At 51.5% G+C, this 119,235-nt stretch overlaps 3 protein-coding genes and 3 long non-coding RNA genes across 23 annotated transcripts; 5 read left to right on the plus strand and 1 right to left on the minus strand.

The window, feature by feature from the left end:
* The first annotated feature begins 2,265 nt into the window (after positions 1-2,265).
* Positions 2,266-82,138, plus strand: LOC128337633 (uncharacterized). Of its 10 annotated transcripts, none has more exons than XR_008312343.1 (7): positions 2,266-3,675; positions 3,845-5,032; positions 6,208-19,479; positions 20,134-20,423; positions 20,631-21,398; positions 22,577-22,689; positions 24,129-24,706. It is a non-coding gene; the product is annotated as an uncharacterized LOC128337633 (long non-coding RNA). The 10 variants fall into 10 exon arrangements; XR_008312344.1 differs by having other exon boundaries at positions 2,267-3,675; positions 6,208-16,883; positions 17,724-20,423; XR_008312346.1 differs by having other exon boundaries at positions 2,267-3,675; positions 6,208-16,883.
* On the plus strand, positions 41,530-50,295 carry LOC128337586 (uncharacterized). 2 transcript variants are annotated; one of them, XM_053278773.1, is made up of 12 exons: positions 41,530-41,646; positions 44,338-44,561; positions 44,667-44,894; positions 45,026-45,105; positions 45,683-45,802; positions 45,941-46,014; positions 46,354-46,459; positions 46,645-46,740; positions 47,496-47,603; positions 47,719-47,815; positions 48,158-48,194; positions 48,512-50,295. In XM_053278773.1, coding segments are annotated over exons 1-11 (1,149 nt in total). In that variant the 5' UTR covers positions 41,530-41,644; the 3' UTR covers positions 48,172-48,194; positions 48,512-50,295. The 2 variants fall into 2 exon arrangements, with proteins under 2 accessions (XP_053134748.1, XP_053134747.1); XM_053278772.1 differs by having other exon boundaries at positions 44,338-44,894.
* On the plus strand, positions 53,536-56,001 carry LOC128337614 (zinc finger protein 180-like). Of its 5 annotated transcripts, none has more exons than XM_053278847.1 (2): positions 53,536-54,093; positions 54,783-56,001. In XM_053278847.1, exon 2 carries the CDS (start codon positions 55,045-55,047, stop codon positions 55,840-55,842), a length of 798 nt encoding a protein of 265 aa, XP_053134822.1. In that variant the 5' UTR covers positions 53,536-54,093; positions 54,783-55,044; the 3' UTR covers positions 55,843-56,001. The 5 variants fall into 5 exon arrangements, with proteins under 5 accessions (XP_053134822.1, XP_053134821.1, XP_053134823.1 ...); XM_053278846.1 differs by having other exon boundaries at positions 54,786-56,001; XM_053278848.1 differs by lacking the exon at positions 53,536-54,093 and adding an exon at positions 54,296-54,606 and having other exon boundaries at positions 54,786-56,001.
* Positions 58,323-70,815, plus strand: LOC128337635 (uncharacterized). Its single transcript, XR_008312350.1, has 4 exons — positions 58,323-59,717; positions 59,887-60,018; positions 61,019-61,242; positions 62,419-70,815. It is a non-coding gene; the product is annotated as an uncharacterized LOC128337635 (long non-coding RNA).
* A 4,733-nt stretch (positions 82,139-86,871) lies between the features above and the next one.
* LOC128337642 (uncharacterized) lies at positions 86,872-94,734 on the minus strand. Of its 4 annotated transcripts, XR_008312358.1 has the most exons (4): positions 94,331-94,734; positions 93,723-93,781; positions 90,566-91,228; positions 86,872-90,162 (listed from the first exon to the last, which is right to left on the minus strand). It is a non-coding gene; the product is annotated as an uncharacterized LOC128337642 (long non-coding RNA). The 4 variants fall into 4 exon arrangements; XR_008312356.1 differs by having other exon boundaries at positions 86,872-91,228; XR_008312357.1 differs by having other exon boundaries at positions 86,872-91,228; positions 93,723-93,808.
* Positions 94,735-97,497: 2,763 nt separating this feature from the next.
* LOC128337590 (translation initiation factor IF-2-like) lies at positions 97,498-105,618 on the plus strand. Its single transcript, XM_053278783.1, has 11 exons — positions 97,498-97,611; positions 100,317-100,801; positions 100,933-101,012; positions 101,589-101,708; positions 101,848-101,921; positions 102,260-102,365; positions 102,547-102,642; positions 103,396-103,503; positions 103,619-103,715; positions 104,058-104,094; positions 104,412-105,618. Coding segments are annotated over exons 1-10 (1,182 nt in total). The 5' UTR covers positions 97,498-97,609; the 3' UTR covers positions 104,072-104,094; positions 104,412-105,618.
* Positions 105,619-119,235: the final 13,617 nt, after the last annotated feature.

The following is a 119,235-nucleotide window of genomic DNA, read 5'->3' on the forward strand; positions in this document are numbered from 1 at the left end:
ACATAGGAAGCTGCCATATACTGAGCCAGACCCTTGGTCCATCTAGCTCAGGATTGTCTACCCAGACTGGCAGCGGCTTCTCCCAAGTTGCAGGCAGGAATCTCTCTCAGGCTTATCTTGGAGATGCTGCCAGGGAGGGAACTTGGGACCTAGATGCTCTTCCCAGAACGGCTCCATCCCCTGAGGGGAAGATCTTCCAGTGCTCACACTTCTAGTCTCCCATTCATATGCAACCAGGGCAATCCCTGCATAGCTAAAAGGGACAAGTCATGCTTGCTACCACAAGGCCAGCTTAGCTAGGAGGAGGAAATCCAGTCCCTAGAAACCCCCACTAAGGCTGGGGAAGACTCATCCGAAACCCTGGAGAACTGCTGCTGCCAGTCAGTGTTGACCCTGCTGAGATACAGCCCATGAGCCTGACTCTGCCGACAGCAAATGCGTCTGTTTCTACGAATCCAGCTAAAGGCTGTGTGAATGTGGGACTTAACTCTGCGGGTGCTTGCAAGCAAGTCACCATCTGTCAGCTTGTTCAAGCAGGTTTGCCATCCTCTGTCCGGTGTGCCTGCCTTCCTTTGACCACCGTCTGCCCGCACGCTCAGTAGCAGAACCCAGTAAACTATCTTTACTCCAAGACCTATTTGGCCATGAAGGAGATGGGGCCAGGGCAGAATTTTGAGATGTTCTCATTGAAGACATACCACCCATTCCGTCATATAGTACAATACAGTGTGTCTCCAAAATGTGGTCTGGGGGAGTTCCCCTCCCCACCCCTGGCAAACCATAGCTCATAACACTGGGAGCTTCATGAGGCAGGGAGTTATACAGCCTTGTGGGGAAAGTACACATTGGAGCAACTGCCACTCCTCTGTCACTGCATATGAATTCTGAACTGCTAGTTACTTTTATTTGATTTAATTTTTTTAAAATTACATTTTTATATCCCACTCTTCCTCCAAGGAGCTCAGAGCAGGATACATGCTTATTTTTTATCCTCATGACAACCCTGTGAGGTCGGTTAGGCTGAGAGAAACGTGATGGGCCCAGAGTTACCCAGCGAGTTTCATGGTTGAATGGGGATTCGAACTCAGGTTGACAGATAACCAAACCATTTGTGCACTGGGGTGTAAAGATTGTAAGAGTCCGCATGGTGCAGTGGTTAGAGCTGGATTAGTAAATGTAAGAAACTGGATTAGAGCTCGATTAGTAGAGCTGGATTAGTAAATGTAAGAAGTTATTTTGGCACAAATTCCGGGACCAATTTCTGTCAGGAAGAAGAAGGTTCTCGGCCCTGTTAAGAGTCTCTGAGTCTCTTTTCCCCTCAGACTTGACAGTCAAGGCGTGAGATGCAGTTTTAGGTTTACTCAGGAGGAGGGTGCTGTAGGGCTGAATAGGTTTCCTCAGGAGGAGGGTGCTGGAGGGTTGCTCAACAACCTCCAGCATGGGGCTCATCCTGTCCCTTGAAAGCAAGTCTGGGAATTTGAATGGTTTGAGACTGTGGAAGAATATTGAAGGAAAAAACCTCCAGGAGGGCCAGGTTTTCTGTCAGGAGGGAGGAAGGAAGGAAGGACAGGCAACCATAACCCTGGTGGTGTCTGTGCCTGCCTGAACCTTGGATGCTCAGCCCTGTGTGGCAGTCTCTTTTCGCCTCAGACTTGACAGTCAAGGCTGAAATGGAGTTTTAGGTTTCCTCAGGAGGAGGGTGCTGGAGGGTTGCTCAACAGCCTCCAGAATGGGGCTCATCTTGTCCCCTGAAAACAAGTCTGGAGATTTGAATCATGGTTTGAGGCTGTGGAAGGATATTGGAGAGAGGGAGGAAAAACCTCCAGGAGGGCCAGTTTCTGTCAGGAGGAAGGAAGGAAGAACTGGCAACAGTAGCAGCCCTGGAGGAGTCTGTGCCTGCCTGAGCCTGGACCCTCCTCACTCAGCTCAGCAGCCCTGTTAAGAGTCTCTGAGTCTCTTTTCCCCTCAGACTTGGCAGTCAAGGGCGAAGAGAGGCAGGTTTAAACCAGGGAAACGTGGCTCAGTCTGTTCCTCTGACAGGAAAATAGAAAAAGGCGGGAGAAGAAGCCATTATTGGGGCGGCTATTCTCAGCCTCAGCCCCCCTCCCCCCACTCGCTTTCCCTCAGCGCCCTTCTTGCTTTTCCCGCTCTCCGCGCGCGGACTTTGGTCGCGGTCGTTGATTGGCTGGCTGCTGGCCACGCGCTCCGGGACTTGACAGCTCTAGCCCGACTTCTTGCCGCTGATTGGCCGGCTGCTGGTCCCGCCCCGCCAACTTGACAGCTCCGGCTTGTTTCCTCGCATTTGAGTTGGAGGCGCCTGGAAGGAGGAGAGAGCTGCAGCCTCGCCTCAGGAGCGGGGCCTAGGCGGGCCGCCCGCCCAAGGCACCGTCTCAATGCATTGACTCTCCACTAGGGGCGTGTTTTGTTTTTTTCTCTTTCTCTCATTTTAGCCCCACAAAACTGCCCTGTGAGGGCGAGAAGCCAGGAAAAAAAGGGGGGGGGATTCCTCTGAGGATTTCAAACCTCCCCCCACACCACACACTCTAAGAGGGGCAACCTCAGTTGGGAGAAAGTGGCTGCTGCCTCAAAAGAGCCTCTTCTTGGTGCTGAAATGGCTATTTTGTAGCCTTCAGATATCCCCACAGTTCTGTGAGGTTCCTCTGGCTGGGAGAGAGTGGCTGCCTCTCAAAAAAGCTTAATTTTCTAGGAGCAATTTACTGCTCTTTAAAGATATCCACAGCCCTGTGAGGCTTCTCTGGGTGGCTGCCTCAAAAGAGCATAAATCTTAAAGGGCAATTCTGTGGCTGGCCTAGGGTGTTTCCAGGGTTTTGTTATGGGTGGCTTCCCCCCCATTATTTCTATATGCTGCTTGCAATATTGTTTAAATACAAACTTAAAATATTGTTTAAAACCAAAATAGGCTTTAAATAGGATAAAATCTAATATGCATAGACTAAAATAGAAAAGAATAGGATAAAATCTAAACAAAGTAAGCTAGTGTATTATAATATAGGATCATTAATTTAATAGGTGAAGTAAACAAAAAAAATAGTGTGAAGCATTATCAAGCAGATTAAATATTTTAGAACAATTAGTGTATTAAAATAATATTCAAGGAAGCATATGGAAAGAAGGGGAAAAGCTTATCAATAATAAAATCCTGAGACCCCAGAAAGCCTAGGACTTCTTCCTCAACAGCAGTCCCTAAAAGAGCTGTGAGGGGCTAGATCCAAGCCAGATTGCCCAGACACCTTGCTCAGAGCAGCCTGCAAGGTAGCTGGAGTGTGGATTTTTCATGTGGACTTAATGTTTTGCTTTGAGTAGTAACCCCTGTTCTAGCCAGAGCATAGCTTTCTCATAATGGACTTTCTCTCGTTGCTCTGTGTAGCCCCTCATTTAGTAGGAGTGTGCCTTTCTCTTTTGGGGCTTCACATTTTTGCTCTGAGAAGCCCTTCATTTAGCTGAACGGAGGCTGCCTCCAATCCTGACTGCATGACTTTGCCCTTCATGCTCTGAGAAGGGGGTGAGGTGGCATCTCTTGACTTGACCAGACAATAATCTTCAGCTTGGTCTGCCCTACCCATGGAAGAAATGAAGGGCAGTGGAAGTGTGGCATCCCTGACCTCTTCAAACAGTGTGGTGTGCTGAGCAGACTCTGCTGGCTGAAAAAATGTGGTGAGTGGACTCTGATCAGGCAAGGAGACAAATCCTGAAGCCATAAGCTTTGAAGTCTCATTCTCCTTGAGTGGAGGCTCTCTTGTGAACAGAGATGGTCCTCAAGAAAGGGGAAATGGGAAAGAGTAAATATCTTGAAACTTATGAAGCTTTTTTCCTCATTTAAAAGGCAAAGTGGAGAAAAGACAGAAGAAAGAACTACAGAAGAAGAAACAATCAGGAAGGAGCAACAGAAGACATGAAAAGTGAAGGGGAGGAGGAGGAGACTAGCATTAAGAAGTGTCACAGAAGAAACGGGCAGGTTCTGCTACTAGAAATTGGTTGGCGTTGTTGATGGTTTTAACTGCCAGTGTTCACTTTGAGTTCTGGCTGATTTATGTGGCTTTCTCATGCTGGACTTAATGTCTGTGCACTGGGTATTTTTATTTTATTTATTTACTTACTTACTTACTCCTAGTCCAGCACTCTAACCACTACACCACGCTGGCACATCTGTGGCTACTCTGTGGATTCAGTGTGGTGTAGTGGTTAGAGTGCTGGACTAGGACCAGGGAGACCCGAGTTCAAATCCCCATTCAGCCATGAGACTTGCTGGGTGACTCTGGGCCAGTCACTTCCCTCTCAGCCTAACCTACTTCACAAGGTTGTTGTGACGAGAAACTGAAGTATGTAGTACACCACTCTGGGTTCCTTGGCGGAAGAGCGGGATATAAATGTAAAAATAATAATAATAATAATAATAATAATAATGTGGGTGGGACCTGGCTTTCTCATGCTGGACTTCATGTCTTTGCACTGAGGAGCCCTTAAAATGGTTAGAGCATGGCTTTCTCAGGATGGTCTTAATGTCAATGCATTGAGGAGCCCCTAATTTGGGTAGGATCTGGCTTTCACATGCTGGAAAAAGCCCTGAAAATGGTTGGAGGATGCACTGAGGAGCCCCTAAGTAAGTTGGCAGTGAAGGTTGGGATGTGGCTTTATATGACTGGACACTATGTCTTTACTCTGAGTATCCCCTAAAATTGTTGGAACATGCCTTCTCAGGCTGGACTTAGTGTCCATGCACAGAGGAACACCAGATTTGGGAGGGGTATGGCTTTTCAGGCTGGACTTCAAGTCTTTTCTCTGAGTAGCCCCTGATTTGGCTGGACGGTGGCCAACTGCAATCATGGCTGCGTGACTTCGCTCTTCATGCTGTGAGTGGTGGTGAAGAGGCATCTCCGACCTGCACAGACCACATTCTTCAGTTGGGTCTGCCCTGCCTGCAGCAGAAGCGAGGGACGGTGGAAGTGCGGCATCCCTGACCTCTTCAAGCAGTGTGGTGTGCGGAGCAGGCTCTGCTGGCTGAAGACACATGGTGAGTGGCCTCTGATCAGGCAAGGAGACACATCCTGAAGCCTTAAGCTTAGAAGTCTCATTCTCCCTGAGTTGAGGCTCTCTGGTGATGGTCATAAGAACAGCCCTGCTGGATCAGGCCCAAGGCAATCTAGTCCAGCATCCTGTTTCACACAGTGGCCCACCAGATGCCTCTGGGGAGCGCATAGGCAAGAGGTATGTGCATGCCCTCTCTCCTACTGTTGTTCCCCTGCAGTTCGTATTGAGAGGCATCATGCCTCTGAGGCTGGAGATAGCCATTGCTAGGCCTGTCCACCGTGAATCTGTCTAAGCCCCCTTTAAAGCCATCCAAGCTGCTGGCCATCGCCACATCCCATGGCAAGGAATGCCATAGATTTATTATGCACTGTGTGAAAAAGTACTTCCTCTGGTCAGTCTTAAATTTCCCAACCTTAGAAACATAGTATATGGCAGTATCCTATGTTCCTGAATCAGACAGTTGGTCTATCTAGCTCAGTATTGTCTTCACAGACTGGCAGCGGCTTCTCCAAGGTGCAGGCAGGAATCTCTCTCAGCCCTATCTTAGAGAAGCCAGGGAGGGAAATTGAAACCTTCTGCTCTTCCCAGAGCAGCTCCAACCCCTCAGGGGAATATCTTGCAGTGCTCACACATCAAATCTTCCATTCATATGCAACCAGGGCAGACCCTGCTTAGCTATTGGGTCAAGTGCTTGCTACCACAAGACCAGCTTTCCTCTCCTTCAGTTTCATGGGATGGCCGCTGGTTCTAGTGTTGTGAGAGAGGGAGAAAAATGTCTCTCTGTCTACCCTCTCCACTCCATGCATAACTTTATATACTTCAATCTTCCCTTAGTTGTCTCTTTTCCAAAGTAGAGAGCCTCAGATGTTGTAGCCTAGACTCATAAGGAAGCTGCTCCAGGCCCCTGATCATCTGGGTTGCCCTCTTCTGCACCTTTTCCAGTTCTACATTGTCCTTTTTTAGATGTGGTGATCAGAATTGTACGCAGTACTCCAGGTGTGGCCTCACCATAGTTTTGTATAAGGGCATTATATTAGCATTTTTATTTTCAATCCCCTTCCTCATGATCCTAGATCAATGGTCCTCAAGAAGCCATTCTAAATAGGGGTAAGAGTAAAGATCTTGAAACTGATGAAGCTTTTTTCTTTTGTTTAAAAGGCAAAGGGTAGAAAAGTCAGAAGAAAGAACTGCAGAAGAAGGGAGAAAAAGAAGCGCAAAGGAGCAACAGAAGATGTGAAAAGTGAAGAGATTGGAGGAGGAGGAGGAGGCTGCTTTTAAAGAAGTTTCACAGAAGAAATGGGCAGATTGTGCTTCCACAAGTCGGCTGGCTTCATTGCTGTCTTTCCCCCCACCATGCATCACTCTGAGTAGAGGCTCATTTACCTGCAGCATGGCTTTCTCATGCTAGATATTATGTGTGCAGAAGATTCCCTAATTTGGCTGGGAGGTGGCTTTTTAAGGCTAGACTTCATGTCTTTGCACTCAGGAGCCCCTAAAATTGTTGCAATGCATCCTTCTTGGCCTGGACTTGGAATATTACTTGGAATATTACTTGCAATAACGAGCCCCTAAGTTGGCTGTGATGGTTGGGATGTGGCTTTATATGACTGGACACTATGTCTTTACTCTGAGTATCCCCTAAAATTGTTGGAACATGCCTTCTCAGGCTGGACTTAGTGTCCATGCACAGAGGAACACCAGATTTGGGAGGGGTATGGCTTTTCAGGCTGGACTTCAAGTCTTTTCTCTGAATAGCCCCTAATTTGGCTGGGTGGTGGCCACCTCCGATCATGGCTGCATGACTTCGCCCTTCATGCTCTGAGTGGTAGTGAAGAGGAATCTCCGACCTGCACAGACCACATTCTTCAGTTGGGTCTGCCCTGCCTGCAGCGGAAGCGAGGGACGGTGGAAGTGCGGCATCCCTGACCTCTTCAAGCAGTGTGCTGTGCTGAGCAGGCTCTGCTGGCTGAAGACACATGGTGAGTGGCCTGTGATCAGGCAAAGAGACACACCCTGAAGCCTTAAGCTTAGAAGACTCATTCTCCCTGAGTTGAGGCTCTCTGGGGATGGTCATAAGAACAGCCCTGCTGGATCAGGCCCAAGGCAATCTAGTCCAGCATCCTGTTTCACACAGTGGCCCACCAGATGCCTCTGGGGAGCGCATAGGCAAGAGGTATGTGCATGCCCTCTCTCCTACTGTTGTTCCCCTGCAGTTCGTATTGAGAGGCATCATGCCTCTGAGGCTGGAGATAGCCATTGCTAGGCCTGTCCACCGTGAATCTGTCTAAGCCCCCTTTAAAGCCATCCAAGCTGCTGGCCATCGCCACATCCCATGGCAAGGAATGCCATAGATTTATTATGCACTGTGTGAAAAAGTTCTTCCTCTGGTCAGTCTTAAATTTCCCAGCCTTCAGTTTCATGGGATGACCGCTGGTTTTGAGTTGTGAGAGAGGGAGAAAAATGTCTCTCTGTCTACCCTCTCCACTCTGTGCATAACCTTATACACCTTGATCTCCCCTTAGTTGCCTCTTTTCCAAAGTAGAGAGCCCTAGATGCGTCTAGCCTTATAAGGAAAGTGTTCCAGGCCCCTGATTGTCTTGGCTGCCCTCTTCCTTGCACTGAGGGGACTGTAATCTGGTGGGGATGTGGCTTTTTCAGGCTAGACTTCATGTCTTTGTACTAAGGAGCTGCTAAAATGTTTGGACCATTGGGTTCTAAGACTGGACAAAATATTCCTGTCACTGAGGAGCCCCTAATGTAGCTAGAAGGTGGCTTTTTCAGGCTGGGCTTTGTGTCTTTGCACGGAGGAGCACCTAAAATTACGGCAACTTCACCTTCTCGACTTAAAATTCCTTGCACTGAGAGGACTGTAATTTGGTGGGAATGTGGCCTTTTCAGGCTAGACTTCATGTCTTTGCACTGAGGAGCCCCTACAATTGATGGACCATTGGTTTCTCAGGCTGGACATAATATCCCTTGCACTGGGGAGCCCCTAATTGGGCTGGGATGTGTGTTTTTCTGGGTGGACTTTATGTCTTTGCACTGATGGGATGGAAGAAGTGTAGCCCCAGACCTGTGCTTGAGCCCCAGACCTGTACTTGAGCTGAAATCACTGAAGATGGGGTGGGTAGCCAGGCTGGATTGAGCCCCAGACCTGTGCTATCCCTTGAACAAAGAAGTCTGCCCAGACAGCCAGAGAAACTGAAGAGGAAGATTCTGAAAGAGAGCCTGGTCAGAACTGAGCAGTGTTAAAAAGCCTGCGGAGTGTTTGTTACCCTGACTTGGTCGGTGAGTATTATTTTGTAGTTTTCTCAGTCGGGACCTGATATTCCTTGAACTGATGATCCCCTGATTTGGCTGGGATGTAGCTTTTTCAGGCTAGACTTCATGTCTTTGCACTGAGGAGCCCCTAAAATTGTTGCAAGGCACCTTCTCGGGCTGGACTAATATTCCTTGCACAAGTAGCCGCTAAAATTGTGGCAGCTTGGCCCTCTCATGCTGGATGTAATATTCCTTACATAAGAAAAGCCCTGCTGCATCAGGCCCAAGGCCCATCTAGTCCAGCATCCTGTTTTGCACAGTGGCCCACCAGATGCTGCTGGAAGCCAGGCAGAAATTGAGGGCATGCCCTCTCTCCTGCTGTTACTCCCCTGCAACTGGCACTCAGAGGCATCCTGCCTTTGAGGCTGGAGGTGGCCTATAGCCCTCCAACTAGTATTCATTGCTAGACCTCTCCTCCATGAGGTTATCCAAACCCCTCTTAAAGCCATCCAGGTTGTTGGCTGTCGCCACATCTTGTGGCAGAGAATTCCACATGTTGATTATGTGTTGTGTGAAAAAGTACTTCCGTTTGTTTGTCCTCGACATCCTGGCAATTAGTTTCATGGGATGACCCCTGGTTCTAGTGTTATGTGACAGGGAGAAGATTTTCTCTCTATCCACTTTCTTCACACCGTGCAGGATTTTATAGACTTCAGTCATGTCTCCCTGCAGTCATCTGTTTACTAAACTAAAGAGCCCAAGGTGGTGTAGCCTTGCCCCCTAAGGAAGGTGCTCTAGGCCCCTGATCATCTTGGTAGCCCTCTTCTGCACCTTTTCCAGTTCTACAATGTCCTTTTTTTTTTAGATGTGGAGACCAGAACTGTTTGCACTACTCCAAGTATGGTCGCACCATAGTTTTGTATAAGGGCATTATAATATTATCCGTTTTACTTTCAGTCCTCTTCCTAATGATCCCTAGCATGGAACTGGCCTTTTGCACAGCTGCCGCACATTGAGTCGACACATTCAAGAGCTGTCCACCATGTCCCCAAGATCCCTCTCCTGGTCAGTTACTGACAGCTCAGATCCCATCAGCATGTGCTTGAAGTTTGGGTTTTTCGTCCCAATGTGCATCACCTTACACTTGCCAACACTGAACTGCTTGTCGCCCATTCACCCAGTTTGGAGAGATCCTTTTGGAGCTCCTCACAATCCGTTTTGGATTTCACTAGCCGGAAGAGTTTGGTATTATCTGGCTGGGAGGTGGCTCTTTCAGGCTGGACTTCATGTCTTTGCACTGAGGAGCCGCTAAGATTATGGCAAAGTGGCCTTCTCAGGCTGGATGTTATATTCCTGTCACTGAGGAACCCCTAATTTGGCTAGGAGGTGGCTCTTTCAGGCTGGACTTCATGTCTTTGCACTGAGGAGCCCCTAAAGTTTTTGTAGCATTGCGTTCTCAGGTTGAACATAGTATTCCTTGCACTGAGGAGCCTGTAATTTGGCTGGGAGGTGGCTTTTTCAGGCTGGACTTCATGTCTTTGCACTGAGGAGCCCCTAAAATTGTGGCAACCTGTCCTTCTCAGGCTGGATGTAATATTCCTTGCGATGAGGAGGCCCTTATTTGGCAGGGATATGGCTTTTTCAGGGTGGACTTCATATCTTTGAGCGGATGGGATGGAAGACGTGTATGTATTGGGGGTGTTTGAGAGGGATAAAAGGAGCTGGAGACCAGTTGAGTCAGGCTGAGAGAGTCTGCAGAAGAAGAGCTGAGAAAAGGCGACTGGAGAGAGAAACCTGGGAAGAAGAGCTGGCAAAAGAAAGCTGGGAGAGAACGAAGGAAACGGACAACTGGTGGTTGCTGGAGACTGCTGGAGTTGCCCAGCTAGCAAGACAGGACTTTGAGGCTTTGAGCCAGGCTGGATTGAGCCCCAGACTTGTGCTTGAGCTGCATTCACTGAAGATGGGGTGGGTAGCCAGGCTGGATTGAGCCCCAGACCTGTGCTTGAGCTGAAATCACTGAAGATGGGGTGGGTAGCCAGGCTGGATTGAGCCCCAGACCTGTGCTTGAGCTGAAATCACTGAAGATGGGGTGGGTAGCCAGGCTGGATTGAGCCCCAGACCTGTGCTATCCCTTGAACAAAGAAGTCTGCTCAGACAGCCAGAGAAAGAGAAGAGGAAGATTCTGAAAGAGAGCCTGGTCAGAACTGTGCAGTGTTAAAAAGCCTACACACTGACTTGCTCGGTGAGTATTATTTTGTGGTTTTCTGAGTCGGTACCTGATAATCCTTGAACTGACAATCCCCTGCTTTGGCTGGGATGTAGCTTTTTCAGGCTAGACTTCATGTCTTTGCACTGAGGAGCCCCTAAAATTTTTGCAATGCACCCTTCTCGGGCTGGACTAATATTCCTTGCACAAGTAGCCGCTAAAATTGTGGCAGCTTGGCCCTCTCACGCTGGATGTAATATTCCTTACATAAGAAAAGCCCTGCTGCATCAGGCCCAAGGCCCATCTAGTCCAGCATCCTGTTTTGCACAGTGGCCCACCAGATGCTGCTGGAAGCCAGGCAGAAATTGAGGGCATGCCCTCTCTCCTGCTTTTACTCCCCTGCAACTGACACTCAGAGGCATCCTGCCTTTGAGGCTGGAGGTGGCCTATAGCCCTCCAACTAGTATTCATTGCTAGACCTCTCCTCCATGAGGTTATCCAAACCCCTCTTAAAGCCATCCAGGTTGTTGGCTGTCGCCACATCTTGTGGCAGAGAATTCCACATGTTGATTATGTGTTGTGTGAAAAAGTACTTCCGTTTGTTGGTCCTCGACCTCCTGGCAATCAGTTTCATGGGATGACCCCTGTTTCTAGTGTTATGTGACAGGGAGAAGATTTTCTCTCTATCCACTTTCTTCACACCGTGCAGGATTTTATAGACCTCAGTCATGTCTCCCTGCAGTCGTCTGTTTACTAAACTAAAGAGCCCAAGGTGGTGTAGCCTTGCCCCCTAAGGAAGGTGCTCTAGGCCCCTGATCATCTTGGTAGCCCTCTTCTGCACCTTTTCCAGTTCTACAATGTCCTTTTTTTTTAGACGTGGTGACCAGAACTGTTTGCACTACACCAAGTGTGGTCGCACCATAGTTTTGTTTAAGGGCATTATAATATTAGCCATTTTACTTTCCCCTTCCAAATGATCTCTAGCATGGAACTGGCCTTTTGCACAGCTGCCGCACATTGAGTCGACACATTTAAGAGCTGTCCACCATGTCCCCAAGATCCCTCTCCTGGTCAGTTACTGACAGCTCAGATCCCATCAGCATGTGCTTGAAGTTTGGGTTTTTCGTCCCAATGTGCATCACCTTACACTTGCCAACACTGAACTGCTTGTCGCCCATTCACCCAGTTTGGAGAGATCCTTTTGGAGCTCCTCACAATCCGTTTTGGATTTCACTAGCCGGAAGAGTTTGGTATTATCTGGCTGGGAGGTGGCTCTTTCAGGCTGGACTTCATGTCTTTGCACTGAGGAGCCCCTAAAGTTTTTGTAGCATTGTGTTCTCAGGTTGAACATAGTACTCCTTGCACTGAGGAGCCTGTAATTTGGCTGGGAGGTGGCTTTTTCAGGCTGGACTTCATGTCTTTGCACTGAGGAGCCCCTAAAATTGTGGCAACCTGTCCTTCTCAGGCTGGATGTAATATTCCTTGCGATGAGGAGGCCCTTATTTGGCAGGGATGTGGCTTTTTCAGGCTAGACTTCATGTCTTTGCACTGAGGAGCCCCTACTATTGTGGCAACTCCGACTTATCAGGTAGACTTAATATTCCTTGCACTGAGGAGCCTGTAATTTGGCTGGGAGGTGGTTTTTTCAGGCTGGACTTCATGTCTTTGCACTGAGGAGCCCCTACTATTGTGGCAACTCCGACTTATCAGGTAGACTTAATATTCCTTGCACTGAGGAGCCTGTAATTTGGCTGGGAGGTAGCTTTTTCAGGCTGGACTTCATGTCTTTGCACTGAGGAGCCCCTACTATTGTGGCAACTCCGACTTATCAGGTAGACTTAATATTCCTTGCACTGGGGAGCCTGTAATTTGGCTGGGAGGTGGCTTTTTCAGGCTGGACTTCATGTCTTTGCACTGAGGAGCCCCTAGAATTGATGGACCATTGGGTTCTCAGGATGGACGTAATATCCCTTGCACTGGGGAGCCCCTAGTTTGGCTGGGATGTGGTTTTTCTGGGTGGACTTCATGTCTTTGCACTGAGGAGCCCCTACTATTGTGGCAACTCCGACTTATCAGGTAGACTTAATATTCCTTGCACTGAGGAGCCTGTAATTTGGCTGGGAGGTAGCTTTTTCAGGCTGGACTTCATGTCTTTGCACTGAGGAGCCCCTACTATTGTGGCAACTCCGACTTATCAGGTAGACTTAATATTCCTTGCACTGGGGAGCCTGTAATTTGGCTGGGAGGTGGCTTTTTCAGGCTGGACTTCATGTCTTTGCACTGAGGAGCCCCTAGAATTGATGGACCATTGGGTTCTCAGGATGGACGTAATATCCCTTGCACTGGGGAGCCCCTAGTTTGGCTGGGATGTGGTTTTTCTGGGTGGACTTCATGTCTTTGAGCTGATGCGATGGAAGAAGTGTATATACTGGGGATGTTTGAGGGGGATAAAAAGAGCTGGAGTCCAGTTGAGTCAGGCTGAGAGAGTCTGCAGAAGAAGAGCTGAGAAAAGGCGACTGGAGAGAGAAACCTGGGAAGAAGAGCTGGCAAAAGAAAGCTGGGAGATAATGAAGGAAGCGGACAACTGGTGGTTGCTGGAGACTGCTGGAGTTGCCCAGCTATCAAGACAGGACTTTGAGACTTTGAGCCAGGCTTGATTGAGCCCCAGACCTGCGCTTGAGCTGAAATCACTGAAGATGGGGTGGGTAGCCAGGCTGGATTGAGCCCCAGACCTGTACTTGAGCTGAAATCACTGAAGATGGGGTGGGTAGCCAGGCTGGATTGAGCCCCAGACCTGTGCTTGAGCTGAAATCACTGAAGATGGGGGAGTAGCCAGGCTGGATTGAGCCCCAGACCTGTGCTATCCCTTGAACAAAGAAGTCTGCCCAGACAGCCAGAGAAAGAGAAGAGGAAGATTCTGAAAGAGAGCCTGGTCAGAACTGAGCAGTGTTAAAAAGCCTACACACTGACTTGCTCGGTGAGTATTATTTTGTGGTTTTCTCAGTCAGTACCTGATAATCCTTGAACTGACAATCCCCTGCTTTGGCTGGGATGTAGCTTTTTCAGGCTAGACTTCATGTCTTTGTACTGAGGAGCCCCTAAAATTTTTGCAATGCACCCTTCTCGGGCTGGACTAGGAGCCGCTAAGATTATGGCAAAGTGGCCTTCTCAGGCTGGATGTTATATTCCTGTCACTGAGGAACCCCTAATTTGGCTAGGAGGTGGCTCTTTCAGGCTGGACTTCATGTCTTTGCACTGAGGAGCCCCTACTATTGTGGCAACTCCGACTTATCAGGTAGACTTAATATTCCTTGCACTGAGGAGCCTGTAATTTGGCTGGGAGGTGGCTTTTTCAGGCTGGATTTCATGTCTTTGCACTGAGGAGCCCCTAAAATTGTGGCAACCTGTCCTTCTCAGGCTGGATGTAATATTCCTTGCGATGAGGAGGCCCTTATTTGGCAGGGATGTGGCTTTTTCAGGGTGGACTTCATGTCTTTGCACTGAGGAGCCCCTAGAATAGATGGACCATTGGGTTCTCAGGATGGACATAATATCCCTTGCACTGGGGAGCCCCTAGTTTGGCTGGGATGTGGTTTTTCTGGGTGGACTTCATGTCTTTGAGCTGATGGGATGGAAGAAGTGTATATACTGGGGATGTTTGAGGGGGATAAAAAGAGCTGGAGTCCAGTTGAGTCAGGCTGAGAGAGTCTGCAGAAGAAGAGCTGAGAAAAGGCGACTGGAGAGAGAAACCTGGGAAGAAGAGCTGGCAAAAGAAAGCTGGGAGAGAACGAAGGAAACGGACAACTGGTGGTTGCTGGAGACTGCTGGAGTTGCCCAGCTAGCAAGACAGGACTTTGAGACTTTGAGCCAGGCTGGATTGAGCCCCAGACCTGTGCTTGAGCTGCATTCACTGAAGATGGGGTGGGTAGCCAGGCTGGATTGAGCCCCAGACCTGTGCTTGAGCTGAAATCACTGAAGATGGGGTGGGTAGCCAGGCTGGATTGAGCCCCAGACCTGCGCTTGAGCTGAAATCACTGAAGATTGGCGGAGTAGCAAGGCTGGATTGAGCCCCAGACCTGTGCTTGAGCTGCATTCACTGAAGATGGGGTGGGTAGCCAGGCTGGATTGAGCCCCAGACCTGTGCTTGAGCTGAAATCACTGAAGCTGGGGTGGGTAGCCAGGCTGGATTGAGCCCCAGACCTGCGCTTGAGCTGAAATCACTGAAGATTGGCGGAGTAGCAAGGCTGGATTGAGCCCCAGACCTGTGCTTGAGCTGCATTCACTGAAGATGGGGTGGGTAGCCAGGCTGGATTGAGCCCCAGACCTGTGCTTGAGCTGAAATCACTGAAGATGGGGTGGGTAGCCAGGATGGATTGAGCCCCAGACCTGCGCTTGAGCTGAAATCACTGAAGATTGGCGGAGTAGCGAGGCTGGATTGAGCCCCAGACCTGTGCTATCCCTTGAACAAAGAAGTCTGCCCAGACAGCCAGAGAAAGAGAAGAGGAAGATTCTGAAAGAGAGCCTGGTCAGAACTGTGCAGTGTTAAAAAGCCTACAGAGTGTTTGTTACCCTGACTTGGTCGGCGAGTATTATTTTGTAGTTTTCTCAGTCGGGACCTGATATTCCTTGAACTGATGATCCCCTGATTTGGCTGGGATGTAGCTTTTTCAGGCTAGACTTCATGTCTTTGCACTGAGGAGCCCCTACTATTGTGGCAACTCCGACTTATCAGGTAGACTTAATATTCCTTGCACTGAGGAGCCTGTAATTTGGCTGGGAGGTGGCTTTTTCAGGCTGGACTTCATGTCTTTGCACTGAGGAGCCCCTACTATTGTGGCAACTCCGACTTATCAGGTAGACTTAATATTCCTTGCACTGAGGAGCCTGTAATTTGGCTGGGAGGTGGCTTTTTCAGGCTGGACTTCATGTCTTTGCATTGAGGAGCCCCTACTATTGTGGCAACTCCGACTTATCAGGTAGACTTAATATTCCTTGCACTGAGGAGCCTGTAATTTGGCTGGGAGGTAGCTTTTTCAGGCTAGACTTCATGTCTTTGCACTGAGGAGCCCCTACTATTGTGGCAACTCCGACTTATCAGGTAGACTTAATATTCCTTGCACTGAGGGGACTGTAATTTGGCTGGGAGGTGGCTTTTTCAGGCTGGACTTCATGTCTTTGCACTGAGGAGCCCCTACTATTGTGGCAACTCCGACTTATCAGGTAGACTTAATATTCCTTGCACTGAGGAGCCTGTAATTTGGCTGGGAGGTAGCTTTTTCAGGCTGGACTTCATGTCTTTGCACTGAGGAGCCCCTACTATTGTGGCAACTCCGACTTATCAGGTAGACTTAATATTCCTTGCACTGAGGAGCCTGTAATTTGGCTGGGAGGTGGCTTTTTCAGGCTGGACTTCATGTCTTTGCACTGAGGAGCCGCTAAGATTATGGCAAAGTGGCCTTCTCAGGCTGGATGTTATATTTCTGTCACTGAGGAACCCCTAATTTGGCTAGGAGGTGGCTCTTTCAGGCTGGACTTCATGTCTTTGCACTGAAGAGCCCCTAAAGTTTTTGTAGCATTGTGTTCTCAGGTTGAACATAGTATTCCTTGCACTGAGGAGCCTGTAATTTGGCTGGGAGGTGGCTTTTTCAGGCTAGACTTCATGTCTTTGCACTGAGGAGCCCCTAGAATTGATGGACCATTGGGTTCTCAGGATGGACGTAATATCCCTTGCACTGGGGAGCCCCTAGTTTGGCTGGGATGTGGTTTTTCTGGGTGGACTTCATGTCTTTGAGCTGATGCGATGGAAGAAGTGTATATACTGGGGATGTTTGAGGGGGATAAAAAGAGCTGGAGTCCAGTTGAGTCAGGCTGAGAGAGTCTGCAGAAGAAGAGCTGAGAAAAGGCGACTGGAGAGAGAAACCTGGGAAGAAGAGCTGGCAAAAGAAAGCTGGGAGATAATGAAGGAAGCGGACAACTGGTGGTTGCTGGAGACTGCTGGAGTTGCCCAGCTAGCAAGACAGGACTTTGAGACTTTGAGCCAGGCTGGATTGAGCCCCAGACCTGCGCTTGAGCTGAAATCACTGAAGATGGGGTGGGTAGCCAGGCTGGATTGAGCCCCAGACCTGTACTTGAGCTGAAATCACTGAAGATGGGGTGGGTAGCCAGGCTGGATTGAGCCCCAGACCTGTGCTTGAGCTGAAATCACTGAAGATGGGGGAGTAGCCAGGCTGGATTGAGCCCCGGACCTGTGCTATCCCTTGAACAAAGAAGTCTGCCCAGACAGCCAGAGAAAGAGAAGAGGAAGATTCTGAAAGAGAGCCTGGTCAGAACTGTGCAGTGTTAAAAAGCCTACACACTGACTTGCTCGGTGAGTATTATTTTGTGGTTTTCTGAGTCGGTACCTGATAATCCTTGAACTGACAATCCCCTGCTTTGGCTGGGATGTAGCTTTTTCAGGCTAGACTTCATGTCTTTGCACTGAGGAGCCCCTAAAATTTTTGCAATGCACCCTTCTCGGGCTGGACTAATATTCCTTGCACAAGTAGCCGCTAAAATTGTGGCAGCTTGGCCCTCTCACGCTGGATGTAATATTCCTTACATAAGAAAAGCCCTGCTGCATCAGGCCCAAGGCCCATCTAGTCCAGCATCCTGTTTTGCACAGTGGCCCACCAGATGCTGCTGGAAGCCAGGCAGAAATTGAGGGCATGCCCTCTCTCCTGCTTTTACTCCCCTGCAACTGACACTCAGAGGCATCCTGCCTTTGAGGCTGGAGGTGGCCTATAGCCCTCCAACTAGTATTCATTGCTAGACCTCTCCTCCATGAGGATATCCAAACCCCTCTTAAAGCCATCCAGGTTGTTGGCTGTCGCCACATCTTGTGGCAGAGAATTCCACATGTTGATTATGTGTTGTGTGAAAAAGTACTTCCGTTTGTTTGTCCTCGACATCCTGGCAATTAGTTTCATGGGATGACCCCTGGTTCTAGTGTTATGTGACAGGGAGAAGATTTTCTCTCTATCCACTTTCTTCACACCGTGCAGGATTTTATAGACCTCAGTCATGTCTCCCTGCAGTCATCTGTTTACTAAACTAAAGAGCCCAAGGTGGTGTAGCCTTGCCCCCTAAGGAAGGTGCTCTAGGCCCCTGATCATCTTGGTAGCCCTCTTCTGCACCTTTTCCAGTTCTACAATGTCCTTTTTTTTTTTAGATGTGGAGACCAGAACTGTTTGCACTACTCCAAGTATGGTCGCACCATAGTTTTGTATAAGGGCATTATAATATTAGCCGTTTTACTTTCAGTCCTCTTCCTAATGATCCCTAGCATGGAACTGGCCTTTTGCACAGCTGCCGCACATTGAGTCGACACATTCAAGAGCTGTCTACCATGTCCCCAAGATCCCTCTCCTGGTCAGTTACTGACAGCTCAGATCCCATCAGCATGTGCTTGAAGTTTGGGTTTTTCGTCCCAATGTGCATCACCTTACACTTGCCAACACTGAACTGCTTGTCGCCCATTCACCCAGTTTGGAGAGATCCTTTTGGAGCTCCTCACAATCCGTTTTGGATTTCACTAGCCGGAAGAGTTTGGTATTATCTGGCTGGGAGGTAGCTTTTTCAGGCTGGACTTCATGTCTTTGCACTGAGGAGCCGCTAAGATTATGGCAAAGTGGCCTTCTCAGGCTGGATGTTATATTCCTGTCACTGAGGAACCCCTAATTTGGCTAGGAGGTGGCTCTTTCAGGCTGGACTTCATGTCTTTGCACTGAGGAGCCCCTACTATTGTGGCAACTCCGACTTATCAGGTAGACTTAATATTCCTTGCACTGAGGAGCCTGTAATTTGGCTGGGAGGGGGCTTTTTCAGGCTGGACTTCATGTCTTTGCACTGAGGAGCCGCTAAGATTATGGCAAAGTGGCCTTCTCAGGCTGGATGTTATATTCCTATCACTGAGGAACCCCTAATTTGGCTAGGAGGTGGCTCTTTCAGGCTGGACTTCATGTCTTTGCACTGAGGAACCCCTACTATTGTGGCAACTCCGACTTATCAGGTAGACTTAATATTCCTTGCACTGAGGAGCCTGTAATTTGGCTGGGAGGGGGCTTTTTCAGGCTGGACTTCATGTCTTTGCACTGAGGAGCCCCTAGAATAGATGGACCATTGGGTTCTCAGGATGGACATAATATCCCTTGCACTGGGGAGCCCCTAGTTTGGCTGGGATGTGGTTTTTCTGGGTGGACTTCATGTCTTTGAGCTGATGGGATGGAAGAAGTGTATATACTGGGGATGTTTGAGGGGGATAAAAAGAGCTGGAGTCCAGTTGAGTCAGGCTGAGAGAGTCTGCAGAAGAAGAGCTGAGAAAAGGCGACTGGAGAGAGAAGCCTGGGAAGAAGAGCTGGCAAAAGAAAGCTGGGAGAGAACGAAGGAAACGGACAACTGGTGGTTGCTGGAGACTGCTGGAGTTGCCCAGCTAGCAAGACAGGACTTTGAGACTTTGAGCCAGGCTGGATTGAGCCCCAGACCTGTGCTTGAGCTGCATTCACTGAAGATGGGGTGGGTAGCCAGGCTGGATTGAGCCCCAGACCTGTGCTTGAGCTGAAATCACTGACGATGGGGTGGGTAGCCAGGCTGGATTGAGCCCCAGACCTGCGCTTGAGCTGAAATCACTGAAGATTGGCGGAGTAGCAAGGCTGGATTGAGCCCCAGACCTGTGCTTGAGCTGCATTCACTGAAGATGGGGTGGGTAGCCAGGCTGGATTGAGCCCCAGACCTGTGCTTGAGCTGAAATCACTGAAGATTGGCGGAGTAGCGAGGCTAGATTGAGCCCCAGACCTGTGCTATCCCTTGAACAAAGAAGTCTGGCCAGACAGCCAGAGAAAGAGAAGCGGACGATTCTGAAAGAGAGCCTGGTCAGAACTGTGCAGTGTTAAAAAGCCTACAGAGTGTTTGTTACCCTGACTTGGTCGGTGAGTATTATTTTGTAGTTTTCTCAGTCGGGACCTGATATTCCTTGAACTGATGATCCCCTGATTTTGCTGGGATGTAGCTTTTTCAGGCTAGACTTCATGTCTTTGCACTGAGGAGCCCCTACAAGTTTTGGACCATTGCGTTCTCAGGAAGGACATAATATTCCTTGCACTGAGGTGTCCCTGATTTGGCTGGGAGTTGGCTCTTTCAGGCTAGACTTCATGTCTTTGCACTGAGGAGCCCCTAAAATGGTTGGATCGTGGCCTTCTCAGGCTGGACTTAATGTCCCGTGTGCACGGAGTAGCCCCTGTTTTGGGTGGGGCGTGGCCTTCTCATGCTGGCCTTTGCCTGCCCTCTAAGGAGCCTTTCATTTAGCTGGGGGGTGGCTGCTCTAATCCTGGATGTGACACTTTCCTCTTCTTGTTCTGAGTGGTGTTGAAGTGGGACCTCTGCCCTGCCTTGGCCATATTCTTCTGTTTGGTCTCCCCTGTCCATGGGGGAAGCGAGCGACAGCGGAAGTGCGGCCTCCCTGACCCCTCCAGGCCAACTCGTGTGCTGAGCAGGTTCTGCCCAATGAAGTCACACAGTGAGTGGACTCTGTTCTGGCAAGGAGACATTTCCATAAACTAAGCTTCAAATTCCCCTCTCCTTAGGTTGCGGCTCTATGGTGAACAGAGATGTTCTTAAGAAACCATTCTGCCTTGTCAACGTGGGGTCGGGTGAAGGAGGCCAGTTGGACTGCAAAGCAGAAAAGCATTGAATCCCTGGCACGTATGAGGCTTCTCTTCTTCGCTTGGAAGGTAATGAAGAAAAGAGCAGGAAGAGAAAAATCAGCAGGGAAGAGCAACTGGAGACTTGAAGAGTGGAGACGCTGGAGGAGGAAAAAGAGAGTGGCTTTAAAGAAGCAGCACAAGCAACAGGCAGAAACTCCTTCCACAAGTGGGTGAGTGAGATGCTGGCTTTCTTTCCACCATGTAAGACTGAGAAGCCCCTAATTTAGCAGTTAGCAGCCCTTCAAATAGTCGGGGCATGGCTTTCTTATCCCAGACTTCACACCACCTCCGTTTGGGGAGGAGACAAGGAGGACTGAAGAGGGAAAAGGTAAAGATCCTAGAACTTACGGGTGGTTGTTTTCCTTTCCTTTGTTTAGAAGAGAACGAAGAAAAGACAGAAGAAACCGCTGCAGAGGAAGGGAGAAAAGCAAGCAGAAAGGAGCAGCAGGAGATGTTGGAGGAGAAGGAAAGAGAGGAGAAGACAGCCTTGAAAGAAGCTTCACAGAAGAAACGGACGGGTTGTGCTTCCACCAGTCGACTGGCTTCTTTGCTGGCTTTCTCTCTGCTGCGGACTGCTCTGTGTGTAGCCCCTGAGGAAGCTGCAGCGTGGATGGACTTGTGGGGGTTCAGGTTTTATTATTGTTGACCTATTTCTTCTCATTATTGCTCTATGCAACCTTCAATATTTTTTAATACAAAGTTTGATTTATTCCATTTTTAAGTCACAACAAAAATAGGAATTAAAATAATAGGAAATAAAATAGGAATTAAATAGGAATTAAAATAGGAGATAAAATAAAATAGGCAATAAAATATTAGGAGATAAAATAAAATAGGCAACAAAATATTAGGAGATAAATGGGCTATAACTGATTGACCAGAAAAAGTGAGCAGAAAATTAGTATGAAATATTCTCAAATCACTTTAGATCATGTTGGAAGGTCAATTTTTGTATTAAAATAATAATTGAGCAAGCATACAGAGGCGAGGAAACAAATTATGTCAACAGTAATATACTCCTGGACACTCCAAAGGCCGCCCCACGTATTGCTCAGAGCATCCCCGAAGAGATCTGGAGAGCGGCTCCCTCTGAGCCTCTGCTGGCTGAGGATGCACCACGAGGCGGCTTTGGCGGCTTTGGTCAGGTAAGGAAACATGTCCTGCAGGCAGAAGTTCTCTGTCTTGTTCCAGTTCGGGGCTGAGGTGGGGGGTCCTTCAGTCTGGGGCCAGGTATCAAGGCCCAGGACTGAGTCTGCTGTGGGTCCTGCCTCCTCAGAGTCAAACCCGAGACACTATTGTGTGTCTGGTTATGGCCACCTTTTGCTGGTTTCTGGCTAACTGAGCAAAGAGGCACCTTTTCAAGTGGTGATTCTTTTATATTTAGCAGGGGGAGAGCAGCTGGCCCTATCCATCCCCAGCACAGCAGCCTTCCAGTGGCTGCTGCTGGTGTCTACCTTGTGTTTCTGTTTAGATTGTGAGCCCTTCGGGGACAGGAGGCCATCCTATTTATGTGTTCTTTATTTTTCTATGTAAACCGTGTATATACATATTCATAGTAGTAGACTTCACTTCTCTGCCTCCTGGTGCTCCCAGGAGCCCTGTGAGGTAGGCAGCCTATGCTGCAAGACCATGGTAGGCCTTCAGCCTTGATGCTTGTGGTGGCGTGTTAACCTTCCAAGGGAGCAGTGGCAGATTAGGCAGGCAGATGTTGGCTGTCTCAAGAGGGCATCAGGACTGAGTTCAGGTCTGGAACTATTTTTACCTTCCCGACAGGCCTTTGAGGCAGGCGAGGCTGGGAGAGAGGGCCTGGCTTGAGGCTTTCCTGGCCTTCAGCCATCCTGTCCTCCCAGGCAGTCTTGTTCTCTTTCTGTGTTTGTGCTGCAGCTACACACTGTTTAGGAAACGTACCACCATCTTGTGGTCCCTGTTCATACAACACCTCCAGTCGCCTTTAAGAGGTTCTCATCTTGATCTCTGTCAGTGGCTCTATGGAGAGACTTGTCTTTCCTCGGTTAGATGAGCCAGTGTGGTGTAGTGGTTAGAGTGCTGGACTAGGGCCGGGGAGACCCGAGTTCCAGTCCCCATTCAGCCTCATGATGCTTGCTGGGTGACTCTGGGCCAGTCACTTCTCTCTCAGCCTCACCTACTTCACAGGGAGAGGAGGAACTTAGGTATGTAGTACACCGCTCTGGGCTCCCTGGAGGATGAGCAGGATATAAATTGTAAAAAACAAAAAATAAAAATATTAGTCTGGTTTTTGTCTGCTCTCTGGCCATATAGACCTGCTCTGTATCGAACTGTGTGTTGTTGCTTTTATTCACAGCATTCCTACTTCTCGTCCGACGACTGTTCAGCACATCTGGAAAGGTTTACCATACAAGGCTACCAAAAGACAAAATGTGTGTCCCCTTGAACCAATCTGGAAATAATTTCTAGGTGAGTGAAATGCCTCCGTATCATTACTAAACTTGCTTTAATCTTTAAAAAATATTTACTTTCTCTCCTTAACGTGGCTAAGTAATGGACACAAGTCTTAATGTGTTGGTATTCCAAAAGAGAAGTGAAGAGTAAAACGTGCCCCCAGTTCTCAAGCCTGCAGGCCTTAGGAACAGCAGAAAGGACCTCTGAGCATGTGCAGAAGAAATGCCATCTATGTGGCTGGAGTGTTTTTTCTGTGCTGCCTTTTTAAGCACATTTCTTAAGGCAGTTCACAAGTAGGGCATAAAAACAATGAACCCACTTCAGCAGTATTAGCAGCTAGAGGCCGCCTTCTGGAGCACCTCCCATGAGACACCCCACCACCACCGCCCCCACCTCTCAGTTGCTTCAGATCCCTCCACAAGACCCCCTTTCCATGAAATGTTGGCCCAGCTCCTTAGTCCCCAGAGCACCCTCTCCCCCCCCCCACTGCCATAAGCAAACCTAAGTCCCTGTAACTGAAACGCATTCTGCTCCTGTTGCCTGCCCTTCCTCTGCTGTCTCTCCTGAGTCAGTGTTTGGATGGTAAGCTCCTTGGGGCAGGGACCTGTCCTTTTTGTACTTTGTAAAAGGCCTTCTACTTGAGCGGCATGTAGGTTCCTACCTGACATGGCTGCTGCCAGGCTCAAGTGGGGGAGCCCTGAGGTCCTTGGAGAAAGGGGGGGATAGAAAGGCAAGCGTTTGGAGCCCCAGGTCTTTTGAGGAGCGCCTAGCACTGCTCCTTGGTCCAGGAGCTCCCTGGGAAACCCATCTAGCCAGAAACACTGGCTTGATTACGTGGGGGGAAGAAGCAGGCTTGGTTCACCTTCTGAAGGGTTTCTGCCTTAAAAATAAAAAATAAAAAGCCTGGTTCTGAAGTCCTGGACCAAGTGTCTGCTGGGGAATCTGGCACCTCTTATTTCAAGTCAGGCGAGGGGGCAAGCGGGAAGATGTTGTGATGCATCCCTACGTTTTCTTTTCTTGGACTGTCTTGGTGAAAGCAGCACCAGATGGCCACCCCTACATTGCTGATTTCTGTGACAGGCTGAATCCTGCATCCGTGTCTTCAAGATCTTGTATCACAAAGAGCTTTTGAGAACACATCCTGTGACAAAACCGATAAAGGTTTTCTCGGCCAAACTGCGCCCAAGTGGTGGTGCCTGGTGGTGATCAGAGCTTCCCCAACTTTGGTGGCCTTTAAGAAAGCTCCCAAGAAACAACTGCTTGTGTTTAGATTTTTATAGATATATTTATATTTTTGAATTTTATGTAAACTGCCTAGAGAGGTCTTGTTAGGTGGTTTACAAATCAAATAAATAAATACATTGTTTGGGGCATGAACAAATGGCACAGAAATGACAGTGTCTTGCACTCTTTACATATATTTCTAATACTGAGATCATTCTAAATTATTGCAGCTGTATCATTTGCAAAAGTGCTGGATTATGGGAGAGCATCTGAAGCCAAAAATGGAGTCGAGCTGCTTCTTTCAAAGCAGGAGACAAGACCCTGTTCCTCAAAGGGAGATGCAGGGATGGATGGAGCCCTGAGAAGCTCGCTTTCTTCCTGGGGCTGAAGAACACGAAAAGAGAGATCTTGGCGTTGAAGTGGAGCAGAGCCAAAGCGCCCTCTTCTTCAGCACACGTGGGAATCTCCCCCCACAAAAAAAAACAAAAACCACTGTGGCTACTTCTGTGCTCTGCTTGTTTAATCCTAAGAGATTTCCCTGCTGGCAACCTGTTTCTTACCAGAGTTAACAAGATGAACATATTATAGGGGTGGGATAGGATTGGATGCTGAATATGATAAATAAATAAAGATGGTGTCCTCCCTCCTGGTTCCCCAATTCCCTTAGAAAGCTGTGCCCTCCCATGCAATACAAATGCACTGTAGTTCTAGTTTTCTCCCATTGGAATCCTCTCCTTGTTCTCTTTTCGCAAACCTGGAGCCATCTGTCCGTTTTAACATATTTCCATACAAACGCGTTTCTCTTTCACTGTGCAGTTACTTATATGTGGTGTTTTCCTACATGCCTTTAGGAGGTACTGCAGGGATAGGGGCTTGACCCTCTATGGTTCTTACTGGAAGGCAGAGTATGAATGCAAACAGACCTTAAGAATATTGGGGAGGGGGATTAAAAGTCTACTTTCAAGCCAAGGTCAGCCAGGGTTGCCACGGAAGCTAATCCGAGAGATTCTTTCTTTCAATTTTGTTCATCACAGCAAGCCATTCAGATCTCCAGGTTTGGTTCCAATGATCGCGTGGAGGTGAATTCCTGGAGGCTTGGCAATCCTAATGTAAGCAGATAGGATAAAAGCGTCACAGTAAAAATCCATGCTTTATAAATCAAGCTTTTTTTCTTAGCATGGGGCTAAGAGAGACTAGAACCACACACACCCTGTCCTGACTTCTCAAAGGCCTCTTTGCTTTATGATGGGGAAAGACCAAGATGCCCCCAGAGCCACAGGATGGGGCCCCAGATGGGGTTCTTCTCTGATTCAGAGTCGTCATGATTTTTTGAACTCTCAGGTTCAGCTGCTCGCTTTAGCTCAGCAACGGGTTCACACCAGTTTTCATACATTTTATGCAGCATGATGTCAAAACGATTTCCTAGTTGCTGGGTTTGGGTCCCATCTGTATGGGGCTGTTGCTGTCAGGAACAGCTAGAAGGAACTGTGGTCTCCTTTACAGCAGGCTTCCTCGGGGCCCTGGTCCATTTAACCATGAAGCTTTAATACCTCAGCACACACTTTCACTTCAGGAACAGTACTTGTTTTTTAAAAGCTGGTTTTAAAAATCTGTCACTAAACAAGTCTTCCTATGAGTAGTTTAAATGAGATGTACTCCGGAGTCCAGTCTCCTGTCTAGCTATCCTTTCTGTCCGTGTCTGCTTTTGGTGGCTTTGGAAGATGCCCTTTGGTGACATGTAGAAACTCATAGGGAATGAAGTTTCCCTTTGTGGGAGGCCAAGGGCTCCTGCGAACAGGCAAAGAAATCCCCCTGCTGGAGTGGGGTGCAGCTATAATCAGATGGGGGGGGAACACAAATGTCCCTCAGGGAGGGGGGTCCACCACCTCTGGCAATTTGCTCTCCCCCTCACAAGTGGGGGACAGGACCATGTTTTGTCCCTGGGGCCCATTCCGAATAGCAGCCCCCCCCAGCATTTTGGGGGAAATACGTACAGCCCTGCTGGATCAGGCCTAAGAAGGCCCACTGTGTTCAGCATCCTGTTTCACACAGTGGCCCACCAGATGCCACTGCAAGCCCACAGGCAGAAGTGGAGAACACACCCTTTCTCCTGCTAGTACTGAGAGGCATTTTGCCTCGGGGGCTGGAGGTGGCCTGAAGCCACCAGATGAGTAGCCCCTGATAGACCTGTCCACCATGAGTTCCTCTAAGCCCCTTTTCAAGCCATCCAGGCTGGCGGCCATCGCCACATTTTGTGGCAGAGCATCCCATCGACTAATTACACACTTGGTGAAAAGGGGCTTCCTCTTGTTGGCCCTAAAATTCCTGGCTCTCTGTTTCAGGGGATGACTCCTGGTTCTAGCATTCTGAGAGGGCAGTTCATTGCTAAACCTACGAATCCTGATCTTTACAAACTGGGAGGTGGTGGGTCTCTTGTGGGGCCGCAAGAGGGTGGAAGGAAGGAGGGCTGTCTGAGTCCACAGTAACCATCACTCCGGGTCCTCCTCAACAGGCAGGATGTCATCTCTGCCCCATAGAAACCCCCTGCCAGCCCTCCCCTCTCTTGCTCCTTCTTCCCTCCAGCTGCTTCACTGATGCTCTCACTCTGCAGCCTGGCTGGGCAGAGCTGGCTTTTTAGACCCTTCTGGCCGGGCTCTCCCGCCAATCCGCTTCCTTCCTCAGCTCTCCTTTCCTGACCAGGATGTGGCAGGTTTCTGTGGCTAGAGAGAAGGCAGCTGAACTGCCCGATGGACCCTTCTAAGGATCAGGTGCGAAGAGGTGAGCACACCCCAGCTGGGAGGCTCTTGTGTGTTTCGCCCCATTGTGGCACCAGCCTGCACCCAGCTGCCCATCACACAGTCCACCTTGGGGCAGTGAACAGGAGCCCAGGCCAGCAGTGGCCAACAGCAGCAGGAGCGCTTGTCTTTGGGCACCACTGGTCTCTTCTTACGCCCCTCTCACTCACTTACAGAAAGCACCAACACAAAAAAAGCTTAGGCGGCCATGTAAAACCAAGGGTTGTGCTGCTGATTCCTAGAAGAGGACCGATCTACTAGTAGGCAGGCCCTTAAGGAACCTGGTCATGGGGCCCTGCCAAGAGGCACCTTGGAAAGTCTCTCCAGGGTGTGTGTGAGCAGGAGCCCCTCTTCCACCCCTCTCAGAGACTGTGCCTGGGGTCTCCCTTGCCTTCAAAAAAAGAAAAAAGATTGTGAGTCCCCATCTTCTCCTTTCTTTTGCTCTGGAACCCACTTTGGGGATTTTTGTTCCTTGAAGAGGCAACTGGGGAGAGCCAGGAATAAAAGAGGAGGCCCCTCCCTGAGGTTTCCCCTTCTGGTTTCTCCCAGGGGTGCCTCTGTCCCCCTCTTTCCTCCTGGTCCCAAGGAGTATTTGCACGGGCTCCCCTTGATGGAGGGACCTGCCTCTAGGAACCCCTTCAGGGTATGTTCAGGAAGGGAGGAGAGTTCTGGGGTCCAGCAAGTGGTGCTAAGTTTATGCAGGATGGTCCTGCAGGGACGAGGATCCTTTAAGGGCTTTCCTCCTGCTATGAGGTGAGGATTTGGTTAAGGTGTGTAAGGATCAGGTGCAGCAGGGAGGTGATTCGGGGTAGGAGAAGTGGGAGGCTCACTCATGTTTTAGAAGGTAAACCCTGTTCTTTATATGAATGCAGCTCTAGGATTGTTGTGTTTACTGAGTTTTCCCCAGATATCTGGGTGGTTTGCATGGGTAGCTAATATCCTGATGTTTTGGTGTGTGTGTGTTTTAATGAGAGAGCTGGATGAAGCTTCTGTGTGTGTGTGAACACTTGGGCTGAAGGCAAATGGAAGTGAAGCAGCAGGGAAACTTGCTGCAACAAGCAGCTAAGAAACATACAAGAGCTCAGAAGAACAGTCTCTAGCTTAACTGATGCAGTCGGTTATGCTGATAGACGCTCTACAACATGAGTTGCTTGTCAAGCAGAGGTAAACCTAGGTAATTTTGGAGCCTGGGCCTAAAGGACTATGCAGTCCTCCACACACACCCCTGCAAGATAAGCCTCCTCCCCCTTCACACACACACAGAGTATTTTTAACACATGGGGGTCACAAACAGCAACTGAACCTACCATAATGTAAGAATAGAGAATGGGCATGTTTATGCAAATATGCATGAGCAGACATTTCAGCATGCAACTTAACATATCCCCATCCCACCTCTTTCTTTCCCCACTCCCTGCTCTGTCTCTAAAGCAGGGGTCATGCTCAGGTGCCTGGTGCAGTGTGGCGTGGTGATCACACCACCCGGGATAGACTGAAGGGGATTTGGGGGGGCCCCAGGAGGCGTGGAGGCCCTGGACTTCGGACTTCATTGTCGAGGAGGAGGTCTTCTGTGTTGAGTCATGCTGATGGGTGGTGTCACCTTTGTGTTGACCCTTGTATAACTCGTTTGTGTCTTGGTGGCCTTGAAAAGGATAATTCCCCAGAGTGCCTCAGGCTGAAAGTGTTTTGTGTGGCTTTGGAACTGGGGGGTTTCCTCTTCGGCTTTCCAGAGGTGCTTCTTTCCCCCCGCCCACCTGCTTTCCCTTATGGTTGTCAGGGTCACCCATGACCAACATGGAGTTGTAAGCTCTTCTTAAAACTCTGGTGGTTTTAACTGGTTGTAAACTGCAAGCCAGAGGAGGCCGGTTCGAATCCCTGCTGGTCTGTTTCCCAGACTATGGGAAATGCCTCTATTGGGCAGCAGCGATCTAGGAAGATGCTGAAAGCCATCGTCTCTTACTGCGCTGGAGATGGGAATGGGAAACCCCTCTTGTATTCTACCAAAGAAAACCACAGGGCTTTGTGGTCGCCAGGAGTCAGGACCAACTCGACAGCACACTCTACCTGGACACTCTTTGTTATAGGGAGTATATCAATGTATTAAATAAACTGGGGGGGAACCCAGGCAAAATCCTGGTAGGACTTGCAGAATGAATCCGGCTCTCCCTGAGATCCTGGCTTCTGCTTGTAACCTTAAGCAGAGTCTTCAACTTGCACTTCTTCAGTCTTCTGAGAGCTGGTCGTGTGGTAGCCAGCATGGTAGCTAAGCAGGGTCTGCCTTGGCTTGTATTTGAATGGGAGATGCTGTGTGTGAGCGCTGGAAGATCTTCCCCTGAGGGGATGGGGCCTCAGCTCAGTGGAAGAGGGACCTTCTGCACACAAGTGGGCAGGTCCAAGTTCCCTCCCCGGAAGCATCTCCAAGAGAGCCCTGGGAGAGACTCCTGCCTGCCACCTTGGGGAAGCCGCTGCCAGCCTGTGTAGACAAAGGTCTGACTCAGTAGATGGCAGCTCCCTACGTGTGTGTGCTAGAAACCTTTGTTCGCCTTTTTTTGGAAACATTCACTATCCTTTCCCAGGATGACATCATCATCATCATTATGAATTCGATTAATAAATAATAATTTATTTCTTATTAACAACATGGCCTTCATCCTCGGCAGCAGGGCAGTGAATTGGTAGCTAGACTCCCTGGAAGTACTTGTCTTGTCGCTGCACAGAAAAACAGCCAGACACAAATATTCAATTAACCAAAGAGAAGTACTTTATTACGTAAGATGCATATTACAATCCTTTGGGTGAGCAGGCCTTGAAAAGTTAGCCTGGAGCTTCCTCTAGAGAAGGATGCTTATACGCCCATCTCCCCCAATGAAAGCTTTAGAAGCAGTTACCCCTTGACTTGTTTGTAGGAGAGCTTCGTGGAGGGGAGGGGAGGTCTAACAGGGGCTACTAGTCAGAGGGCTATTGGCCAGTGCCAGCCTCAGAGGCAGGATGCCTCTCAATACCCGTTGCAGGGGAGTCACAGCAGGAGAGAGGGCATGTCCTTACCCCTTGCCTGTGGGCTTCTCGGAGGCATCTGGTGGGCCAGTGATGCTGGACTAGGTGGGCCTCCTTGGGCCTGATCCAGCAGACCTGCTGTTCTGTTTTTATTTAGGAATACGGATTGCCTAGGACTCTTGTTCCTTAACCTTAACCCACAAACAAACCCTTCAGGATCAGCTATGGAGGCACAGGAATGCAAACATTTGCAAGACAATATATACATAACTGGTGTCAATGTTCAAGGCAGTGTACACAACTGAAAACCATAAATAAACATCAATTCAGCCAATATTAGAATCACAACATTTTTTAAACTGGTCTTTAAAAACACTTCTAAAAATAGGTTTAGCAAAAGGCCTGAGAAAACAGGTGTGTCTTGAGTGGCTTTTTAAAAGGCAGCCAGAGATGCAGGAGCTCTTCTATGGACAGGGAGCCCTTTCCAAAGCCCAGGGGCAGCCACAGAGAAGGCCCTGTCCCACGGGACCCCCTTCTCCAGCACCCACTCCCTTCTTGAGTCTTTTCTGAGGATTCGGAGAGCTCCTTTCTGCACCTTCCCCAGCCCCGAGACCACCTTTTGGAGATGGGCTGGCCAGAGCTGTGCCTGGGATTCCCAAAGGGGCTGGGCCCAAGCAGGCAGCCGCCCAGTGGGTTCCTGACCCAGGAGCCGTGTCATTCACTGCAGAGTGCTAGCTGTGTTGAGGCTCCCTGCATCCCCCTCCTGGCTGCTCTGCAGGGATCCTCGCCCCCTGGGCCCCCTGGGCCCCCTCTCCCTCCCCACAACTGTTCTGCCCAAGGGCCTCCTTCTCACTGTCTCCCCACTCTCTTCTAGGTGGCGCAGGATCCGTGCCTTCCTGGCCAGAAAGACTAGCAGAGTGGGCCCCCTGGGTGCCCCAGGGGTGCCTGCAGCCTCCCAGCCAGCAAAACCCAGCCCGGAGAGGGCGGTGGGTGAATCTGGGGTGGGACGAGGGCAGCCCCCCAGGGTGTCTTCATCCTGCCCTCCCAGGAAGAGACGGCCTCTATTTGGAAGGACCCCCTGCCCCAGCCCCTCTTCTCCCTCTGCATAGAGGCCATCACCTTCTTGAGGTACGTGGGGGCAAGTGAGGTCTTCAGGGCAGTGAGGGAGGAAAGGGGGAGTTTGGGGGCCAACATGGGAAGGGACCAGCCCCACCCTAAGCCCCCGTAGGCGGCGTCCTTGAAGAAAGGACTGGGGAGGAATGGAGAGGAGGACATTTCCCCACCCTTCAGCAATGCCCCCCACTGCCCCATGGCTTTGGAGACGTTGGCCTCCCACCTAGGGACAGACGGCTTGAGTGCCATAGAGGATCCGGCTTTCTTCTCCTGCCCTGTGTGGTGGGGAAGCCTCGGAGCGGGGCCCTGGGGGTGGGGGGTGCTACTGAGACCTTTCCCTTCCGTTGCCAGTTTCTGGACAGTATTCTCTCCCCCCCCCCCTCAACTGGCTTTCTCACCTTCTTCCCCCTTTTCTCTTGGCAGCCGGATGAAGCCTTGCTTCTCCTGGGACAGAGAGGAGAAGGTGATCAGGGGGTCACTCTCCAGTATGGGCCGCGTCCTGGGCAAAGCTCCACAGGGAGATCTGCAGGTAGAGAGGGATGGGGCTCCTTCGCTCCCCCCTGCCCCCCCGGCAAAGGCCGGTGCTCCCTCGGTGGGGGGCCTGCTTGGTGGCTGAAGCCCCCCTGAGCGGAAGGACAGAGGCGGGGCCGGGAGACCCCTCTTGCCACCAGCAGCCACACTCTGGCCCCCTCCCTCCCTCCCTTGCAGAGCCCGTTCCTGCCCCCCGAAAAGGCCCTCCAGGCCCTCCTGAGGGAGCTGCTGGCCCAGAAGCCCTCCCTGGCCCATCTGATCCGCATGACGGAGGTAAGTGGGGGAGGGGGGGCCTCTTCCAGCCAAGGGGAGGGGATCCCCTGGCCCAGTGGGGGTCAGCAGCTGGGGCCCCCTGCCCTGCCCTGCCCTGCCGGGGTTGGGTGTGTCTCCAGGGAGTCATTGAGCTCCCTCCTGGCACTCCAGGATTCAAGCTCCCTTCGCTGAGTGGCCAGGGGAGGGAGGCCCACAGACGGGCCATCGGAGCCCCCTGCACAGGATGATGGAGGGGAGGGGCTGCCCCAGTTCCCAGGGGATGGCGGGGCTAGGCAGGCGGGGCAAGGAGGTGTGGGGAGGGGGGGCAGCTGGAAGGACAGCCCGCTCCCTCTCCTGCCTCCTCGCCCTCTCCTTCTCCCCCCTTCTGCAGATTGAACCCCCTGCCAGCTGGTTGAGGCCTGGTTGCAGCGGAGGAGTCAGGCCCAACCCCGGAGGAAGAGCAGGGAAGGGAGGGAGCCCCACTTGGGCAGCCCGGAGCAGCGGGGGGTGGGGATCCTGCCCTACTGACTCCTGCCCCCCATGCTTGCCCCTTCCAGGACCGGAGGGCAGCCCAGCTTGGCTTCCTCAGGGCCATCCGCCAGGCCTGCCAGGAGACGCGCCAGAGGGGGGAGGATCGGCTCCCTTTCAGCAAGGAGTGGGCAGCCCAGGACGTGCTGGTGAGTGGCTGGCTGGCAGCCGGGGGGGGGGGGTGTGGGGCAGGGGGGCCGGCTGGGGGGTGGAGGCAGCCCTTGGGACGGGGCAGGAGGAGGGCAGCCCTGGGGTAGGTCTCCATCCTGCTCTCTGTTCCCTCCAGGAGGAGTTGGACACCATCGACCCCCTGCCAGATCACCTCTTCTCTCTGTCCATGGAGGTCCTCACCTTCTTGAGGTACGTTGGGGGGCGGGAAGGCCAGTGGTGGGACCCCCCCCCCGCCGGAGAATGTCAGGGAGGGAGCACCCCTTGGCCCTGGGCACCCTCCGGCCTGGGGGGAAGGGCTGGTGGGGCCCGAGAGGAGGAGGAGCTCCCCCCAGGGCTTTGGAGGGAGTGCCACTGAGGATCCGGCTCCCTTCCTCTGCCTGGAGGCCAGGGGAGTCCTCGGATCGGGGCCCTGGCTGGGGGAGGGGGGAGACCTTTCCCCTCCGGTGGTGCCAGGTTCTGGATGGCATTCTCTCCCCCCGCCCAACTGGCTTTCTCACCTTCTTCCCCCTTTTCTCTTGGCAGCCGGATGAAGCCTTGCTTCTCCTGGGACAGAGAGGAGAGGGTGATCAGGGGGTCCCTCTCCAGTATGGGCCGCGTCCTGGGCGAAGCTCCACAGGGAGATCTGCAGGTAGAGATGGACGGGGCTCCTTCCTCCCACCCCCAGGCAAAGACTCTCTCTGGGCCTGCTTGGCTCCCCGATGGAGACAGGCGCCTTGAGCCCCCTGAGTGGAAAGGACAGAGGCCGGACCGGGAGACCCCTCTGGCCACCAGCAGCCACACTCTAGCCCCCTTTCTCCCTTGCAGAGCCCGTTCCTGCCCCACAAAAAGGCCCTCCAGGCCCTGCTGTGGAAACTCCTGGCACAAAAGCCTTCGCTGAAGCACCTCATCCACATGGCAGATGTAAGAGGGAGAGAGGGGGGCCTCTTCCAGCCCCGGGGAGGGGATCCTTCTCTCATCTCTTTATTCCGTGGGGTTTGGAGGTCTTGCCTTCTTCCACCACCCACTGACTTGATCCTTTCCCAGAGTCCACGCTTCCTTTCTAAGCATCACCTTTTAGTCCGTTAGTTGGTGGTGGGCTTTCTTGGGGTCTTTGGGCATACTTGGTGGGACCCACCCGGTTCCTTTCCTCCTACAGGCCATTGATCTCTTAACATACTCTGTGGACCAGCGAGAAGTGGTGGCGGCAGAGAAGGCGGGCCTATTTCTATTAAACATGGCCATTGGGCCCCCCTTCCATTTCGAGGTCAGTCTCCCCCACCCTGGCCTGGCCTGGCTCCGGCATCCCCCAGCGCCCTCTTCCAGGTTCCGGGGTCCCCAGTCGAGCTCTGACGGGCCTTCTTTCCTCCCTCTCTCTGCAGGCAGAGGTCATCAAGCCTCTTCTGCCCCTGGCCATCCGCCGGGTCGGGCGGACAACGGCCCGCGCCAAGGGAGACGGGGGGGACACTTCAAGTGAAGGTAAAGTCCACCCCCAAGGGAATGGGGCAGGCAGAGCTCCCTCCCTGCTCTGGGCCTGGGCGGCTCCCCCTCTGGGCCCGCCGGGGGTCTCCGAGGAGCCCACCTGCTCCTCCGCCTCTCTTCCCTCCCAGTGCCCTCCCCAGAGCAAGTGCCTTGGCTTCCCCATCCTGCCCCAGGGCGAACATGGCGCTCCCTGAGGAAGGCCTTCTGGCCCCACCGCAGCTGGGGAAGCCGTTCCTCTTGCTCCCTTTGGGGATTCCAGCCCGGAAGCCGCCTCCATTTCCCGGGGACGGGCAGGGCCCTCTGCCCCTTTCCCAAACCCAGCCGGGCTCTCGTTAATTCTCTTGTCTTCTCTCCCGAACAGACGAGGACGACTGATGCCCCCTTGTGGCCCAGCTCAGGTGGGTGAAGCCATTTCTTCTGCTCCCTTTTGGGAATTCCAGCCTGGAAGCCGCCTCCATTTCCCCGGGATGGGGAGGGCCCTCTGCCTCTTCCCCAAACGAAGCCGCTCTCTCATTAAGTCTCTGGTCTTCTCCCCCAACCATAGGGTCTCTTCTTAGGACCCTACGAGTAAGGACTTTGAATGTTGGGGCTGACTCTAGGAATAGCCCAGAGCCCCTGTGACCCCCACAGGTGGGGGCTCCGAGGAGGCAGGCCTGGAGCCCAGTCTGGCCTCACATGCTGACCCCGGGCTGGAGCTGGTGGGAGCCTCGGAGATGGAGCCACTGTGGGGCGCCTGGGGGCCCGGACAGTCTACGAGGACATCCTCAGAGCCGGAGTCCCCGAGAACCATCTCCTCCCTCACCATCTGCCCCACTTCCTCACTGGTTGGAGGGAGCACCGAGCCAGAGCCATCGGAGGAGACCCCAGCTCAGGATGCTGGAGGTGAGGAGGTGCCCCAGTTGCAGGGGATTGTGGGGCCGGGGGCGGGGTGGCTGGAAAACAGCCCACTCACTGTTCTGCCTTCTGCACCTCTCCCCACACTCCGCAGCCGGGTCCAGCCAGGCTCCTTCCGGCTTGAACAGCTCGTCTCCTCTCTGGGGACACGGTGACTTGGGATTCTTTCTCCTCCTTCTCCTTTCTGCCTGTGCAGCAGTGCAGGGATCTGTTCCTCGTCTTGAGGTTAGGAGCTTTGGTGCGTCTTGTTGTTTGCTTCGTATTAAATTTGCATTGCTTGATCCCACTGGCATTGGGTGGGGAGGGGACTGCCTTTCAAAGAGCCAGGGTTCTTGCTGGACTGACCTCCTCCTGACAGGCAGAAGAGGTGGGATTTCGCAGGCAGGGGTCTCTCCCAGTCCTACCTGGAGATGCCAAGGAGTCCATGGAGATCTTCTGCTTGAAGGAAGGTGCTCTTCCCCTGAACTCTGGCCCCATCCCCTCAGGGGAACGTCTTCCAGTGCTCACACATGTCATCGTCTCCCATCCAAATGCAAACCAAGGAGGACCCTGCTTAGCAAAGGGGACCATCCATGCTTGTTCCCATAAGGCCAGCTCTCTTCCCCAGGGGCCCAATGGTCACAGCTGCCTCTGTTGAATCTGAAGAAACAATTAAATACAGAATTACTTCTACTACTACAACTAATATTTCACACAGTGGGAGCCAGTTCTTGAGAAAGGGACTCCGTGTGTTCCGTTGGAAGGAAGTCAAGCTGCCGGTTGCTTTTTCATGATTTCCTGCAACCCTTTTTCCAACTTTGAAAGTGTTCTCCTGAGCTCCGGCCCTTTCTTCGGACTGCCAACTGCAACATTACCCGGTCAGAGAGAGCTTGGCCGCAGTTACTCACGCTCTGGCAAGCTCTCGCTTAGATTACTGCAATGCATTGTATGTGGGGCTGCCCTTGAAAACGGGCGGAAACTGCAGCTGGTACAAATAGGGCTGCAAGATGATTCACCAGGACTGGACGTTTGATCATAGGACGCCAGGGCTTCGTCAGCTGCACTGGCTCCCTGTCCGTTTCCGGGCCCAGTTCCAAGGGCTGGTTCTCACCTTTTGAAGCCCTAAGTGGCTTGGGACCCGGTTACCTGAGAGAGACTTTGCCCTATATGTCCCTCCCGAACCATGGAGATCTTCTTTGGAGGCCCTCCTCCGGGTGCCCCGCCAAACGAGGTGAGGCGGGAGGCTCCCAGGGAGAGGGCCTTTTTGGTGGTGGCACCCCCTTTATGGAATAGCCTCCCCAGTGAGGTTCCCCTGGCTTTATCATTGCGTTCTTGTCAAGACCTTTTGGTTCACCCAGGCCGTTTAAATCTGGGTTTTCATCTTTGCTCTGATTTTTAACTCATTTTAAAATGAGTTTTTATGCTGTTTTGGATTGTATTTTGTATTCTCTTTTTACCTTTTTTTTTTTTTTTTTGGTCTGTTATGATTTAATGTGTGTTTGTTGTGTTTTAATCCTCGTGAGCCGCCCAGAGAACAATTTGTTGTGGGACGGCTAACAAACAAAGTAGTTTGTTGTTTTATTGTTTGTTCTATTTATTGCAACAAACAGCACTGTGTGTTTCCTACTGAAGCCAGAGGAGGCTAACATGGGGCAAACCAACCAACTGCTCCTTCCACCTAAGATTCCTGGGGGAGCGTGAAGTGGCAAACCCCTCTCTCGATGGGGGGCTAAGCCGTCCTGGGCCTGGGCGTGTGACTAAGGCGGACCCAGAAGGGAGAGCAGCCCGCTTAGGAGCCTAGGAAGCTGCCATCTACTGGGTCAGACCAGTGGTCTATCTAGCTCAGTCTTGTCACTTCAGCAACAAGGGTTTGTTCGGAGACTGAAAGAAAAGGCATGCAAGAAGAAGAATCCTCGTTCCCTAGCACAGATTGCAGGAGGGTTTTCATTCACCTGGCCGTGCAGATTCCCAGCCATCCGTCCAGAAAAAGCACTTCCCTGACTTGGTCCGAACTTATTCCACACAGGCCTTCCCACCATCTCAGCTCGGCTCGCTGCTTCCTGTGGGCCTTCCGGGACAGACGGACGCCCAGAGACCCAAGCTTTCTCCTCCTCTCCAGGAGGCAGCTGGGCCAGAAATCCCCACCCGGTCCTCTGGATTGGTCCCTGGGATTTGAATTTCCCGGGCTTTCCCCCTTTTTCGGAGAGCCTCCCCCCCCCAGCAGTTGCTCCAGTGAGTCCTCCAAGCTAGAGAGTCAGAAGAGTCCGCCTTCCCCTCCTTCTCCCCCCAGAATGGGGAGGCCTGCTAGGGGCAGGTTCCTCGATGTGTTGCTGCTGTGCAGCTCTGGTGGTTGCTGGAAAGCCGACTATAGGACGGTTTACAAGGCGGGAAAACAACCACAGGCCCGATTAACCTCTGCAAACCACTGAGCGCTCCCACTCAGCAGCAAGAGCCGCCTGTGAATGCCAGGCTCAGGCCAGCAGCAGCAGCAGCAGGAGAGAAGGCAGGTCCTCCCCTCTTGCCGGGGGGGGCACTGTGGGGAGCAGGATGCCGGCCTGGATGGGCCTCTTGGGGCCTGTTCTTACATTCTTGAAAGCAGAAAGAGAAACTCACAAAGCAGGCCAGTATGTCCACGGTTCCTGAGCATGTGCAGAGTTGAGCTTGTTCATAAACTTGGTTGTCAACCGAAATCGTTTCTGTCAGTTCCCACATTAAACTGTGGCTGGGGATGATGGGAATTGTAGTCTGACAACAGTTGCAGGGCCACATTTGCCCACCACCCCTGCCCTGGAGCAAGCTACTTTCAGAAAACAGTTTTCAGTTTAGGACCAGAGGAAGCGGCCTTCTACCGAGTCAGACCCTTGGTCCAGCTGGCTCAGGATTGTCTGCACAGACTGGCAGCAGCTTCTCCAAGGTTTCAGGCAGCTTCTCAGCCCTGTCTGGAGATGCTGCTGGGGAGGGAACTTGGGACCTTCTGCATGCAAGCAGGAAGGTGCTCTTCCCTGAGCGGCCCCATCCCCTCAGGGGAATCCCTTACCTGCGGTCTCCCACCCAAATGCAAACCAGGGCAGACCCTGCTCAGCAAAGGGAAGCCTTCACGCTGGCTGCCCCAAGGCCAGCTCTCCTCCCTTATTCCCGGCTCACCTGGAGGTGCCGATTGCCTGGACTTCTGTGTCGCTTGCCTCCGTTCAGTCCCTTGGAGTCTGTTGGGTAAGAACAGCTCAGATCACCTGCTTGGAAAGAGATTGATAGTACCACCGTCTTATGTTCGGGATCAGAGACGGGATCACATTTCAGCCTCTTGTGATAATTTCCCCAGCCATCTCATGGTCTTGTGGCAATAATCAATACCTCAATCATGCCGAGAATATGGCTTTTTGGACCTATATTTTTGGTCCTCCGATGAAGAGCTTCATCAGAGGAGACCCAGGACAGAGAACTAGGGATCTTTCCCCTCTTACACGCCCCCTTATTTGGGGTTTCTTTTCTCTTTCCCTCGGTCCCGTCTGTCCCTCAACTTTTCCCGCTCCGCAGGGCTGTTGGGAAGGCGCAATGGTGCCGGCCTATCACCTTTCCTTGACAGCAGGGATGGGTCATTTGGCAATTGCCCCTGTCCTCCTGCCTGGTGGGATTTCTTGTCCTCTCACTTCCCATCTCAAGGGACCCCCTGATCACAACAATTAAATGTTGCCCGTGAAAGTTTATCTTTCTGAACCCAAACACCAGAATTTGCAAAATAAAAGGGAGTTACCAAAACTCTTGTTCAGGATTGGGTCTCTGTGTGTGTGTCCCCCAAAGGGAGGAGGCTTTCTTGTGGCTGTTGCTGGCTTGTTTATTTGCGAGTAAAGTGAAGTAGAAAATCCAGGCTGAGCCAGCCAGCCGCCCCCAGGAGCTCTCCAGGCAGGGACCGACTTCTGCAGGCCGCTCCGGACCCTCCTCCCAGGATCGGGCCCTTTCCAAAAGCAGAGATGGGGGTCCCAGCCCCCTCCTGGACACGCGCTCCCCCTGCGGGCAGGCCGCTCGGCGGAAACTGGCTGGGCTCCCTTCAGAGCCAGGGGCGGCTCCTGGGAGGGGCACCACCGCCCCCCCCCTCGGCCCTTCCAGGCACACCCAGCAACTGCTGCCATTTTGAATTTTTGAATTCTGGGAAGCCGTTAGTGGCCGTTCCGTCCTGCCCGGGGGGGGCCGCCTCCTCGCCTGCCTGCCTCTCTGCCCCCTCCCTCTCTGTGCTCCGACGTGGACTCTCTGGGCTCTGCCCTTCGATGCTCCGGGAGTGGTTTCCTCCCCCACATGCAGTGATCTGATTTGCATATCGAAAATTAATATTAAACGCCTTGACATCCAATGAGAAGCGCTGCCTTTGTTTTGGGGAGGGGGGCATCTCTGTCTGTGTGGACATTTACAGTCTGTGTTTCCTCCAAGGAGCAGCACAGAGTGCTAATGCTGTTAGACTGCTCTGCCCAACAACCCTGCGAGGTAGATTGTTTGTTTGATTGATTTATATACCGCCCTTCCAAAATGGCTCAGGGCGGTTTACAACAGGATAAAAACAATTAAAACCAGTCAACAATTAAAATCAAAACTATACAAACCGAATAAAACCAATTAAACATTCAAACAGCTAAAAACCCTGGAAAACCAAGGCAACCATTTAAAACAGTTTACAGCAGTTTAAAGACCCTGGAAGGCCCGGCCCAACAAAGAGGTTTGATGGCTCTCCTGAGAGACAGCAATGATCTCGAATTACGGATTTCTGCCGGGAGTGCAATCCACAGCCCAGCCCGGGAGCGGCCACAGAGAAGGCCCGCCTCTGAGTGGCCACCAGACGGGCCCGTGGCCACTGGAGACGGACCTCCTCGGATGACCTTAAGGTGCGGTGGGGATCATGCAGACAGAGAAGTGAACGTGTGCCAGAGTCACTCGGGGAGTTCCGCAGCTGAACGGGGATTTGCAGCTTGTATTTCCCCTGCCTGCTCCTCCAACATGCTCACCTCACTGTGCCTCAGAGTGGACGCGTTTGCTCTCCATAGAAGTCGCCTTCCGTAGCTGGTCTGTGCTTTGCTTGTGGCTTATACAGGTGTGTGTGTGTGTGTGTGTGTGTGTGTGTGTGTGTGTGTGTGTGTGTTGATCCCGCTTGTGCGAAATACAACTCTGCACCCGACTGTGGTCCTATTCAGTGCTCAAAACGAACTGGTGTTGTTGTTGTTGTTGTTTTTAATGTCTCTCTCTCTGATGATGAGCAACCGAGATTGCAGGAATGGTCCCCTTGGCTAAGCAGAGTCCACTCTTGTTTGCATTTGAAGGGGAGACTCCATGTGTGAGCACTGTCCAAGATTCCCCTGAGGGGATAATGGGGCCGCTCTGGGAAGAGCATCCAGGTTCCCAGTCCCCTCCCTGGCAGCATCTCCAAGTAGGGCTGAGAGAGACTCCTGCCTGCAACCCTGGAGAAGCTGCTGCCAGTCTGGGTAGACAATCCTGAGCTCGGTGGGCCAAGGGTCGGACTCAGTATATGGCAGCTTCCTATGTTCCTACTAAACAAAATGTTGGCCGCTTTCAGGATCACTCTCCCAATGTGCTTGTTGCTTCACCCCTGCATAATGCTGTGTTTTTTTGAGAAATGCATCATCAGCCAGCCTCCTCCCAGCCAGAGGAGGAGGTCGCTGATGGGTCCTCTTCCGCTTTCCTCCTTCCTCCTATCACACCTTGTTATCTTTGTGTCTGGCCAATGACTGTCAGAACGACTCCATTCCATCCCACATCCAGGGTTTGTGGGCTTCTCCTCCATCCTTACTGGGAGCTTACTGGTTTCCCATCTTCTGAATGGTTGGGACGCTTATTGAGGTGTGCTTTTCGGACGGAAGGAAGGTCTGTCCTGTTGCTGAATTGTGCTTAGAGAAGAAAGTGAGTCTGTGTTTGCAGGCTAGATGTTGATGCTTGATTCTCCCCTCCACTGCCTTTGAATTTGGCTCCTGTCTCCCTCCCATTTCTGACACTCAAATTTGCCCCTTCAGTGCAAGTCGGAGTTCAGCTGTTTTCTGGCCAGAAGGGTGGTGAATTTGCACTCGGAGCGCCAGAAGGAGGGGGAAAGACCTGTGTCTAATACTTCCAATTGCAATGTACACACCAAAGGAGCACAGTGGGAATATGTCCGTGTTCCGATTCATGCACGTATCGTCTGTCCACACACTTTTTGCACATGCAGATTTGTGTGCCCACACAGTGGCGCTGGCAGGAACAGCCCATGTGACATTTGAAGGGGCCTAGAACCAGTTGCATGGTGAAAATCATCCCACGTGAAGTGATTCCCCAGAAACCCGCCGTTTCAGCTGCAGGGAAATGTACTGTCTGCATATCCTCAAATCATCTCGGCTGTATCACAGTGATGCAAAGGCATTGGGTCTCTGTCTGGCTTCCCCAACCCCACCCTTGAAGGGGCTTACTTCTAATTTGCGTGGACTTTGCCATTCAACTTTGGGACAACATTTCGGGGCAGGTGCCATTGTCAGTCTGGATGGGACATGGCCGGAAAGGGAGAGACCCCCGGAAGAACCGCAGGGGCCCCCGAGTTCCAAGGAGGGTCCTCGACCCCAGAGGACCAGCGGCCGTTGGGTTGGCAGTTAGCTGGTGATGCAGCCCCCTTTGTGAGGTCACCCGTCGCTACGGGGTCCTGGGGCCGGAATCCTCGCTGGCTCCCTTGAATGCATGTGAGAGTGAAAGAGAGCGGGTGTCTGGGAGAGTGGCTGTGGCGGCGAAAGAGATTTAGAGAGTGATTGGGCGCGATTGTGAGAGTGAAAGAGAGAGCGATTGAGAGAGAGAGAGAGATAGTAAATAGCAGAGCAGTCTTCTGATTTGTTTGGGATAGGGAGGGGGAGGGGGTTGGGGCAGGGGTTGTTGTTGTTTGGGATAGGGAGGGGGAGGCGGTTGGGGCTGGGGTTGTTGTTTGTTGTTGTTTGTGCTTCTTCTTGTTGTTGTTTCTTGTGTTGTCAGTTGGTCTTCGCTTTGTTTGGAGAAGATCCAGGATCCTGGTCAGCATGTAAGTATTGCTTATTTTTTTTCATTTCTTTTTATTTCTAATCCATCTAATATTATTATTTATTCACACAGTCAGACAGGTGTTATTGACTGGTTTGTTTTATCCAGACATCGAGTCCTTCCCAAGGACCTGGGATGCCAGAATTTTATTGTCAATGGTTATAGATATCGTTGCAGAATATAGGCTGTTCCCAGTAAAGCTGCTTTTTGTAATTGGCTGATGGTGATTTCTGTGGCCCCGATGGTGTTGAGGTGCTCTTCAGGGTCTTTTGGAACTGCACCCAGGGCGCCAATGACCACTGGGATGATTTGGGTCTTCTTCTGCCACAGCCTTTCAATTTCAATTTGTAGATCTTTGTATTTTGTGATTTTTTCTATTTCTTTTTCTTGGATTCTGCTATCCCCTGGTATTGCTATGTCGATTATTTTGACTTGTTTTTCTTTCTTCTCAACTACTGTTATATCTGGTGTATTGTGTGGCAGATGTCTGTCTGTTTGTAGTCGGAAGTCCCATAATATTTTTACATCTTCATTTTCTTCAACTTTTTCACTTTGATGGTCCCACCAATTTTTGGCTACAGGTAGCTTGTATTTTTTTGCATTTGTTCCAGTGTATCATCCCTGCAACCTTGTCATGCCTTTGTTTGTAGTCAGTCTGTGCGATCTTTTTACAACAGCTGATTAGGTGGTCCACGGTTTCATCTGCCTCTTTACAAAGGCGGCACTTGCTGTTTGTTGTGGACTTTTCAACTTTGGCTCTTATTGCATTTGTTCTTAGTGCCTGTTCTTGTGCAGCCAGTATTAAACCCTCTGTTTCTTTCTTCAAGTTGCCATTCTTAAGCCATTGCCAGGTCTTGGTGATGTTTGATTTTCCACTTATATTGTGCAAATATTGACCATGCAGTGGCTTATTTTTCCATTTTTCTGCTCGGTTCTTGACTTGTTCTTTCTTGTAGGCCTGCTTTGTTTCATTGGTGTTGAATAGTTTCTCGTTTTTGACCATTTGAAGTGCATCTTCTTCACTGTCGGTGATGTATTCTTCAAGGCCTCTTTTCTCCTCCTCTACTGTTTGATGGACTTGCAGCATTCCTCTTCCACCTGAGCTGCGAGGGAGGTATAGCCTATCGACATCACTGCAGGGGTGCAGAGCATGATTGATGGTCATTATTTTCCTGGTCTTACGATCAAGCGTCTCTAGCTCTGCCTGGGTCCATTCTATTATTCCTGCAGTGTATCTGATAACAGGTATAGCCCAGGTGTTGATGGCTTGTATGGTGTTCCCGCCATTGAGTTTGGACTTGAGGATTTTTCTGACTCTCCTGATGTATTCACTTCCAATTTTTCTTTTAACTTCAGTGTGTGCAATGTTATCCGCCTGGAGAATGCCCAAGTATTTGTAAGGTTCTTTCTCTTCCAGGTTCTTGATCTTGCTTCCATTGGGCAGTTCTATTCCTTCTGTTTTTGTTATTTTCCCTCTGTCCATTATTAATGCAGCACACTTGTCTAGTCCAAACTCCATTGCTATATTGCTACTGAATATACAGACAGTGTTTAGCAGTGATTCGATTTCTGACTGGGACTTTCCATACAACTTCAGATCGTCCATGTACAGCAGATGGTTGATTTGACTTGATGTTTGAGATGTTTGGTATCCGAGGCCTGTTTTGTGAAAGTGGGGTCATGGCGATTACAAACAACAGAGGGGATAGTGAGTCCCCTTGGAAAATGCCTCTTCTAATGCTAACCTGTCCAAGTGTCTCGCCATTGATTGTTAACTGTGCACTCCACATGCTCATTGCTTTTTAAATAAATATCTGAATGTTTTTGCTGACACCAGTTGCTTCTAAACATTTTAGTATCCATGTGTGAGGCAATGAATTGAAGGCTTTCTTGTAGTCAATCCATGCAACACTTAGATTGGTTTTTCTTCTCTTGCAGTTTTCTAAAATCATTTTGTTAATCAGCAGCTGGTCTTTTGTGCCTCTGGTGTTCGGGCAATTTCCTTTCTGTTCAACTGGAAGCTGTTTGCTAGTTAATAAGTGTTGCATCACTTCATCTGCTATTATTCCAGTTAATAATTTGAACATGGTTGGCAGGCAGGTGATTGGTCTAGAATTACTTGGAACTGCACCTTTTGCTGGGCCTTTCATGATGAGATGAGTTTTCCCAATTGTTAGCCATTGTTCAATATCACCTCCTTGCAAAATGTGATTGAACTGTTTTGATAGTTGTTTATGAAGGCTTGTTAGGTGTTTAAGCCAAAAGCCATGCAGTTCATCGTTGCCTGGCGCAGTCCAATTTTTAATTTCTTTGCTCTTTCACTTATTAATTCTGGTGTTATTATTAGATCTTGCATTTGTTGGTTACATTTTTCGACCTCTTTCATCCAGCCTGCTTTTTTATTATAATCTATTGGATTGTCCCATAATTTCCCCCAGAATTGCACTGTTTCTTCTTGATTTGGTGTTTCTAGGTTTCTTGCAGTTTCTCCTTCTATGCTTTAGTAGTAACGTGTCTGATTCGACTGGAACTGGAGAGTCTGCCTGTGTTGTGTAATTCTGGCTCGTATCTGCTAATCTTCTTTGACACTGCTGTTATTTGCTGCTTGATTATTTCCAGGATCCCCACACCCTGGGTCCCCTCTCTGTCCCCCCAAAGGCCTCCTTCTCACTGTCTCCCCACTCTCTCCTAGGTTGCGCAGGATCCGGGCCTTTCTGGCAAAAAGGTCCAGCCGAGCGGCCCCCCTGGAAGCCCCAGGGCAGCCGAGAGCCGCCCAGCCCACTGCCAGCCGATGGTGGTGGATTTGTGGCCGCAGGAACCGGGTGGCCCCCGCTCCTGCTCCCGCTCCGTTACCTCCGTTGGTGGCCCCGCCTCGCTCTCCTCCCCCGCTGTTGCCACCCCGCTCTCCCTCACCGCCTCCGCTGTCGCCGCCTCCGCTGTCGCCACCACCTCTGTCGCCACCACGCTCCTCGCCTTCCCTGTCGCCGCCCCGCTCGCCCTCACCGCCTCCGCTGTCGCCACCTCCTCTGTCGCCACCACGCTCCTCGCCTTTCCTGTCGCCGCCCCGCTCGCCCTCACCGCCTCCGCTGTCGCCAGCTCCTCTGTCGCCACCCCGCTCCTCGCCTTCCCTGTCGCCGCCTCCGCTGTCGCCACCTCCTCTGTCGCCACCCTGCTCGCCTCCTCCGCTGTCGCCCACCTGGGAGAGGAGCACGGCAGGACCATCGGAACTCCCTACACAAGACGATGGAGGTGAGGAGCTGCCCCAGTCCACGGGGGCTGGTGGAGAGAGGGAGGTGGGGCAAGCAGGTGTGGGGAGGGGGGCGGCTGGAATGACAGCCCGCTCACTGTCCGGCCTTCTCTCCCTCTCCCCCCTTCTGCAGATCTAACCCCCTGCCAGCAGGTGGAGGCCTGGTTGAGGCGGAGGAGTGAGACCCAACTCCCAGAGGAAGGCGCAGGGAAGGTAGGGAACCCCCCTCATCCAGGACGACTTCTTATTTCTTGAGTTCTTTGTTTATCTGCTTTCTATACCGCCCTTCCAAAAATGGCCCCTGTCCCCAAAGAGCTCACAGTCTAAAAAGAAACGTCCGAGAGACACCAGCAACAGCCACTTATGCGCCAATTATTTATCATTACAACCACCACTACCACAAATATATTTATATACGGCTTCTCAACAAGTTATCAAAGCGGTTTACACAGAACACAACAAAGTCTTGATCCCCGGCTCACAGTCTAAAAAGAAACATCCGACAGACACCAGCAACAGCCTCGGGACTAGGGATGCTCTGCTGGGGTCGGATAGGGCCAGTCACTCTCCCCCTGCTCAAGAAAGAGACTCACCAGGTTAAAAGGTGCCTCTTTGCCCAGTGAGCAGGGGTCAGCGGGACTTCCCTTGGGCAGCCCGGAGCCTTGTCCAGGGTCCTGAAAAGGGGCAGGATCAAGGCAGCAGCAGCCTCTCTGAGAAGGGGGCCTGCCTAAGCGGGGGGGGGGGGGATCCTGCCCTACTGAATCCTGCCCCACATGCTTGCCCCTTCCAGGACCGGAGGGCAGCCCAGCTTGGCTTCCTCAGGGCCATCTGCCAGGCCTGCCTGGAGGCGCTCCGGAGGGGGGAGGATCGGCTCCCTTTCAGCAAGGAGTGGGCAGCCCAGGACGTGCTGGTGAGTGAGGGGCTGGCTGGCAGCCGGGGGGGCGTGTGGGGCAGGGGGGCCGGCTGGGGGGCGGAGGCAGCCCTTGGGACGGGGCAGGAGGAGGGCAGCCTTGGGGTCGGTCTCCATCCTGCTCTCTGTTCCCTCCAGGAGGAGCTGGACTCCATCGACCCCCTGCCAGATCACCTCTTCTCTCTGTCCATGGAGGTCCTCACCTTCTTGAGGTACGTTGGGGGGCGGGAAGGCCAGTGGTGGGACCCCCCCCCTGCTGGAGAATGTCAGGGAGGGAGCAGCCCCTTGGCCCTGGGCACCCTCCGGCCTGGGGGGAAGGGCTGGTGGGGCCCGAGAGGAGGAGGAGCTCCCCCCAGGGCTTTGGAGGGAGTGCCACTGAGGATCCGGCTCCCTCCCTCTGCCTGGAGGCCTGGGGAGTCCTCGGATCGGGGCCCTGGCTGGGGGAGTGGGGAGACCTTTCCCCTCCGGTGGTGCCAGGTTCTGGATGGCATCCTCTCCCCCCCCCCCGCCCAACTGGCTTTCTCACCTTCTTCCCCCTTTTCTCTTGGCAGCCGGATGAGGCCTTGCTTCTCCTGGGACAGAGAGGAGAGGGTGATCAGGGGGTCCCTCTCCAGCATGTGCCGCGTCCTGGGCGAAGCTCCACAGGGAGACCTGCAGGTAAAGAGGGACGGGGCTCCTTCGCTCCCCCCCTGCCCCCCCCCCCCGGCAAAGGCCGGTGCTCCCTCGGTGGGGGGCCTGCTTGGTGGCTGAAGCCCCCCTGAGCGGAAGGACAGAGGCGGGGCCGGGAGACCCCTCTGGCCACCAGCAGCCACACTCTGGCCCCCTTCCTCCCTCCCTTGCAGAGCCCGTTCCTGCCCCCCGAAAAGGCCCTCCAGGCCCTCCTGAGGGAGCTCCTGACCCAGAAGCCCTCCCTGGCCCATCTGATCCGCATGACGGAGGTAAGTGGGGGGGGGGGGCTCTTCCAGCCCAGAGCGGTGGACTCCATACTTGAGTTTCTCCTCACAACAACCCTGTGAAGTAGGCGAGGCTGAGAGAGAAGTGACTGGCCCAGAGTCCCCCAGCGAGTCTCATGAGGCTGAATGGGGGTTTGAACTCGGGTCTCCCCGGCCCTCGTCCAGCACTCTAACCACTACACCACGCTGGCTCATTGGAGAGAAGCCCCCCTCTCCATTCTCCTCCGTCTGGGGGCCCGGCTGTTGTCCTCCTGGTGTGAGGATTTCACCCAGGGCGATGGCATTTGGAGGGACCCCCAAAGGACCCATAAGAGAGCCCCAAAGGTGATGCTTTGACAGTAGGCAGGGACTCTGGGAAATGATCCACTCTCTGGATGGTGGAAGAAGGCAAGACCTCCAAACACCAGGGAGTAAAAAGACACAATATAAAGAAACTCCTTGAATAAGCCATCTCATTTAACCTGATAAAGGATGTTTTTCATTGTGGCGTGTACTGACTTTTAAAATATACCCTGCTCATCCGGATGAGTTCAATGAGGTGGCTTCTCAGATTGCTTTCCTTCTCTCGTCTCTTTATTCCGTGGGGTTGGGAGCTCTTGCCTTCTTCCACCATCCCTCGACTTGATCCTTTCCCAGAGTCCACGCCTCCTTTCAAAGCATCACCTTTTCGGGGGTGGAGGGCTCTCTGGGGGTCTTTGGGCATACTTGGTGGGACCCACCCAGTTCCTTTTGTCCTACAGGCCATCGATCTGGTCACCTATTCGGTGGACCAGCGAGAAGTGGCGGTGGCGGAGAAGGCGGGCCTTTTTCTGCTGAATGTGGCCATTGGGCCACCCTTCCATTTTGAGGTCAGTCTCCCCCACGCTGGCCTGGCCTGGCTCCGGCATCCCCCAGCGCCCTCTTCCAGGTTCCGGGGTCCCCAGTCGAGCTCTGACGGGCCTTCTTTCCTCCCTCTCTCTGCAGGCGGAGGTCATCAAGCCTCTTCTGCCCCTGGCCATCCGCCGGGTGGGGCGGACAACGGCCCGTGCCAAGGGAGACGGGGGGGACACTTCGAGTGAAGGTAAAGTCCACCCCCAAGGGAATGGGGCAGGCAGAGCTCCCTCCCTGCTCTGGGCCCGCCGGGGGTCTCCGAGGAGCCCACCTGCTCCTCCGCCTCTCTTCCCTCCCAGTGCCCTCCCCAGAGCAAGTGCCTTGGCTTCCCCATCCTGCCCCAGGGCGAACATGGCGCTCCCTGAGGAAGGCCTTCTGGCCCCACCGCAGCTGGGGAAGCCGTTCCTCTTGCTCCCTTTGGGGATTCCAGCCCGGAAGCTGCCTCCATTTCCCGGGGACGGGCAGGGCCCTCTGCCCCTTTCCCAAACCCAGCCGGGCTCTCGTTAATTCTCTTGTCTTCTCTCCCAAACAGACGAGGACGACTGATGCCCCCTTGTGGCCCAGCTCAGGTGGGTGAAGCCATTTCTTCTGCTCCCTTTTGGGAATTGCGACTCCATTTCTCGGGGGCGGGCAGGGCCCTCTGCCCCTTTCCCAAACCAAGCCGTGCGGGGACTCTTCTTCTGCTAACTGGGCAAAGAGGCACCTCTTTGCCCAGATGGTGATTCTCTTGTATTTAGCCGGGGGAGAGTAACTGGCCCTCTCCACCCCCAGCACAGCATCCCTCCAGTGACTGTGGCTGGTGTCTCTCGTGTGTTTCTTTCTAGACTGTGAGCCCTTTGGGGACAGGGAGCCATCTGATTTATTTCCTATTTCTCTGTGTGATTAGGGTGGAGGCGCAGCGGAGGCAAAGCTCCTGAAGGGAGGAGGACCCCAGTGGATGGCCGAAGTCGGCGCCAGCACCAAAGAGGCTCTCGAAGGCACAACCGGCGGAGGCCCTGCCTGCCTGCCCAGCCCAGGGCACCAGGGGACCGCAGGGGGTGGGGTCGAGCCCATTCCAAGCCAGCTAACCCAGCGAGACGTTGGGCCTGGTGTCGTGATGAGGCCCAAGAATGGGGCTGGGCTTCCTACTGCAAGCTCTTGCTTTCCAGACAGCCCTGCGGGTGGAACCTGCGCGGTGCGATGGGCAAACAAGACTCTGTCCTGGATGGCCAGTTTGGACTTGGGACGCGCAAGCTGACCGCCTTGGAAGCCACCCGCCTTGACGGCATCACTTTCATTTCGCAGTCCACTCAGCCTGTGGATTCCAGGAATCCTTTTGTTTGCAAAGAACTCCTCGTTTCTGCCGGTCAGAAAAGGGAAGAGCAGTTTCTCGGCTCTGACAGAAAGACAGCGACTCCTTTCCGTCTCAATTCACTCCCTGTCTCAACACTTTCAGGGGGCTCTTTCTGGAGGCGCTAAAACCTGGATCCTGCCGCAGTTCTTCAGCTTGACTCCAACTGGTTTGGATGAGACTAATTTCCACACTTGATATATAAACTGCATAAATGTGCGACGCTGGATAATCAATCTTGCATTAAACGTTCTCTTGCTCAGATCCTACAATTTCGACCTAATTCGAGCGATTAACTGTTTTATGTCAAAAAGCCAACGAGACGACCTTATGAAATCCGACTTTTACTTTCGTTTGAACAGTGGTTAATTCCTGCAACCTTGATTCACATGCCTATATGTATGCATTTGTTTATTTTGGCCCAAGGCCAGCATAAATACAAGAAGAAGAAGCAACAACAACAATAATAAAATACATAAAACATTAATACCTTCAAATACCATATACACGACTAATTTCATTCAAATGACACCGGTTAATCTGAAATGCACAGCCCGGCATCTCGTCCCTCGATCACTCTAAACCGAATCTTGCTTGCTATGAAGAATGCCTGATCACCTAAATAGCCTGGAAATTTTCCCTAAGAGGGTTTTTTTTACAACCCAGAGAATTGGGAGAATCCAGAGAATCAACCTTTGTTTTCTAAAGGTGCCTCAAAGTCACGAGAAAGAACAGCTAAGCCTGCAGTGCCTGAGAAACGAATCCAAACTCTGCCTCCCAAGAAGGATCCAGATCCAACTGCCGACCTCAACCTTCCTCAAACGACTCTGGCTCTAGCCAAATGGGCGCGATCACCGACCCAAATAGTCTCTCCGCTAGGAAATTCCTTAACCTCTGTGTGCAGCATTGCAAACTCCTGGCTTGACAGCCTGCCAGCTCCAAGGGGGAGTGAAAGCAGGGATTGTGAGCAGGGGGAGAAATTAACACTGCCAGAGCAGACGGCCACTCCCTCCCCCCCCGGAGGACCCTCCTCCCTCCCCCCCCCAGAGGACCCCCCAACAGTGAGCCTAAACTGCGGATATCTGCCAGGAGTGCGTTCCATAGACCAGGAGCAGCTACAGAAAAGACCCCGTTCCGAGTCTCCACCGGACGTACCGGTGGTAACTGGAGATGGACCTCTCCAGATATTAAGACTGTAGATTGTTTGAACTGTTGTTGTTTGTTTCACTGTTGTGCTGGTCAAGGACAGAAACAAAGACTATGATATGATAATATATAGACATAGTGTGTAATTTTATGGGGACCGAATTGGAAATAAAACTTGGTTTTGTTTGAGCCCACTCCTCTGTTGTGTTTAAAATATATTTTACATGGCTATGTTTATCCTCATGAAAACCTTGTGAGGTAGGCTAGGCTGAGAGAGAAATGACTGGCCCACTAGTGTCATGGCTGAATGGATATTCGAACCCGAGTCTCCCTGGCCCGACACTCTGGTCATCAGACCATTGGTCCACTGAGCCCAATCTGGTCTCAAAGGTCTCTGTTAGGAGGTTTTCCTCAGCTCTGCAGAGATCCTTTTGGACGGGACATGCCGAATACGGAAACCTAGAAAGCTGCTTCCTACCGAGTCAGACCAGTGGCCCGTCTAGCTCAGGACTGTCTGCACAGACTGGCAGCTCCAAGGTTTCAGGCAGGGGTCTCTCCCAGCCCTCTCTTGTCAACCTGATCTGGAAATGCCAGGGAGGGAGCTTGGAACTTTCTGCATGCAAGCAGGCAGGGGCTCTTCCCCGTAAGGCCAAGATCTCACAGGGCTGACACACCTAGTCTCCCGTTCAAATGCAAACCAGGACTGACCCTGCTTAGCAAAAGGGGCCATTCCTGCTTGCTGCCCCCAGGCCAGCTCTCCTTCCTCTCCACTGAACCCGGCACGTCTGGGTCTCCCCCACCCGCATATGAAGCTGCTTTCTCGAGAGTCAGCCTAGGGATCCCCCAGCCCAGTTCGGCCCACCCTGGAGTGGGAGAGTAGAGCTTTCCCAGCAGCAGCAGCAGCCGCCTGCATTTCGGGGACCCTTGTTCCTGAGTGTGCTGCGTTTCCCAGCCAGGTGACTTCAGATCCACTCCCAGGAGAAGGTGTCCTTGGCGACCAGCCCGGGAAGCTTCGGCAGGCAGAGAGGGGGCTGGTCTGCCTCCCCCCAAGCCGGCCTCTGGACTCCTCCCCATAAAAGATCACTGCCCCAGGAGGAGACTCCGCCTCCTGCCCTGCCCCCCAGCTCTCTAGGTCCAGCCTCCTCCTTGGGGATCCTGGGCAGGGCGACTGGAGGGGTCACTTGGTTGGGCACAGAGGTTGCAAAACCTGGCGTGGAGGATGCTGACCAGGACATCAGGAGTCTGGAGCCCAGAGGCCCTTTCCTTGGGGGGGAAATACAGCCCAGCACATCCGCAATGATCTCTGGGATTATTGTGGCACCATCTTCGGAAGACGTGCCTAAGGAAAGTTCTGGCGGGTGCAGTTTGAAACCAGGTGGGTTCTCTCTCCAAGCCACCAAGGGATATGTGCCCTTGACAGCCGGCCCCACCCATTCAAACACATCCTTGTCTTGGGGGGATCCCGCTCCCAGTGGGAATAAAAGGTCGGTCTATGTATTAGTGATTTGAACTATTTATACCCCACCCTTCCAGCGCACTTGGGGCGCTTTACGTTAATTTTTAAAAGGGTATACAATATACAACAATGTGAAAAGCTCATCAAGTTTCTAGAAGACCAGGCGGAAACCATAATGAAGGGCAATTTTTAAAGTGGTTGTCAATAGAGCTAAACACGTAGAAGCCTACCAGATATACGCCGCCGAGAAGATATTAAAAAACTTCTCTAATAAGATGCCGTGTCCTTTACTAACAGCCCCACCCCCTACTCTCCCCCTTTCTCTCCCCACACCCACCCCAAACCAGTCACCCCCACCCCAGATCCACCTCTCAGGAGTAGAGCTAGGGGAGAGGGGGAGATAATGAAGAAAACAGGGAGGGGTGGAGCTGGGGGGGCGCCCCAGGAGCTGGGGGGCTGCTTTGAGCCCATCTGCTCAATTCTGGCTCCACCCCTGCCTCTGAGGCTGGAGGTGGCCTTTAGCCACCAGATCTGTAGCCATGAGTAGACCTGTCTTTCCTGAGCTCTCCCAAGCCGCTCTTAAAGTCATCCAAGCTAGTGGCTTTGAGATGATCTTTAATGGAAAGCAATATGTATATCGAACAATACATCAATAAAAAGAATGGTGCAAATTGGCACATAAATGTTTGTTGTCGTAATAATTGCAGCCGGGGCGTGGGGGTGGATTCTGCCAAGCAGTGATTCTTTCCTCATCTTTATGCAGGGATCTGTTCTGCGTCGGGCAGTTGTTGCTGTGCTTGTTGTTTGGCTGCTTAGCATAAATGGAATATCAGTCCATCATTGTCACGTGGCCTCTGTGCCTCAGAGCGCCTTTCATCCGCTTCCGATGAGAAGCCAACTGCAACCTGACCAGAGAGAGCTTGGCCACAGTAACTCACACTCTCTTAGATTACTGCAATGTGCTGTACGTGGGGCTGCCCTTGAGAACGGTCCGGAAGCTGCAGCTGGTACAAAATAGGGCTGAAAGAGGATTAACCGGGACTGGAAGTTTCGATCATAGGATGCCAGGGTTTCATCAGCTACACTGGCTCCCAGTCCGTTTCCGGGCCCAATTCCAAGTGCTGGTTTTCACCTCTGAAGTCCTCAATGGCTTGGGAGAGCACCTTGCCCCATATGTCCACACCCCTACCTTAAGATCTTCTCCGGAGGCCCTCCTCCAGGTGCCCCTGCCAAACGAGGTGAGGCGGGTGGCTACTGGGGCAGGGCCTTTTAGGTGGTGGCTCCCCATTTATGAGGTTCATAGGAACACAGGAAACTGCCATATACTAGCTCAGTATTGTCTTCACAGACTGGCAGCGGCTTCTCCAAGGTTGCAGGCAGGAATCTCTCTCAGCCCGATCTTGGAGATGCTGCCAGGGAGGGAACTTGGGATCTAGATGCTCTTCCCAGAGCGGCTCCATCCCCTAAGTGGGGGAAGATCTTACAGTGCTCACACTTCTAGTCTCCCATTCAAATGCAAACCCTGCTTAGCTATGGGGACAAGTCATGCTTGCTACCACAAGACTAGCTCTCCTCTCCTCGAAGTTTGCCTGACTTCATTCCTTGGTTCTTTTAGACACCACCTAAAGACCTTTTTGTTCACCCAGGCCCTTTTAAATGTTGATTTCTCAATTTGATTTTAGCTGATCCAAGAAATGTTTAAATAAATAAATAATAAACAAACTGAATTTAGGTACAAGGCAGCTTCCTAGGTTCCTTAGAAGCAAAAAGGTGAATGTGTCTTTGTCTTATTTTAAAATGAGTAGTATGAAGAGAGACTCTCACCGGACACACAAGATAGGTGGCTCTTTGTCTTGCAATAGCCTGGGGGTTCCCAAGGATGCTGGGAGTTGTAGTCCAACCTCGATGTTGTTGGACTACAGCTCCCATCATCCTCAGCCTTTGCTCCCATCCTCTTCCTTCCTTAGCTTTTCCTGCAGATATGGTAACCACCTGGGTTTTCAGGTGGGGTTGGACAGACAGACAAGGCAGACAGCCATAGACTCCCAGACCCACAGAGCTGGAAGGGGTTCTCGGAGGTCCTCTAGTCCACCCCCCACTCGGTGCAGGCAAGCGCTAGTGCCTTTTCTCTCTATCTCTAACGCAGCGCGTTTGGGAGAGCAAAGACCGTCCTCCGAGGAGCCAAGGACGTCACCAGGGGAGGAGGGAGGGTTTGGCTAGAGAAAAGTCCTGCCCTGCCTGGCTACTCATCACCGTGCACCGTAGTCGGAGTCCCTTCTTGGCCGAGGCCCCTGGAGAAGCTGCTGCCTGCCTGGGTTGGGCAAGGGCAACTGCTTGCCTGCTCCCTTATTTCTGCTCCCCGAGCCGCGCCTGCGCAGACGGGCTTGTAAGGGAGGGGAATCGGCGGAGTAGGCGAAGAAGCCGGCCCCACTCTTGGCTCTCCCGCAGCCAGCCCGGCTGTTCCCCGCCTCTGCCCGGCCGCTCCTTGGACTTGGGTGAAGCCCCGCAGAAGAAGCAAAGCAAAGCACTGGGACGGGTAAGCTCGAGCTCCCTTTCCAGTTTGCAGGGAGTGGGGTGGGGGGCGAGGCGACGCGCGGCGGCTCTCCGGGAGGGTGCCTCCGAACTACAGCTCCCGTCACCCCCCGCGGTCCTGAAGTGCGGCGGGGGCTGACGGGAGTTGCAGTCCCGCGGCCGCGGGAGGCGCTGCCCTGGGCTGAGCCCTGCTGGGAGGGGTCTGCTGCCCGGAGCTGGGCTGCCCTGCCCCGCCGCACACCCAGGAAGGGCCCCGGGTGGGGTGGGGGTGGGTTCTGCAGCAGGGCTCCCCGACCCAGCCGCTGCGGGACTACAACTCCCATCAGCCACAGACAATGGTCCCTGGGGGTGATGGGAGTTGTCGCTGGCCTCCCTCTGGAGCCCTCCAGGTTAGGCAGCCCTGGTCTGCAGGCTGGCTTGGAAGAGACTCCCCGCTCCTGCAAGTTATAGGATTTAAGGAGGTTTGACTGTGTGGCTGGGTTTGCAGAGCATGCAGAGATTGCGGTGGATTGTGCTTGTGATTATTTGTTTGTTTGTTTATTGCGGGGGGCTTAAGGGCAGGATGCCTTGTGTTGGGGATGCTTGGAAAGAACCCTTGGGGACCCTCTGCACACCGCTGTCTTCTAGGCATAGAAAATCTGGGTGGTTCCTTTTCCATCTCGGGCTCTGACCGGTCTTCTCTCTTTGTTCCAGCAGGTGAGGGAAGAGGGAAGGCCCCACCCAGGAGCGTTCAGAGGGATCAGACAGAAGGAGGAGGGAACAACAGAGGAGGAAAACCTGAAGCCAAACAGAAGAACAAGAAGGGGCCTTCTCCCGCAGAGCCGTGTGACATCTCTAAAACCAGAATCCGAAAAACAACGGGGAAAGAAAGAGAACGAAAACTCTGCCCTGTGAGTAGGAAAAACTACTCACTACTAGTAGGAGTTGTATCTTGCTGTAGGGTTCACAGTGGGAAATGAACAGAAGGGAGAAGCCACATAAATGCTTGGAGACTAGAAAGAGCTTCAGCATGAGTGGAATTCTAACTATACATCAAAGAACCCACACTGGAGAGAAGCCATATCACTGCTTCGAGTGTGGAAAGAGCTTCAGTCAGAGTGGATCACTTACTGTGCATCAAAGAACCCACACTGGAGATAAACCATATGAGTGCTTCGAGTGTGGAAAGAGCTTCACTGCGAGTGGACAACTTAGCACACATCAAAGAATCCACACTGTAGAGAAACCTTACGAGTGCTTCGAGTGTGGAAAGCGCTTCAGTGCGAGTGGACCACTTATTGTGCATCAAAGAATCCACAATGGAGCCAAACCATATAAATGTTTGGAGTGTGGAACGAGCTTCAGTTCAAGTGGACCACTTACTGTGCATCAAAGAACCCACAATGGAGCCAAACCATATAAATGTTTGGAGTGTGGAAAGAGCTTCACTTCAAGTGGACCACTTACTGTGCATCAAAGAACTCATACTGGAGAGAAACCATATCTATGCTTGGAATGTGGAAAAAGCTTCTCTGACAGTGGAAAACTTCGCAGACATCAAAGATTCCACACTGGAGAGAAGCCATATCAGTGCTTCGAGTGTGGAAAGAGCTTCTCTGACAGTGGATCACTTACCAAGCATCAAAGAACGCACACTGGAGAGAAACCATATCAGTGCTTGGAGTGTGGGAAGAGCTTCAGCCAAAGTTCACCACTTACTGTGCATCAAAGAACCCACACTGCAGAGAAACTATATAATTTAAATTCTAAGTAAAGGACTAGTTTGAAATTCGTAAGATTTGAAACAGTTTTCATTTTATTGTATAATGAACTTGTAGAGCAAACTTGAATCATAGTACATTTGGATCTGATAAATATCTTCTTTTTGTGGGCATTATGTTGTTTTAGAACATAAAATTGATCTGATTCTTGAGTACTTAAAATCCTTTGGGAGCAGTAAGAGTGAAAATATGATTGATTCAGTATTTCTGCTTTTTATTTATTATTTTAAAAACCCTAAATTATTTGAACATGTCCCCAGATATATTCTGGTATAAAAACTGATTCAGTCAGCTACTTTAAGAGGCAGGATTGTTCACCCACAACTTGGTATCTGTAGGTGATTGGGAAGTACAATATGATATTCAGATTTTTTTCAAAAAGCTACCAAAAAACCTGAGAACTTTTTCTGCTGTAAAAAATAGTGCATGCAGCTAATTTCAGTAGCAGGATTGCAAATTGTTCTCTGTGCAATGCACATTAAAGAAACATCAAAAAAAAAAAAACCCCACAGAAAAAGACGGCATGCCAATTACAACACAAAATAAAAAATATAAAACTTTTAAAAAACTTTTTCTTTCTATTTTCAGAGCCTTAACTCTGATCTTCAACCCACAGGCTCTTTTGACCATGGAATTCTCCCTCACTCTCCATCCTCAGATACTGGACCAGAGTTGCATAGCTTTAGCTCTCAAGCTGTTGTACTTCAGTTCCCATCATCCCTGACTGCTGGATGGTGTCCCTGACTGCTGAGTACTGGGGAGGATGGGAGCTGTAGTCCAGCAGCCCGTGTGAGAGCCTTTTACTTCAGAGCTGTTGTTGTGCCTCCGGTATCCTGTCCCCAGTAGTAAACCCATAGGGACATAGGAAGCTGCTATCTACTGAGTCACACCCTCGGTCCATCTAGCTCAGGATTGTCTACCCAGACTGGCAGTGGCTTCTCCAAAGTTGCAGTCAGGAATCTCTCTCAGGCTTATCTTGGAGATGCTGCCAGGGAGGGAACTTGGGACCTAGATGCTCTTCCCAGAGCAGCTCCATCCCCTGAGGGGAAGATCTTCCAGTGCTCACACTTCTAGTCTCCCATTCATATGCAACCAGGGCAATCCCTGCATAGCTAAAAGGGGCAAGTCATGCTTGCTACCACAAGGCCAGCTTAGCTAGGAGGAGGAAATCCAGTCCCTAGAAACCCCCACTAAGGCTGGGGAAGACTCATCCGAAACCCTGGAGAACTGCTGCTGCCAGTCAGTGTTGACCCTGCTGAGATACAGCCCATGAGCCTGACTCTGCCTACAGCAAATGCGTCTGTTTCTACGAATCCAGCTAAAGGCTGTGTGAATGTGGGACTTAACTCTGCGGGTGCTTGCAAGCAAGTCACCATTTGTTAGCTTGTTCAAGCAGGTTTGCCATCCTCTGTCCGGTGTGCCTGCCTTCCTTTGACCACCGTCTGCCCGCACGCTCAGTAGCAGATCCCAGTAAATTATCTTTACTCCAAGACCTATTTGGCCATGAAGGAGATGGGGCCAGGGCAGAATTTTGAGATGTTCTCATTGAAGACATACCACCCATTCCGTCATATAGTACAATACAGTGTGTCTCCAAAATGTGGTCTGGGGGAGTTCCCCTCCCCACCCCTGGCAAACCATAGCTCATAACACTGGGAGCTTCATGAGGCAGGGAGTTTTACAGCCTTGTGGGGAAAGTACACATTGGAGCAACTGCCACTCCTCTGTCACTGCATATGAATTCTGAACTGCTAGTTACTTTTATTTGATTTAATTTTTTTTAAATTACATTTTTATATCCCGCTCTTCCTCCAAGGAGCTCAGAGCAGGATACATGCTTATTTTTTATCCTCATGACAACCCTGTGAGGTCGGTTAGGCTGAGAGAGACGTGATGGGCCCAGAGTTACCCAGCGAGTTTCATGGTTGAATGGGGATTCGAACTCAGGTTGACAGATAACCAAACCATTTGTGCACTGGGGTGTAAAGAACGTAAGAGCCAGCGTGGTGCAGTGGTTAGAGCTGGATTAGTAAATGTAAGGAGCTGGATTAGTAGAGTTGGATTAGTAAATGTAAGAAGTTATTTTGGCACAAATTCCGGGACCAATTTCTGTCAGGAAGAAGAAGGTTCTCGGCCCTGTTAAGAGTCTCTTTTCCCCTCAGACTTGGCAGTCAAGGGCGAAGAGAGGCAGGTTTAAACCAGGGAAACGTGGCTCAGTCTGTTCCTCTGACAGGAAAATAGAAAAAGGCGGGAGAAGAAGCCATTATTGGGGCGGCTATTCTCAGCCTCAGCCCCCCTCCCCCCACTCGCTTTCCCTCAGCGCCCTTCTTGCTTTTCCCGCTCTCCGCGCGCGGACTTTGGTCGCGGTCGTTGATTGGCTGGCTGCTGGCCACGCGCTCCGGGACTTGACAGCTCTAGCCCGACTTCTTGCCGCTGATTGGCCGGCTGCTGGTCCCGCCCCGCCAACTTGACAGCTCCGGCTTGTTTCCTCGCATTTGAGTTGGAGGCGCCTGGAAGGAGGAGAGAGCTGCAGCCTCGCCTCAGGAGCGGGGCCTAGGCGGGCCGCCCGCCCAAGGCACCGTCTCAATGCATTGACTCTCCACAAGGGGCGTGTTTTGTTTTTTTCTCTTTCTCTCATTTTAGCCCCACAAAACTGCCCTGTGAGGGCGAGAAGCCCGGAAAAAAAAGGGGGGGGGATTCCTCTGAGGATTTCAAACCTCCCCCCACACCACACACTCTAAGAGGGGCAACCTCAGTTGGGAGAAAGTGGCTGCTGCCTCAAAAGAGCCTCTTCTTGGTGCTGAAATGGCTATTTTGTAGCCTTCAGATATCCCCACAGTCCTGTGAGGTTCCTCTGGCTGGGAGAGAGTGGCTGCCTCTCAAAAAAGCTTAATTTTCTAGGAGCAATTTACTGCTCTTTAAAGATATCCACAGCCCTGTGAGGCTTCTCTGGGTGGCTGCCTCAAAAGAGCATAAATCTTAAAGGGCAATTCTGTGGCTGGCCTAGGGTGTTTCCAGGGTTTTGTTATGGGTGGCTTCCCCCCATTATTTCTATATGCTGCTTGCAATATTGTTTAAATACAAACTTAAAATATTGTTTAAAACCAAAATAGGCTTTAAATAGGATAAAATCTAATATGCATAGACTAAAATAGAAAAGAATAGGATAAAATCTAAACAAAGTAAGCTAGTGTATTATAATATAGGATCATTAATTTAATAGGTGAAGTAAACAAAAAAAATAGTGTGAAGCATTATCAAGCAGATTAAATATTTTAGAACAATTAGTGTATTAAAATAATATTCAAGGAAGCATATGGAAAGAAGGGGAAAAGCTTATCAATAATAAAAACCTGAGACCCCAGAAAGCCTAGGACTTCTTCCTCAACAGCAGTCCCTAAAAGAGCTGTGAGGGGCTAGATCCAAGCCAGATTGCCCAGACACCTTGCTCAGAGCAGCCTGCAAGGTAGCTGGAGTGTGGATTTTTCATGTGGACTTAATGTTTTGCTTTGAGTAGTAACCCCTGTTCTAGCCAGAGCATAGCTTTCTCATAATGGACTTTCTCTCGTTGCTCTGTGTAGCCCCTCATTTAGTAGGAGTGTGCCTTTTTCTTTTGGGGCTTCACATTTTTGCTCTGAGAAGCCCTTCATTTAGCTGAACGGAGGCTGCCTCCAATCCTGACTGCATGACTTTGCCCTTCATGCTCTGAGAAGGGGGTGAGGTGGCATCTCTTGACTTGACCAGACAATAATCTTCAGCTTGGTCTGCCCTACCCATGGAAGAAATGAAGGGCAGTGGAAGTGTGGCATCCCTGACCTCTTCAAACAGTGTGGTGTGCTGAGCAGACTCTGCTGGCTGAAAAAATGTGGTGAGTGGACTCTGATCAGGCAAGGAGACAAATCCTGAAGCCATAAGCTTTGAAGTCTCATTCTCCTTGAGTGGAGGCTCTCTTGTGAACAGAGATGGTCCTCAAGAAAGGGGAAATGGGAAAGAGTAAATATCTTGAAACTTATGAAGCTTTTTTCCTCATTTAAAAGGCAAAGTGGAGAAAAGACAGAAGAAAGAACTACAGAAGAAGAAACAATCAGGAAGGAGCAACAGGAGACATGAAAAGTGAAGGGGAGGAGGAGGAGACTGGCATTAAGAAGTGTCACAGAAGAAACGGGCAGGTTCTGCTACTAGAAATTGGTTGGCGTTGTTGATGGTTTTAACTGCCAGTGTTCACTTTGAGTTCTGGCTGATTTATGTGGCTTTCTCATGCTGGACTTAATGTCTGTGCACTGAGTGTTTTTATTTTATTTATTTACTTACTTACTTTTATATCCCGCTTTTCCTCCAAGGAACCCAGAGTGGTGTACTACATACTTCAGTTTCTCATCACAACAACCTTGTGAAGTAGGTTAGGCTGAGAGGGAAGTGACTGGCCCAGAGTCACCCAGCAAGTCTCATGGCTGAATGGGAATTTGAACTCGGGTCTCCCTGGTCCTAGTCCAGCACTCTAACCACTACACCACACTGAATCCACAGAGTAGCCACAGATGTGCCAGCGTGGTGTAGTGGTTAGAGTGCTGGACTAGGACCGGGGAGACCCGAGTTCAAATCCCCATTCAGCCATAAAACTAGCTGGGTGACTCTGGGCCAGTCACTTCTCTCTCAGCCTAGCCTACTTCACAGGGTTGTTGTGAAAGAGAAACTCAAGTATGTAGTACACCGCTCTGGGCTCTTTGGAGGAAGAGCGGGATATAAATGTAATAATAATAATAATAATAATAATAATAATAATAATGTGGGTGGGCCCTGGCTTTCTCATGCTGGACTTCATGTCTTTGCACTGAGGAGCCCTTAAAATGGTTGGAGCATGGCTTTCTCAGGATGGTCTTAATGTCAATGCATTGAGGAGCCCCTAATTTGGGTAGGATCTGGCTTTCCCATGCTGGAAAAAGCCCTGAAAATGGTTGGAGGATGCACTGAGGAGCCCCTAAGTAAGTTGGCTGTGATGGTTGGGATGTGGCTTTATATGACTGGACACTATGTCTTTACTCTGAGTATCCCCTAAAATTGTTGGAACATGCCTTCTCAGGCTGGACTTAGTGTCCATGCACAGAGGAACACCAGATTTGGGAGGGGTATGGCTTTTCAGGCTGGACTTCAAGTCTTTTCTCTGAGTAGCCCCTGATGTGGCTGGACGGTGGCCAACTGCAATCATGGCTGCATGACTTCGCCCTTCATGCTCTGAGTGGTAGTGAAGAGGCATCTCCGACCTGCACAGACCACATTCTTCGGTTGGGTCTGCCCTGCCTGCAGCGGAAGCGAGGGACGGTGGAAGTGCGGCATCCCTGACCTCTTCAAGCAGTGTGGTGTGCTGAGCAGGCTCTGCTGGCTGAAGACACATGGTGAGTGGCCTCTGATCAGGCAAGGAGACACACCCTGAAGCCTTAAGCTTAGAAGACTCGTTCTCCCTGAGTTGAGGCTCTCTGGTGATGGTCATAAGAACAGACCTGCTGGATCAGGCCCAAGGCCTATCTAGTCCAGCATCCTGTTTCGCACAGTGGCCCACCAGATGCCTCTGGGGAGCGCATAGGCAAGAGGTATGAGCATGCCCTCTCTCCTACTGTTGTTCCCCTGCAGTTCGTATTGAGAGGCATCATGCCTCTGAGGCTGGAGATAGCCATTGCTAGGCCTGTCCACCGTGAATCTGTCTAAGCCCCCTTTAAAGCCATCCAAGCTGCTGGCCATTGCCACATCCCATGGCAAGGAATGCCATAGATTTATTATGCACTGTGTGAAAAAGTACTTCCTCTGGTCAGTCTTAAATTTCCCAACCTTAGAAACATAGTATATGGCAGTATCCTATGTTCCTGAATCAGACAGTTGGTCTATCTAGCTCAGTATTGTCTTCACAGACTGGCAGCGGCTTCTCCAAGGTGCAGGCAGGAATCTCTCTCAGCCCTATCTTGGAGAAGCCAGGGAGGGAAATTGAAACCTTCTGCTCTTCCCAGAGCAGCTCCAACCCCTCAGGGGAATATCTTGCAGTGCTCACACATCAAATCTTCCATTCATATGCAACCAGGGCAGACCCTGCTTAGCTATTGGGTCAAGTGCTTGCTACCACAAGACCAGCTTTCCTCTCCTTCAGTTTCATGGGATGGCCGCTGGTTCTAGTGTTGTGAGAGAGGGAGAAAAATGTCTCTCTGTCTACCCTCTCCACTCCATGCATAACTTTATATACTTCAATCTTCCCTTAGTTGTCTCTTTTCCAAAGTAGAGAGCCTCAGATGTTGTAGCCTAGACTCATAAGGAAGCTGCTCCAGGCCCCTGATCATCTGGGTTGCCCTCTTCTGCACCTTTTCCAGTTCTACATTGTCCTTTTTTAGATGTGGTGATCAGAATTGTACGCAGTACTCCAGGTGTGGCCTCACCATAGTTTTGTATAAGGGCATTATATTAGCATTTTTATTTTCAATCCCCTTCCTCATGATCCTAGATCAATGGTCCTCAAGAAGCCATTCTAAATAGGGGTAAGAGTAAAGATCTTGAAACTGATGAAGCTTTTTTCTTTTGTTTAAAAGGCAAAGGGTAGAAAAGTCAGAAGAAAGAACTGCAGAAGAAGGGAGAAAAAGAAGCGCAAAGGAGCAACAGAAGATGTGAAAAGTGAAGAGATTGGAGGAGGAGGAGGCTGCTTTTAAAGAAGTTTCACAGAAGAAATGGGCAGATTGTGCTTCCACAAGTCGGCTGGCTTCATTGCTGTCTTCCCCCCCACCATGCATCACTCTGAGTAGAGGCTCATTTACCTGCAGCATGGCTTTCTCATGCTAGATATTATGTGTGCAGAAGATTCCCTAATTTGGCTGGGAGGTGGCTTTTTTAGGCTAGACTTCATGTCTTTGCACTCAGGAGCCCCTAAAATTGTTGCAATGCATCCTTCTTGGCCTGGACTTGGAATATTACTTGGAATATTACTTGCAATAAGGAGCCCCTAAATTGGCTGTGATGGTTGGGATGTGGCTTTATATGACTGGACACTATGTCTTTACTCTGAGTATCCCCTAAAACTGTTGGAACATGCCTTCTCAGGCTGGACTTAGTGTCCATGCACAGAGGAACACCAGATTTGGGAGGGGTATGGCTTTTCAGGCTGGACTTCAAGTCTTTTCTCTGAGTAGCCCCTAATTTGGCTGGGTGGTGGCCACCTCCGATCATGGCTGCATGACTTCGCCCTTCATGCTCTGAGTGGTAGTGAAGAGGCATCTCCGACCTGCACAGACCACATTCTTCAGTTGGGTCTGCCCTGCCTGCAGCGGAAGCGAGGGACGGTGGAAGTGCGGCATCCCTGACCTCTTCAAGCAGTGTGCTGTGCTGAGCAGGCTCTGCTGGCTGAAGACACATGGTGAGTGGCCTGTGATCAGGCAAAGAGACACACCCTGAAGCCTTAAGCTTAGAAGACTCATTCTCCCTGAGTTGAGGCTCTCTGGGGATGGTCATAAGAACAGCCCTGCTGGATCAGGCCCAAGGCCTATCTAGTCCAGCATCCTGTTTCACACAGTGGCCCACCAGATGCCTCTGGGGAGCGCATAGGCAAGAGGTATGTGCATGCCCTCTCTCCTACTGTTGTTCCCCTGCAGTTCGTATTGAGAGGCATCATGCCTCTGAGGCTGGAGATAGCCATTGCTAGGCCTGTCCACCGTGAATCTGTCTAAGCCCCCTTTAAAGCCATCCAAGCTGCTGGCCATCGCCACATCCCATGGCAAGGAATGCCATAGATTTATTATGCACTGTGTGAAAAAGTTCTTCCTCTGGTCAGTCTTAAATTTCCCAGCCTTCAGTTTCATGGGATGACCGCTGGTTTTGGGTTGTGAGAGAGGGAGAAAAATGTCTCTCTGTCTACCCTCTCCACTCTATGCATAACCTTATACACCTTGATCTCCCCTTAGTTGCCTTTTTTCCAAAGTAGAGAGCCCTAGATGCATCTAGCCTTATAAGGAAAGTGTTCCAGGCCCCTGATTGTCTTGGCTGCCCTCTTCCTTGCACTGAGGGGACTGTAATCTGGTGGGGATGTGGCTTTTTCAGGCTAGACTTCATGTCTTTGTACTAAGGAGCTGCTAAAATGTTTGGACCATTGGGTTCTCAGACTGGACAAAATATTCCTGTCACTGAGGAGCCCCTAATGTAGCTGGGAGGTGGCTTTTTTAGGCTGGGCTTTGTGTCTTTGCACGGAGGAGCACCTAAAATTACGGCAACTTCACCTTCTCGACTTAAAATTCCTTGCACTGAGAGGACTGTAATTTGGTGGGAATGTGGCCTTTTCAGGCTAGACTTCATGTCTTTGCACTGAGGAGCCCCTACAATTGATGGACCATTGGTTTCTCAGGCTGGACATAATATCCCTTGCACTGGGGAGCCCCTAATTGGGCTGGGATGTGTGTTTTTCTGGGTGGACTTTATGTCTTTGCACTGATGGGATGGAAGAAGTGTAGCCCCAGACCTGTGCTTGAGCCCCAGACCTGTACTTGAGCTGAAATCACTGAAGATGGGGTGGGTAGCCAGGCTGGATTGAGCCCCAGACCTGTGCTATCCCTTGAACAAAGAAGTCTGCCCAGACAGCCAGAGAAAGAGAAGAGGAAGATTCTGAAAGAGAGCCTGGTCAGAACTGAGCAGTGTTAAAAAGCCTGCGGAGTGTTTGTTACCCTGACTTGGTCGGTGAGTATTATTTTGTAGTTTTCTCAGTCGGGACCTGATATTCCTTGAACTGATGATCCCCTGATTTGGCTGGGATGTAGCTTTTTCAGGCTAGACTTCATGTCTTTGCACTGAGGAGCCCCTAAAATTGTTGCAAGGCACCTTCTCGGGCTGGACTAATATTCCTTGCACAAGTAGCCGCTAAAATTGTGGCAGCTTGGCCCTCTCACGCTGGATGTAATATTCCTTACATAAGAAAAGCCCTGCTGCATCAGGCCCAAGGCCCATCTAGTCCAGCATCCTGTTTTGCACAGTGGCCCACCAGATGCTGCTGGAAGCCAGGCAGAAATTGAGGGCATGCCCTCTCTCCTGCTGTTACTCCCCTGCAACTGGCACTCAGAGGCATCCTGCCTTTGAGGCTGGAGGTGGCCTATAGCCCTCCAACTAGTATTCATTGCAAGACCTCTCCTCCATGAGGTTATCCAAACCCCTCTTAAAGCCATCCAGGTTGTTGGCTGTCGCCACATCTTGTGGCAGAGAATTCCACATGTTGATTATGTGTTGTGTGAAAAAGTACTTCCGTTTGTTTGTCCTCGACATCCTGGCAATTAGTTTCATGGGATGACCCCTGGTTCTAGTGTTATGTGACAGGGAGAAGATTTTCTCTCTATCCACTTTCTTCACACCGTGCAGGATTTTATAGACCTCAGTCATGTCTCCCTGCAGTCGTCTGTTTACTAAACTAAAGAGCCCAAGGTGGTGTAGCCTTGCCCCCTAAGGAAGGTGCTCTAGGCCCCTGATCATCTTGGTAGCCCTCTTCTGCACCTTTTCCAGTTCTACAATGTCCTTTTTTTTTTAGATGTGGAGACCAGAACTGTTTGCACTACTCCAAGTATGGTCGCACCATAGTTTTGTATAAGGGCATTATAATATTAGCCGTTTTACTTTCAGTCCTCTTCCTAATGATCCCTAGCATGGAACTGGCCTTTTGCACAGCTGCCGCACATTGAGTCGACACATTCAAGAGCTGTCCACCATGTCCCCAAGATCCCTCTCCTGGTCAGTTACTGACAGCTCAGATCCCATCAGCATGTGCTTGAAGTTTGGGTTTTTCGTCCCAATGTGCATCACCTTACACTTGCCAACACTGAACTGCTTGTCGCCCATTCACCCAGTTTGGAGAGATCCTTTTGGAGCTCCTCACAATCCGTTTTGGATTTCACTAGCCGGAAGAGTTTGGTATTATCTGGCTGGGAGGTAGCTTTTTCAGGCTGGACTTCATGTCTTTGCACTGAGGAGCCGCTAAGATTATGGCAAAGTGGCCTTCTCAGGCTGGATGTTATATTCCTGTCACTGAGGAACCCCTAATTTGGCTAGGAGGTGGCTCTTTCAGGCTGGACTTCATGTCTTTGCACTGAGGAGCCCCTACAGTTTTTGTAGCATTGCGTTCTCAGGTTGAACATAGTATTCCTTGCACTGAGGAGCCTGTAATTTGGCTGGGAGGTGGCTTTTTCAGGCTGGACTTCATGTCTTTGCACTGAGGAGCCCCTACAATTGTGGCAACCTGTCCTTCTCAGGCTGGATGTAATATTCCTTGCGATGAGGAGGCCCTTATTTGGCAGGGATGTGGCTTTTTCAGGGTGGACTTCATATCTTTGAGCGGATGGGATGGAAGACGTGTATGTATTGGGGGTGTTTGAGAGGGATAAAAGGAGCTGGAGACCAGTTGAGTCAAGCTGAGAGAGTCTGCAGAAGAAGAGCTGAGGAAAGGCGACTGGAGAGAGAAACCTGGGAAGAAGAGCTGGCAAAAGAAAGCTGGGAGAGAACGAAGGAAACGGACAACTGGTGGTTGCTGGAGACTGCTGGAGTTGCCCAGCTAGCAAGACAGGACTTTGAGGCTTTGAGCCAGGCTGGATTGAGCCCCAGACATGTGCTTGAGCTGCATTCACTGAAGATGGGGTGGGTAGCCAGGCTGGATTGAGCCCCAGACCTGTGCTTGAGCTGAAATCACTGAAGATGGGGTGGGTAGCCAGGCTGGATTGAGCCCCAGACCTGTGCTTGAGCTGAAATCACTGAAGATGGGGTGGGTAGCCAGGCTGGATTGAGCCCCAGACCTGTGCTATCCCTTGAACAAAGAAGTCTGCCCAGACAGCCAGAAAAAGAGAAGAGGAAGATTCTGAAAGAGAGCCTGGTCAGAACTGTGCAGTGTTAAAAAGCCTACACACTGACTTGCTCGGTGAGTATTATTTTGTGGTTTTCTCAGTCGGGACCTGATATTCCTTGAACTGATGATCCCCTGATTTTGCTGGGATGTAGCTTTTTCAGGCTAGACTTCATGTCTTTGCACTGAGGAGCCCCTAAAATTTTTGCAATGCACCCTTCTCGGGCTGGACTAATATTCCTTGCACAAGTAGCCGCTAAAATTGTGGCAGCTTGGCCCTCTCACGCTGGATGTAATATTCCTTACATAAGAAAAGCCCTGCTGCATCAGGCCCAAGGCCCATCTAGTCCAGCATCCTGTTTTGCACAGTGGCCCACCAGATGCTGCTGGAAGCCAGGCAGAAATTGAGGGCATGCCCTCTCTCCTGCTGTTACTCCCCTGCAACTGACACTCAGAGGCATCCTGCCTTTGAGGCTGGAGGTGGCCTATAGCCCTCCAACTAGTATTCATTGCTAGACCTCTCCTCCATGAGGATATCCAAACCCCTCTTAAAGCCATCCAGGTTGTTGGCTGTCGCCACATCTTGTGGCAGAGAATTCCACATGTTGATTATGTGTTGTGTGAAAAAGTACTTCCATTTGTTGGTCCTCGACCTCCTGGCGATCAGTTTCATGGGATGACCCCTGGTTCTAGTGTTATGTGACAGGGAGAAGATTTTCTCTCTATCCACTTTCTTCACACCGTGCAGGATTTTATAGACCTCAGTCATGTCTCCCTGCAGTCGTCTGTTTACTAAACTAAAGAGCCCAAGGTGGTGTAGCCTTGCCCCCTAAGGAAGGTGCTCTAGGCCCCTGATCATCTTGGTAGCCCTCTTCTGCACCTTTTCCAGTTCTACAATGTTCTTTTTTTTTAGACGTGATGACCAGAACTGTTTGCACTACACCAAGTGTGGTTGCACCATAGTTTTGTTTAAGGGCATTATAATATTAGCCATTTTACTTTCCCCTTCCAAATGATCCCTAGCATGGAACTGGCCTTTTGCACAGCTGCCGCACATTGAGTCGACACATTCAAGAGCTGTCCACCATGTCCCCAAGATCCCTCTCCTGGTCAGTTACTGACAGCTCAGATCCCATCAGCATGTGCTTGAAGTTTGGCTTTTTCGTCCCAATGTGCATCACCTTACACTTGCCAACACTGAACTGCTTGTCGCCCATTCACCCAGTTTGGAGAGATCCTTTTGGAGCTCCTCACAATCCGTTTTGGATTTCACTAGCCGGAAGAGTTTGGTATTATCTGGCTGGGAGGTGGCTCCTTCAGGCTGGACTTCATGTCTTTGCACTGAGGAGCCCCTAAAGTTTTTGTAGCATTGTGTTCTCAGGTTGAACATAGTATTCCTTGCACTGAGGAGCCTGTAATTTGGCTGGGAGGTGGCTTTTTCAGGCTGGACTTCATGTCTTTGCACTGAGGAGCCCCTAAAATTGTGGCAACCTGTCCTTCTCAGGCTGGATGTAATATTCCTTGCGATGAGGAGGCCCTTATTTGGCAGGGATGTGGCTTTTTCAGGCTAGACTTCATGTCTTTGCACTGAGGAGCCCCTACTATTGTGGCAACTCCGACTTATCAGGTAGACTTAATATTCCTTGCACTGGGGAGCCTGTAATTTGGCTGGGAGGTGGCTTTTTCAGGCTGGACTTCATGTCTTTGCACTGAGGAGCCCCTACTATTGTGGCAACTCCGACTTATCAGGTAGATTTAATATTCCTTGCACTGAGGAGCCTGTAATTTGGCTGGGAGGTGGCTTTTTCATGCTGGACTTCATGTCTTTGCACTGAGGAGCCCCTAAAATTGTGGCAACCTGTCCTTCTCAGGCTGGATGTAATATTCCTTGCGATGAGGAGGCCCTTATTTGGCAGGGATGTGGCTTTTTCAGGGTGGACTTCATATCTTTGAGTGGATGGGATGGAAGACGTGTATGTATTGGGGGTGTTTGAGAGGGATAAAAGGAGCTGGAGACCAGTTGAGTCAGGCTGAGAGAGTCTGCAGAAGAAGAGCTGAGGAAAGGCGACTGGAGAGAGAAACCTGGGAAGAAGAGCTGGCAAAAGAAAGCTGGGAGAGAACGAAGGAAACGGACAACTGGTGGTTGCTGGAGACTGCTGGAGTTGCCCAGCTAGCAAGACAAGACTTTGAGGCTTTGAGCCAGGCTGGATTGAGCCCCAGACTTGTGCTTGAGCTGCATTCACTGAAGATGGGGTGGGTAGCCAGGCTGGATTGAGCCCCAGACCTGTGCTTGAGCTGAAATCACTGAAGATGGGGTGGGTAGCCAGGCTGGATTGAGCCCCAGACCTGTGCTTGAGCTGAAATCACTGAAGATGGGGGAGTAGCCAGGCTGGATTGAGCCCCAGACCTGTGCTATCCCTTGAACAAAGAAGTCTGCCCAGACAGCCAGAAAAAGAGAAGAGGAAGATTCTGAAAGAGAGCCTGGTCAGAACTGTGCAGTGTTAAAAAGCCTACACACTGACTTGCTCGGTGAGTATTATTTTGTGGTTTTCTGAGTCGGTACCTGATAATCCTTGAACTGACAATCCCCTGCTTTGGCTGGGATGTAGCTTTTTCAGGCTAGACTTCATGTCTTTGCACTGAGGAGCCCCTAAAATTTTTGCAATGCACCCTTCTCGGGCTGGACTAATATTCCTTGCACAAGTAGCCGCTAAAATTGTGGCAGCTTGGCCCTCTCACGCTGGATGTAATATTCCTTACATAAGAAAAGCCCTGCTGCATCAGGCCCAAGGCCCATCTAGTCCAGCATCCTGTTTTGCACAGTGGCCCACCAGATGCTGCTGGAAGCCAGGCAGAAATTGAGGGCATGCCCTCTCTCCTGCTTTTACTCCCCTGCAACTGACACTCAGAGGCATCCTGCCTTTGAGGCTGGAGGTGGCCTATAGCCCTCCAACTAGTATTCATTGCTAGACCTCTCCTCCATGAGGATATCCAAACCCCTCTTAAAGCCATCCAGGTTGTTGGCTGTCGCCACATCTTGTGGCAGAGAATTCCACATGTTGATTATGTGTTGTGTGAAAAAGTACTTCCGTTTGTTGGTCCTCGACCTCCTGGTGATCAGTTTCATGGGATGACCCCTGTTTCTAGTGTTATGTGACAGGGAGAAGATTTTCTCTCTATCCACTTTCTTCACACCGTGCAGGATTTTATAGACCTCAGTCATGTCTCCCTGCAGTCGTCTGTTTACTAAACTAAAGAGCCCAAGGTGGTGTAGCCTTGCCCCCTAAGGAAGGTGCTCTAGGCCCCTGATCATCTTGGTAGCCCTCTTCTGCACCTTTTCCAGTTCTACAATGTCCTTTTTTTTTAGACGTGGTGACCAGAACTGTTTGCACTACACCAAGTGTGGTCGCACCATAGTTTTGTTTAAGGGCATTATAATATTAGCCATTTTACTTTCCCCTTCCAAATGATCCCTAGCATGGAACTGGCCTTTTGCACAGCTGCCGCACATTGAGTCGACACATTCAAGAGCTGTCCACCATGTCCCCAAGATCCCTCTCCTGGTCAGTTACTGACAGCTCAGATCCCATCAGCATGTGCTTGAAGTTTGGGTTTTTCGTCCCAATGTGCATCACCTTACACTTGCCAACACTGAACTGCTTGTCGCCCATTCACCCAGTTTGGAGAGATCCTTTTGGAGCTCCTCACAATCCGTTTTGGATTTCACTAGCCGGAAGAGTTTGGTATTATCTGGCTGGGAGGTGGCTCTTTCAGGCTGGACTTCATGTCTTTGCACTGAGGAGCCCCTAAAGTTTTTGTAGCATTGTGTTCTCAGGTTGAACATAGTATTCCTTGCACTGAGGAGCCTGTAATTTGGCTGGGAGGTGGCTTTTTCAGGCTGGACTTCATGTCTTTGCACTGAGGAGCCCCTAAAATTGTGGCAACCTGTCCTTCTCAGGCTGGATGTAATATTCCTTGCGATGAGGAGGCCCTTATTTGGCAGGGATGTGGCTTTTTCAGGCTAGACTTCATGTCTTTGCACTGAGGAGCCCCTACTATTGTGGCAACTCCGACTTATCAGGTAGACTTAATATTCCTTGCACTGGGGAGCCTGTAATTTGGCTGGGAGGTGGCTTTTTCAGGCTGGACTTCATGTCTTTGCACTGAGGAGCCCCTACTATTGTGGCAACTCCGACTTATCAGGTAGACTTAATATTCCTTGCACTGAGGAGCCTGTAATTTGGCTGGGAGGTGGCTTTTTCAGGCTGGACCTCATGTCTTTGCACTGAGGAGCCCCTACTATTGTGGCAACTCCGACTTATCAGGTAGACTTAATATTCCTTGCACTGAGGGGACTGTAATTTGGCTGGGAGGTGGCTTTTTCAGGCTGGACTTCATGTCTTTGCACTGAGGAGCCGCTAAGATTATGGCAAAGTGGCCTTCTCAGGCTGGATGTTATATTCCTGTCACTGAGGAACCCCTAATTTGGCTGGGAGGTGGCTCTTTCAGGCTGGACTTCATGTCTTTGCACTGAAGAGCCCCTAAAGTTTTTGTAGCATTGTGTTCTCAGGTTGAACATAGTATTCCTTGCACTGAGGAGCCTGTAATTTGGCTGGGAGGTGGCTTTTTCAGGCTAGACTTCATGTCTTTGCACTGAGGAGCCCCTAGAATTGATGGACCATTGGGTTCTCAGGATGGACGTAATATCCCTTGCACTGGGGAGCCCCTAGTTTGGCTGGGATGTGGTTTTTCTGGGTGGACTTCATGTCTTTGAGCTGATGCGATGGAAGAAGTGTATATACTGGGGATGTTTGAGGGGGATAAAAAGAGCTGGAGTCCAGTTGAGTCAGGCTGAGAGAGTCTGCAGAAGAAGAGCTGAGAAAAGGCAACTGGAGAGAGAAACCTGGGAAGAAGAGCTGGCAAAAGAAAGCTGGGAGATAATGAAGGAAGCGGACAACTGGTGGTTGCTGGAGACTGCTGGAGTTGCCCAGCTATCAAGACAGGACTTTGAGACTTTGAGCCAGGCTGGATTGAGCCCCAGACCTGTGCTTGAGCTGCATTCACTGAAGATGGGGTGGGTAGCCAGGCTGGATTGAGCCCCAGACCTGTACTTGAGCTGAAATCACTGAAGATGGGGTGGGTAGCCAGGCTGGATTGAGCCCCAGACCTGTGCTTGAGCTGAAATCACTGAAGATGGGGGAGTAGCCAGGCTGGATTGAGCCCCAGACCTGTGCTATCCCTTGAACAAAGAAGTCTGCCCAGACAGCCAGAGAAAGAGAAGAGGAAGATTCTGAAAGAGAGCCTGGTCAGAACTGTGCAGTGTTAAAAAGCCTACACACTGACTTGCTCGGTGAGTATTATTTTGTGGTTTTCTGAGTCGGTACCTGATAATCCTTGAACTGACAATCCCCTGCTTTGGCTGGGATGTAGCTTTTTCAGGCTAGACTTCATGTCTTTGCACTGAGGAGCCCCTAAAATTTTTGCAATGCACCCTTCTCGGGCTGGACTAATATTCCTTGCACAAGTAGCCGCTAAAATTGTGGCAGCTTGGCCCTCTCACGCTGGATGTAATATTCCTTACATAAGAAAAGCCCTGCTGCATCAGGCCCAAGGCCCATCTAGTCCAGCATCCTGTTTTGCACAGTGGCCCACCAGATGCTGCTGGAAGCCAGGCAGAAATTGAGGGCATGCCCTCTCTCCTGCTTTTACTCCCCTGCAACTGACACTCAGAGGCATCCTGCCTTTGAGGCTGGAGGTGGCCTATAGCCCTCCAACTAGTATTCATTGCTAGACCTCTCCTCCATGAGGATATCCAAACCCCTCTTAAAGCCATCCAGGTTGTTGGCTGTCGCCACATCTTGTGGCAGAGAATTCCACATGTTGATTATGTGTTGTGTGAAAAAGTACTTCCGTTTGTTGGTCCTCGACCTCCTGGTGATCAGTTTCATGGGATGACCCCTGTTTCTAGTGTTATGTGACAGGGAGAAGATTTTCTCTCTATCCACTTTCTTCACACCGTGCAGGATTTTATAGACCTCAGTCATGTCTCCCTGCAGTCGTCTGTTTACTAAACTAAAGAGCCCAAGGTGGTGTAGCCTTGCCCCCTAAGGAAGGTGCTCTAGGCCCCTGATCATCTTGGTAGCCCTCTTCTGCACCTTTTCCAGTTCTACAATGTCCTTTTTTTTTAGACGTGGTGACCAGAACTGTTTGCACTACACCAAGTGTGGTCGCACCATAGTTTTGTTTAAGGGCATTATAATATTAGCCATTTTACTTTCCCCTTCCAAATGATCCCTAGCATGGAACTGGCCTTTTGCACAGCTGCCGCACATTGAGTCGACACATTCAAGAGCTGTCCACCATGTCCCCAAGATCCCTCTCCTGGTCAGTTACTGACAGCTCAGATCCCATCAGCATGTGCTTGAAGTTTGGGTTTTTCGTCCCAATGTGCATCACCTTACACTTGCCAACACTGAACTGCTTGTCGCCCATTCACCCAGTTTGGAGAGATCCTTTTGGAGCTCCTCACAATCCGTTTTGGATTTCACTAGCCGGAAGAGTTTGGTATTATCTGGCTGGGAGGTGGCTCTTTCAGGCTGGACTTCATGTCTTTGCACTGAGGAGCCCCTAAAGTTTTTGTAGCATTGTGTTCTCAGGTTGAACATAGTATTCCTTGCACTGAGGAGCCTGTAATTTGGCTGGGAGGTGGCTTTTTCAGGCTGGACTTCATGTCTTTGCACTGAGGAGCCCCTAAAATTGTGGCAACCTGTCCTTCTCAGGCTGGATGTAATATTCCTTGCGATGAGGAGGCCCTTATTTGGCAGGGATGTGGCTTTTTCAGGCTAGACTTCATGTCTTTGCACTGAGGAGCCCCTACTATTGTGGCAACTCCGACTTATCAGGTAGACTTAATATTCCTTGCACTGGGGAGCCTGTAATTTGGCTGGGAGGTGGCTTTTTCAGGCTGGACTTCATGTCTTTGCACTGAGGAGCCCCTACTATTGTGGCAACTCCGACTTATCAGGTAGACTTAATATTCCTTGCACTGAGGAGCCTGTAATTTGGCTGGGAGGTAGCTTTTTCAGGCTGGACCTCATGTCTTTGCACTGAGGAGCCCCTACTATTGTGGCAACTCCGACTTATCAGGTAGACTTAATATTCCTTGCACTGAGGGGACTGTAATTTGGCTGGGAGGTGGCTTTTTCAGGCTGGACTTCATGTCTTTGCACTGAGGAGCCGCTAAGATTATGGCAAAGTGGCCTTCTCAGGCTGGATGTTATATTCCTGTCACTGAGGAACCCCTAATTTGGCTGGGAGGTGGCTCTTTCAGGCTGGACTTCATGTCTTTGCACTGAAGAGCCCCTAAAGTTTTTGTAGCATTGTGTTCTCAGGTTGAACATAGTATTCCTTGCACTGAGGAGCCTGTAATTTGGCTGGGAGGTGGCTTTTTCAGGCTAGACTTCATGTCTTTGCACTGAGGAGCCCCTAGAATTGATGGACCATTGGGTTCTCAGGATGGACGTAATATCCCTTGCACTGGGGAGCCCCTAGTTTGGCTGGGATGTGGTTTTTCTGGGTGGACTTCATGTCTTTGAGCTGATGCGATGGAAGAAGTGTATATACTGGGGATGTTTGAGGGGGATAAAAAGAGCTGGAGTCCAGTTGAGTCAGGCTGAGAGAGTCTGCAGAAGAAGAGCTGAGAAAAGGCAACTGGAGAGAGAAACCTGGGAAGAAGAGCTGGCAAAAGAAAGCTGGGAGATAATGAAGGAAGCGGACAACTGGTGGTTGCTGGAGACTGCTGGAGTTGCCCAGCTATCAAGACAGGACTTTGAGGCTTTGAGCCAGGCTGGATTGAGCCCCAGACCTGTACTTGAGCTGCATTCACTGAAGATGGGGTGGGTAGCCAGGCTGGATTGAGCCCCAGACCTGTACTTGAGCTGAAATCACTGAAGATGGGGTGGGTAGCCAGGCTGGATTGAGCCCCAGACCTGTGCTTGAGCTGAAATCACTGAAGATGGGGGAGTAGCCAGGCTGGATTGAGCCCCAGACCTGTGCTATCCCTTGAACAAAGAAGTCTGCCCAGACAGCCAGAGAAAGAGAAGAGGAAGATTCTGAAAGAGAGCCTGGTCAGAACTGTGCAGTGTTAAAAAGCCTACACACTGACTTGCTCGGTGAGTATTATTTTGTGGTTTTCTGAGTCGGTACCTGATAATCCTTGAACTGACAATCCCCTGCTTTGGCTGGGATGTAGCTTTTTCAGGCTAGACTTCATGTCTTTGCACTGAGGAGCCCCTAAAATTTTTGCAATGCACCCTTCTCGGGCTGGACTAATATTCCTTGCACAAGTAGCCGCTAAAATTGTGGCAGCTTGGCCCTCTCACGCTGGATGTAATATTCCTTACATAAGAAAAGCCCTGCTGCATCAGGCCCAAGGCCCATCTAGTCCAGCATCCTGTTTTGCACAGTGGCCCACCAGATGCTGCTGGAAGCCAGGCAGAAATTGAGGGCATGCCCTCTCTCCTGCTTTTACTCCCCTGCAACTGACACTCAGAGGCATCCTGCCTTTGAGGCTGGAGGTGGCCTATAGCCCTCCAACTAGTATTCATTGCTAGACCTCTCCTCCATGAGGATATCCAAACCCCTCTTAAAGCCATCCAGGTTGTTGGCTGTCGCCACATCTTGTGACAGAGAATTCCACATGTTGATTATGTGTTGTGTGAAAAAGTACTTCCGTTTGTTTGTCCTCGACATCCTGGCAATTAGTTTCATGGGATGACCCCTGGTTCTAGTGTTATGTGACAGGGAGAAGATTTTCTCTCTATCCACTTTCTTCACACCGTGCAGGATTTTATAGACCTCAGTCATGTCTCCCTGCAGTCATCTGTTTACTAAACTAAAGAGCCCAAGGTGGTGTAGCCTTGCCCCCTAAGGAAGGTGCTCTAGGCCCCTGATCATCTTGGTAGCCCTCTTCTGCACCTTTTCCAGTTCTACAATGTCCTTTTTTTTTTAGATGTGGAGACCAGAACTGTTTGCACTACTCCAAGTATGGTCGCACCATAGTTTTGTATAAGGGCATTATAATATTAGCCGTTTTACTTTCAGTCCTCTTCCTAATGATCCCTAGCATGGAACTGGCCTTTTGCACAGCTGCCGCACATTGAGTCGACACATTCAAGAGCTGTCCACCATGTCCCCAAGATCCCTCTCCTGGTCAGTTACTGACAGCTCAGATCCCATCAGCATGTGCTTGAAGTTTGGGTTTTTCGTCCCAATGTGCATCACCTTACACTTGCCAACACTGAACTGCTTGTCGCCCATTCACCCAGTTTGGAGAGATCCTTTTGGAGCTCCTCACAATCCGTTTTGGATTTCACTAGCCGGAAGAGTTTGGTATTATCTGGCTGGGAGGTGGCTCCTTCAGGCTGGACTTCATGTCTTTGCACTGAGGAGCCCCTAAAGTTTTTGTAGCATTGTGTTCTCAGGTTGAACATAGTATTCCTTGCACTGAGGAGCCTGTAATTTGGCTGGGAGGTGGCTTTTTCAGGCTGGACTTCATGTCTTTGCACTGAGGAGCCGCTAAGATTATGGCAAAGTGGCCTTCTCAGGCTGGATGTTATATTCCTGTCACTGAGGAACCCCTAATTTGGCTAGGAGGTGGCTCTTTCAGGCTGGACTTCATGTCTTTGCACTGAGGAGCCCCTACAGTTTTTGTAGCATTGCGTTCTCAGGTTGAACATAGTATTCCTTGCACTGAGAAGCCTGTAATTTGGCTGGGAGGTGGCTTTTTCAGGCTGGACTTCATGTCTTTGCACTGAGGAGCCCCTACAATTGTGGCAACCTGTCCTTCTCAGGCTGGATGTAATATTCCTTGCGATGAGGAGGCCCTTATTTGGCAGGGATGTGGCTTTTTCAGGGTGGACTTCATGTCTTTGCACTGAGGAGCCCCTAGAATTGATGGACCATTGGGTTCTCAGGATGGACATAATATCCCTTGCACTGGGGAGCCCCTAGTTTGGCTGGGATGTGGTTTTTCTGGGTGGACTTCATGTCTTTGAGCTGATGGGATGGAAGAAGTGTATATACTGGGGATGTTTGAGGGGGATAAAAAGAGCTGGAGTCCAGTTGAGTCAGGCTGAGAGAGTCTGCAGAAGAAGAGCTGAGGAAAGGCGACTGGAGAGAGAAACCTGGGAAGAAGAGCTGGCAAAAGAAAGCTGGGAGAGAACGAAGGAAACGGACAACTGGTGGTTGCTGGAGACTGCTGGAGTTGCCCAGCTATCAAGACAGGACTTTGAGACTTTGAGCCAGGCTGGATTGAGCCCCAGACCTGCGCTTGAGCTGAAATCACTGAAGATTGGCGGAGTAGCAAGGCTGGATTGAGCCCCAGACCTGTGCTTGAGCTGCATTCACTGAAGATGGGGTGGGTAGCCAGGCTGGATTGAGCCCCAGACCTGTGCTTGAGCTGAAATCACTGAAGATTGGCGGAGTAGCGAGGCTGGATTGAGCCCCAGACCTGTGCTATCCCTTGAACAAAGAAGTCTGCCCAGACAGCCAGAGAAAGAGAAGAGGAAGATTCTGAAAGAGAGCCTGGTCAGAACTGTGCAGTGTTAAAAAGCTTACAGAGTGTTTGTTACCCTGACTTGGTCGGTGAGTATTATTTTGTGGTTTTCTCAGTCGGGACCTGATATTCCTTGAACTGATGATCCCCTGATTTTGCTGGGATGTAGCTTTTTCAGGCTAGACTTCATGTCTTTGCACTGAGGAGCCCCTACAAGTTTTGGACCATTGCGTTCTCAGGAAGGACATAATATTCCTTGCACTGAGGTGTCCCTGATTTGGCTGGGAGTTGGCTCTTTCAGGCTAGACTTCATGTCTTTGCACTGAGGAGGCCCTAAAATGGTTGGATCGTGGCCTTCTCAGGCTGGACTTAATGTCCAGTGTGCACGGAGTAGCCCCTGTTTCGGGTGGGGCGTGGCCTTCTCATGCTGGCCTTTGCCTGCCCTCTGAGGAGCCTTTCATTTAGCTGGGGGGTGGCTGCTCTAATCCTGGTTGTGACACTTTCCTCTTCTTGTTCTGAGTGGTGTTGAAGTGGGACCTCTGCCCTGCCTTGGCCATATTCTTCAGTTTGGTCTCCCCTGTCCACGGGGGAAGCGAGCGACAGCGGAAGTGCGGCCTCCCCGACCCCTCCAGGCCACGTCGTGTGCTGAGCAGGTTCTGCCCACTGAGGTTACACAGTGAGTAGACTCTGATCAGGCCAGGAGACATTTCCATAAACTAAGTTTCAAATTCCCCTCTCCTTAGGTTGCGGCTCTATGGTGAACAGAGGGGTCCTCAAGAAGCCATTCTGCCTTTTCAACGTGGGGTCAGGTGAAGGAGGCCAGTTGGACTGAAAAGCAAAAAGCATCGAGACCCTGGCGCATGTATGGGGCTTCTCTTCTTCGTGTGGAAGAGGAGGAAGAGACAAATCAGCAGGGAAGAGCAACTGGAGACTTGAAGAGTGGAGACGCTGGAGGAGGAAAAAGAGAGTGGCTTTAAAGAAGCAGCACAGAAGCAACAGGCAGAAACTCCTTCCACAAGTGGGTGAGTGAGATGCTGGCTTTCTTTCCACCATGTAAGACTGAGAAGCCCCTAATTTAGCGGTTAGCAGCCCTTTAAATAGTTGGGGCATGGCTTTCTTATCCCAGACTTCACACCACCTCCGTTTGGGGAGGAGACAAGGAGGACTGAAGAGGGAAAAGGTAAAGATCCTAGAACCTATGGGTGTTTTTTCCCCCTTTGTTTAGAAGAGAACAAAGAAAAGAAAGAAGAAACCACTGCAGAGGAAGGGAGGAAAGCAAGCAGAAAGGAGCAGCAGGAGATGTTGGAGGAGACGGAAAGAGAGGAGAAGACAGCCTTGAAAGAAGCTTCACAGAAGAAACGGACGGGTTGTGCTTCCACCAGTCGACTGGCTTCTTTGCTGGCTTTCTCTCTGCTACGGACTGCTCTGTGTGTAGCCCCTGAGGAAGCTGCAGCGTGGATGGACTTGTGGGGGTTCAGGTTTTATTATTGTTGACCTATTTCTTCTCATTATTGCTCTATGCAACCTTCAATATTTTTTAATACAAAGTTTGATTTATTCCATTTTTAAGTCACAACAAAAATAGGAATTAAAATAATAGGAAATAAAATAGGAATTAAATAGGAATTAAAATAGGAGATAAAATAAAATAGGCAATAAAATATTAGGAGATAAAATAAAATAGGCAACAAAATATTAGGAGATAAATGGGCTATAACTGATTGACCAGAAAAAGTGAGCAGAAAATTAGTATGAAATATTCTCAAATCACTTTAGATCATGTTGGAAGGTCAATTTTTGTATTAAAATAATAATTGAGCAAGCATACAGAGGCGAGGAAACAAATTATGTCAACAGTAATATACTCCTGGACACTCCAAAGGCCGCCCCACGTATTGCTCAGAGCATCCCCGAAGAGATCTGGAGAGCGGCTCCCTCTGAGCCTCTGCTGGCTGAGGATGCACCACGAGGCGGCTTTGGCGGCTTTGGTCAGGTAAGGAAACATGTCCTGCAGGCAGAAGTTCTCTGTCTTGTTCCAGTTCGGGGCTGAGGTGGGGGGTCCTTCAGTCCGGGGCCAGGTATCAAGGCCCAGGACTGAGTCTGCTGTGGGTCCTGCCTCCTCAGAGTCAAACCCGAGACACTATTGTGTGTCTGGTTATGGCCACCTTTTGCTGGTTTCTGGCTAACTGAGCAAAGAGGCACCTTTTCAAGTGGTGATTCTTTTATATTTAGCAGGGGGAGAGCAGCTGGCCCTCTCCATCCCCAGCACAGCATCCTTCCAGTGGCTGCTGCTAGTGTCTACCTTGTGTTTCTGTTTAGATTGTGAGCCCTTCGGGGACAGGAGGCCATCCTATTTATGTGTTCTTTATTTTTCTATGTAAACCGTGTATATACATATTCATAGTAGTAGACTTCACTTCTCTGCCTCCTGGTGCTCCCAGGAGCCCTGCGAGGTAGGCAGCCTATGCTACAAGACCATGGTAGGCCTTCAGCCTTGATGCTTGTGGTGGCGTGTTAACCTTCCAAGGGAGCAGTGGCAGATTAGGCAGGCAGATGTTGGCTGTCTTAAGGGGGCATCAGGCCTGAGTTCAGGTCTGGAACTATTTTTACCTTCCCGACAGCCCTTTGAGGCAGGCGAGGCTGGGAGAGAGGGCCTGGCTTGAGGCTTTCCTGGCCTTCAGCCATCCTGTCCTCCCAGGCAGTCTTGTTCTCTTTCTGTGTTTGTGCTGCAGCTACACACTGTTTAGGAAACGTACCACCATCTTGTGGTCCCTGTTCATACAACACCTCCAGTCGCCTTTAAGAGGTTCTCATCTTGATCTCTGTCAGTGGCTCTATGGAGAGACTTGTCTTTCCTCGGTTAGATGAGCCAGTGTGGTGTAGTGGTTAGAGTGCTGGACTAGGGCCGGGGAGACCCGAGTTCCAATCCCCATTCAGCCTCATGATGCTTGCTGGGTGACTCTGGGCCAGTCACTTCTCTCTCAGCCTCACCTACTTCACAGGGAGAGGAGAAACTTAGGTATGTAGTACACCGCTCTGGGCTCCCTGGAGGATGAGCAGGATATAAATTGTAAAAAACAAAAAATAAAAATATTAGTCTGGTTTTTGTCTGCTCTCTGGCCATGTAGACCTGCTCTGTATCGAACTGTGTGTTGTTGCTTTTATTCACAGCATTCCTACTTCTTGTCCGACGACTGTTCAGCACATCTGGAAAGGTTTACCATACAAGGCTACCAAAAGACAAAATGTGTGTCCCCTTGAACCAATCTGGAAATAATTTCTAGGTGAGTGAAATGCCTCCGTATCATTACTAAACTTGCTTTAATATTTAAAAAATATTTACTTTCTCTCCTTAACGTGGCTAAGTAATGGACACAAGTCTTAATGTGTTGGTATTCCAAAAGAGAAGTGAAGAGTAAAACTCGCCCCCAGTTCTCAAGCCTGCAGGCCTTAGGAACCGCAAAAAGGACCTCTGAGCATGTGCAGAAGAAATGCCATCTATTTGGCTGGAGTGTTTTTTCTGTGCTGCCTTTTTAAGCACATTTCTTAAGGCAGTTCACAAGTAGGGCATAAAAACAATGAACCCACTTCAGCAGTATTAGCAGCTAGAGGCCGCCTTCTGGAGCACCTCCCATGAGACACCCCACCACCACCACCACCCCCACCTCTCAGTTGCTTCAGATCCCTCCACAAGACCCCCTTTCCATGAAATGTTGGCCCACCTCCTTAGTCCCCAGAGCACCCTCTCCCCCCCCCACTGCCATAAGCAAACCTAAGTCCCTGTAACTGAAACGCATTCTGCTCCTGTTGCCTGCCCTTCCTCTGCTGTCTCTCCTGAGTCAGTGTTTGGATGGTAAGCTCCTTGGGGCAGGGACCTGTCCTTTTTGTACTTTGTAAAAGGCCTTCTACTTGAGCGGCATGTAGGTTCCTACCTGAATGGCTGCTGCCAGGCTCAAGTGGGGGAGCCCTGAGGTCCTTGGAGAAAGGGGGGGATAGAAATGCAAGCGTTTGGAGCCCCAGGTCTTTTGAGGAGCGCCTAGCACTGCTCCTTGGTCCAGTGCCTGGTGGTGATCAGAACTTCCCCAACTTTGGCAGCCTTTAAGAAAGCTCCCAAGAAACAACTGCTTGTGTTTAGATTTTTATAGATATATTTATATTTTTGAATTTTATGTAAACTGCCTAGAGAGGTCTTGTTAGGTGGTTTACAAATCAAATAAATAAATACATTGTTTGGGGCATGAACAAATGGCACAGAAATGACAGTGTCTTGCACTCTTTACATATATTTCTAATACTGAGATCATTCTAAATTATTGCAGCTGTATCATTTGCAAAAGTGCTGGATTATGGGAGAGCATCTGAAGCCAAAAATGGAGTCGAGCTGCTTCTTTCAAAGCAGGAGACAAGACCCTGTTCCTCAAAGGGAGATGCAGGGATGGATGGAGCCCTGAGAAGCTCGCTTTCTTCCTGGGGCTGAAGAACACGAAAAGAGAGATCTTGGCGTTGAAGTGGAGCAGAGCCAAAGCGCCCTCTTCTTCAGCACACGTGGGAATCTCCCCCCACAAAAAAAAACAAAAACCACTGTGGCTACTTCTGTGCTCTGCTTGTTTAATCCTAAGAGATTTCCCTGCTGGCAACCTGTTTCTTACCAGAGTTAACAAGATGAACATATTATAGGGGTGGGATAGGATTGGATGCTGAATATGATAAATAAATAAAGATGGTGTCCTCCCTCCTGGTTCCCCAATTCCCTTAGAAAGCTGTGCCCTCCCATGCAATACAAATGCACTGTAGTTCTAGTTTTCTCCCATTGGAATCCTCTCCTTGTTCTCTTTTCGCAAACCTGGAGCCATCTGTCCGTTTTAACATATTTCCATACAAACGCGTTTCTCTTTCACTGTGCAGTTACTTATATGTGGTGTTTTCCTACATGCCTTTAGGAGGTACTGCAGGGATAGGGGCTTGACCCTCTATGGTTCTTACTGGAAGGCAGAGTATGAATGCAAACAGACCTTAAGAATATTGGGGAGGGGGATTTAAAGTCTACTTTCAAGCCAAGGTCAGCCAGGGTTGCCACGGAAGCTAATCCGAGAGATTCTTTCTTTCAATTTTGTTCATCACAGCAAGCCATTCAGATCTCCAGGTTTGGTTCCAATGATCGCGTGGAGGTGAATTCCTGGAGGCTTGGCAATCCTAATGTAAGCAGATAGGATAAAAGCGTCACAGTAAAAATCCATGCTTTATAAATCAAGCTTTTTCTTTTTCTTAGCATGGGGCTAAGAGAGACCAGAACCACACACACCCTGTCCTGACTTCTCAAAGGCCTCTTTGCTTTATGATGGGGAAAGACCAAGATGTCCCCAGAGCCACAGGATGGGGCCCCAGATGGGGTTCTTCTCTGATTCAGAGTCATCATGATTTTTTGAACTCTCAGGTTCAGCTGCTCGCTTTAGCTCAGCAACGGGTTCACACCAGTTTTCATACATTTTATGCAGCATGATGTCAAAACGATTTCCTAGTTGCTGGGTTTGGGTCCCATCTGTATGGGGCTGTTGCTGTCAGGAACAGCTAGAAGGAACTGTGGTCTCCTTTACAGCAGGCTTCCTCGGGGCCCTGGTCCATTTAACCATGAAGCTTTAATACCTCAGCGCACGCTTTCACTTCAGGAACAGTACTTGTTTTTTAAAAGCTGGTTTTAAAAATCTGTCACTAAACAAGTCTTCCTATGAGTAGTTTAAATGAGATGTACTCCGGAGTCCAGTCTCCTGTCTAGCTATCCTTTCTGTCCATGTCTGCTTTTGGTGGCTTTGGAAGATGCCCTTTGGTGACATGTAGAGACTCATAGGGAATGAAGTTTCCCTTTGTGGGAGGCCAAGGGCTCCTGCGAACAGGCAAAGAAATCCCCCTGCTGGAGTGGGGTGCAGCTATAATCAGATGGGGGGGGACACAAATGTCCCTCAGGGAGGGGGGTCCACCACCTCTGGCAATTTGCTCTCCCCCTCACAAGTGGGGGACAGGACCATGTTTTGTCCCTGGGGCCCATTCCGAATAGCAGCCCCCCCCCAAGCATTTTGGGGGAAATACGTACAGCCCTGCTGGATCAGGCCTAAGAAGGCCCACTGTGTTCAGCATCCTGTTTCACACAGTGGCCCACCAGATGCCACTGCAAGCCCACAGGCAGAAGTGGAGAACACACCCTTTCTCCTGCTAGTACTGAGAGGCATTTTGCCTCGGGGGCTGGGGGTGGCCTGAAGCCACCAGATGAGTAGCCCCTGATAGACCTGTCCACCATGAGTTCCTCTAAGCCCCTTTTCAAGCCATCCAGGCTGGTGGCCATCGCCACATTTTGTGGCAGAGAATCCCATCGACTAATTACACACTTGGTGAAAAGGGGCTTCCTCTTGTTGGCCCTAAAATTCCTGGCTCTCCGTTTTAGGGGATGACTCCTGGTTCTAGCATTCTGAGAGGCCAGTTCATTGCTAAAACTATGAATCCTGATCTTTACAAACTGGGAGGTGGTGGGTCTCTTGTGGGGCCGCAAGAGGGTGGAAGGAAGGAGGGCTGTCTGAGTCCACAGTAATCATCACTCCGGGTCCTCCTCAACAGGCAGGATGTCATCTCTGCCCCATAGAAACCCCCTGCCAGCCCTCCCCTCTCTTGCTCCTTCTTCCCTCCAGCTGCTTCACTGATGCTCTCACTCTGCAGCCTGGCTGGGCAGAGCTGGCTTTTTAGACCCTTCTGGCCGGGCTCTCCCGCCAATCCGCTTCCTTCCTCAGCTCTCCTTTCCTGACCAGGATGTGGCAGGTTTCTGTGGCTAGAGAGAAGGCAGCTGAACTGCCCGATGGACCCTTCTGAGGATCAGGTGCGAAGAGGTGAGCACACCCCAGCTGGGAGGCTCTTGTGTGTTTCGCCCCATTGTGGCACCAGCCTGCACCCAGCTGCCCATCACACAGTCCACCTTGGGGCAGTGAACAGGAGCCCAGGCCAGCAGTGGCCAACAGCAGCAGGAGCGCTTGTCTTTGGGCACCACTGGTCTTTTCTTACGCCCCTCTCACTCACTTACAGAAAGCACCAACACAAAAAAAGCTTAGGCGGCCATGTAAAACCAAGGGTTGTGCTGCTGATTCCTAGAAGAGGACCGATCTACTAGTAGGCAGGCCCTTAAGGAACCTGGTCATGGGGCCCTGCCAAGAGGCACCTTGGAAAGTCTCTCCAGGGTGTGTGTGAGCAGGAGCCCCTCTTCCACCCCTCTCAGAGACTGTGCCTGGGGTCTCCCTTGCCTTCAAAAAAAGAAAAAAGATTGTGAGTCCCCATCTTCTCCTTTCTTTTGCTCTGGAACCCACTTTGGGGATTTTTGTTCCTTGAAGAGGCAACTGGGGAGAGCCAGGAATAAAAGAGGAGGCCCCTCCCTGAGGTTTCCCCTTCTGGTTTCCCCCAGGGGTGCCTCTGTCCCCCTCTTTCCTCCTGGTCCCAAGGAGTATTTGCACGGGCTCCCCTTGATGGAGGGACCTGCCTCTAGGAACCCCTTCAGGGTATGTTCAGGAAGGGAGGAGAGTTCTGGGGTCCAGCAAGTGGTGCTAAGTTTATGCAGGATGGTCCTGCAGGGATGAGGATCCTTTAAGGGCTTTCCTCCTGCTATGAGGTGAGGATTTGGTTAAGGTGTGTAAGGATCAGGTGCAGCAGGGAGGTGATTCGGGGTAGGAGAAGTGGGAGGCTCTCTCATGTTTTAGAAGGTAAACCCTGTTCTTTATATGAATGCAGCTCTAGGATTGTTGTGTTTACTGAGTTTTCCCCAGATATCTGGGTGGTTTGCATGGGTAGCTAATATCCTGATGTTTTGGTGTGTGTGTGTTTTAATGAGAGAGCTGGATGAAGCTTCTGTGTGTGTGTGAACACTTGGGCTGAAGGCAAATGGAAGTGAAGCAGCAGGGAAACTTGCTGCAACAAGCAGCTAAGAAACATACAAGAGCTCAGAAGAACAGTCTCTAGCTTAACTGATGCAGTCGGTTATGCTGATAGACGCTCTACAACATGAGTTGCTTGTCAAGCAGAGGTAAACCTAGGTAATTTTGGAGCCTGGGCCTAAAGGACTATGCAGTCCTCCACACACACCCCTGCAAAATAAGCCTCCTCCCCCTTCACACACACACACACACACACACACGTATTTTTAACACATGGGGGTCACAAACAGCAACTGAACCTACCATAATGTAAGAATAGAGAATGGGCATGTTTATGCAAATATGCATGAGCAGACATTTCAGCATGCAACTTAACATATGCCCATCCCACCTCTTTCTTTCCCCACTCCCTGCTCTTTCTCTAAAGCAGGGGTCATGCTCAGGTGCCTGGTGCAGTGTGGCGTGGTGATCACACCACCCGGGATAGACTGAAGGGGATTGGGGGGGGCCCCAGGAGGCGTGGAGGCCCTGGACTTCGGACTTCATTGTTGAGGAGGAGGTCTTCTGTGTTGAGTCATGCTGATGGGTGGTGTCACCTTTGTGTTGACCCTTGTATAACTCGTTTGTGTCTTGGTGGCCTTGGAAAAGGATAATTCCCCAGAGTGCCTCAGGCTGAAAGTGTTTTGTGTGGCTTTGGAACTGGGGGGTTTCCTCTTCGGCTTTCCAGAGGTGCTTCTTTCCCCCCGCCCACCTGCTTTCCCTTATGGTTGTCAGGGTCACCCATGACCAACATGGAGTTGTAAGCTCTTCTTAAAACTCTGGTGGTTTTAACTGGTTGTAAACTGCAAGCCAGAGGAGGCCGGTTCGAATCCCTGCTGGTCTGTTTCCCAGACTATGGGAAATGCCTCTATCGGGCAGCAGCGATCTAGGAAGATGCTGAAAGCCATCGTCTCTTACTGCGCTGGAGATGGGAATGGGAAACCCCTCTTGTATTCTACCAAAGAAAACCACAGGGCTTTGTGGTCGCCAGGAGTCAGGACCAACTCGAAAGCACACTCTACCAGGACACTCTTTGTTATAGGGAGTATATCAATGTATTAAATAAACTGGGGGGGAACCCAGGCAAAATCGTGGTAGGACTTGCAGAATGAATCCGGCTCTCCCTGAGATCCTGGCTTCTGCTTGTAACCTTAAGCAGAGTCTTCAACTTACACTTCTTCAGTCTTCTGAGAGCTGGTCGTGTGGTAGCCAGCATGGTAGCTAAGCAGGGTCTGCCTTGGTTTGTATTTGAATGGGAGATGCTGTGTGTGAGCGCTGGAAGATCTTCCCCTGAGGGGATGGGGCCTCAGCTCAGTGGGACCTTCTGCACACAAGTGGGCAGGTCCAAGTTCCCTCCCCGGAAGCATCTCCAAGAGAGCCCTGGGAGAGACTTCTGCCTGCCACCTTGGGGAAGCCGCTGCCAGCCTGTGTAGACAAAGGTCTGACTCAGTAGATGGCAGCTCCCTACGTGTGTGTGCTAGAAACCTTTGTTCGCCTTTTTTTGGAAACATTCACTATCCTTTCCCAGGATGACATCATCATCATTATTATGAATTCGATTAATAAATAATTTATTTCTTATTAACAACATGGCCTTCATCCTCGGCAGCAGGGCAGTGAATTGGTAGCTAGACTCTCTGGAAGTACTTGTCTTGTCGCTGCACAGAAAAACAGCCAGACACAAATATTCAATTAACCAAAGAGAAGTACTTTATTACGTAAGATGCATATTACAATCCTTTGAGTGAGCAGGCCTTGAAAAGTTAGCCCGGAGCTTCCTCTAGAGAAGGATGCTTATATCGCCATCTCCCCCAGTGAAAGCTTTAGAAGCAGTTACCCCTTGACTTGTTTGTAGGAGAGCTTCGTGGAGGGGAGGGGAGGTCTAACAGGGGCTACTAGTCAGAGGGCTATTGGCCAGTGCCAGCCTCAGAGGCAGGATGCCTCTCAATACCCGTTGCAGGGGAGCCACAGCAGGAGAGAGGGCATGCCCTTACCCCTTGCCTGTGGGCTTCTCGGAGGCATCTGGTGGGCCAGTGATGCTGGACTAGGTGGGCCTCCTTGGGCCTGATCCAGCAGACCTGCTGTTCTGTTTTTATTTAGGAATACGGATTGACTAGGACTCTTGTCCCTTAACCTTAACCCACAAACAAACCCTTCAGGATGAGCTATGGAGGCACAGGAAGAATACAAATGTTTGCAAGACAATATATACACAACTGGTGTCAATGTTCAAGGCAGTGTACACAACTGAAAACCATAAACAAACATCAATTCAGCCAATATTAGAATCACAACATTTTTAAAACTGGTCTTTAAAAACACTTCTAATAATAGGTTTAGCAAAAAGGCCTGAGAAAACAGGTGTGTCTTGAGTGGCTTTTTAAAAGGCAGCCAGAGATGCAGGAGCTCTTCTATGGACAGGGAGCCCTTTCCAAAGCCCAGGGGCAGTCACAGAGAAGGCCGTGTCCCACGGGACCCCCTTCTCCAGCACCCACTCCCTTCTTGAGTCTTTTCTGAGGATTCGGAGAGCTCCTTTCTGCACCTTCCCCAGCCCCGAGATGTCCTTTTGGAGATGGGCTGGCCAGAGCTGTGCCCGGGATTCCCAAAGGGGCTGGGCCCAAGCAGGCAGCCACCCAGTGGGTTCCTGACCCAGGAGCCGCGTCATTCACTGAAGAGTGCTAGCTGTGTTGAGGCTCCCTGCATCCCCCTCCTGGCTGCTCTGCAGGGATCCTCGCCCCCTGGGCCCCCTCTCCCTCCCCCCAACTGTTCTGCCCAAGGGCCTCCTTCTCACTGTCTCCCCACTCTCTTCTAGGTGGCGCAGGATCCGTGCCTTCCTGGCCAGAAAGACCAGCAGAGTGGGCCCCCTGGGTGCCCCAGGGGTGCCTGCAGCCTCCCAGCCAGCAAAACCCAGCCCGGAGAGGGCAGTGGGTGGATCTGGGGTGGGACGAGGGCAGCCCCCCAGGGTGTCTTCATCCTGCCCTCCCAGGAAGAGACGGCCTCTATTTGGAAGGACCCCCTGCCCCAGCCCCTCTTCTCCCTCTGCATAGAGGCCATCACCTTCTTGAGGTACGTGGGGGCAGGTGAGGTCTTCAGGGCAGTGAGGGAGGAAAGGGGGAGTTTGGGGGCCAACATGGGAAGGGACCAGCCCCACCCTAAGCCCCCGTAGGCGGCGTCCTTGAAGTAAGGACTGGGGAGGAACGGAGAGGAGGACATTTCCCCACCCTTCAGCAATGCCCCCCACTGCCCCATGGCTTTGGAGACGTTGGCCTCCCACCTAGGGACAGACGGCTTGAGTGCCATAGAGGATCCGGCTTTCTTCTCCTGCCCTGTGTGGTGGGGAAGCCTCGGAGCGGGGCCCTGGGGGTGGGGGGTGCTACTGAGACCTTTCCCTTCCGTTGCCAGTTTCTGGACAGTATTCTCTCCCCCCCCCCCCCCGCCCAACTGGCTTTCTCACCTTCTTCCCCCTTTTCTCTTGGCAGCCGGATGAGGCCTTGCTTCTCCTGGGACAGAGAGGAGAGGGTGATCAGGGGGTCCCTCTCCAGCATGGGCTGCGTCCTGGGCGAAGCTCCACAGGGAGACCAGCAGGTAAAGAGGGACGGGGCTCCTTCGCTCCCCCCCTGCCCCCCCCCCGGCAAAGGCCGGTGCTCCCTCGGTGGGGGGCCTGCTTGGTGGCTGAAGCCCCCGTGAGCGGAAGGACAGAGGCGGGGCCGGGAGACCCCTCTGGCCCCCAGCAGCCACACTCTGGCCCCCTCCCTCCCTCCCTCCCTTGCAGAGCCCGTTCCTGCCCCCCGAAAAGGCCCTCCAGGCCCTCCTGAGGGAGCTGCTGGCCCAGAAGCCCTCCATGACCCACCTCATTTGAATGGCGGAGGTAAGTGGGGGAGAGGGGGGCCTCTTCCAGCCCTGGGGAGGGGATCCTTCTCTCATCTCTTTATTCTGTGGGGTTTGGAGCTCTTGCCTTCTTCCACCATCCCTCGACTTGATCCTTTCCCAGAGTCCACACCTCCTTTCAAAGCATCACCTTTTCGGGGGTGGAGGGCTCTCTGGGGGTCTTTGGGCATACTTGGTGGGACCCACCCAGTTCCTTTTGTCCTACAGGCCATCGATCTGGTCACCTATTCAGTGGACCAAAGAGAAGTGGCGGTGGCGGAGAAGGCGGGCCTGTTTCTATTAAACCTGGCGATTGGGCCCCCCTTCCATTTCGAGGTCAGTCTCCCCCACGCTGGCCTGGCCTGGCTCCGGCATCCCCCAGCGCCCTCTTCCAGGTTCCGGGGTCCCCAGTCGAGCTCTGACGGGCCTTCTTTCCTCCCTCTCTCTGCAGGCGGAGGTCATCAAGCCGCTGCTCCCCCTGGCCATCCGCCGGGTGGGGCGGACAACGGCCCGCGCCAAGGGAGATGGGGGGGACACTTCGAGTGAAGGTAAAGTCCACCCCCAAGGGAATGGGGCAGGCAGAGCTCCCTCCCTGCTCTGGGCCTGGGCGGCTCCCCCTCTGGGCCCGCCGGGGGTCTCCGAGGAGCCCACCTGCTCCTCCGTCTCTCTTCCCTCCCAGTGCCCTCCCCAGAGCAAGTGCCTTGGCTTCCCCATCCTGCCCCAGGGCGAACATGGCGCTCCCTGAGGAAGGCCTTCTGGCCCCACCGCAGCTGGGGAAGCCGTTCCTCTTGCTCCCTTTGGGGATTCCAGCCCGGAAGCCGCCTCCATTTCCCGGGGACGGGCAGGGCCCTCTGCCCCTTTCCCAAACCCAGCCGGGCTCTCGTTAATTCTCTTGTCTTCTCTCCCAAACAGACGAGGACGATTGATGCCACCTCGTGGCCCAGTTCAGGTGGGTGAAGCCATTTCTTCTGCTCCCTTTTGGGAATTCCAGCCTGGAAGCTGCCTCCATTTCCCCGGATGGGGAGGGCCCTCTGCCCCTTCCCCAAACGAAGCCGCTCTCTCATTAACTCTCTGGTCTTCTCCCCCAACCAGAGGGTCTCTTCCTAGGACCCTACGAGCAAGAACGAGAGGACTTTGAATGTTGGGGCTGACTCTAGGAATAGCCCAGAGCCCTTGTGACCCCCACAGGTGGGGGCTCTGAGGAGGCAGGCCTGGAGCCCAGTCTGGCCTTGAATGCTGACCCCAGGCTGGAGCTGGTGGGAGCCTCGGAGATGGAGCCACTGTGGGGCACCTGGGGGCCCAGACAGTCTACGAGGACATCCTCAGAGCCGGAGTCCCCAGAGAACCATCTTCTCCCTCGCCACCTGCCCCACTCCCCCGCTGGTTGGAGGGAGCACCAAGCCAGGGCCATCGGAGGGGAGCCCAGCTCAGGATGCTGGAGGTGAGGGGGAGCCCCCACTTGTGGGGGATTGTGGGGCCAGGGGGTGGCCCGGCTGGAAAGACAGCCCACTCACTGTTCGGCCTTCTCCACCTCTCCCCACACTCTGCAGCCGGGTCCAGGCCAGGCTCCGGCTTGAACCCCGTCATTCTTTCAGCAGGGAGGTGGGGCGTCATGGGGCGTCACGGGGCTTTCCTTGACCGCCAGACCCAGAGGAGGAGCCTGCCGTGCGGTCTGTGACAGGACAGCTCATCTCCTCTCTGGGGACACGGTGACTTGGGATTCTTTCTCCTCCTTCTCCTTTCTGCCTGTGCAGCAGTGCAGGGATCTGTTCCTCGTCTTGAGGTTAGGAGCTTTGGTGCGTCTTGTTGTTTGCTTCGTATTAAATTTGAATTGCTCGATCCCACTGGCATTGTGTGGGGAGGGGACTGCCTTTCAAAGAGCCAGGGTTCTTGCTGGACTGACCTCCTCCTGACAGGCAGAAGAGGTGGAAGATCTCCCAGTCCTACCTGGAGATGCCAGGGAGTCCGTGGAGATCTTCTGCATGAAGGAAGGTGCTCTTCCCCTGAGCTCTGGCCCCATCCCCTCAGGGGAACGTCTTCCAGTGCTCACACATCATCTCCCATCCAAATGCAAACCAAGGCGGACCCCACTTTGCAAAGGGGACCATCCATGCTTGCTCCCACAAGGCCAGCTCTCTTCCCCAGGGGCCCAATGGTCACGGCTGCCTCTGTTGAATCTGAAGAAACAATTAAATACAGAATTACTTCTATTACTACAACAACAATTATTTCACACAGTGGGAGCCAGTTCTTGAGAAAGGGACTCCGTGTGTTCCGTTGGAAGGCAGTCAAGCTGCCGGTTGCTTTTTCATGATTTCCTGCAACCCTTTTTCCAACTTTGAAAGTGTTCTCCTGCGCTCCGGCCCTTTCTTCGGACTGCCAACTGCAACCTTACCCGGTCAGAGAGAGCTTGGCCGCAGTTACTCATGCTCTGGCAAGCTCTCGCTTAGATTACTGCAATGCGTTGTATGTGGGGCTGCCCTTGAAAACGGGCGGAAACGGCAGCTGGTACAAATAGGGCTGCAAGATGATTCACCAGGACTGGACGTTTGATCATAGGACGCCAGGGCTTCGTCAGCTGCACTGGCTCCCTGTCCGTTTCCGGGCCCAGTTCCAAGGGCTGGTTCTCACCTCTTGAAGCCCTAAGTGGCTTGGGACCCGGTTACCTGAGAGAGACTTTGCCCTATATGTCCCTCCCGAACCACTGAGATCTTCTTTGGAGGCCCTCCTCCGGGTGCCCCGCCAAACGAGGTGAGGCGGGAGGCTCCCAGGGAGAGGGCCTTTTTGGTGGTGGCACCCCCTTTATGGAATAGCCTCCCCAGTGAGGTTCCCCTGGCTTTATCATTGCGTTCTTGCCAAGACCTTTTGGTTCACCCAGGCCGTTTAAATCTGGGTTTTCATCTTTGCTCTGATTTTTAACTCATTTTAAAATGAGTTTTTATGCTGTTTTGGATTGTATTTTGTATTTTCTTTTTACCTTTTTTTTTTTTTTTGGTCTGTTATGATTTAATGTGTGTTTGTTGTGTTTTAATCCTCGTGAGCCGCCCAGAGAACAATTTGTTGTGGGACAGCTAACAAACAAAGTAGTTTGTTGTTTTATTGTTTGTTCTATTTATTGCAACAAACAGCACTGTGTGTTTCCTACTGAAGCCAGAGGAGGCTAACATGGGGCAAACCAACCAACCGCTCCTTCCACCTAAGATTCCTGGGGGAGCGTGAAGTGGCAAACCCCTCTCTCGATGGGGGGCTAAGCCGTCCTGGGCCTGGGCGTGTGACTAAGGCGGACCCAGAAGGAAGAGCAGCACACTTAGGAGCCTAGGAAGCTGCCATCTACTGGGTCAGACCAGTGGTCTGTCTAGCTCAGTCTTGTCACTTAAGCAACAAGGGTTTGTTAGGAGACGGAAAGAAAAGGCATGCAAGAAGAAGAATCCTCGTTCCCTAGCACAGATTGCACGAGGGTTTTCATTCACCTGGCCGTACAGATTCCCAGCCATCCGTCCAGAAAAAGCACTTCCCTGACTTGGTCTGAACTTATTCCACACAGGCCTTCCCACCATCTCCCCGGGGGCTCAGCTCGCTGCTTCCTGTGGGCCTTCCCGGGTCAGACGGATGCCCAGAGACCCAAGCTTTCTCCTCCTCTCCAGGAGGCGGCTGGGCCAGAAATCCCCACCCGGTCCTCTGGATTGGTCCCTGGGATTTGAATTTCCCGGGCTTTCCCCCTTTTTCGGAGAGGCGCCCCCCCCCCCGCAGTTGCTCCAGTGAGTCCTCCAAGCTAGAGAGTCAGAAGAGTCCGCCTTCCCCTCCTTCTCCCCCCAGAATGGGGAGGCCTGCTAGGGGCAGGTTCCTCGATGTGTTGCTGCTGTGCAGCTCTGGTGGTTGCTGGAAAGCCGACTATAGGACGGTTTACAAGGCGGGAAAACAACCACAGGCCCGATTAACCTCTGCAAACCACTGAGCGCTCCCACTCAGCAGCAAGAGCCGCCTGTGAATGCCAGGCTCAGGCCAGCAGCAGCAGCAGCAGGAGAGAAGGCAGGTCCTCCCCTCTTGCCGGGGGGGGGCACTGTGGGGAGCAGGATGCCGGCCTAGATGGGCCTCTTGGGGCCTGTTCTTACATTCTCAAAAGCGGAAAGAGAAACTCACAAAGCAGGCCAGTATGTCCACGGTTCCCGAGCATGTGCAGAGTTGAGCTTGTTCATAAACTTGGTTGTCAACTGAAATCGTTTCTGTCAGTTCCCACATTAAACTGTGGCTGGGGGTGATGGGAATTGTAGTCCGGCAACAGCTGCAGGGCCACATTTGCCCACCACCCCTGCCCTGGAGCAAGCTACTTTCAGAAAACAGTTTTCAGTTTAGGACCAGAGGAAGCGGCCTTCTACCGAGTCAGACCCTTGGTCCAGCTGGCTCAGGATTGTCTGCACAGACTGGCAGCAGCTTCTCCAAGGTTTCAGGCAGCTTCTCAGCCCTGTCTGGAGATGCTGCCGGGGAGGGAACTTGGGACTTTCTGCATGCAAGCAGGAAGGTGCTCTTCCCTGAGCGGCCCCATCCCCTCAGAGGAATCCCTTACCTGTGGTCTCCCACCCAAATGCAAACCAGGGCAGACCCTGCTCAGCAAAGGGAAGCCTTCACGCTGGCTGCCCCAAGGCCAGCTCTCCTCCCTTATTTCCGGCTCACCTGGAGGTGCCGATTGCCTGGACTTCTGTGTTGCTTGCCTCCGTTCAGTCCCTTGGAGTCTGTTGGGTAAGAACAGCTCAGATCACCTGCTTGGAAAGAGATTGATAGTACCACCGTCTTATGTTCGGGATTAGAGATGGGATCACATTTCAGCCTCTTGGGCTGTACTTTTCCCAGCCATCTCATGGTCTGGGGGCGATAAGCAATACCTCAATCATTCCGAGAATATGGCTTTTTGGACCTATATTTTTGGTCCTCCGATGAAGAGCTTCATCAGAAGAGACCCAGGACAGAGAACTAGGGATCTTTCTCCTCTTACACGCCCCCTTATTTGGGGTTTCTTTTCTCTTTCCCTCGGTCCCGTCTGTCTCTGAACTTTTCCCGCTCCGCAGGGCTGTTGGGAAGGCGCAATGGTGCCGGCCTATCACCTTTCCTTGACAGCAGGGATGGGTCATTTGGCAATTGCCCCTGTCCTCCTGCCTGGTGGGATTTCTTGTCCTCTCACTTCCCATCTCAAGGGACCCCCTGATCACAACAATTAAATGTTGCCCGTGAAAGTTTATCTTTCTGAACCCAAACACCAGAATTTGCAAAATAAAAGGAGTTACCAAAACTCTTGTTCAGGATTGGGTCTCTGTGTGTGTGTCCCCCAAAGGGAGGAGGCTTTCTTGTGGCTGTTGCTGGCTTGTTTATTTGCGAGTAAAGTGAAGTAGAAAATCCAGGCTGAGCCAGCCAGCCGCCCCCAGGAGCTCTCCAGGCAGGGACCGACTTCTGCAGGCCGCTCCGGACCCTCCTCCCAGGATCGGGCCCTTTCCAAAAACAGAGATGGGGGTCCCAGCCCCCTCCTGGACACGCGCTCCCCCTGCGGGCAGGCCGCTCAGTGGAAACTGGCTGGGCTCCCTTCAGAGCCAGGGGCGGCTCCTGGGAGGGGCACCACCGCCCCCCCCCGGCCCTTCCAGGCACACCCAGCAACTGCTGCCATTTTGAATTTTTGAATTCTGGGAAGCCGTTAGTGGCCGTTCCGTCCTGCCCGGGGGGGGGGGCGCCTGCTCGCCTGCCTGCCTCTCTGCCCCCTCCCTCTCTGTGCTCCGACGTGGACTCTCTGGGCTCTGCTCTTCGATGCTCCGGGAGTGGTTTCCTCCCCCACTCGCAGCGATCTGATTTGCATATCGAAAATTGATATTAAACGCCTTGACATCCAATGAGAAGCGCTGCCTTTGTTTTGGGGAGGGGGGCATCTCTGTCTGTGTGGACATTTACAGTCTGTGTTTCCTCCAAGGAGGAGCACAGAGTGCTAATGCTGTTAGACTGCTCTGCCCAACAACCCTGCGAGGTAGATTGTTTGTTTGATTGATTTATATATCGCCATTCCAAAATGGCTCAGGGCGGTTTACAACAGGATAAAAACAATTAAAACCAGTCAACAATTAAAATCAAAACTATACAAACCGAATAAAACCAATTAAACATTCAAACAGCTAAACACCCTGGAAAACCAAGGCAACCATTTAAAACAGTTTACAGCAGTTTAAAAACCCTGGAAGGCCCGGCCCAACAAAGAGGTTTGATGGCTCTCCTGAGAGACAGCAATGATCTCGAATTACGGATTTCTGCCGGGAGTGCAATCCACAGCCCAGCCCGGGAGCGGCCACAGAGAAGGCCCGCCTCTGAGTGGCCACCAGACGGGCCCATGGCCACTGGAGACGGACCTCCTCGGATGACCTTAAGGTGCGGTGGGGATCATGCAGACAGAGAAGTGAACGTGTTCCAGAGTCACTCGGGGAGTTCCGCAGCTGAACGGGGATTTGCAGCTTGTATTTCCCCTGCCTGCTCCTCCAACATGCTCACCTCACTGTGCCTCAGAGTGGACGCGTTTGCTCTCCATAGAAGTCGCCTTCCGTAGCTGGTCTGTGCTTTGCTTGTGGCTCATACAGGGGTGTGTGTGTTTGTGTGTTGATCCCGCTTGTGCGAAATACAACTCTGCACCCGACTGTGGTCCTATTCAGTGCTCAAAACGAACTGGTGTTGTTGTTGTTGTTGTTGTTGTTAATGTCTCTATCTTTGATGATGAGAAATCGAGATTGCAGGAATGGTCCCCTTGGCTAAGCAGAGTCCACTCTTGTTTGCATTTGAAGGGGAGACTCCATGTGTGAGCCCTGTCCGAGATTCCCCTGCGGGGATAATGGGGCCGCTCTGGGAAGAGCATCGAGGTTCCCAGTTCCCTCCCTGGCAGCATCTCCAAGTAGGGCTGAGAGAGACTCCTGCCTGCAACCCTGGAGAAGCTGCTGCCAGTCTGGGTAGACAATCCTGAGCTCGGTGGGCCAAGGGTCGGACTCAGTAGAAGGCCGCTTCCTATGTTCCTACTAAACAAAATGTTGGCCGCTTTCAGGATCACTCTCCCAATGTGCTTGTTGCTTCACCCCTGCATAATGCTGTGTTTTTTTGAGAAATGCATCATCAGCCAGCCTCCTCCCAGCCAGAGGAGGAGGTCGCTGATGGGTCCTCTTCCGCTTTCCTCCTTCCTCCTATCACACCTTGTTATCGTTGTGTCTGGCCAATGACTGTCAGAACGACTCCATTCCATCCCACATCCAGGGTTTGTGGGCTTCTCCTCCATCCTTACTGGGAGCTTACTGGTTTCCCGTCTTCTGAATGGTTGGGACGCTTATTGAGGTGTGCTTTTTGGACGGAAGGAAGGTCTGTCCTGTTGCTGAATTGTGCTTAGAGAAGAAAGTGAGTCTGTGTTTGCAGGCTAGATGTTGATGCTTGATTCTCCCCTCCACTGCCCTTGAATTTGGCTCCTGTCTCCCTCCCATTTCTGACACTCAAATTTGCCCCTTCAGTGCAAGTCGGACTTCAGCTGTTTTCTGGCCAGAAGGGTGGTGAATTTGCACTCGGAGCGCCAGAAGGAGGGGGAAAGACCTGTGTCTAATACTCCCAGTTGCAATGTATACACCAAAAGAGCACAGTGGGAATATGCCCGTGTTCCGATTCATGCACGTATCGTCTGTCCACACACTTTTTGCACATGCAGATTTGTGTGCCCACACAGTGGCGCTGGCAGGAACAGCCCATACAACATTTGAAGGGGCCTAGAACCAGTTGCATGGTGAAAATCATCCCACGTGAAGTGATTCCCCAGAAACCCGCCGTTTCAGCTGCAGGGAAATGTACTGTCTGCATATCCTCAAATCATCTCGGCTGTATCACAGTGATGCAAAGGCATTGGGTCTCTGTCTGGCTTCCCCAACCCCACCCTTGAAGGGGCTTACTTCTAATTTGCGTGGACTTTGCCATTCAACTTTGGGACAACATTTCGGGGCAGGTGCCATTGTCAGTCTGGATGGGACATGGCTGGAAAGGGAGAGACCCCCGGAAGAACCGCAGGGGCCCCCGAGTTCCAAGGAGGGTCCTCGACCCCAGAGGACCAGCGGCCATTGGGTTGGCAGTTAGCTGGTGATGCGGCCCCCTTTGTGAGGTCACCCGTCGCTACGGGGTCCTGGGGCCGGAATCCTCGCTGGCTCCCTTGAATGCATGTGAGAGTGCAAGAGAGCGGGTGTCTGGGAGAGTGGCTGTGGCGGCGAAAGAGATTTAGAGAGTGATTGGGCGCGGTTGTGAGAGTGAAAGAGAGAGCGATTGAGAGAGAGAGAGAGATAGTAAATAGCAGAGCAGTCTTCTGATTTGTTTGGGATTTGTTTGGGATAGGGAGGGGGAGGGGGTTGGGGCTGGGGTTGTTGTTGTTGGGGATAGGGAGGGGGAGGCGGTTGGGGCTGGGGTTGTTGTTTGTTGTTGTTTGTTGTTGTTGTTTCTGCTTCTTCTTGTTGTTGTTTCTTGTGTTGTCAGTTGGTCTTCGCTTTGTTTGGAGAAGATCCAGGATCCTGGTCAGCATGTAAGTATTGCTTTATTTTTTTCATTTCTTTTTATTTCTAATCCATCTAATATTATTTATTCACACAGTCAGACAGGTGTTATTGACTGGTTTGTTTTATCCAGGCATCGAGTCCTTCCCAAGGACCTGGGATGCCAGAATTTTATTGTCAATTGTTATAGATATCGTTGCAGAATATAGGCTGTTCCCAGTAAAGCTGCTTTTTGTAATTGGCTGATGGTGATTTCTGTGGCCCCGATGGTGTTGAGGTGCTCTTCAGGGTCTTTTGGAACTACACCCAGGGCGCCAATGACCACTGGGATGATTTGGGTCTTCTTCTGCCACAGCCTTTCAATTTCAATTTGTAGATCTTTGTATTTGGTGATTTTTTCTATTTCTTTTTCTTGGATTCTGCTATCCCCTGGTATTGCTATGTCGATTATTTTAACTTGTTTTTCTTTCTTCTTGACTACAGTTATATCTGGTGTATTGTGTGGCAGATGTCTGTCTGTTTGTAGTCGGAAGTCCCATAATATTTTTACATCTTCATTTTCTTCAACTTTTTCACTTTGATGGTCCCACCAATTTTTGGCTACAGGTAGCTTGTATTTTTGGCAGACGTTCCAGTGTATCATCCCTGCTACCTTGTCATGCCTTTGTTTGTAGTCAGTCTGTGCGATCTTTTTACAACAGCTGATTAGGTGGTCCACGGTTTCATCTGCCTCTTTACAAAGGCGGCACTTGCTGTTTGTGGTTGATTTTTTGACTTTTGCTCTTATTGCATTTGTTCTTAGTGCCTGTTCTTGTGCAGCCAGTATTAAACCCTCTGTTTCTTTCTTCAAGTTGCCATTCTTAAGCCATTGCCAGGTCTTGGTGATGTTTGATTTTCCACTTATATTGTGCAAATATTGACCATGCAGTGGCTTATTTTTCCATTTTTCTGCTCGGTTCTTGACTTGTTCTTTCTTGTAGGCCTGCTTTGTTTCATTGGTGTTGAATAGTTTCTCGTTCTTGACCATTTGAAGTGCATCTTCTTCACTGTCCGTGATGTATTCTTCAAGGCCTCTTTTCTCCTCCTCTACTGTTTGATGGACTTGCAGCATTCCTCTTCCACCTGAGCTGCGAGGGAGGTATAGCCTATCGACATCACTGCAGGGGTGCAGAGCATGATTGATGATCATGATTTTCCTGGTCTTACGATCTAGCGTCTCTAGCTCTGCCTGGGTCCATTCTATTATTCCTGCAGTGTATCTGATAACAGGTATAGCCCAGGTGTTGATGGCTTGTATGGTGTTCCCGCCATTGAGTTTGGACTTGAGGATTTTTCTGACTCTCCTGATGTATTCACTTCCAATTTTTCTTTTAACTTCAGTGTGTGCAATGTTATCAGCCTGGAGAATGCCCAAGTATTTGTAAGGTTCTTTCTCTTCCAGGTTCTTGATCTTGCTTCCATTGGGCAGTTCTATTCCTTCTGTTTTTGTTATTTTCCCTCTGTTCATTATTAATGCAGCACACTTGTCTAGTCCAAACTCCATTGCTATATTGCTACTGAATATACGGACAGTGTTTAGCAGTGATTCGATTTCTGACTGGGACTTTCCATACAACTTCAGATCGTCCATGTACAGCAGATGGTTGATTTGACTTGATGTTTTAGATGTTTGGTATCCGAGGCCTGTTTTGTTTAGTATTTGTGAAAGTGGGGTCATGGCGATTACAAACAACAGAGGGGATAGTAAGTCCCCTTGGAAAATGCCTCTTCTAATGCTAACCTGTCCAAGTCTCTCGCCATTGATTGTTAACTGTGTACTCCACATGCTCATTGCTTTTTAAAATAAATATCTGAATGTTTTTGCTGACACCAGTTGTTTCTAAACATTTTAGTATCCATGTATGAGGCAATGAATTGAAGACTTTCTTGTAGTCAATCCATGCAACACTTAGATTGGTTTTTCTTCTCTTGCAATTTTCTAAAATCATTTTATCAATCAGCAGCTGGTCTTTTGTGCCTCTGGTGTTCGGGCAATTTCCTTTCTGTTCAACTGGAAGCTGATTGCTAGTTAATAAGTGTTGCATCACTTCATCTGCTATTATTCCAGTTAATAATTTGAACATGGTTGGCAGGCAGGTGATCGGTCTAGAATTACTTGGAACTGCACCTTTTGCTGGGCCTTTCATGATGAGATGAGTTTTCCCAGTTGTTAGCCATTGTTCAATATCACCTCCTTGCATAATGTAATTGAACTATTTTGATAGTTGTTTATGAAGGCTTGTTAGGTGTTTAAGCCAAAAGCCATGCAGTTCATCGTCACCTGGCGCAGTCCAATTTTTAATTTCTTTGCTCTTTCACTTATTAATTCTGGTGTTATTATTAGATCTTGCATTTGTTGGTTACATTTTTCGACCTCTTTCATCCAGCCTGCTTTTTTATTATAATCTATTGGATTGTCCCATAATTTCCCCCAGAATTGCACTTGATTTGGTGTTTCTTGATTTGGTGTTTCTAGGTTTCTTGCAGTTTCTCCTTCTGTGCTTTGGTAGTAACGTGTCTGATTCGACTGGAACTGGAGAGTCTGCCTGTGTTGTGTAATTCTGGCTCGTATCTGCTAATCTTCTTTGACACTGCTGTTATTTGCTGCTTGATTATTTCCAGGATCCCCACACCCTGGGCCCCCTCTCTGTCCCCCCAAAGGCCTCCTTCTCACTGTCTCCCCTCTCTCTCCTAGGTTGCGCAGGATCCGGGCCTTTCTGGCAAAAAGGTCCAGCCGAGCGGCCCCCCTGGAAGCCCCAGGGCAGCCGAGAGCCGCCCAGCCCACTGCCAGCCGATGGTGGTGGATTTGTGGCCGCAGGAACCGGGTGGCCCCCGCTCCTGCTCCCGCTCCCGCTCCTGCTCCCGCTCCGCTACCTCCGTTGGCGGCCCCGCCTCGCTCTCCTCCCCCGCTGTTGCCACCCCGCTCTCCCTCACCGCCTCCTCTGTCGCCACCTCCTCTGTCGCCACCACACTCCTCGCCTTCCCTGTCGCCGCCGCGCTCGCCCTCACCGCCTCCGCTGTCGCCAGCTCCTCTGTCGCCACCCCGCTCCTCGCCTTCCCTGTCGCCGCCTCCGCTGTCGCCACCTCCTCTGTCGCCACCCTGCTCGCCTCCTCCGCTGTCGCCCACCTGGGAGAGGAGCACGGCAGGACCATCGGAACTCCCTACACAAGACGATGGAGGTGAGGAGCTGCCCCAGTCCACGGGGGCTGGTGGAGAGAGGGAGGTGGGGCAAGCAGGTGTGGGGAGGGGGGCGGCTGGATTGACAGCCCGCTCACTGTCCGGCCTTCTCTCCCTCTCCCCCCTTCTGCAGATCTAACCCCCTGCCAGCAGGTGGAGGCCTGGTTGAGGCGGAGGAGTGAGACCCAACTCCCAGAGGAAGGCGCAGGGAAGGTAGGGAACCCCCCTCATCCAGGACGACTTCTTATTTCTTGAGTTCTTTGTTTATCTGATTTCTATACCGCCCTTCCAAAAATGGCCCCTGTCCCCAAAGAGCTCACAGTCTAAAAAGAAACGTCCGAGAGACACCAGCAACAGCCACTTATGCGCCAATTATTTATCATTACAACCACCACTACCACAAATATATTTATATACGGCTTCTCAACAAGTTATCAAAGCGGTTTACACAGAACACAACAAAGTCTTGATCCCCGGCTCACTGTCTAAAAAGAAACATCCGACAGACACCAGCAACAGCCTCGGGACGAGGGATGCTCTGCTGGGGTCGGATAGGGCCAGTCACTCTCCCCCTGCTCAAGAAAGAGACTCACCAAGTTAAAAGGTGCCTCTTTGCCCAGTGAGCAGGGGTCAGCGGGACTTCCCTTGGGCAGCCCGGAGCCTTGTCCAGGGTCCTGAAAAGGGGCAGGATGAAGGCAGCAGCAGCCTCTCTGAGAAGGGGGCCTGCTTAAGCGGGGGGGGGGGGATCCTGCCCTACTGAATCCTGCCCCACATGCTTGCCCCTTCCAGGACCGGAGGGCAGCCCAGCTCGGCTTCCTCAGGGCCATCCGCCAGGCCTGCCTGGAGGCAACCCAGAGGGGGGAGGATCGGCTCCCGTTCAGCAAGGAGTGGGCAGCCCAGGACGTGCTGGTGAGTGAGGGGCTGGCTGGCAGCCGGGGGGGGCGTGTGGGGCAGGGGGGCCGGCTGGGGGGCGGAGGCAGCCCTTGGGACGGGGCAGGAGGAGGGCAGCCCTGGGGTCGGTCTCCATCCTGCTCTCTGTTCCCTCCAGGAGGAGCTGGACTCCATCGACCCCCTGCCAGATCACCTCTTCTCTCTGTCCATGGAGGTCCTCACCTTCTTGAGGTACGTTGGGGGGCGGGAAGGCCAGTGGTGGGACCCCCCCCCGCTGGAGAATGTCAGGGAGGGAGCAGCCCCTTGGCCCTGGGCACCCTCCGGCCTGGGGGGAAGGGCTGGTGGGGCCCCCCGAGAGGAGGAGGAGCTCCCCCCAGGGCCTTGGAGGGAGTGCCACTTAGGAGCCGGCTCCCTCCCTCTGCCTGGAGGCCTGGGGAGTCCTCGGATCAGGGCCCTGGCTGGGGGAGGGGGGAGACCTTTCCCCTCCGGTGGTGCCAGGTTCTGGATGGCATCCTCTCCCCCCCCCCCCAACTGGCTTTCTCACCTTCTTCCCCCTTTTCTCTTGGCAGCCGGATGAGGCCTTGCTTCTCCTGGGACAGAGAGGAGAGGGTGATCAGGGGGTCCCTCTCCAGCATGGGCCGCGTCCTGGGCGAAGCTCCACAGGGAGACCTGCAGGTAAAGAGGGACGGGGCTCCTTCGCTCCCCCCCTGCCCCCCCCGGCAAAGGCCGGTGCTCCCTCGGTGGGGGGCCTGCTTGGTGGCTGAAGCCCCCCTGAGCGGAAGGACAGAGGCGGGGCCGGGAGACCCCTCTGGCCACCAGCAGCCACACTCTGGCCCCCTTCCTCCCTCCCTTGCAGAGCCCGTTCCTGCCCCCCGAAAAGGCCCTCCAGGCCCTCCTGAGGGAGCTCCTGACCCAGAAGCCCTCCCTGGCCCATCTGATCCGCATGACGGAGGTAAGTGGGGGGGGGGCTCTTCCAGCCCAGAGCGGTGGACTCCATACTTGAGTTTCTCCTCACAACAACCCTGTGAAGTAGGCGAGGCTGAGAGAGAAGTGACTGGCCCAGAGTCCCCCAGCGAGTCTCATGAGGCTGAATGGGGGTTTGAACTCGGGTCTCCCCGGCCCTCGTCCAGCACTCTAACCACTACACCACGCTGGCTCATTGGAGAGAAGCCCCCCTCTCCATTCTCCTCCGTCTGGGGGCCCGGCTGTTGTCCTCCTGGTGTGAGGATTTCACCCAGGGCGATGGCATTTGGAGGGACCCCCAAAGGACCCATAAGAGAGCCCCAAAGGTGATGCTTTGACAGTAGGCAGGGACTCTGGGAAATGATCCACTCTCTGGATGGTGGAAGAAGGCAAGACCTCCAAACACCAGGGAGTAAAAAGACACAATATAAAGAAACTCCTTGAATAAGCCATCTCATTTAACCTGATAAAGGATGTTTTTCATTGTGGCGTGTACTGACTTTTAAAATATACCCTGCTCATCCGGATGAGTTCAATGAGGTGGCTTCTCAGATTGCTTTCCTTCTCTCGTCTCTTTATTCCGTGGGGTTGGGAGCTCTTGCCTTCTTCCACCATCCCTCGACTTGATCCTTTCCCAGAGTCCACGCCTCCTTTCAAAGCATCACCTTTTCGGGGGTGGAGGGCTCTCTGGGGGTCTTTGGGCATACTTGGTGGGACCCACCCAGTTCCTTTTGTCCTACAGGCCATCGATCTGGTCACCTATTCGGTGGACCAGCGAGAAGTGGCGGTGGCGGAGAAGGCGGGCCTTTTTCTGCTGAATGTGGCCATTGGGCCACCCTTCCATTTTGAGGTCAGTCTCCCCCACGCTGGCCTGGCCTGGCTCCGGCATCCCCCAGCGCCCTCTTCCAGGTTCCGGGGTCCCCAGTCGAGCTCTGACGGGCCTTCTTTCCTCCCTCTCTCTGCAGGCGGAGGTCATCAAGCCTCTTCTGCCCCTGGCCATCCGCCGGGTGGGGCGGACAACGGCCCGTGCCAAGGGAGACGGGGGGGACACTTCGAGTGAAGGTAAAGTCCACCCCCAAGGGAATGGGGCAGGCAGAGCTCCCTCCCTGCTCTGGGCCCGCCGGGGGTCTCCGAGGAGCCCACCTGCTCCTCCGCCTCTCTTCCCTCCCAGTGCCCTCCCCAGAGCAAGTGCCTTGGCTTCCCCATCCTGCCCCAGGGCGAACATGGCACTCCCTGAGGAAGGCCTTCTGGCCCCACCGCAGCTGGGGAAGCCGTTCCTCTTGCTCCCTTTGGGGATTCCAGCCCGGAAGCTGCCTCCATTTCCCGGGGACGGGCAGGGCCCTCTGCCCCTTTCCCAAACCCAGCCGGGCTCTCGTTAATTCTCTTGTCTTCTCTCCCAAACAGACGAGGACGACTGATGCCCCCTTGTGGCCCAGCTCAGGTGGGTGAAGCCATTTCTTCTGCTCCCTTTTGGGAATTGCGACTCCATTTCTCGGGGGCGGGCAGGGCCCTCTGCCCCTTTCCCAAACCAAGCCGTGCGGGGACTCTTCTTCTGCTAACTGGGCAAAGAGGCACCTCTTTGCCCAGATGGTGATTCTCTTGTATTTAGCCGGGGGAGAGTAACTGGCCCTCTCCACCCCCAGCACAGCATCCCTCCAGTGACTGTGGCTGGTGTCTCTCGTGTGTTTCTTTCTAGACTGTGAGCCCTTTGGGGACAGGGAGCCATCTGATTTATTTCCTATTTCTCTGTGTGATTAGGGTGGAGGCGCAGCGGAGGCAAAGCTCCTGAAGGGAGGAGGACCCCAGTGGATGGCCGAAGTCGGCGCCAGCACCAAAGAGGCTCTCGAAGGCACAACCGGCGGAGGCCCTGCCTGCCTGCCCAGCCCAGGGCACCAGGGGACCGCAGGGGGTGGGGTCGAGCCCATTCCAAGCCAGCTAACCCAGCGAGACGTTGGGCCTGGTGTCGTGATGAGGCCCAAGAATGGGGCTGGGCTTCCTACTGCAAGCTCTTGCTTTCCAGACAGCCCTGCGGGTGGAACCTGCGCGGTGCGATGGGCAAACAAGACTCTGTCCTGGATGGCCAGTTTGGACTTGGGACGCGCAAGCTGACCGCCTTGGAAGCCACCCGCCTTGACGGCATCACTTTCATTTCGCAGTCCACTCAGCCTGTGGATTCCAGGAATCCTTTTGTTTGCAAAGAACTCCTCGTTTCTGCCGGTCAGAAAAGGGAAGAGCAGTTTCTCGGCTCTGACAGAAAGACAGCGACTCCTTTCCGTCTCAATTCACTCCCTGTCTCAACACTTTCAGGGGGCTCTTTCTGGAGGCGCTAAAACCTGGATCCTGCCGCAGTTCTTCAGCTTGACTCCAACTGGTTTGGATGAGACTAATTTCCACACTTGATATATAAACTGCATAAATGTGCGACGCTGGATAATCAATCTTGCATTAAACGTTCTCTTGCTCAGATCCTACAATTTCGACCTAATTCGAGCGATTAACTGTTTTATGTCAAAAAGCCAACGAGACGACCTTATGAAATCCGACTTTTACTTTCGTTTGAACAGTGGTTAATTCCTGCAACCTTGATTCACATGCCTATATGTATGCATTTGTTTATTTTGGCCCAAGGCCAGCATAAATACAAGAAGAAGAAGCAACAACAACAATAATAAAATACATAAAACATTAATACCTTCAAATACCATATACACGACTAATTTCATTCAAATGACACCGGTTAATCTGAAATGCACAGCCCGGCATCTCGTCCCTCGATCACTCTAAACCGAATCTTGCTTGCTATGAAGAATGCCTGATCACCTAAATAGCCTGGAAATTTTCCCTAAGAGGGTTTTTTTTACAACCCAGAGAACTGGGAGAATCCAGAGAATCAACCTTTGTTTTCTAAAGGTGCCTCAAAGTCACGAGAAAGAACAGCTAAGCCTGCAGTGCCTGAGAAACGAATCCAAACTCTGCCTCCCAAGAAGGATCCAGATCCAACTGCCGACCTCAACCTTCCTCAAACGACTCTGGCTCTAGCCAAATGGGCGCGATCACCGACCCAAATAGTCTCTCCGCTAGGAAATTCCTTAACCTCTGTGTGCAGCATTGCAAACTCCTGGCTTGACAGCCTGCCAGCTCCAAGGGGGAGTGAAAGCAGGGATTGTGAGCAGGGGGAGAAATTAACACTGCCAGAGCAGACGGCCACTCCCTCCCCCCCCGGAGGACCCTCCTCCCTCCCCCCCCCCAGAGGACCCCCCAACAGTGAGCCTAAACTGCGGATATCTGCCAGGAGTGCGTTCCATAGACCAGGAGCAGCTACAGAAAAGACCCCGTTCCGAGTCTCCACCGGACGTACCGGTGGTAACTGGAGATGGACCTCTCCAGATATTAAGACTGTAGATTGTTTGAACTGTTGTTGTTTGTTTCACTGTTGTGCTGGTCAAGGACAGAAACAAAGACTATGATATGATAATATATAGACATAGTGTGTAATTTTATGGGGACCGAATTGGAAATAAAACTTGGTTTTGTTTGAGCCCACTCCTCTGTTGTGTTTAAAATATATTTTACATGGCTATGTTTATCCTCATGAAAACCTTGTGAGGTAGGCTAGGCTGAGAGAGAAATGACTGGCCCACTAGTGTCATGGCTGAATGGATATTCGAACCCGAGTCTCCCTGGCCCGACACTCTGGTCATCAGACCATTGGTCCACTGAGCCCAATCTGGTCTCAAAGGTCTCTGTTAGGAGGTTTTCCTCAGCTCTGCAGAGATCCTTTTGGACGGGACATGCCGAATACGGAAACCTAGAAAGCTGCTTCCTACCGAGTCAGACCAGTGGCCCGTCTAGCTCAGGACTGTCTGCACAGACTGGCAGCTCCAAGGTTTCAGGCAGGGGTCTCTCCCAGCCCTCTCTTGTCAACCTGATCTGGAAATGCCAGGGAGGGAGCTTGGAACTTTCTGCATGCAAGCAGGCAGGGGCTCTTCCCCATAAGGCCAAGATCTCTCAGGGCTGACACACCTAGTCTCCCGTTCAAATGCAAACCAGGACTGACCCTGCTGAGCCAAGGGGGCCATTCCTGCTTGCTGTCCCCAGGCCAGCTCTCCTTCCTCTCCACTGAACCCGGCACGTCTGGGTCTCCCCCACCCGCATATGAAGCTGCTTTCTCGAGAGTCAGCCTAGGGATCCCCCAGCCCAGTTCGGCCCACCCTGGAGTGGGAGAGTAGAGCTTTCCCAGCAGCAGCAGCAGCCGCCTGCATTTCGGGGACCCTTGTTCCTGAGTGTGCTGCGTTTCCCAGCCAGGTGACTTCAGATCCACTCCCAGGAGAAGGTGTCCTTGGCGACCAGCCCGGGAAGCTTCGGCAGGCAGAGAGGGGGCTGGTCTGCCTCCCCCCAAGCCGGCCTCTGGACTCCTCCCCATAAAAGATCACTGCCCCAGGAGGAGACTCCGCTTCCTGCCCTGCCCCCCAACTCTCTAGGTCCAGCCTCCTCCTTGGGGATCCTGGGCAGGGCGACTGGAGGGGTCACTTGGTTGGGCACAGAGGTTGCAAAACCCGGCGTGGAGGATGCTGACCAGGACATCAGGAGTCTGGAGCCCAGAGGCCCTTTCCTTGGGGGGGAAATACAGCCCAGCACATCCGCAATGATCTCTGGGATTATTGTGGCACCATCTTCGGAAGACGTGCCTAAGGAAAGTTCTGGCGGGTGCAGTTTGAAACCAGGTGGGTTCTCTCTCCAAGCCACCAAGGGATATGTGCCCTTGACAGCCGGCCCCACCCATTCAAACACATCCTTGTCTTGGGGGGATCCCGCTCCCAGTGGGAATAAAAGGTCGGTCTATGTATTAGTGATTTGAACTATTTATACCCCACCCTTCCAGCGCACTTGGGGCGCTTTACGTTAATTTTTAAAAGGGTATACAATATACAACAATGTGAAAAGCTCATCAAGTTTCTAGAAGACCAGGCGGAAACCATAATGAAGGGCAATTTTTAAAGTGGTTGTCAATAGAGCTAAACACGTAGAAGCCTACCAGATATACGCCGCCGAGAAGATATTAAAAAACTTCTCTAATAAGATGCCGTGTCCTTTACTAACAGCCCCACCCCCTACTCTCCCCCTTTCTCTCCCCACACCCACCCCAAACCAGTCACCCCCACCCCAGATCCACCTCTCAGGAGTAGAGCTAGGGGAGAGGGGGAGATAATGAAGAAAACAGGGAGGGGTGGAGCTGGGGGGGCGCCCCAGGAGCTGGGGGGCTGCTTTGAGCCCATCTGCTCAATTCTGGCTGCACCCCTGCCTCTGAGGCTGGAGGTGGCCTTTAGCCACCAGATCTGTAGCCATGAGTAGACCTGTCTTTCCTGAGCTCTCCCAAGCCGCTCTTAAAGTCATCCAAGCTAGTGGCTTTGAGATGATCTTTAATGGAAAGCAATATGTATATCGAACAAGACATCAATAAAAAGAATGCTGCAAATTGGCACATACATGTTTGTTGTCGTAATAATTGCAGCCGGGGCGTGGGGGTGGATTCTGCCAAGCAGTGATTCTTTCCTCATCTTTATGCAGGGATCTGTTCTTCGTCGGGCAGTTGTTGCTGTGCTTGTTGTTTGGTTGCTTAGCATAAATGGAATATCAGTCCATCATTGTCACGTGGCCTCTGTGCCTCGGAGCGCCTTTCATCGGCTTCCGATGAGACGCCAACTGCAACCTGACCAGAGAGAGCTTGGCCACAGTAACTCACACTCTCTTAGATTACTGCAATGTGCTGTACGTGGGGCTGCCCTTGAGAACGGTCTGGAAGCTGCAGCTAGTACAAAATAGGGCTGCAAGATGATTAACCGGGACTGGAAGTTTCGATCATAGGATGCCAGGGTTCCATGCACTGGCTCCCAGTCTGTTTCCGGGCCCAATTCCAAGTGCTGGTTTTCATCTCTGAAGTCCTCAATGGCTTGGGAGAGCACCTTGCCCCATATGTCCACACCCCTACCTTAAGATCTTCTCCGGAGGCCCTCCTCCAGGTGCCCCTGCCAAACGAGGTGAGGCGGGTGGCTACTGGGGCAGGGCCTTTTAGGTGGTGGCTCCCCATTTATGAGGTTCATAGGAACACAGGAAACTGCCATATACTAGCTCAGTATTGTCTTCACAGACTGGCAGCGGCTTCTCCAAGGTTGCAGGCAGGAATCTCTCTCAGCCCGATCTTGGAGATGCTGCCAGGGAGGGAACTTGGGATCTAGATGCTCTTCCCAGAGCGGCTCCATCCCCTAAGTGGGGGAAGATCTTACAGTGCTCACACTTCTAGTCTCCCATTCAAATGCAAACCCTGCTTAGCTATGGGGACAAGTCATGCTTGCTACCACAAGACTAGCTCTCCTCTCCTTGAAGTTTGCCTGACTTCATTCCTTGGTTCTTTTAGACACCACCTAAAGACCTTTTTGTTCACCCAGGCCCTTTTAAATGTTGATTTCTCAATTTGATTTTAGCTGATCCAAGAAATGTTTAAATAAATAAATAATAAACAAACTGAATTTAGGTACAAGGCAGCTTCCTAGGTTCCTTAGAAGCAAAAAGGTGAATGTGTCTTTGTCTTATTTTAAAATGAGTAGTATGAAGAGAGACTCTCACCGGACACACAAGATAGGTGGCTCTTTGTCTTGCAATAGCCTGGGGGTTCCCAAGGATGCTGGGAGTTGTAGATGTTGTTGGACCTAGATGTTGTTGGACTACAACTCCCATCATCCTCAGCCTTTGCTCCCATCCTCTTCCTTCCTTAGCTTTTCCTGCAGATATGGTAACCACCTGGGTTTTCAGGTGGGGTTGGACAGACAGACAAGGCAGACAGCCATAGACTCCCAGCCCCACAGAGCTGGAAGGGGTTCTCGGAGGTCCTCTAGTCCACCCCCCACTCGGTGCAGGCAAGCGCTAGTGCCTTTTCTCTCTATCTCTAACGCAGCGCGTTTGGGAGAGCAAAGACCGTCCTCCGAGGAGCCAAGGACGTCAGGAGGGGAGGAGGGAGGGTTTGCTAGAGAAAAGTCCTGCCCTGCCTGGCTACTCATCACCGTGCACCGTGGTCGGAGTCCCTTCTTGGCCGAGGCCCCTGGAGAAGCTGCTGCCTGCCTGGGTTGGGCAAGAGCAACTGCTTGCCTGCTCCCTTATTTCTACTCCCCGAGCCGCGCCTGCGCAGACGGGCTTGTTCGGGGGAGGAGGCGGAGAGGAGGAAGCCGGCCCCGCTCTCGGCTCTCCCGCAGCCAGCCCGGCTGTTCCCCGCCTCTGCCCGGCCGCTCCTCGGACTTGGGTGAAGCCCCGCAGAAGAAGCAAAGCAAAGCACTGGGACGGGTAAGCTCGAGCTCCCTTTCCAGTTTGCAGGGAGTGGGGTGGGGGGCGAGGCGACGCGCGGCGGCTCTCCGGGAGGGTGCCTCCGAACTACAGCTCCCGTCACCCCCCGCGGTCCTGAAGTGCGGCGGGGGCTGACGGGAGTTGCAGTCCCGCCGCCGCGGGAGGCGCTGCCCCGGGCTGAGCCCTGTTGGGAGGGGTCTGCTGCCCGGAGCTGGGCTGCCCTGCCCCGCCGCACGCCCAGGAAAGGCCCCGGGTGGGGGGTCTGCAGCAGGGCTCCCCGACCCAGCCGCTGCGGGACTACAACTCCCATCAGCCACAGACAATGGTACCAGGGGGTGATGGGAGTTGTCGTTGGGCCCCCCCTCTGGAGCCCTCCAGGTTGGGCAGCCTGGTCTGCAGGCTGGCTTGGAAGAGACCTCCCCCCCCACACACACACACCCCAAGTTATAGGATCTAAGGTCTGGGTGTGATTATTAGTAGCTCTCTATTAATTAATAAAGGCCCTTTAATTAGCAGAGAGAGCTCCTTCAGGCAGGCAGCAGCAGCAGCTTCTTAAAGTGCAACCACAAGGTTTGGCAGCGCAGACACACAATGCCCGTCTTGCCTCAGTGGCTGCCAGCGGGGCTGAGCAATGTCTCCAGCACTGGGCACAGCTGGCAGCTTCCCCGCCTGGCTTCTTGCTGGTTTCCCAGCCCTCCAACCTCTCTGGCCAGGCAGTGGAGGAACAGCCCTCGCGGCCTCCTCCCCTCCTTCCCAGCGGCTACCTGGCCTTGGGGCCTGGCTGGGTCCACCCCAACAGCCCTCCCCACTTATCCAAACTGACCCCCCCCCCGCCAAAAAAAACCCCACCAATCCTCAGTAGTGTGGAGAGGCTTGTCGGCGTCGGGTGGGGACGATCCACACACTTCTAGTTTCTTTCTAACCAGAAATTTTACTTCTAAGGGGAAATTGGGTCAATGCAAAACCTTTCTTTTAAAGGGGGGGGGGAACCCCACAAACTCCCAGCAGTTACTTATGGAGCACTTCAGGGGAAAGATCAAACAGTTGACTTAGAGCTGATTACAATTGAACGCCTGAGAAAGCAACAACAGCCACCAGTATTTATAAACCGCTTTTCCACAAACGTTTCCCAAGCGAAATAACAACAACAAACAAGCAGGGCGTTTTGTTTTGTCTTGAAACGGGCCTGGTGTGGAAGAGCTCAATGCCACGGCCCAGCTCCCTCCCTCCAGGGGTTTAGAAAACTTCTTCAGACACTCCTTTTTGAGGAGGCTTTTTGAGATCATTATTATTTGGGGTTCTTCAGCTTTTTGTCATTTTCAGTTCTAATTTGAACCTAATGATTGTGGGTTTTCATCTGACTTTTTTTTTTAAAGTTAATTTCATTACTTTTATTGTATCTGTGTATCTTATTGTTGTGAGCTGCCCCGCGCAGTAATGCAATGGAGGAGAGGGGTATAAATATTTTAAATAAATAAATAAATACCTCAATTTCAGGGTCTGGGGACTTCTAAAGTTTTTTTTTAACAACATAAAACACATCTCAAGCCTTCTTGGGTTACATGTCTACCCCATTACAGTGTTGTTATAGACAGGGCTGCAGAAATCCACTAGTCTACTAGTCTGTGACGGGTGGAAAAGGGCCTGGTGAGTAATGCACCAACATCGCTTGACGGGTACCATGTTTTGCCAGGCGGATAAACCGAGCCAACCTTTCTTCCCCCCTGGTTCCAGAAGGGCCTGAAAGCTGACTTAAGGAACTGAAGTCAAACCCAAAGTACAGACATCAAAAATGGAGGAGTTTCCCAACAGGGCGCCCAGTAGACGAGATGGAATCCTGATTGCAAACTCCCCCCCACCCCACGGCCCCCCTGCGAGATGGGTTGCTGCTGGCTGGAGACCCTGGAAGGGCACAAGAAGGGCTCTGCCTGCCCCCTGCCCCCGGGACTCAGTAACCCAGAGCAGGTCGGCTTCGTGGTTCTTCTGCAATCACCTGGGTGCTGCCCATTGAGAGGGGAACGCCTTTCCCGTCTCAGGCTCTGACCGGTCTTCTCTCTTTGTTCCAGCAGGAACATCCCGAAAGCTCCAACATGGACCTGAAGCGCCACAATTGACATTCAGCACATAGGGAGGCGACGCCTAAGATATTCTCCTACAACATTAGAGGTTTGTGGGCACCAATAAAACCAAGGAGAGTACTTAAAGCTAGAGAAAATCCAGTGATTACAGCTTTGTAGGAAACTTGTGGCTGGGGAAATAATAAAAAGGACGTATTTTATCATCCCCAAGTGAGGCCACAATTTAAGGCCCCAGGGTCACCCAGGCCCAGTGGGGTAGCAATTATACTGGCTCAATCTTTTGATCTCCACCAGATTAAATAAAGTTAAGAGAGATCCAGAGAGCAGATGGGAACATCTCCCTCTCTCTCTACCTATTCATTGTGTAGCCTATAGATTAGGGTTAGGTCTTTCCTATCCAAGGTGTACTTCACCAATAAATCTACTTAGTGTTTCGTTCAACCAGAATCTCCCTGCGTCTTCTCTAAACAGCTGCAACAACTAAACTCTGCATTCTGCTCTGCAACTGGAGTGGGTCACTTCTTTAGCGCTCTGCTAATTAATCACAAAACCCATCGTGGGCAAATGACAACCTCCAACAGGGGGAACAACGCCTTCTGTTCTTTCCTCTCCAAGGAACGGGCAGCCCAGGCTGTACTGGTGAGTGAATTGCGGCAGGGACATCTGGGGCAAAGGGGCCGGCTGGTGGGTGGAGGCCTGGATGGGGGTGAGCGGTGTGGATGGAGGCAGCCCTTGGGAGAGGACAAAAAAGCCAGAGGGCGGTGGGCGGATCTGGGGCAGGACGGGGGAAGCCCCCCCCGCATCGGGGCCTGGGGTGTCTTCATCCTGCTCTCTGTTCCCTCCAGGACGAGAGGGACCATATTTCGGAGGACCCCGTGCCCCACCACCTCTTCTCTCTGCGCACAGAGGCCATCGCCTTCTTGAGGTATGTTGGGGGGAGGATCGGTCTTCGGAGCAGGAAGGCGGGAAGGAGTGGGGTGGCCAGTGGTGGGACCCCCCCCCGGAGAATGTCAGGGAGGCCGAGAAGAGTCCAAGTGGAGGGCAGAGGCCGTGGGGAGCCCAAGGGGCAAGCAGGGGGAGGGAGCAGCTTGCCGCTCCGTGTCTGTCTTGCAAAAGTGGCAAGCCAAGCCTCGGGTGCTACTTCTCGGAGCAGAGGCGGCTTTTGCATGGACTTTGGCGACAGGCCCCACGACTCTGCTAATTCCGGCCAGTCCGCTTTCTTACTCTCTTGCGCGGCTGACACTTTCCTGGAGGCATGAGGGAAATGGCAGGTCTTTCTTGGAGGCGAGGTCCAGACAGAGCCCCTCAGACAAGGCATGGCCTCGCTCCGCTGGGAGGAGCAGCGTGCCAGAAGGGAGGGACACACGCAACCAGCTCATGGGGCCAAGAGGCGCCTCGGAAGGTCTCTCCAGCTCCAGGGGGGATTTGACAAAGCACCCCTCTTCCCCCCCCCCCAGCACAGCACGCTATCCCGGGGGTCTCCCTTGCCTTCAAAAAAAGAAGAAAGATTGTGAGTCCCCATCTTCTCCTTTCTTTTGCTCTGGAACCCGCTTTGGGGATTTTTGTTCCTTGAAGAGGCAACTGGGGAGAGTCAGGAATAAAAGAGGAGGCCCCTCCCTGAGGTTTCCCCTTCTGGTTTCCCCCAGGGGTGCCTCTGTCCCCCTCTTTCCTCCTGGCCCTAAGGAGGATTTGCACAGGCTCCCCTTGATGGAGGGACCTGCCTCTAGGAACCCCTTTCACGGTATGTTCAGGAAGGGAGGAGAGTTCTGGGGTCCAGCAAGTGGTGCTATCTTTGTGCAGGATGGTCCTGCAGGGACGAGGATCCTTTAAGGGCTTTCCTCCTGCTATGAGGTGAGGATTTGGTTAGGGTGTGTAAGGATCAGGTGGAGCAAGGAGCTGAGTCAGAGCAGCAGGGCTTTCAGGAGAAGTGAGAGGCTCTCTTATGATCTTCTATAAGGTAAACCCTGTGTGTATATGTATATATGTCATTCTTGAGTTGTAGAGTTTTACATGCTGAGTTTTTACCAAATATTTGGGTGGGGTTAGTGAGCTTCATTTGGTGGTTAATGCCCTCATGTTCTCATATCTTTTTGAAAAGATATAAGATATATCTTCCCAGAGGGGCCCCCTCCCCTCAGGGGAATATCTCACAGTGATCCTGTGAATTTTCCCATTCAAATGCAAACCAGGGCACCTCCATGAGTTTGTACAAGTCCCTTTTAAAGCTATCCAAGCTAGTGGCCATCACCACATTATGTGCTGTGTGAAAAAGTCCTTCCTTCTGTTGGTCCTGGAATTCTAGACGTTAGGTTTCATGGGATGGCCTCTGTTTCTAGTGTTGTGAGAGCGGGAGAAAAATCTGCCAAACCAGGACAATACAATGTCCTTTGCCATTGTTATTTAGATAATTGTTGGTAGTTTGTTTTGAGGAGCTTATTTATTGATTTGATAGAGGAACTGCTTTGGGAACTTTGGTTGAAAAGTGGTCTCTAAATATTTGTCGTATTTGTGTTTGTATTATTTCTATAACCCCCCAAATGGACGTCTTTGGGCGGTGGGATGTTGAGAGGGTGCTGGGATTCAGTCTGTCTCCACACAGTGTAAGCGAAGGAGTCTGAATAAGTGCGAATCTTGTACCAGTCGTGTTCATCACATGTGCCTACGAGAGATGCAAATGTAGCCAACTCATGATCTATTTATGATTAAGTGGTGCAGCAGGGAAATGCTTGACTGACAAGCAGAAGGTTGCCCATTGGAATCCCGCTGGTACTATATCGGGCAGCAGTGATATAGGAAGGGAATAATCTCATGCTGTGCGGGAGGAGGCCATGGTCAACCCCTCCTGCATTCAAAGACAACCACAGGGCTCTGTGGGCGCCAGGAGTTGAAATCAACTTGACAGCACACTTTGCCTTCTCCTTACTTCCCACTGCAGAGTCAGTCAATGTGCAATCTTGAGTTTTACTGCCAAGTCCCCACAGGCTGAACCAGTTAGAGACTTTGGGATTTTGGAGCGTGGTTTCTGCCTTCGGCTGTAGTGTGTGATTTGGGGGGAATATACACACAGCTGAATGTGGGCCTATTGGGGTGCTGGTGAGTTGCACAGATTCCTCATGTCTGCCACAATTTGCTTCACTTTCTGTTTTACTGTAGTATGCAGTCTGTCTGCCCCTCAGTCGGTTCTCCCTTCCACAGCCTGACCACACTGGTGTAGCAGAGTGGTTACGAGACTGAGCTATGAATTAATACGTTTCTGGCTCAAAACTAGCCTCTGCCAAGAACTCCCCGATGTGCATTAGTTAACTATACTGGCCTGCCTTACAGGGTTGTTGTAAGGGCTGCAACAAGATTGTATGTGTGAAACACTTTTGAATGCTCTCAAAAAGACTAAGTTGTATAATACGATTGCTGCTCTCTAGAGATCAGTGCAGCCCTTGTGCAGTTCACAGGTGGCGAATACCCTGAGCTGCAATCCTGTGCATGCTTGCTGGGGAGAAAACGCTGTTGAAGTCAGTGGCCTCTCCTTCTTCGTAAACATGCCTCAGATGGTGCTGGGTATCGGTCACCTGTCGTGGAAGAGATCTGTGGCTGAAGAAGCCTCTCGATTCCCTTAAGACTGACACTGCTTTATTCTGTCAAGCATTCGGTGCAAAGGTTTGTGTGAGTGGAGAGAGATCCCTGGCCTCTCCAGGTGGGGCTGAGAAAGATGGCTACTAGGTGTCCCGAAGAACTGCTGCCGGTCAGTGTAGTAGACCAGCGCTGCACAACTTCGGCCCTCCAGCTGTTAAACTACAGTGTCCATCATCCCTGACTCTTGGCCATTGAGGCTAGGGATGATGAGAGCTGTAGTCCCACAACAGCTGATGGACCAAAGTAGCAACTCTGACTGGCAGCATTTTTTCGGGGCATCCCGTAGCAGTCTTTCCCAGCCCCACCTGGAGATGCCAGGGATCGAACCTGGAACCTTCTTCTGCAAAGCAGATGCTCGCCCACCTGGGGTAGACACTGGATGGACCAAGGGTTGGACTCCGGATAAGGCAGCCCCCTAGATTCCTATTTGACCCCCCATTCGGAAAGAGGTTACACCTTCACACCCTAATGACATCCACACACCCCCCGCCCAGTGAATTTCCATCATCCTGCCTGCTGTATGTAGCATGCAGAAGCTGCAAGAAAATCATCTACAACCTACGAAGAGGAGAGCTGGCCTTGTGGTCGCAAGCATAACTTGTCCCCTTCGCCCTGGTTGCATATGAAAGGGAGACTAGAAGTGTGAGCACTGGAAGAGATTCCCCCCTTAGGGGATGGAGCCGCTCTGGGAAGAGCATCTAGGTTCCAAGTTCCCTCCCTGGCAGCATCTCCAAGAGAGGGCTGAGAGAGAGATTCCTGCCTGCAACCTTGGAGAAGCTGCTGCCAGTCTGTGAAGACAATACTGAGCTAGATAGACCAAGGGTCTGACTCAATATGTGGCAGCTTCCTATGTTCCTATGAAGATGCCTTAGCTTAGCAATGAGTTTTCTGTCTCTGCAGAGCACCTTGGCTCTCTGGGAATCTGGTTTAAGCCGCACAGAATAATTTGCCAATCCCTTCCACGGTCAGAAATGCTTTAAGTGCTTATATTGCTTTTCTTTCTCTCTCTCTCTTGTTTTTAGCAACGCCCCACTTGCAGCTCCACCCACATAGTTGGTCCTGCCCACTTGGGCTCCGCCCACCAGCTGCCCAGGAGTGACCCCCAGCTGCCACTGGATGGGAGGGACCCTGGTCTGCAGGCAGCAGCATCCCGGCGAAATCGCCTGGGCGCCTCCCGAGAGGTAGGAGCGGAGCAGGCTGGAGGAAGGGGCAGCTGCGTTTGCAAGGCAGCGGCAGCGGCCGCGCCCGGTTGCTGTTGCAGCTGCAGCTGGGTGGGAGCCGCTTCCCAGCGAGTAGTTGCTTGGCACCGTCCTTGTACCGCCTCCTGGGCAGCAAAGCTCAGGAAAACGCCGCCCTCCAAACCTCCACATGTGTGTGCGTGCAGATATCCAGGCTGGGGGAAGTGGAGGGCAGCATCCCCAGCGCCCTCCATGTGGCTTCTTGTTGCTGAAACCAAGAGCAGGCCTGGCTCCAGCCCCCCCCCCCTTGGCCCCCTGCTTCCTTCTGACTAGTAGGGCAGGACAGGGGGGTTACTATGGCTGAAGCCACTGGAGAGCTGGTCAGCCTGTGTGCAAATTATTTCCACCATCTGAAAAGAAAGAGCAGTAAGAGCCACTGGAGGGAGGCTGTGCTGGGGACGGATAGGGCCAGTGGCTCTCCCCCTACTAAATGTCAGAGAATCGCCACTTTCAAAGGTGCCTCTTTCCCCCCATTTAGCAGGGAATGAGAAGTGCTTCAGTGTTCTTCTCTATCATGCCACAGTGAAGCCATCCCATCTCTCCCCTAGCCTGGCCCACCTCACAGGGATATTGTGAGGATAAAAAAGGAGATATCCCTTCCTGAGCATAGGGAGGCACCTATAGAATTGTGCATGATATGTGAAAACCAGCACAGACTCCTTTCCCCCAAAAGGGAAAACACATCAAGGAAGAAAACAGGGCCTGGCTGATTTGCAGATATTCCATACTGACAAAAATACCCAGGAAATGAGATGGAATCCTGACTGCAGACCCACCTCCCTCCCTCCAGAACTTAGTCAGCCAGAGCAGGTCCGCTTGGTGGTTCTTCCACGATCAGAGCAGTCCTTGGGGGCTGGCCATTGAGAAGAGTGTTCCCGCTGACAGGGAGTCCCTGGGGTTGTTGACTACAACTCCCATGATCCCCAGCCAAAGGGCACTGCACCTGGGGATGCTGGGAGTTGTTGTGAACAACACCTGGAAATCCCCATTAGAGGGAACAGTGACTGAGAAGGGGATTTCTCTCTTATTTCAGGCTCTGACCAGATTTCTCTCCATTCCAGCAAGTAACGGGTGGGAGAGTGAAGAAGAGGGAAGACCCACCCCCACCCCAAAGTTTGTTCAGATGGAAAAAGAGAGAACACAAAAGGAAAACCTGCGGCAAAAGAGAAGAACAAGGAGAGACCTTCTGCTTCCCAGCTGGGTGACATCTATAAAACCAGAATCCAAAACACAAGAGGGAAAGAAGTCCCTGCCCTGCAAGTAGGAAAAACTTACCTTTTAAATGCTTGGAGTGTGGAAAGAGCTTCAGCAGGAGTGGAAATCTTAATCGGCATCAAAGAACCCACACTGTGTAGAAACCATATACGTGCTCAGAGAGTGGAAAGAGCTTCAGCCAGAACGAGAATCCTACTAAACCTCAATACCCAGTGGAAATGGTGAAGAAATGGGGATTTCTGTTTTAGAATATCAATTGGAACCATTTGCAATTTGAAGGATTTCAATTAAAACATTAGCCATCTAATTGTCTAATGGCCATATATGGTAAGCTTGAATCACAGTACATTTGAATCTGAATGGATCTTCTGCTTTCTTCTGTTTTCTTTCTTCTGCTTTTTTTTTTTTAGATGTATCCTTGAGTGTTTAAAATCCCTTGAGAGCAATAAAAGTGAAAAGGATTAATTCAGTATTTGTGCTTTTAAAAATCCCAACCTCCTCTGAACATGTCCCAAGCATATTTCCCCTAGTACCTTTTCTGCTCTCAAAAGGAGTGTGTGCAGCTCATTTCAGTGGCAGGATTGTGTATGTAAAACGAGGTATCTGTGAGTCAGCAGGTCACATGATTTTATTTCACAAAGGACAAACAACAACAACAAACTTGGTTAGCTGCCCCATGCCAGCGTGGTGTTGTGGTTAGAGTGCTGGACTAGGACTGGGGAGACCAGAGTTCAAATCCTCATCCAGCCATAATACTAGCTGGGTGACTCTGGGCCAGTCACTTCTCTCTCAGCCTCACACCTACCTCACAGGGTTGTTGTGAGGAGAAACCTAAGTATGTAGTACACCGCTCTGGGCTCCTTAGAGGAAGAGCGGGATATAAAATGTAAAAAAATAAATAAAATAAATTATTCTCTACGCAGCTCACAGCAACGTTCAAGAGACATCAAACATGACAAGCAAGTTACAACACAAAATAAGATACATTTTAAATATGCTGCCCCCATTTTAAAAGTTTGAGTGAACAGAAAGGCCTTGCCTTGGCTTCTAAAGTAACCAAGTTTGTTCTCGCTTGTTGTTTGTGGC

This window comes from Hemicordylus capensis, chromosome 14, assembly GCF_027244095.1.
Source record: "Hemicordylus capensis ecotype Gifberg chromosome 14, rHemCap1.1.pri, whole genome shotgun sequence".
NCBI classification, from domain to species: Eukaryota; Metazoa; Chordata; class Lepidosauria; order Squamata; family Cordylidae; genus Hemicordylus; species Hemicordylus capensis.

Excerpts from the sequence above, each read along its gene's own strand:
- LOC128337586 (XM_053278772.1), top strand. Across the intron at positions 46,015-46,353 it reads GAGGTCCTCACCTTCTTGAG|CCGGATGAGGCCTTGCTTCT; the intron begins GTACGTTGGGGG and ends TTCTCTTGGCAG. Across the intron at positions 47,604-47,718 it reads GGCCACCCTTCCATTTTGAG|GCGGAGGTCATCAAGCCTCT; the intron begins GTCAGTCTCCCC and ends CTCTCTCTGCAG.
- LOC128337614 (XM_053278847.1), top strand. The coding sequence starts at position 55,045 with ATGAACAGAAGGGAGAAGCCACATAAATGCTTGGAGACTAGAAAGAGC.
- LOC128337590 (XM_053278783.1), top strand. Across the intron at positions 101,709-101,847 it reads GGGCAGCCCAGGACGTGCTG|GAGGAGCTGGACTCCATCGA; the intron begins GTGAGTGAGGGG and ends TGTTCCCTCCAG. Across the intron at positions 103,504-103,618 it reads GGCCACCCTTCCATTTTGAG|GCGGAGGTCATCAAGCCTCT; the intron begins GTCAGTCTCCCC and ends CTCTCTCTGCAG.